The sequence below is a fragment of the Sipha flava genome, unplaced genomic scaffold (assembly GCF_003268045.1).
Source record: "Sipha flava isolate LNK unplaced genomic scaffold, YSA_version1 65_pilon_pilon, whole genome shotgun sequence".
NCBI classification, from domain to species: domain Eukaryota; kingdom Metazoa; phylum Arthropoda; class Insecta; order Hemiptera; family Aphididae; genus Sipha; species Sipha flava.
In genome coordinates this window covers 1164-105571 of record NW_020273605.1, presented here as the reverse complement: position 1 = coordinate 105571, position 104408 = coordinate 1164, and the positions used below count along the sequence as shown (strand labels likewise).

General features: G+C 25.9%; 7 protein-coding genes and 1 long non-coding RNA gene across 15 annotated transcripts; 3 read left to right on the top strand and 5 right to left on the bottom strand.

The window, feature by feature from the left end:
• Positions 1-5693: 5693 nt before the first annotated feature.
• On the top strand, positions 5694-21782 carry LOC112691618 (tyrosine-protein phosphatase 99A-like). 3 transcript variants are annotated; one of them, XM_025565931.1, is made up of 15 exons: positions 5694-6435; positions 7481-7669; positions 12023-12309; positions 12401-12663; positions 12785-13089; positions 13194-13408; positions 13593-13718; positions 13775-13941; positions 14000-14288; positions 14362-14533; positions 15392-15522; positions 15594-15865; positions 16649-16784; positions 16841-17031; positions 21685-21782. In XM_025565931.1, exons 1-14 carry the CDS (start codon positions 6252-6254, stop codon positions 17021-17023), a joined length of 2919 nt encoding a protein of 972 aa, XP_025421716.1. In that variant the 5' UTR covers positions 5694-6251; the 3' UTR covers positions 17024-17031; positions 21685-21782. The 3 variants fall into 3 exon arrangements, with proteins under 3 accessions (XP_025421716.1, XP_025421715.1, XP_025421718.1); XM_025565930.1 differs by lacking the exon at positions 21685-21782 and adding an exon at positions 17135-17184 and having other exon boundaries at positions 5695-6435; XM_025565933.1 differs by lacking the exon at positions 21685-21782 and adding an exon at positions 17135-17184 and having other exon boundaries at positions 5696-6435; positions 12803-13089.
• A 5879-nt stretch (positions 21783-27661) lies between these two features.
• LOC112691659 (epidermal growth factor receptor kinase substrate 8-like) lies at positions 27662-41401 on the bottom strand. Its single transcript, XM_025566004.1, has 14 exons — positions 40559-41401; positions 32994-33080; positions 32860-32927; positions 32544-32782; positions 32281-32421; positions 31549-31726; positions 31149-31314; positions 30963-31083; positions 30637-30872; positions 30355-30520; positions 30101-30288; positions 29317-29611; positions 28868-29053; positions 27662-27874 (listed from the first exon to the last, which is right to left on the bottom strand). The coding sequence occupies exons 2-14, from the start codon at positions 33044-33046 to the stop codon at positions 27728-27730; spliced, it is 2184 nt and encodes a 727-aa protein (XP_025421789.1). The 5' UTR covers positions 33047-33080; positions 40559-41401; the 3' UTR covers positions 27662-27727.
• A 4637-nt stretch (positions 41402-46038) lies between these two features.
• LOC112691604 (protein ALP1-like) lies at positions 46039-46897 on the bottom strand. Its single transcript, XM_025565915.1, has one exon. It carries the CDS (start codon positions 46669-46671, stop codon positions 46039-46041), a length of 633 nt encoding a protein of 210 aa, XP_025421700.1. The 5' UTR covers positions 46672-46897.
• A 3891-nt stretch (positions 46898-50788) lies between these two features.
• Positions 50789-54465, bottom strand: LOC112691703 (eukaryotic translation initiation factor 2D). Its single transcript, XM_025566069.1, has 6 exons — positions 54130-54465; positions 53066-54070; positions 52894-52983; positions 51995-52202; positions 51523-51694; positions 50789-51032 (listed from the first exon to the last, which is right to left on the bottom strand). Exons 1-6 carry the CDS (start codon positions 54183-54185, stop codon positions 50965-50967), a joined length of 1599 nt encoding a protein of 532 aa, XP_025421854.1. The 5' UTR covers positions 54186-54465; the 3' UTR covers positions 50789-50964.
• Positions 54466-54617: 152 nt separating this feature from the next.
• LOC112691702 (protein abnormal spindle-like) lies at positions 54618-65496 on the top strand. Of its 5 annotated transcripts, none has more exons than XM_025566065.1 (15): positions 54620-55002; positions 55825-56007; positions 56084-56296; positions 56372-57173; positions 57248-57361; positions 57498-57624; positions 57756-58129; positions 58185-58405; positions 58470-58592; positions 58652-61348; positions 61603-61845; positions 61939-62119; positions 62541-62725; positions 62838-62975; positions 65217-65496. In XM_025566065.1, exons 1-15 carry the CDS (start codon positions 54988-54990, stop codon positions 65430-65432), a joined length of 5832 nt encoding a protein of 1943 aa, XP_025421850.1. In that variant the 5' UTR covers positions 54620-54987; the 3' UTR covers positions 65433-65496. The 5 variants fall into 5 exon arrangements, with proteins under 5 accessions (XP_025421852.1, XP_025421850.1, XP_025421849.1 ...); XM_025566064.1 differs by having other exon boundaries at positions 54621-55002; positions 57239-57361; XM_025566068.1 differs by having other exon boundaries at positions 54622-55002; positions 61720-61845.
• A 13314-nt stretch (positions 65497-78810) lies between these two features.
• LOC112691696 (profilin-like) lies at positions 78811-80786 on the top strand. Of its 2 annotated transcripts, XM_025566055.1 has the most exons (4): positions 78813-79194; positions 79863-80034; positions 80232-80334; positions 80676-80786. In XM_025566055.1, exons 1-3 carry the CDS (start codon positions 79081-79083, stop codon positions 80327-80329), a joined length of 384 nt encoding a protein of 127 aa, XP_025421840.1. In that variant the 5' UTR covers positions 78813-79080; the 3' UTR covers positions 80330-80334; positions 80676-80786. The 2 variants fall into 2 exon arrangements, with proteins under 2 accessions (XP_025421841.1, XP_025421840.1); XM_025566056.1 differs by lacking the exon at positions 80676-80786 and having other exon boundaries at positions 78811-79194; positions 80232-80392.
• Positions 80787-94229: 13443 nt separating this feature from the next.
• Positions 94230-98595, bottom strand: LOC112691642. Its single transcript, XM_025565981.1, has 4 exons — positions 98390-98595; positions 96549-97244; positions 96352-96479; positions 94230-94726 (listed from the first exon to the last, which is right to left on the bottom strand). The coding sequence occupies exons 2-4, from the start codon at positions 97125-97127 to the stop codon at positions 94507-94509; spliced, it is 927 nt and encodes a 308-aa protein (XP_025421766.1). The 5' UTR covers positions 97128-97244; positions 98390-98595; the 3' UTR covers positions 94230-94506.
• Positions 98596-101278: 2683 nt separating this feature from the next.
• Positions 101279-102495, bottom strand: LOC112691684. Its single transcript, XR_003149335.1, has 4 exons — positions 102359-102495; positions 102158-102292; positions 101933-102091; positions 101279-101663 (listed from the first exon to the last, which is right to left on the bottom strand). It is a non-coding gene; the product is annotated as an uncharacterized LOC112691684 (long non-coding RNA).
• Positions 102496-104408: the final 1913 nt, after the last annotated feature.

Sequence of the window (104408 nt, the reverse complement as noted above, 5' to 3'; positions counted from 1 at the left end):
TTGTAGTTAGTATAGGTACATATATATTTATTTGTGGATACTACCATTGTATAAACACAGAATATAGATACCTATCTACACTATAATTGATATAAGATGAAAGTACCATTTTTCTTACTGAAATATATGTATATTTTATAGTTTATTTATATTATTATTAGATTTATAATTGTGTAAAAATAATAAATAACATTGTTTTCCAACATTTTTATAGTGTGAGTATATAATAAATCGAAATGGATTGCAATTATTCTAGTATAACTGCAAAAATATATTATTAATTCAATATGAATATACAACGAAGAGGCTTTGTTCATTCACAGACTATGTTTCGTGATTCGAAATGAATGGCGTCATCGGTCTGCTATGATACTTACTATCGTTGACTATTGTATAGATATATAGACATATAATATAATCAATGGTCTATTATGGTGAATTTTTTCTTTGTATAAATAGTTTTTATTATCAACTGTTGTCATTTTACACTCCTGTTCTAGCTTTCAACACTGATAAAAAATAAATTTGAACTATTTTATTCAATGTGTTTTTTGTTTAATTATTAATTGCATAAATAATATTTAATCAATGGTATGGTTTATTTTTATTAATTTGTTATAACTATAAATGTTTTAACATTCTAAAATTAAATATTTGTAAATTTTATGATATTGGAACCAAATATAATTAAAGAAACAAAGAACTAAAAACAAATTATTAACATTAAATATATTTTCTCTAAGTATAGTTACTTTTTTACTCGTGATAATATCAAAATTACATCGTTACCGGTCTTATTATATTTCAAAAATAATTTAAAGGACAAAAATAATTGAACAAATATTGTTTGTAAAATATAAGGTTATCTTTTAAGAATTAATATTAAGGTTGATAATAAATTAATACAGTAACTCAAAATAAAAAAATCTTATACTTTAACTGAAGTTTTATTAAAAATAATAATATTATACCTAACCAATAAAAAATTATCAAGAATTAAGAATGCTATAAAAAAATAACAAAAAATAATAGATAAGTATCTATTATTTTAGATTTCAAGTGGAGAAAGGAATGCATGGTTTCACAATTACATTATTTATCATTTTTATACTTCATTCCTACAAAAAAATATATAAATGTAGTAATTTTACCTAAACTTATATGGCCAGAAGTGTAAGTATAGTCAGAGGTGGATTTATCTTTTTTACGGCTAAAGGCACCAACAATTTTCCATCCCTTTAATAGGTGAAGAAGTTATATTATCCCTTCCAAAATACCTAATATAAATATTATATATATAAACGTATGTATCTACATCCATTTGAATGTTTAGACTATTTTTTTCGCTTTTATTAATTAGTCTACTATGAAAAAAATGTCAATGGATGTCCATATGTCCATTACATTTTAATAAACACTATTATAAACAGTTAAATATAATAGTTTTTCATAATAACATCATAGGATTATTAATATACAGTCGAAATAGTATTATAGTGTGGCAGTGTGGGTATTTATTTTTCCCCGAAATTAACATAAAACATTAACGGTAACATATTAATAAAATGCAACCATTATTATGCAATCTTTTTTTCGTAAATGCAATTAATTTACCAATATTTTTCCATACGTTTGATGTTTTTTAATAAAACACTATAGAATTTTCCACCCTAGCTACCTATAGTGACTAATGAGAAATCTGCCTCTGAGTAAAGTTAATCCGTTTCATTGGTATCTATAATTTGTACTATTTATAAGTATACTTTCCTACATAAGCTATTATGTTATTAAGTTATATATTATATAATTTAAACCAACGGTTCTCGACCTTTTTTTTTAGGATAACACCCTAATTGAGATTCATAAAAATGGCGACATAATTGAAACGATTGATGGATTTTCGAATCTAAAAATTACAAACCTTTTTAAATTAATACATTAATATATTAACATACGTTGGTATTTTTTTAAAAAAAAAAATTTAATTTATTTAATTAAAATTTAAACAATTGAAAAAAATATAATAAATCATAAAAAACAATATTAGTTCATAAAGAAATTAGTGCGATATTTGTGATACAAAATTTATAATATTTTTTTGCTTATTGCGGCATATTCGTTTTACAGAGAAATCAAAAATGGATCATTTTGAGATTTATAAAATTTAGATTTTTTACGTTGTATTTGATTATATTTCTAATAAATAAGATAAGAATTAATAAGAATATCTAAATAATTGTTTTCTTATCTTTGGTTTTTAATATTTTATCATAATATTGTAATTATATATAAAAATTTCAGTTTTAATTGTATTTTGGCGACACGATAATACGTGACACATTAGTGTGTCACGACATACCGGTTGAGAATCACGGATTTGAACGAATATGATGTAAAATTGATAATGAATAAATAATATATATTTTTTTTGAGTAATGAGTAATAGCGCAGACTAGAAATTAAAAAATATAGGTAATGAAAGGAGGACATTCAGCTTTTGAAATTATGCAGAATAAATATTACGAAATTATTTAAAATAACTTTAAATTCACAACTCAATTACGTACTTGTATTTTTATTATGTGCCTTATGCACTTGAGCTCTGTACGGCTCGTAATTTTAGGGATCAAACTGGACTGAAAATCTTAATAAAAGATCGAAAATTTGACCGAACCGATTGCTAAATTTCTTTTTAGACAAAGCCGGACAGAAAATTTAAAATAATTTGTTAAAGTGAACCGAGACTGGTCCGTCGGTCTGAACAAATGAATTTTGGACTGTAATCATTAACAGATCAAACTAAACCGAATATATAATTTAAAAGAACAGAAATACGATTCGAACTAAAAAAATGTTGACTTGTGAAATTTTTGAATATTAAAAATTACGAGTATAAATAATATATAATAATTATTATTAATAAGGTACCAAGCTGTATACCTACTAACAAAGTACATAAAACAACAAAATATTGATTCTTATGATTATATACGTGTTATTAATTCTATAAATAATTTCTTAAAAATTTAAAATCATTGTTTAATGGATTTTAAACGAGCCGTAATCACCAATTCGGGACCGACTGGTTCGAACCGAACCGATCTGATTATATTTGAAAAACCGGATTGAACTGAAATGATTATAGTTTAACCGGACTGACATTTTTCATAAAAATATGGAATCGGACCGAACCAATCCTTCACCAATTTTTTTACGATAAGACCGAATTATGCAGAGAACTAATATACATCAACTTTATAAGACATTTCCTTCCAATACTTATAACTGTTTTTATTAAATTACATAAAGCTATCAGTTACACCAATTTTAAATTAAATTTGTCAAAAATTACACTTATAGAAAATTTTCCCATTGATCTAAGATTTCTAAATACATTCGTGAACAGCTATTCCGCAATATAACCAATAGATATTCTTGTAGTATAATTAAACACCTACATTTCATACATTTCAACATTTGTAGTACCTACCCATATAAAGATATATAATAAAGTAACACGCATATATAAATGTAAATATATGACAGATATATAAATACTGTTCACATGAAAAAATGACGCAACGGAAAAATATGAAAGTGACTACATCACCTACACTGTGTAGGCTACACATACATACCATTTACGACTAACGGACTAACGAACTTCACGACTAACGGATGTATCAATGCTCATCAGTTATAGCTCCAAAGTCACATAAATACATATTACCTATGAGTAATATATTATCATGACGGAATTTTTCTTTAACGCGTGACAGTTATAAAGTATACAATTTACTCAATTCGTTTAATATACTTTTTTTTTTCATTGATACTATTAAAAATGTAACACTGATGGTCTATACATGATTTTTCTCTGTTTCAAATGAATCTCTAGATATGATCAAATAAAATTATGCAAATTTCACTCTACTTTGCTTATTATTTATTTCTAATAGCAATGGTTTTATAATGCATTATACAATATCTGTGTACATTTAATAAAATCAATGCTTATGTAGTTGAAGTATTTTGTGTCTCGACGGAAATGGCGATTAAAGTTGATAACTATTTTATTACGAAATTCAATATCATTCGTCCACAGAAAATATTGTTGTTTCATAAATCAGATAATCACAATGTTATAACCAAATTTGATAGGAAATCCATTTGATAAAAAATGCATTGATGAAAACGAGTCGAAACCTATGGTAGTGACGCACAAATAACGACTGCAAACAAGTATATAGAAGCTCGACGGATTATTTGTTTTTAATTACCAATGGTTGGGACGCGTTAACATTTTCACTGTAAACATTTTTATTTATTTAATTTAGCGCCATTCTAAACTTATTAACTTAATTAAATTATAATGACAATGATAAGTGCTGATACACAATACACCAATTGAACTGAGTTCGTATATGGTATGTGCCATATAGAATTCCTATAATTAATATAATTCGTTAAATAGTAAAATTCTTTTACAATTGAACAGATGACTTAATTCGCTAAATAGGAGCAAGTTAAATTATTCTATCACTATCAACATCAGGGGCGGACGACTCCTTCATTGCGGCCCGGGAATTTTTTTTAAGCATCCTGAAAACCATTGTTATATTATTAGTCTTATTGCTCTATTTCAACATTTATGTTATAATACCACACATTTTTTAGTTAAATATTCAAAACATGAACGATAACACACAATATAAATACATAGTAAAAATTATTTATTGACTTATTTACTAAGGAATCAAAGTGACAAGTGAAGAGTTTTAATAATTATTCTTAGTGTGACAAATTAAGTAATTTGGGCATTATTATAAATTAATTATTTATAATTTATAGATTTTAAATGAAACAAAATTATTATTATATTATAAAAACGGCAAAAAAAAATAAAAAAGATATTACAACTGAACAATGAATTTTGTGGCGTGGGCCTCACAATTCGACTTTCGGCCCGACTCATTGGGAAATTTCCCGTTCTCCCGATCTGCCAGCCGCCCCCGATCAACATTATCATTGTACTTAAATGTTTATAATTATGTATATAGATTTTTTATGATTCAGTTGATACACAGATTTTCATCAAGGCCATTATGTTTTGTAATGTAAAACGTACAAGTTTTAGGTACGCGTGCGAGTTGGTGGCGAAACGAAATCCCAATGTCACGCCATGGTTCGATGTTTATTTTAGGGATTGGGGTTACTCAATTTAACATTGAAAATCAATTCGTCTCCATATCCTTGTTTCCCGTCGAACATTTTCGAACTACGGCACCACAACGTTTTGGAAGTTGATAATAACTACCTAGTAAACTTTGATTTTCGTCGGCGACCCGCGTACCTCCTAATCGCGTTAAATTCTCCGCTGCGAAAACCGTCGTCGACAAATCCCACTCACGGGCAACGATGCGTAACATTATAAAATCGTTGTTGCCGACGACGGGCTAAACATCGCCATTGCCGCCCGCGCAGAACAGATATGACGGGCGGCGGCAACAGACCAGCAAGACCGGCAATTCGGGTCACACTGTCGGGCCCGCCACCGCCGCCGCCGCCGTCCGTCCGTCCGCGAGCATCAATCCTGAACGGCGGCGATGGCGACAATATCCATGTACTGCGGCGGCGACCGGCGACCGAACGCAGTCGGGGCGTGTGCACAAGCGCGTGCGTGCGCGAACGCCACGTCCCCCGCCGGCAGGTACCTCCGCGGCGATGGCGTTGATATTGCTGATAAGCTGATAAGCTATCGCTAACGCTGTACAGTCAGGCGGCTTACAACAGCGAACAGTCTACGATCCGCGGCTTCCACAATTGCGAGCCGCTGCTCGTTCGCTCAACGCCGCTTAGTATCCGACTCCTCCACCGTGGGGTTCGTCAGGGTTCCGTCCCTCTCGCGGTGGATCACTCCGTTCGTATTGTTCACTTTCGATTTTGATGCATACCACCACCACCACAGTCGTCAGGTCGTCGTCGTCGCCGTCGCCGCCGTCGTCGCCTTCCGTTAACGCGCTACGCGATTTGCGTTGCGTTTCCGTGCGGCTGTCGTGCCGGCTAAACGCGTCCGTCCGAATGCGTGCCGCGGCCCGCTGATCGCCGGACACAATGAACACGTTCCGCGTCATTCGTCCGTCACCGCCGCAACCAGGCAACACAGCGACAACCGCGGCTCGCTAGTCTCGCCGCGTCGTCAACACACCCTCGGCAGTGCCGCCCCGTAGTACGCACATATTGTTCGGGAGATGTGGATAGCAACATGGTATTTGAGCCTCGTCTTGTTCTCGTGTCCCAACTGCTTGTACCTTTGCATCGGACGCGCAACAGCACAATCCAACAACATTACAACGACCACGATCACCACCACTACCACCATCCCCAACACCACTACTGTCGCGACCGCCACTACTACGGCTATCTTGCATCCAGGTAAGTAGTGTTATATTATGATCGATGTAGTCCATTCATCATATGTATAGTAATTTGACAGTATGACTATTATATTAGGTTGAACTCGTGCTTTAGGTTATTATATTTAATGTAATGTAAGGTGTGCGAAAAATAAGTTTTTTAGTTACGACTATAAAAATAATTATAATCTACAAGCTTTTAAAGCAGATATCGCAGTATGCAAGTAATTTATTTTCATATTGATAAATACTTCGAAGTATTAAAAATGTAATGATTTACTATTCATTAAAAGTTATGATATATTTTCTTGATTCAGAATTATTTGTTTAAACTTTATATTCAAGTACTTTGATGGGCATATTTTTATTTGATGATCTTTATTCCACATTTGTTTTTAATGTTTGATTGTCTATACTGGTTGTTATATTATTACTATTTTATTATTGATAAAATAACTCTTGATATTTATACAATGGAAATTAACCTTTTGAATTCCAGTACAATGCTTGATAGGTATAAGATATTCAATAATTTGAGATTAAAATATTCCTATAGGTTATTAGATTTATACTTAATTTTCGTATCTGTATAATTGTTGTAATCAATTATTCACTAAATCTAAATATGAATGGTAGTTTTTACATTAAAAATTGTATTGTGGATTGTTATGTTAAATAATGGATACATTTTTGAGGACATATGAACAACTTTATTTGGATCTAGAGTATTGAAAAATTTAATAGATATTTTTGATAATATGATTTGACTGTTATTTTAAATATCAATTTTAATTTTTGATCCTTATTTTATTAGAGGTTCTTTATGTTTAGCGTTTAGTGTTTTAAGTTGTGGTTGATTAAAATGTTTTTTATTGTTTGGATTCTATTTTAAATTGTATTAACTTAAAAAATGAAAGAAAAATAGATTAATTCTGAGTTTTAATAAAAAAAAACTGTAGACTAAGTAGAATGTGCTACAGTCAGAAAAATAATCTCTTATCTACATACATAATAGTTAATAATAGATTATAGAAATTGTAATTTTATATAAATATTTTTTTTAGTGATTACTATAAGCAAGCCACAAAATTTAAGTGTTGTTAATGTAACAAGTCGATCAATTACAATCACATGGCTTGCACCAAGTGATGGTATAGCTGCAGTAATGAATTATAGCCTTTATTATACAAATGGTAACAGTACATATATAAAGCCACTTGCAAATATTAATACGTTTACAATACCTAATCTTGGTAAGTAAATAACTATTATTATTATAATTGTTATGAATAAGTCTGTTTAAATTAACAAAAATCAATGGAATGAACATAATAAATATTTTTTACCTATAATTTATTATTCTTTGATAAGTAATTAATACAATAATAATATAATTTTATTTATTTAATATTAGTACTTTTTATTTTTTTTACCATACTAAATATGTTTTCTTAATTTTAAATAAGCCATTGATATAATAATACATGAGTATATAAAAATTATATGATATAATTAGAAAGAAAGAATCCTAAATAATAACTTGATTATTGTATAGGTTTTGATTAAAATTCTGAACACCATACTATTGATCTAAATTATACTCTTGTCATTTATTCTAAGTAGATTTGGATATGTTTTTTAAAAAGCAAGCGATTGAGTTTTTTCTATTGTTTTTATTTTATTTTTCTGTGTTATAATAAACTTTATACCAAGTAATAAACCATTAATGATATAATTTATAATATTTATATTGTTATATTGTTGTCATTAAATTTTTATATATTTGTTTTAGTGTACTTTATCATATAACGTTTTTCTTTTTATTATTTTAAATTATTTTAGTACTTTTCAATTACTATAATGATAAAAATATATTTAATTATTTAACAAATGGTTAAAGGTGTGTTTTACTTATCCTTTATATTTAAATAATCTTGCACTAATTCGTAGTTTACCTTATGCCATTAATAATAAACTTATCACATTTTTATGAATATGTAACTGCTATTATTTTACTATTGTCAGGTGTTATTAATGTACACTTAAAGTCTGTCTGCTGGTAGTAAAGATTTTATTTTTATATTATTAAATAAATATTAATAAAAATCATAATTATTATTATTATGTTCTAGATAATAATGTATCATAATTTTCATTTTTTATAAAAATAATATAATTTAAAATATATTTTGTTTTTATTTATTAAATTTGTGTGCTACTGGCTATTATTATTTTTTAATGTAAAACCGGTATTATAAATTACCTGATTAATTTATGAACATAACAACATATTTTATTTTGAATTTATCAAAAATAATTTTAGTGTATTTGTAAAGCAAGATTATATAAGTATATTAAAATTTAACAAAAATTTGTTTGACCAATTGAAATACTTGATTCTTATCGAATACTCAGGCCCGTATTTAAAAATTTGGTGCTCTTGGGCATATAATTTATGCCTCCTTCCCCCCAAAAAAATTAATAATAATAATAATATAACACTTATAAATGAAAATCGTTTAATACTTTTTTTAATCATCAAATTATAATTTAATAAAAATACAATTTTTTTTTTTAATTTACAAATTATTACATAATAAAACATACTATATTATTTTTTCATTAGGTACATCAATTTAAAAATTAATTTTGTCGCCTCTGAGACTTGATGTCCCTGGACATGTGCCTACCTGTGCCCCCTCCCCTTAAATACTGGCCTACGAATACAGTTTAATTAATGTATACTATAAACATTTTTAAGAGTATTTAAAGTAACAAAATATAATGATTCGATAAAATAAAATTTTTGAATGATTAATTTTAAGTTTTAATTATTTTAGTGTATTAATTGAACTGAAATAAAAAAATTGTCTAATTAATTCAATAATTGTGTTTTTATACATAAGCTGTTTTATTTATTATTTATTAATTTATAAATGTATAGTTTATATATTTATGCGATAAATACATGTATAATTTGTAGAGAGAGGATAAAAAATAATATGCAATTTAATATTAAAGTATATTTGAAGGGACCTAACTTGTAATTTAAGTTATTGTGACTAATTTTATATGCATTATTAGTACTGACTAGCTTATAGAATCTTGGTTATGTCAAGGATTATTTAAGTTATTTTTGTCCAGCTGGTGCTTACAGTTTTTTTTTTGTAATTGCCCATTCTATTTTTATTTTGCTTATATAGTAGAATTTGATCTCTGGAATCTTATTTTTTATTTATCTTATTATTTTCAAGGTTATCTGTTACTTTCAAAATGTATTTATTCCAAATGATGGTAATTTATTTTCTTATCTTAAAGTATTACTCTAAATGACAGCTAATTATTTATATTATAATTCATATCTAAATAATAATAATGTATTATGATAAATTATTTTATAGGTATTAAAATATTACAATCTCATTATACAATTTTTTGTGAGCATTAAATAATTGATTTTCAAAAGATGTACATTTGTTATTTTAAAAAGTAATGATAAATAATTAAAAGAAATTTATTTTTTAAAATGTATCAAAACCAACAATATTAAGTATCATTGTGTTTAATTTATTTTGAACACTAAGAAGTAAATTATTTTTAATATAACTGTGTAATTGAACAAATTTCTATCTATTGCTAATTTATTTTTTCCTTCATTATCTATATTAGCATGTTAAGCTTGATTTAATTTTATGTATAAGTCAATTATTTGTTTCTGTTATTTTGATAACCCTTAAAAGTTTAACTGAACAATATTAATGTATTATAATAATTATTATTATATTGCATAACCAAATAATTATAGTTTTGTAATTATTGTAAATTATATTTGAACTTGTTTTATTAAAAAATAATATAGCTCATGATGAATATTGCATCTGATTCTATTAAAGTACTAAAATTTTGTTCATATTGAATCAGTTTTAGGAGTCTTAAGATTTTTATTGCAAATATTTGCTAGGCTAAGGGGTATTGAATTTTAAGAATATAAATTACCCAAATGTATCCAAGTCTATATCATTTGATATTATCTAATATGATAGTTTTATTTTCAGTATTATGTGAGTTTACAAAAATTAATTAAAATTTATATTGGTTTATTATATATTATAAAATTATTATCAGATAATTTATAACAATATAATAAATATTAACTTTGAAGTTATAACTAGAAGCAAAGAATTATTTATATATTTATATTATTATAGTATATAGTATATATTATTATTATAGTTTATGTAGTACCAATTTTACTTACTAAATTCTCAAAAAAAAAAAAAAAAAGTTTATGTATATATGCACATGCATATACTTGTATCTGATCAATTTTAATTTAATTAGTTATATAAATAATTTTATTATTATTTATCAAAAACTTTTTGTTGTTTTGTGTATTCTCTTTATAATATTTCTAAATTTTTTTAAATGTTTGAATATTTAAAGAAGCAATTCAAATTAAATGTTATGTATATTAGGTATTTTTGTTGTTTTGAATAAAAAATTTTTATATAATTTATATATTTTTGATTATTATTTCAATTTTATAGATTAAATAAAATATATTAATCCATATGTGTTTTAATTAAATAATTTAAGAAAAGCAATAGTTATATTTTTAAATAATCTGATTCCTCTTCATAGTTTTAAATCAAAAATTACCAAACAATGATTTTTAACTGACACACTCCTTGTAATATAATTTAACCGAAAAGTATAAAATATTATAATATAATAGCATATAATATAAAATGTTATAATATATATAATTATAAATATTAAGTATATGTTATGTTATATTTTATCAGATATTTCAAAATATACTTGCTTCTAATCTAATTATAACTATAAATTGTAAATAAGTAATTTTTTAAGTTATAATGTAAGTTGTAATCTAATCGGTTAATACAACAATTAGAATTTTGAAGACATTTGTTGGCTTTAATCTTTTTGAAAACATGAAAATATTATCATGTACATGTATCAATACAATTTTGTGTGGAACAATCTATTTTAATTTAAAAATTGAGATTGAAAAATTTAATGAACACAAAACAGAAATTAGAAAATTTCCTGACTTTAATTTTGCTACATAGTTTAGCTTATAAAATCACAGTGCTTAATCAAATTATAATTTATAGTTTTTATTAATATTTATAAATATGTATTTTATATCCGAAAATTATACATTTGCGTAATCTAAATGAATACCTTTAACGATTGTTTTTCATAATTGATGAATTTAATTTTAAATGATAATTTTTTTAACATAGATTTATTTATTATTTATGTAAACTTTAAGATTTTAAAAATAACAAACAAATGTAAACATATCATTACAATTTTGATATTTCTCAATATACTATATTGCTTGACGATATTGTTCTATATAATTAAATTTAATATGTTCTCATAGTGTAAATTAACTTGAAATTAATTGATTTAGGCTATAGTTACTGATTATATTTAAATTATATAAAATAGGATTATATTATATTTTTATAAGTTATAAGTTATAAAATACTATAATTATTTAATTATAGTTGTTAAATTAGCTACTTATGTTATTTCATTTATATATTTACTTATTTGTGTTCGTGAATTTTTAGAACCTTTTACTGAGTATCAGATATACCTGGAAGCTAAAGGCGAAAAAAATAGAGTTAGTGAACGTTCGAATATGATAACTCAATTCACTGATGTTGAAGGCCCAGGTCCTCCAATAATTATGAATGCTACATGTATACCAGGAACTAGTGGAACATCTATTTTCTTACAATGGGCTTCACCTGAACATTTTTATAAATCTGTTGATCAATATATTATACATATTACAGAACCTAATTTTGTAAAGAACATTACTGTTTTATCACCAAAAGTTGGTCTAAATTTAAATGTATGTAAATTATAACTTTCTTAATATTATTGCTATTTATTATTATAAAAAAATCTATTAAATTAATTGTAGAACTTTGGTTATTTTACAGTATAATGAATATACTGTTAACAACTTAACAGACAATACAATGTATGAATTAAGAATATTTGGAGCGACTCATAGTTATCTCAGCACTAATTTAATTGAAGGTCAAGGTTCTGATTCTCGTTCAGTATACTTGCATAAGGATTGTGATATCATACCTAGTTTAAAAAACAATCATTCCACTATTGAAAGTACAAAATCACTTTTGATTGGTTTATGTTGTGTATTTGGATTACTTTTCATTGTAGCTGCTGTATTATTTTGGCAGTAAGTGTTTTTAATTAATTATTATTATTGTATATGTACACGTTAAATTATTCATCACCATAGCTTACAATATGAGTGTGATTTTTTACACGTAACACAAAATAAATGTTTTGTACAATAGATGCCATCCTGTGTGTAGGGTATACTTTCATGCAGCTTATTATTATCTGGAGGATCCACCATTTGTATCATATACTGTACCAACATTACCAAATTCTGATTGGTGGAAACATAAAGAAGAATCACATGTTGTAACAGTGGATGATTTTGCAAGGCATGTTGCTAGTTTACATGTTGATGGGGATATCGGTTTTAGTAAAGAATATGAAATCATTCAGGAAGAGTCTATGAATTTTGATTTTTCCACTGAAGCATCACAATTACCAGAAAATAAATCAAAAAATCGATACCTCAATATTGTTCCTTGTGAGATTACAATTATATAATTTTTATATAATAATATTTAAAAAATATTTTTTATTAACAATTTATTTATTAAATATACTTAAATTTATTTTTGCAATATATAGATGATCATAGTAGAGTTAAACTTCATGTGAACAGTATGCAAGGAAGTCATTCTGATTACATCAATGCAAATTATATTAATGGTTTTGAAAAAGCTAATGCATACATTGGTACACAAGGCCCATTACCATCGACAATTATTGATTTTTGGCAAATGATTTGGGAACAGCATGTGCATGTTATTGTGATGATAACTAATTTAGTAGAACGCGGTCGGGTAATTTTATTTTATTTTATTAACATATTTATAAATTGTATTATTAATATTGTATAATTGAACAGAAAAGTTAATTCTCTATAATTTTGAATAAATTTAAATTTAAATGTTCTAAAAAATGTATTCTTTTAGACACGGTTATCGAAAGAAAAATTGTTAAAAGTTACTATTTTTTTTTTTTTAGAGAAAATGTGATTTATATTGGCCTAATGAAGTTATAGAAACATATGGTTTTATTCAAGTTAAATTATTAAAAGAAGAACTAATGGCTATGTATACAGTTCGCACATTTCAAGTGCAACATATAAGGGTAATATTTTTATAATTTTTTTTTTGACAGTTTATTTTAAATATTTATGTTTTTAGGCTAAAAAGAAAAAGAATTCGCCCTTGGGTAGAACTATATACCAATATCATTACACTAATTGGCCTGATCATGGAACACCTGACCATCCTTTACCAATTTTAAGTTTTGTAAATAAATCAGCTGGAGCTAATCCACCTGAAGCTGGTCCTATTGTTGTTCATTGCAGGTCAGTTATAAATTAATTTTAAAGTTTTTACATATTGATCATAATATTTATTTTATAGTGCTGGTGTTGGTAGAACTGGTACATACATTGTATTAGATACTATGCTTAAACAAATTAAAAGTGAAAAAGAAGTGAATATATTTGATTTTTTAAAGCACATTAGACAGCAACGTAATTTTTTAGTTCAAACTGAAGAACAATATATATTTATCCATGATGCTTTGTTAGAAGCTATAAATTGTATGCATGCTAGTATTAATAAAAAAACCTTAAAAAGTTATCTCCAAACAGACATATCTGATTGTAAAATAGCATCTTTTGCAACTGATTTTGAAAAACATTACAAGGTAAAATATACTTAAAATGTATTATTACATTGCTTAACATTTTTATTGAATATTATTTGTATGCACCTTTTAGATGATAACTTCATTTATCCCACAAGAATATTTATTACTTTCGGCAAATAAACCATTTAATCGAAATAAAAACAGATCTCAAGAATTTATCCCTGTTGAAAATTCCCGAGTGCATTTAACACCAAAACCAGGAGTTGAAGGAAGTGATTATATTAATGCATCATGGATTATTGGTAAATATTTGAATTTTATTGTAAAGCTGAATTTAAAATATTTATATACTATGATGTTAGTGATGTTTTTTATTTCTAACTCAAGAGTTATTTAATTATGTCATCAAAAATTAAAGTAGAATTACTAATAAAATTAAATCACAAGTAATATCTATTTTTATTATTGTATTTTAATTTTGAGCTGAATAATTATTTTATTTATTATACATAGTGAACAATTATAACATAATTATTTCATATTTAAATAATATATATATGATATAATTATGTGATTATTTTCATTTTTCATTTTATTTTAAATCTCATTTACGATTTTTCAAAGTATTTGTTAATTCTAATACAACTTACTATAATTCTGATAGTGTATAGAGATAGTGCATTAACATTATTGATTACGGAGTTGCACAAAAATTACATTATTGTACACATTTTAAAAATGTTATTTATAGTTTATCAAATTATTTATTTATTAAATTTGTTGAGCATATAGTTCAAAAATATAACTTGCATATTTTTACTTTAATATTAAAAACCACAAATATAAAACAAAAAAATTTTCTTGGTTTATTAAAATTATTTACTAAAAATGTTTCTAGGGTTTTTAATATCTATATAGTAAAACTTCCATAAATAACTTCTGGTTAAGGAAAATAAATTAAATTTTATGTTTTATTTTATGCTCTAATGATTTATTATATTTGGTTTTACTTGAATTGGTATTTTAGTCATTTAAAATTCTCATTTGATTTAAAATTGTAATCATATTCTAAATTATATTTTAAAAAATAACTGAAAGATAACATGTTATTTAAACATTATAATAAATAATTTAAAATGTATGTAATTTTAATTTTTCAGGCTTTAGACGATTAGGTGAATTTATAGTGACACAACATCCTCTACAAAATACCATTCTAGATTTCTGGCAAATGCTCTGGGATCATAATGCACAGACAGTTGTTATACTAACTGATATGAGTGAAGATTCGGTTTGTTATATTTACATTTTAAATTTCATATGTAAAAATATTAAAAGTGTATGTTTTTTTTATATAAATAGGACTCACTTGTTACATTTTGGCCCGTGGATTCTACTACAACTTTAGATAGTGATAATTTCAAAGTTAAGAGTATTCAAGAAGATAAAATAGGAAATGATTATGAAACAAGAGATCTTGTAATTCAGTCAGTACAGGATGATTTTATGCTTCCTGTTAGATTAATACACAGTAAATATTCTGTTAGAGAATTATCTTCATTGATCAAATTACTAGAAATTGTACAAATGTGGCATTTAGAATATCAAAATGGACCTATCATTGTAGTGGACAAGTAAGTTTTTACTTTTCACAGATAATTACTCCTCACGCAAAAATTAAATATTAATTAGTTTTATCTTTTTGACAATAATTTCTAATTTTAATACAAGGAAAAATGTATAAATTATTTGTAAAATTTCATATAAATCATAAAGTTCACCATGCATGATAATGTTTATTTCATACAAAAATATTGTTTACATATTTATAAAGTTTAAAATATTGACTTAGATACTTATTTAATTTTGTTTTGTAACATTGAAATAGGTCCTTGTTTAAAAACGCTTATAATTTTTTTTTTTGCCATTAAGTTAGATTTCAAGTAAAATAATTAGTTTTAGTTTTCTTGATATAAAAGTTATTCTAATTGCTTATTTACATTTTTATTGGTTTTGTACATACATTTATTTTATATATTTTTAGTTGATGTAAATTTTATCTGTATTATAGATGTAATTTTATGTAAACAAGCAAATAAAGATATGTGTGCATTTGATAAAATAAGAATTTATATTATTGATACTTAAATTTTTTAGTAAATCAATATATTACTATATAACAATGCATATTTAACCTCCTCTTGGTCTCTAAAAAATAATCTAATCTGTTTTGCAATAAATGTGTGCACATTTTCTTAACAAAGTTTCGATAGATTTTTATTAATAATAGTTATAATAAAATACATTTTGAAATATTCAATTTATTTTATTTTTCTTGAAGAACTTTTATCAAATAATTTAAATTAAAAGAATTTTATAAATTAATTAAGTTATTTAAATATTTTATTTCATTATAGATTTGGTGGAACAGATGCAGCAATATTTTGCTGTTTAACCACTATTGGTAAACAACTACAGCATGAAAACTTAGCAGATATTACATTATACGCCAAACTTTATCACAATCAAAGACCAGGAATTTGGAAAGATATAGTAATTAAAATTGAATTATATTATTTAGTCAAATATTTATTTTATTTTTATTTTAGGAAAATTATTTGTTGTTATACCGTGCTTTGGAACTTATGTCTGGAGGAAACTGTTTTAATGTATTACCTTCAAGTTCTATTACTAGTATAAATAATGTTGCAAATGGTAGTCAAAATTCACCTACTTTACCAAATGGAAATGCTCTCTCACCAAATAAACAAAATGGAATGCTAATATCCTAATTCTAATTGTATGTAGTTATAGAAATAATACTTAAGTAGTTTGATTTAATTATTTTATGACCTTTATCTTTTTAGTAAATTAACCTAATATCTTGATTTTTTTTTTTACAGATTTCAACTTATATCTGCTATTTTGATAATAACCTAACTTTCAATTGATATTAAAAAAAAAAGGGGATACATAATTATTAAAATGATCAATAATTAATAACTATAATGCATCATATAAAAACATATTACTATCAAAATATTTTGTTTGTACATTTTAGTACAAAGCAATTAAACATTTAATATGAACACGACTATTTATTGTATATTTACAATTTAAACTTTATTCAGTAATTGATATAACCACAGTATTGGAAATTATTATACTCTATTCAATTCATATAATAAATAGGTATTTAAAATTTATTTTAAAATATTTCTTACAAAAATTTCTTTTAGTTATTTCTTTAAATTATTTAATTTGAATATTGCTTGCGTTTTTTTGATTGATTAGAATTAATTTATTTTAAAATGCTTAATATTTTATTTCTATTACTATTATTAAGTTGTTAAAATAATACATATTTGGAATCACATTTCTGTTGCTTGCAACAACAATATTGCATTTTACTAAAAGTAATAGATTTTGTAAATTAAGTATTAATGTATAATGAATTTAATCTATAGTTTTCTTACATTTTATTTTGTTTGTAGTAATTTTTCTTCGTATCCAATATTTGAATTTCCAATGGCTAACACTTTTTGCTTTGCCCTTCAAAAAATCTAATTTTTTTAATCAGTATTAGTGATTGATCAGATTAATGAGAGTTAATTTATTAATATCCAAGAAAGTTTTTTACTGATTTTATGCTATTTTTGAAAATGCATGATCTTGATTTGTTTTCATTTCTATTTTTTTAAATTACAGTTCAGTAATGTCTGATATAAATTTCAATAAATATAATTACAGTATATTTTATTACATTTATTTTAATTTATAATGATTTATGAATAGTTATTATTTACTAATACTACCCAGTAAATTTTTTTTACATCATATTTTATACAAATACATTATCAACAGCAGCCTTTTGTGACATGCATGATTTTGTCATACATTTAAAGTATAAATTTTATTAATTTCTTGGAACTCATATATATAATATTTATTTTTAATTTAAAGAATTTTAATATAAATTTATTGATTAGTCACAGCGCTCTTATGATATATTATTACATAATATAAGTTTATCGATGTATGCATATTATTATGCCTCAAAATTGACCATCTAGTTTCAGTCAAGTGTTTACCACCTAACAAATTAAGGCAAAAATGCCCTTTCTACTCTCCTATATTTGCGCCAGTAAATAATTATCAATAACATACTTTTTTCAGTTTATTCAATTTTAACTCCACAATATGTTTTAATTAATGTAGATTATAACTTATTAGATATACTACGACATTCCATTAAAATATTGAGAACAACAAGGTATTTTTAAACAAAAAATTTTAATATTAAACTTATAAATCTATATAAACATATTTTTTTCAGCTATAAAAATCTATTATTTTATTTACATGTAAACCTAATGAAAAGTGAAATGCTTGGTTTTTATTCATTAAATTGTAAAAATTTGAATTTTTTCTTGACTAACATTATCATATTCATTTTCTCAGTGAAATTAATAATTTAACATTTACGGGAAGTATAATTTTAGTTAAAAATAATTTTTAAATATTTTTTTCGTACTTGACATTATATTAAATTATTAAGATCAGTGAATAGTGAATTGCCATAATTATTATTGCCATAGTTTAAAGCTAACAGTTATATGTTACAATTCTGTGTATGTTGAAATTATGTTTATGTGTTCATTAGATCACTTTAATTAGATGTAATAATTTACCTCAACCCTCCTTTTATTCAAATATGATTCTATTTTCAATATATTAATTTACTATACTTATAATTTGTACCGTGTTTACAGAATAATGTGAAATTATACTAAGATACCACCCACCTTAAAATAAAATGGCTCAAATGAATCAATTAAAATTCACATTTAGTACAGTTTGGTAGTTGGATAGACATTAAATACTTTATTTCAAGGTTTCTAATTATTTTTTCTATTGAATTGATTGAAAACTTCTACATTTCTACACTATTCTTCGAATATATATTTTTATTGATTTATCAAAACAATCCGGTTGTCTACTATTTATTTAATATGAAAAATTTTGGTTGGATTATTAATATAATGTAATTACTTGTAAAAAGGCCACCAAATAAAATTTAAAACCATTAAATATTATGGTCTTTGATTTATTTAAAAAAAAAAAACCAAAGTTACTTAATAAAATATACTTGTGTCAGTAAAGTTGAATTACATTCAAGATTTTATTTTTAATTTTATTAATTTTATATTTATTAAAACAGAATCCAATGTTTACATTTCAGATTAAAGTTATTATTTTAACTGTTTAATTCTTTCTGTATTACAATTAATTTTAGTTAACTTTAAATTATCATGATATTTTAATTATTTTTGTCTTAAAAAATAATTAATTGCTAAATAAGTTGTATATTTTTTAAACAATACGTTTTTTATGAAAATATTAATGAAAAATTAACCACCGTAAATTTGATTTTAAAATAAGCAATTTTTCCAAATGTTTTTTTCCAACCTCTTATAAATGAGAATTGAGATACTACCTGTGAACCATATGTATTCATCACTATAAAATTATTTTAAATTTTGATTTTTTAAAATGTCATACTATTATTAAATTCTTAAGTTTTTATGTGTATTGAATTAACCACACCATTTCTCATTATTTCAGTAGATAATTATTCCGATAAAATAAATAATTCATTATCTAAAAACCATTTAAAATTTAATTGCTAACTTCACTAACTCATAATGCACTTATTTGTTGATTGTGATTCTTTAATTATAATTCTTCAATTATTTAGTGTATTTATCCTCAGAACACTTAAAATAGTTATATATGTGAAGATATATAACCATAATATACATTTCATATTTTTGTAACTTTAAAATACTATAAAATATACAGTGGATTCCGTCTAACGTGGGCACTGTTTAATATGGAAATCTTCTTAGTATAGAAAATATGGTCCTATCCCAAATCCTATTAATACTAACTAGATTAAAAAATACCACATAATATGGATATTTTGTTCAGTTTATGTAGGAAATATGTATTTTATCATAAAATTAGAATATATATTAATATCTAATACAATTGCGTTTCATTGTTCCTATGAGATTCTGTTTATTAAAAATAATAAAATCATTAAATTTTATACCTTAATGGGATATTATTGTAAGTTTAATTGAAAACAAATGGTGAATTCAAATATCGAGAGGAATACAAAATAAAAAAAAATTAAAATATAAAATAAACAATAAACTTATAGCTTTCTTTCCCTAACTCAAAAACAATTTTTTCAGTTTTACCTTGAATTTTAACGCGTCGGGAATGTTTTCAATTATGTCTGAAAAGATCTTTCCCACAAATAAAATGTAGTGATTTTAAAGAAATTATTGGCCTATGAATATATTCATTATTGTTTGCACATATATTTGTCTATTTATTTGTTTTACATTTTTTCTAATTTTATTCCTACGTGTACAAAATAAAAACTTTTCGATATTAAAAATGTTGATGTTTTTGAACTAAGTTCGATTTAAATAGCTAACCATTTAACATGGAAAAATGGGTTTGGTCCCAATGTTTCAACTGAAATTAAGTTAAAGAATTTTTCCAATTTGTTTTATAAGAATTTAAAATTCTTCTGTTTGAAAATTTCAAGTTAAATATTAATCATAATATATAAATATAACTAAAAAATATTTATATTTATTTAAATTTGTTAACGTTTTAAAATATCAAATTCTTATCAAAACTAAAAATCATGATATTTATTTCAAATTAGGTTTAAACTAGTGTTATATCTTATTCAAATGTATAATATCTCTTTTCCTGATTCTTATTTTATATGTAAAATAAAATAATAACAATTACATATAACAGTCCTTACTTTAGAATTATGCCAAATATTAATTTCTTTTTAACTGCCAAACCTTACACAAAAAAAAAAAAAAATATATATATATATATATATATATATATAATTTTATTGACCTTAAATCAATAAATTCTTTTTTTTAATATATTTTAATACTTCCAATATATTATTGAAGACCAATAAGTAGTTTTAGTTAATATTTTTGTGCTTTCCAATATCCCTACACAATTATCAGAAATTAAAATCAAAACCATTTTTTTCTTTTTTTAATGAAATTAAAAAATTATATTCAGATTTCAAATTAAATTTAGATGGTTGTTTAATGTGAAATGTATAATATGATTTTTCTTTATAAAATTATTATGTAATTATGTTATTGAACCATATTAATTGTCAAATGCATACAAATCTTATGAAATTAACAGTTGATTATTAATAAATAAAATTATTATGATCCTATTTTTGTGTTGTTCCCCTAACATATCATTAAATTAAAATAAAGTATAAAAAAATATTGTATTTATATTTATTTGAAAATATTATACTAATTTCAAAAATATTGCTTACCATTATATTTTTGTTTTAATAATTTATTCATTATATTTTAATCTTTAGATTTATTATTCCAATGAAGAATGCAATTCGTTTATAGCAGTGCCATAATTTCTAATTTTCATGTATATTAGTTCCATTAATTAATGTACTAAAATATATAACATATTATATGTTATATTATATTATGTTAAGAAAACATAAAACTATCATTGGTATGAAGTAAGTTATTCTAAAATGAGTAAATATTATAGAATAAAAAAATTGAAGAACTAATTTGTACTTATATGAAAAAAAAGTTTATATTAATGCACAGTTGATTTTCCAGTCTATATTTAGCTTTATGTTGCACCAATATTTATATATTTATCTATTAAATGCTACTGATTTAATAGTTTAAGATTATAATAATAATTTAACATTATACATTAATATATAAATATATAATAATGTATATTAGTTTAATACTAGTCAATAAAAAAATAAAGTAGACAAATTGTATTAGAATTTTAATATGTAAATATATACTAATTTAAGGCTGTTTTATATTATGTATTAAGATAAATTGAATTTCGAATGTTTATTTTAATATTCATATAAATGCATAATAAACATAAATTCTGTTTATGATACACACGTGTAAGAAATTAACACTCATTTTCTAATTTAGAGATAGAAGACTGGTGGTTTTTCTAGGTTGGTTTACAATTAATGATTGTTTGAATTGTTTTTGGGAATGAATCAAAAAATGTATTTAAATAAAACACCTTATTAAATCAAAGAAATATAGTAAATTAATAATTTAATTAATTATTAAACAATTACGTTTTGTAATTCAATGTATTGATTATGATATTAATCATTAAATACTTAAGGTAGACTGATTGAATCACTAACTGACTAGGGACTCTTTCTAATTATTACAAAAATAATAAAAAACAAAGCGATTTATCACATTTCTGTAGTAAATAATATTTTCAGATGCTTATATCATTTGATTTGTCTCATTTGTATTCGATATGTATTTACTTGTGTTTACTAAAAATTCATTACTTTTTGCAGTTAGTGGTTCAATTACATATCTATATCTAAATAGAAATGTATCACCATAGTTTTTTTTTAAGAAATTATCACCCAAAAGATTCTATTTCTTTTTAGAATGTTAAAATTTATAAATACATTTTTTATTTACAAATATATGTATTTATATATTCAACAATATATATATTGTTTGTCTAAAAAGTATAGAAATCACATGTACAAACTTTATAAAATGTTTACAGACTTTTAAGCTACACTATATATGTTTACAACTATAGATTTTAACTTTATTGCCTACTTATTTATAATCTTTCCCTTATGGTCCAATGTATAAATTTACCATTATGTTTTATGTCTTTATTTACTAGTCTTATGTGTGTGGCCTTAATTTTATAAATTATTATTATTTTCCTATTTATTGTGGTTAGTTGAAAAATCCTTCAAGTTCCATAAATCAATTTTTATACTTATTATAGAGTAGTTATATATATTTAAATGTAACGCTGCCCAATTTCATATTTACTTCTCGGCGTTTATAATTTTTTAACAAATTTGTCACTAAATAACTGGTGTATACAGCTACATACAGCTACATATTTAATTTCATAGAGTTACCATGCCTTTGTACTAAACTTTCTTTTAAAACATTTATTGTTGAAATTTCAAGGTATACTGTTTAAAACAATTATTTAATGAACTCGTTGTTTTTACTCTGGAGTTCTGTAAGTTTAAATTATTGACGAACCAATGAGTAAGGAAACATTTAAATGTTGAATTTGCTCAATTAATTTTTGTATTTTTTTACATTTTGTATGTCTAAACCTACACTCGCCGATAAGTCGTGCCAAAATGTAATTGTTTTAAACATGACGGTATTGACTGTAATTTATGACAAACGAATTTTGTTTTAATGTTTTAAAGTCTGATTAGTATAGATGTGTAAACGATTTTCGATTTAATATTTGGTCGTTTTTCTTACTATTACTATTGTAATAATTTATAAAAGTATTACTTTCAGATTTATTGTTATTTTTTTTTTAAATTACCTATTAATAGTCAGAGCATTCAGTATCATATGTATTTATTATTTATTTAATTAATCTTTGTATACACATATACATTTAATTCATAAATACACAAAATAATTATTTATAAAATGTATTGATTTTTACAATTCAATTGAAATTTATGAACAGCAAGACGTAATTTTAAATTATACTTTTGTTTGCCTATGGGGTGGTTTTGTGTTTGTGCATTTTAAAGAGGAAGCATTCCAAAATGTTGACAACTTTCCTAATCAAAATGAAAGTCTACATCTTTCCAACTAATATGATCAAGTGTATAATTAATTAAAATATTCGTACAGCTTTGAAATGCTCGATCCTCTCCTCTCAGTATAATAATAAATGTGCTGATAAAAAATCTAGTAATTTCTTTTATTAAATGACACATTTTTTTAGTGACGGGTTAAATCAACACAGGTTAATTTTTGGAATTTTTATTTAATAGAGTATGGATTTAATATAATTGTATTATTATTTTGAATTATTAATTTTACGTGTAAACTGTATACACCGAATCGTTACCTATTTTAATATCACATACTAAACACTTAGTATAGTTTTGAATATCATAAATAAAAAAAGCATTACATTTTTGGTCAGTTGAAAAAAAATTAACTTGTAAAAATGTTAGATTTACACATATATTCACACTTATTTTAATTAAAAATTGTCTAATTTATAGCGAACATCAATGTCGTGTTTACTGTTCATGTAGTGGCGTATCCATGGAACTTTATCATCCTCCCTCCTCCAAAATGTTAGGTAATCTTTAATTATATATCTTAATCATAAATAATATAAAATACATAAGTACGCTGTTACTATAACCAAATAAAGTCATAAATTTATTTTTATTTTCAATACTTATTTTGCAGTTATAACTAGTGGCAGACTGGTTAGGATGGCAAGAAGTAATCTTCTCCCGGGCTTCGGTAGTGTCATACTAATAAAAATGATTTATATCCGTTTACAAATTGTTATAGTAAAACATTTAATTACTACTAGAATATATGAATTGAGATACCCGGCCCGCCACTAGTTATGTTATATTGCCTATAGTATTTTTGTAATGTGACTTACAGCGGATGAAGAAAAATCCTGGATACGTCATTGTGCTCATATATATTGAAAGCATCATGAAATATTGTTTCTGTATTTTTCATACACATATTAACTTATAATTATTTTGTTTAAAAATAACAATCATCACTATATTTGCATGTTGTCTTTTAAGTAAATGTTTTATTTAATACTCATGTTTTGTACACGCATATTCGAGCAAAATTATTATTTAATTGTGAAGTTTAATAACTTTATAGATAATATATAATTGTTTGATATTATGTACCATAAAATAGTAAAAATGAAATATATAATTTATTTGTGAACCATACATTTCTAAGTTTCATTGTAATAAAAATATTATTTTATCCACACCATAACAAATGAAAAAATAAATTTTATATTTGTACGCCTATTTATTTTCTGTGTTTGTTATTTGTGTAATGTGTGTTTGTATGAAGCCAATGCCATTTTTTATGTATTTTATTTGAATTATAAGTAATTCAAAATTCCAAGGAAAGTGAAGTGTGCTATTAGTACTAACAGCAAAATTACTTAGTTTATTTTTGGCGAAATTTAGTGAGAGTAGTATAAATTTGTTTTAGTGGAATCAAATTGTTTTATTAATAATAATTTTGTGTTGGTCATTACTCATTTTAATCTTAAAAAAATGATTTTCCTTTTTATTGTTGCTTAATCCAATTATTATAACTAAATATTTAACTTGCATCATTAAAAACCATTCGTTTTAAATATTATAAATTACTGTACGATACTATGGTTTATAGGTAATAAGTCTTTTATTACTATGGATTTAGTGCCTACATTTAAGTACATCACTGGACACATATATGTATACATAGAGCATAGATTTATTGAGTCTCTTTTATAGGCATGGTCAGACTTCGTGTTCAGGGTATGCAAGAAAGCTGTATATGTGCAAAAGTGAACTTATAAAGAAAAATATCGATCTCCAAAAGACTAGAAAATTAATTGTTTTTTTTTATAAACATTCAGGATATGCATTTGTAAAACCTCCAGTCCTCCTGGCTAAGTCTATGATCTGTTTAGATGTATTGATAGGTCATTGCCTAAATTAAACATTTTTTTTCTCCTATAGATAGAATTCAGTAACTAACCAAACATAACAACTAATTTATAATTCAAAAAATATGACCAACACTGTAAATACCCACCTAGAATTGCCCATTCACTAATTCAATATTTTTTAAGAATCACATTGTTCAAATATGTATTATTTTAAAAAGCTACTACTGTTAATAGAAATCAATTGAATATTTTGTACTACTACCATAGACCTTATACTCACTTATACTCTTTTCTATGATAAGGTCTATGACTACTACCAATGGATACTAGAATTCAAAATAGGTGAGTAAAAAATGATAAATAACATATATATATATGTATAAATAGGTATTGCATTTTAGTTGATTTTTATTCTGTTAGATATTGTCGATAAATCGACATTTATTAAAAATTATTGATAAAAATAATATTAGTTAATTACCTTTATCAACATAACATGATAATAATGTGAGAGCTAGAAATGTTTATAAACAATACTTACTAATTTTACATAAAAGAAAAAACTACTAAATAATTACAAATATATGACGTTTATTATTGCAGTATAAAAATTATTTTCATATTTCTTTGGTATTGTTTTTACAAAAAATATAAAACAACATTGAGTTACTTGAAGTATGTGTTTTAAAATGTAAATGATAAAATAAAATAAATAAATCAATATTTTTCATGCAATATTAAAAATTCTTATTTTTCTTGTCGAGCAAAAATATTGTTGTACACAAATATATCATATATATATATATATTTATAAAAATATTTGCATAATAAAGATTATTCCAATTATATTATATCTATTATAAAAAATAATGCAAGTATGGTACATGCATAACAAAAATAAAAACAATTTATTTATTCTAATAACAGTGTAATAAAATAATATTATGCCAATAGGTAATTGTATATCGGTACTGGGACAAATATAGTATCTTCAATTAATATAAATTACCTATTGATTCATATTAAGTTAATAAATTAAATTAATCTATAACAAAATAATTCGCTAACATAAAATGCCTATGATATAACTAGGTAAATAAAATAAAATTATTTCAGTATTAAAGTATAAAAATAAAATCTGATTATAATATTATATCATTAACTTTGGACTTGATATTGTGTTTGAACATACAAAACTCTAGAAATATTTAAAACACAAACCGCTTTTAAAAAAATGCTGAACAAATAAGCCTAGAAAATAAAACTTAAATATTGATTGATTATAGAATAATTTAATAAATGTTTAAGTTTAAGGAATCTAACATTAGTATTAAAAATAGATTCATAAATGCCTAGTAATTACATTAAATCATAAAACAAGATATCGAAAAAAAATTATTTTAATACTATTCGAATTATTTTAGATAACATTATTTAACCTAATGGCTTTGTTAACATTATTGTATTTACGTACAATGACGATAATGTAATGTAAATAATGCAATTTTAAAATTTTAATTATACTTATATTTTGAACGTTATAGATTAAACTACTTAAACAACGTATTTAAAATATGTAGTTAATCATCGATTAATTAATTTAAAACATTTACAAACATCATAATCAAATTTTTTTAATAACTTTTTTTTTTTATAGATTAGTTTTTTTATATAGCTTATGTAATAGACAACTATATTTTAAAAATTAGTTAAAATATCTTGTACGACTAATTTGCATTATAAAATATCATAATGTATATATTCACAAAACAAATTTGATAACAAAATGGGTAAGTAAAAAACAAAAAATATGCCTCTATTTTAAGAATAATAATAAAAGTATAATAAAAAATTATTGTCAATTAAGTTCAATTACGTCAATATTTTTATTAAAAATAGCGGAATTCTCCTTTTTTACCAATCCGTTCCTTTCGTACCCAATCAGCTGGTGCTGGTACTGGTGGTGGTACTATAGAAGCACTTCTAGACGGCTCAGAACTCATGCTTTGGTCAACAAATTCACTTTTCATGGATTCCTGTAAAATAATAAAAATTAATAAATAATTTTATAACTGCGGAAGTGTTCGAATCCTTTCGTCCACACAGTAAAATTTATTATATTTATATATATATATACTCGTTTAGTTTTTGCAAATAAAATATATAAGTGGATCTTAAATCTTAATACGTATATTATTCATAAATTTGTAACATATAATACTATAGTATACATTAAAGAAACTAATCTTAAACTTATTTAAAATTTATCACTGTTTATAGTGTACAAACATTAATAAGGTACATGATTATATTCATATTTAATTAATACGGATTAATAAGCAAATAAAATAATCATAATTACGATACTACGAGTATTCATACTCAAATAATTAAGAGATGGAACATAATTAGTCACATATATTGAGGCATGGAAATTAATTAGCTTATAGAATAAAAGAAGGGAAAATTGAAGATGAAAGACCGAGGAAATCCAAGAACTTTATTTGTTGAACAAATAATCTCCGATGCTAGACTATCAAATTACACAGAACTAAAGAGATTAGCTAGAAGCAGAGAGAGTGCATATTCAGTGGCGCACACAGGGGGATCAGGGGTGTCAACTGACACCCCTCAAAGAATTGGTGGATGATTAGTTCTGTATGAACTTGTATGAATATTTGTTTCATTTAATACTAACCAATTTTTCAGCTATCCAAAAAATAATTAATATTAGGTTTATTTAAAAAAATTTTATTTTTAGTATCTTTGTTAGAAAGAAAAAACCAAAAACATCTAAAATTAAGAGTTATATTATGTCTAAACTCAGATTTTACTGGTGGGGGTGGGTGGGTACCTCGAAATATATATTTTCGATACCCTTGCAAAAATCTACTGTGCGCCACTGTGCATATCAGATTGCAAACCCAACTATAAGGTTGAATAGGAGAAGAGAGAGAAACATACACTAAAATTTAGTTGTACTCAAGATATATCTAATAAGCTAATTAAAAATTAAGTTTACAACTTACTTGCAATGAGTAATTCTGTGACTGTGAGGTCGATCTCTTATCATAACCTTTGGCGTACACTGGATTTGTAAATATATCGTTAGCATCCAACATTGGATTAAATGGCGTTACAATAGTATGAGGCACGTGAGCCACCTGTGCGCGGTTGTTTCGAGCTTTCCACCATTTTCTGCTGTCGTCCAAAATCTTAAAATAAATATTAGAAACCATTACGAACACAGTTGATTTTAGAGAATAAAAAGTTTCTTATTAGTCCGTATTTATATATTTTAATTTAAAACCATTTTTATCAAGTCAAATATTCAAATAAAATAGTCAAAATATTAATTTTTTTTTTTTTGTTATAATATTATATTATAAGCTAAGTATTACATTTAAATTACATGTTTTTGTTCAACATATCAATTCAGTGAGAAATTTACTGTAATATATTTTATATAGGGTCTTACTTCTAATAATTCACCGCGAACAACAGATAGTTCCTTGTCATTGTTTGCTGTTCTGGGATAAGTGACTTGAACTATTTTCACTCCACGAGCTCTCATATCTTCCAACCATCTAGCCTGTGCTCTTTCAAACCGCTCACTGCCCGGACCACCGGTGTTATTACGCTCAATTGAATCAGCAGATATGTCACTACGTGCCGCTATATCTGGACGTTCTTTATCCATTCTTGGTGGACTATGAAGCGACAACGTATTAAAATCAGGTTCAGACTCCCCTTCTAAACTACGTGAATCATCCCTGTAAAACAAAATTGCTCATATAAGTATTAAATTTAGACAAATTGTTCAATTTTAAACTTCGTGGTATATAAAATAATAAATTAATAGTATAAATAATGATTTAGAGATATTAATTTATTAAAAAATCATATAATATCTTATTTCAGTCGTCAAATAAGATTATTTAATTATTTTATAACCTTGTAAATATTAAAATCAAAGTTATATCATAATCATATACATTCAAAACACATTTTTTTTTTTTTGTGAATTAAGACACCCTTTGTTTATAACAATCTCAATTTATTTGTAATCGAGAAATAATTGGATATCATAGGTATTCATAAAAATACATACACATAATAAACCACAAGAAATAATAATTCATTAAAAATTAGTAAATATTTTTGTTAATATTTTATAACACTTAAGTATATAATTAACATGTAATACCAATATAATTTTCTAGTAAAATATTGAAATAAATCATAAAATTGAGATACTTTACCTATCATCTGGTCCAAACTGCTCTTGGTGGTGTCCAGCATAATTTCCACTAGTGTTAAATGTATAATGTGGTCTAATACCCATCATAGCTGGTTGTTCTTGTTCGTATTCAAAATAGTCACTACTGTCATCACCAACCACTGCGTGTTCTCGATCTCGATGATGATATTGAGTATCTCGTAATTCTCCCTAAATAAGAAGAAAGAATATAATAACTTTATTTATAATTTTAAACGAAATTATTTAAACAATTACGTCTGGATGTGAATTTTTAACTTCATCTCTCGATTTCTTTGATTCTGGTACACCGGCAGTTGGTACATTGGTTAAATGATCATCAGAAACTGGAATTGGATACTCTGGTGACCAACCATCCATAAAAATAGGATGGTAAGGAGCCACATAGCCTTTCCATTGCTCTCTATTAAAAATAATTTCTTATGGTTGATTTTAAAATTATAAAATAAAATTTGTCATAATGAAAAAAAAAAATAGTATTTACAACGTAAAAAATATAAGAATAAGGGAATTTAATACCTTGGAATAAGCCACGCGTCACCAAGTGAATGCCATAACTCAGTTTCTTTGCTTGTAACGCAGTTCATCAAGAGATTAATTGCATCTCTTGTGAGTAATGGCGATACAACTCTAGACGGAATATTTGGTTTATATTGCGTGTCATGGGATGCATCAACAATTAATGCTAATGGAGTAAACAAGAAATGTACGAGTTCTGGGGCATTCGGATCATGGATGTGAGCTTTTAATTTCGCCTAAAAAATAACTTTATTTTAAAACTTATTTCATATTGGTAGATGTATATCAGTATTGGGATTTATTTTAACTAAATATTATATATTTACCAAGAGATTGAATGAGAGTTTGAATTTTTGAAAAATATCAATAAACTCAATTTCTGGAGGTGGCTTGGCTCGCATTGTAAGCATTCCGTCACCTATGTCCTTCTTTTTGGATTTTCGGTTTCTTTACAAACACGTACAAATTAAATAACAACTTGTACAATATAGATTAGCTTATTTTAAAATCACCTTCTTCGGCGTTCCAGCTCTCTAGATGCAGCTGCAGCATGTTGTAATCTAGCAATGAATTTCTCAATATCATCAAAACAGTGATTCAGTACTATAACATCTCTCTCATATTTTTCGCTGGACGTAGAGCTTGTTTCATCATCAACTCGAGTAGTATTATCAGAATCTAAAATATTAAATTTTCTGTTCTTTAAATGTAAGTACATGGATTTAGTAAATCTTTCATTATTATTAAAAAATTAAAAAACTGATTGAAAACACATGATAAAGTAGAAAGAATTTTAAAACAATCATATGGCATTTAATATACATATTTATTATATATTACTATACACTAACCTTTTTGAATTTATTTAAATGTATTTATACATATAATATATATTTTATAAAATATACTTACGGTGTGCAACAGCATTAAAAACAGATACTTGCTCTCGAACACTAACACCGTTTAATGGAGGATTTGGTGGGGGTGTCGGAGGAGGTGGTGGCACATGTCTAGATTTTCTATTAATTCCTTTGCCGGATCTCAATAGTTTTAAATCTTCAACTAGTTCTTGTGCTGGCACACTTTGGCACTAAAACAATATGAAAAATGTTAATGTGAAATTATATTATATAGATAATTAAAATGTAATAATAGCATACTCAAACGTAATTAAATAAATAAAACACTTGACTGCTTGATATTAATTTGCTAAAATGTATTTGTAAATAAACTTTTATTGAGCTAAAACTGCTTTTAACCTTTATGAAGCTTGATATCCCAAATTATAGATTGATTTTTAAATTAAAAATTGCAAAATTTTAATGTCGTGTTAAATAGCATAATGTAAGATGTATATTAAAAACAATATTAAAATTGAGTTAAACAAAGACATCTTAAATTCGATGTATATGTTGTAACTACATAATATTTAAAAAAAATGAATTAATTTAAAATTTGCAATTATTATGCCATTTTATTAAATAAAAATGTTTAATTATTGTTAAAAATGACATATATCCACTACGAAGGATACTTTATAATTTTACTTAGTAAAGTTTTTGTTTAATTTTACTTCAATCCACTTAAAGTATTATGTATCTATTATATACTTAATAATAATAACAAAAAAACAAAGTTTTTTACTTGAAATATGTGCATCTCTGACCGCGAATCAACTTGGCCAACCACAAATACTAGAATGTTGTTATAAATTTCCATTGGATCGTTACTTGTAAATGCTGTTGGTTCTTTGACTAAAGAAATTGGAAATCGTTCCATTACAACCTAAGTCAGATGTAATATATTATTATTATACACATATCTTTTTTTTTTTTTTTACATAGAAACTAATACAAGTATACACAATAACTAATAAATGTATAAAATGTAATTTTACTATTACTTACTCCTGTTTCAAAATCCATTATTAATACCCAAGATTGATCGAGGCGAAGTTGCATCTTTTGTGACCAAATACCATTGGATTTTTCTAAATGTAACAATCTTCTCATGCCATCTGCTGGATAAACTATACCAGTGCTTTTAGAAACTGTAAATGTAGCTAAATGTTCTATCACGTAGGTTGGAGCCGAATTATTTTCATCACCGTTTCTCTCTTCACCAACGATACTTTGCTGGCCTCCGTCTAAAATTATAAAATAAGAAAAAATAAATAAAAATTGTTATTAATTGGTAACTCCAAAGTAGGTATGCGTTTATTACCAGTAGAGTATCCATTTGAATTTACACTGTTTCGGTGGTAAGGCATGATTGGTTTTTCGTTTAATTCTCTAAAATATTAATATTTATATAAATTACTATAATATTTTAAATAGTTCAAATAATGTTTAGTGTACCTTTTTTTATTATTCTCTTGATGTTGCATCGACATATCTTTCAATCCAGGCATTTCTTAAAATAAAAAGTTGAGGCAACATCTAACCCTGAAATAAAATAAATTAATAATTTAGAGTAAGTATACTAAGAAAACATAATATAAATGTATTACAATAATTTAATTCTCATTTTGATAGTTAAAATTATAAAGTAGCATTTTATAAATTTTTATGTGAGCTTTCTTTACTCACATAGCAATTATAAAAAAAATTAAAATGTTATGTCATTTTATTTTAAATATTTACTATTACAATAGAAGCCGCTTATTAAGAACGCGGATAATTGATATAATCGCGTTATTGAACAAAATGTCTAGGAAAGGATCGGCTTTATATTAAAACATTGTAAACCAATCGGATTATTGAAACAACACATCGGTTATTTGAAACAACAAGTGCCAAAGTCGTCAAAAAATTACGGTAATTTGGCGATAACCAATGTATTGTAATTACAATATACTTTATCTTTTGTTGTTACGATACTAGTCGAACTTTTGGAAGAAGTGTATGAACATTGGATTAATGTGGACTCACACCTCAATGTTGCAAAGGTTCCAACAGAAGAAATCTGCAATGTGGTTATGAATCCTCAAACAATTTAACATATGCTGTCAATGACGATGAAGGAGAAAAAAGTGAGGCATCCCCATAAAGTAAAAAAATTTTAGAAGCTCTAAGTGTCCTCAGGAGAGCAGTCCTGCATCATGCACATGAAAAAAGCTTTGGCAACATTATTCTTACGAAACCATGATCATCAAGTAATTCCACGCAAAACAACAGACAACGATAAATACATATTTTACTAAACATATACATTTTTTTTTCTCAGTAGATAATTTTTTTTTCAATTATACAATTAAATTAATATTTCATTACGATTAAACAATCGGTTAATTGACAAATTTCATCTTGGTCCAAAAGTGTTCCTGATAAACGGCTTCTAATGTACTTAATAATAACATATTTTAGAAATTGTTGTATTAAAAAAGGTTTTTATTTTTTCTATCAAATACTATAATGATTTACTGCATCGCAAATAATTGAAACTTATAAATAAGTACTATATTAGGTGTTCTAAGTAGAAATTAATTTCGAAGCGTTTCTTTTGTCACACCCAAACCATATACAATTAAAAGTAAATTAGTATATTGTATGTATTATATGTAGTCTAGCATATAATAATGCGTGTTTAGATTATCTATATTGCTATTTGTATAATATCATTTCATATTCTATAATATATTAATATGTGTGAGTCACAATTAAATAAAAAGGTCGAATAATTTCTATTATTTGATTAGATATTAACATGTACGGTCAGAATAACTAAAAATTGAAAAAAAAAAACTTAATTAATAAGTATAAGATAATAAAAATAGAAAATATATCTTCTTAGTATTATTTTAAATATATTTAGAGATGTATACCTCAATTAAAATATATACTCAATAAATATAATTCGTCATCAATACATATTAATATGTTAATATTAAAAAGTAAATATGCAAATATTTTTCTTATATGTAACTTTCGACGATTTTAAAGCCTTCCTCAAATTAATAACAACAAACTAAAAGTAATAAAACTATTTTGTTTGCATTAAAAATAATGTTTAAGAAAGTAGTTAAGTACAGTATTTTATTTTAAATAGGTAAATTATATTTTCTAAATACAATATAATATTTGAAACTTTGAATTTCATATCAGCAATAATATTATTTATTTTATGTTAATTATCTATAAAAAACGAACAGTGTTAGGTAAAATCTCATATAAATTAAGTACTTATACGAATATCTGTACCTATACTATTTTAAAGAGTACATTTCTCGTATTATTTTACCTCTAATTGCGTATAAATAAAACTAGATATTAAAATATTTCTGAAATAATTCTGAAGGAAAAAATTAATAAACAAAGTAGGTATTTAAAGATATGGTAAATATTTGTACAGTGTCACATGTGTGTTATAAAACATAATGATTAAACCATATTATTATTATAAAATACTTCATGTCATCTTGTTGTGTGTCATTCAAATATTTTTATTGAAGATTTTATCTTTAAATTAATACAAAATTATGTAAAAATTACAAAATAATAAATAATAAAATAAAAATGAGTAAATGGTTAATACTCGTAAATTAATATATAAACATGCTCGTTCGTATAAATTTGAAAAAATAATACTTTCTCGTATTTTAATATAAAAATAAAATAATAAAAAGTATGAATGACATTAGTCGATTTTTTGACTTTAAAATATTTTAATAATACATGTATTTTTAGTAAAAAAATATTAATATTTTATCACAGTACGTATTATTAATAAATAAAACTATAATTATTTTTTCATATGCGGTGTAAATCTCAGGTTATTTCAACTTGAATCACCTACATTATTATTATTATTATCATTATTTTTTATTTTTTATTTTTAAGAAAACTACTAATGCTCGGGGAAACTACTTTCGCATTGCTCAGACAGTCAAACGGCCTCGTTTATTGTTCGAAACAATTCGTTACATTAACTATTAACAATTATACACTTAACAACAATAATAAAACTCTTATCAGATTCTTTCACTTTCCTTGGTACATTTATAACATTTTTTAAATAACAATATTTTATATACAGTTTATATAAACATTTTAAAAGTGATGTCTTATAAATTTGATATTGATGTAATTCATTGATAATATCTATATCATTTTAAGGTCATTTTTATTTATACATCTATTAGCACAATATTCTTTCATCCGAGAGAATGTGCAATTGGCATTCAGAGTATCGTCACCCATCCGGAATGTAGCTATGCTTGACACGGTTCAACTCTAGTCCGGGTTACATATCTATTTAATGCATATACTTATATATATAACCAGTTGTCTACCGCTGTGCCATGCTGATTGTATATGTACCCGTTCAGGATACAGCGAATTTATAATTTTGAAATACAATTTATGTCATCTAAACCCTAGATACCAAATGTTTAAAACATATCTAATTATCTTTCCTTTATAAAATATGATTATAATATGGTATAGCTATATAGTAAGTAAAATACCTAATTTAAGAAAACAAATTTAACTATCAAAATTATTACTAATATCTGTTCACTCTCATTTTAGAATTGTTATTTATTATGATAATATTTTAATATTACTGTACAAAATAAAAATAAAAAATAAGTAAAAATAGAATATATTGTTTTTATGAACATTGTCTTAAATAAAAAATAAACTTGTATTATTTATACAAAAATAAATTTGTATTATGATAATATATACCTACTGTTATATTATAATAATAATAATAAGTTAAATTATACTGATATTACATACTGTAATAATTTATTGTAAAAAAATATTAATCTAAAAAAAACATGGTTTCACATAAATATTACTCTATAATGTGGTTATTTTGTAACTGTTTGTAAAAACTAATACAAATTAACAAGTTTTAAACACTTAGTAGTAGTCTATGGTACCTTCTAAACAATTTAGCATGGAACAAGAGCTGTCGCAAAAAAAGTCCTCACTACTTAACAATCAGTTACAACTTTTAGCTTAATGTATCATTGTAAAACCAAAAAAAAAAAAAAAAATAACAGGCTGCTTTATGTTCATGCTAATCGAGCATGTTTAGTGATCGATTGTAATAACGTTCCTTAATCTCATAAAATTGAAATTTCATTACCTAAAATAACAAAGTGAGTTAAATATTCTTAACTAACTACCTAGTATATTTTGTCACGTACAGATTTAAAACAGTCCGTTTAAACACGTATGAATGACTGAATATTGATTGATGAAGTATAAAATAACTGCAGTTCTAACGCACTGTTATGAATAAAATTAAAAATTATACGACTTGTTAGTAATCACAGACGTCGTATTAACAAGTGTATTGGTATTTGTAGATTTCGAAGTTTAATAAGTATGTAAAAATTATACCGGTTTTAAATGATGTGTTATTATTTTCTGACAACATTTTTGCTATCCATTATTCGCATTTACATACGCGTATATAATTGCATTCGTACAAAAATGAGTTTATAAATACAAAGAATTTCATTTGAATTACATTTGATAGTATTGGACCTTGACGTTATATTATTTTATGTCAAATACCCATTATTTTTATATAAAATCATTAAGAAAAGATAAACTATGCAGACAAATACATGAGCAACTATATAATACCTATTAGCTGTAATGATATTTTTGTTTTTCATTTAATGACTTTTTACTTTCAAACATTTTATTATACTTATCGTCTATCGAAATATTTTGAAAACTTACGGAGAAATATTTTTAAGATTTTTACCTAAAAACACATTGATTTTATTGTATTCATAACAATAGTTTAACTATTTGTTGGAATGGATTATGGTTATATTTCACTTCTTGTAGCATTATAATCAGAATACGTTGCCAACAAATAAATTCCTATGAGGTCATGTTCAATCAGAGGTCATTATCACTTCATTACATTAAAATAGTATTTACTAGACATAATTATAAGACGAAAATAAAAATTTATAAATATTTATTAAAGTATATTACAATAAATATTTTAAATACTATGAATTAATCCAGTGAAATATTGATTTATATATTATAATACATTACTCTTTTAGAATGAAACGCTATATCGACTGATTTCGAAACGTATGTATTAACATTAGGTATCTTAGTATTGTTTTCAAAAAAATGTTTACGAATTTCTCAGTGTGAAGCTTCCCAGTGTTACACAACTGCATAGTTTATAATATCTATATAGCTATTCGATTTATATGGGATGATTTGAAAGTTGAAATAATATTGACAAGGTTTAGTCGGTTTACAGTAAATCATAAAGAGAAATCGTTATCGTAAAAGTGTTTCTTATCGAAATCGTTGCTCTCCACTAACAAGCAGATTTTCGGTTCACAGATTTTTTTTTTTTTTTTTTAATGCCGCATAAATTAGAAATAAATAATATAATACTAATGATTATAAAAATGAATTAAGGATAGGTATTAAAGAAAAAAATTTCATTTATTAGAATGAAATTTTTCGAAGGTTAATATTATGTTTTAAAGATTTGATAATAAGTTTATCTCAACATCGTATTGTTTGCAAAATGTTTTTAATTATTTGTAATGCTCGTCAGGAAATATTAAATTAAACAATTTATTCCGGTTCCATACAAATGTAATACTTATCAATTCACTAAGAACTTAAATATTTACATGCAAGTATTTTTAAATGATGTATAATTATATTTAAATCTTGATTTTTATTATTTTTGAAACAAGTTTTGATTAATAACAGTGTAATATGCTTATGCTTTTACCAAATTATTATTTAATTTGTTGTTTACATGTATATCATACGCTATATGTTAAAATTACTCAAAAATATAGAATTGACAGTTTTACGTTAAATAACGTTCAAAAGTTAAAATGTACTTAATTCAATAGAACTTAACCGAATTAAATTTTTAAATTAAAAATAAAATAATATTTATTTTAACAATTTTATAAAATACAGGTGCCAAAAATATTAATTTATATAGCTAAACAAGTTTGTTGTTTATGTTACCCTAGAATACGAAATTTCTAAAAGTGATTTATATATTAAATATATAGTTTACCTATATAAAATTATATAAACATAAAATTTTATAGAGTAATCATTTTTACTCTATATTATTTGCATGCAATATTATTAAAAATGTTGTAAATTATCGTAATCAAATAAAAAATGTTTTTTTTTTTTTTTTTTTTTACAAGAAAATGTTATTGCATGTATTATTATAAAGTTTTATCAACTTTTTAATTCGACAAACCGATTAGGGTTTTAAACGATAGCGAGAACATTGTTTTAATATAACTCTTAACATGAATAACTTGGTAAACATTTCCATTTTATCCTCGACATACTGCGAAATATGATAATGAACCCATATACCTTACATATATACCTTACATTCACCCGAATAGGTTATTTACCTATATCCGAGGGCTATCCGAACAAAATACTATATAATACACGCATACATATTTATATACTATAAATCGGTGAATAGTAATTAAAATAATTATTATTCCATCACGTAATACGTAGATTTTTTTTCGTACTGATAAAAGCTCTATGAACCATATGGCAATACTGAGCATATATTTCAATACTGCAGCATAATACTACAGTGACATACAGTATCATGGCATGAAATTAGTGAATACCTAACAAAATAATAATGGATACCGAAGGTCATCAAAATGCCACACCTAACATTGCGGATCGTTTTGACATTCCAGAACGTTTTCCATCGCTATATTACACATGCATCGCAACCTGAATGCGTGTACACAATACTCGTACACATACATAATATACCTACATACGTCAACGTTCAAGATATAAATCAATTATTAATTAACGATAACAATATTATACATACAATTTATACGCGCTTTGCCTCGATTAGGTATTTACTACCCAACGCGTGCTATTAGTTCCGACGTCACGTTTTGCATACATAACCAGTGTGTCCACAAGTATATAATAATAGATTCATTGTTTAGGTATTTATCTGTAATGTATTCATGCATCTACGTATATATATATATATATAGGTGCGTATCATAATATATTATACTTGAATGGTGTTGACTACCTAGAGCTAACGAAACTCTATTGGCCTACCAGCCGGTGTCACGGATTTTTCACTCGTGATATCACGGTACATACGCGTATACATTATACGTATTATGGATATCGTTCTCTGTATAATATTACAATATCACGCCTAATACGAACAAAAATTAATAACATTAGACCGCGTCGGCTCTCTCGGTTTTCGGAATGTGCCAGGTATCGTGTGTGTGTGTGTGTGTGTGTGTGTGTGTGTGTGTGCGCGAACAGCGTTTAAGTCTCCGGGCTAAATTGTATAAATTATGACCGCGATTCCAGCGTTGCGAATAAGACGCTTACAGACGACTGGCGATTTCGATTTGGCTTTAGACGGTCCACAACGTCATATTAACAGGTGTACGCTGTACCTACATAATATTTATTAAGTATACGTTGTACGTACATATCTACGCGTTCCATGCGCAAACATACATTTATACACGCGCGTTTGTGTACATACGCAGTGAAAGGAGTGTAATATTAGTGCAGCAATCGCCGCCGATGCACACAGGTTCATTGACGGATACAGCGTACACACGCACACCTGTCTACCTACACGCACGGCGTACGCACGCCATAAACGATACACTCGTACGTAGTCGTGCGGATATTATACCTACGCCGTGGGAAACGGGCCTACTCGCGGGCCCCGAACAATTTTCAGTAGCGAATCTCGAAAATAGAAACTCGGCGGGTTTTCTCGTAGACCGCAAACGCGCGTACTACTGACTAATAGGCGATACCGTTTGATTATAACAAGTTACAATTTACAAACATTGCGTGCTTGCTTGCGGCACGACACAGCGAACGTCGACGGCATATTTTCATTCATGATTACGTACCTTGAGAACGAGTCGTGACGTCGAAACTCAGCTGGGCACCGCGGTACGATGAACGGATCGAACGACTGTTCCGTGCCAGTCAGACGCGGACTCGACGGGAAAAGCGTGACCGGAAGACGTGGGCAAACCGTCATCAGAGTCGAACAGCAGCGTTGGCGATGCGGGCAATCGCTGCAACGCTCGCCTTTCACGGTTTTCCAACGAGTGTCGCGTACAACACGGGTCTGACGTCACCGTCGACGAATTCGCGACACTTGGCAATTTTTCACGGCAGCGATTTTATTTTGTTTTTCCCACTTCGGGACGAGAGTGAGAGAGAGAGAGAGAGAGAGAGAACGAGTGAGAGACAGGCAGGCGCGAAAACACCTGGCACGTCGATATGACTATGTGATAAATGTATACCGAAACCTAGTGGCGCGCAACGAGCTGCAGCTGAGACGCGATACTTCGGGAAACGAAACCGAAGAACTGTTCTACGGCCGTTCAATGCGTTCGTGTTGAGCTGGTGGCGGCTCGGCCGGGACTTGCGGTGGCGACAGCAGTAGGCAGCAGATAGGCCGTCAGCTGTGTTCGCGGAAAAGAGAAACGACTAGTGAACGGCGGACACGCATAGACATGGACCGTCGCACGGGTACACGCAGACGTAGACTCAGTGGTTCGCGCGGAGAGAAAACAACAGAAGAACGCGAACGCGAAGTCACCGTGAGTCGGGCGGCGGCGGCGGCGATGGTAATGGTTGTAACGGTGGTGGTGGTGGTGGTACGTGAGTGCGTGCGTGCGCCGCAACGTACATAGTTGTGAAAGCCGCGGCCGTCGCGTCGGATGCGGCTCCGGTTGTGCTGCGGTACCTGTACGATGCAATACGTGAACGGCGGACAGGTGCGCCCGCGTGCCGCACCGGTCGTACGTCCCCATGCGCGTTGCGCGGTTGCGCCACCCTTCCGCCCAGTCGTCGTACCGGCCCGCCCGTCGTCCGCAACGATACGGATAAGTAGTATTGTTACGCGTACGCGGTGATCGTGCGCGCACGCACGAGTGCGCTGCGTGCGCTCGGCATGCCGCGATATCGCAGTGCCGCTCCTGATGCCCTATCGTGTACGCGATGCAGGACGTGTGCTCCTGTCGTGGTCGGCTGTACGCGGTACACATGGAAGGATTCATATGGAGAGGGGGGGAGCACTAAGTGCGCGTGTCACCCTTTTGGAAAATAATAATATTAAATATATGGTTTATTTGGAAAAACTTAACAATAGACTACAAAAATAAACGTTAGTTTTAGTAAAATATTGACACATAATTTTTTTTTTCGGAGGGGTATGAGCCCCCTCTCGAGACACCCCTACATACGCCTATGATCAGCCATATCATATAAAGTGCCCTAACCGTAAATAGAAGCTGCATCTGTCCTTGGTCTACCTACTCTCAATATTATTTTGAAAATGCACGGGTATTATGCGTATACTCTCGCAAGTCTCAAGCTCTTCGCGAAGAATTGTTAAATGTTACCTAATTAGTTTCACAGGTTTTCATTTTGACCTTATTTTTTAATAAACATTCGGTTTTCCCTCATACGATTTGTGTGTGACTAAGAAATAATTACCGACGATATTATGATGATGTGTTTACGATGGTATCGATTCATTCGAACAATTTAATTTTTTTTATTCCTTAAAAAATAAAAATATTTGTTAATATGTACAACCCTTTCCCACCACCACTGTCTAAATCATTAAAATGTCGGTATTCGGACATTCGTCGGCGTAGTATACCTACACTCAACAAAACTGATGGGTTCATCTCTGTACACAATAAATGATCATGGGTACCGCTCGCATGCAACGCGCAATCCGTATCCGCTGTAACATGCTACCTCGCGCTACGTAGTACAACGTTTCCACGTACACGTTGACGTCGTCACCCAACGTTCGCGCACCTAACCTGACGCTGCCGCGACGGATGGAGGATCATGTATGAGTGTGCGTGGCAGTGCGGTACCGAGGACACTGACGTACAGTAGTCCTGGAGTGTACAGCCCCTCCTCCTTTCCCGGAAGAGATCACATTCCGAGCCCCTTTAACGTATCAACGCGTCATCGAATACCTGTAAATGTATATGTATACATGTAACTTACTTAATAATAGTATATTATGAAATCAATGTGTAATTTAGGGGTCTGCAAAGTGAAAGAAAAAAAAACCGAAGAAAACGACGTCAAACACAACATTTTCATTAAAAGTCTCGAAATACAATCGCAATTAGCGATTTATAGTAATTGAATTGACGTGTTTACGTATGAAGAAACGCTTTCCAGAAGTGTAGGAAATGTACCATCTCTCTATATGTATTGTATACCATAATACACACACACACACACATAGACACGCCCGATACAATTAAAACGAATTAAGGTTGCTAAATTCTCATCAATTTTTCTGAAAATGTATTTTTCCTTTTTAATTATAGTTGATTGTTTCGGTGATTTGTCTCTTTTGTCGGTAGATGATTCAAACGGTTGGCTGATTATATAGCACTACTACCTATAATAATAATAATAATAATAATAAAAATAATATTAAAATGTAGAAAACCGATTATCCTAACCCGCGATTTAGATGCATAATCGGATATCTAGTTATTTTTGATTTGGTAGGTACTAGAAAACATGAAATATTCATCTACAATAAAATATTATAAATAGTTGTAGGTACTTCTAAATTGCAATTCGTTCAAATTGGCCAAGGAATTATAAGGTAAATGAATAAATGGTAAAGCGTTATTATTTTAATATGGGTGTGGTTTGTGTAAGCGTATTGGTTTACATACAAATATAAATACATGTAAGACCAGTAGCGTATTTTTAAATGTTGCTAAAAATAAAGTGACTGTATAATATTATAAAAAATACAATAATAATACAATATATTACCTATACAAGTATATATATATTACAAAAAAATAAAAAATAAGAAAAAAATGATATATTTTTTATAAATATTACAAAAAAATGGGAGGTAAAATTTTTCATTTTTTTTTTACAGATAAAAAATGCATCATGTTTCAATTTATTTAGAAATAGCGATTTTTAAATTTAATTTATATTTTCTAGTAAATTAAGTTATAATTAAATTATGTAATATAGGTATTATTACTAATATATCTATATTTAAAAATAAATCTATATATTGCAGAGTATGCATATGTATCAGATAAATAATAAATGTTGTTTTTTAAGTATGACTAGTTACATACAGATTTGATTTTTATTATATTTATATTATATATTTATTATATTTATTAAAGTATGATAATACCTAACTAAAATACAAAAAAAAAAAAAAAACATTTGACTAACTTAAAATTTATTGTATAATAAGTTTTAATTTTAATTACACATATTATTTTTCCAAAATATATTTAAGATTAAATTAGTTCTTATTATTGAAATGAAAAAATAAAAGCGACAGTATTTGTGATTAACCATGGTTTTAATTGGATTAGATATTTAAACCCAAGGTTAATTCTGTTAATTTCTGTTATTCTTGTAGAATCAAAACCAAACCTTTAAGCTAAGTTCCAAGTTTTATGCTGAGATTATTAAATTTTTAAACCACAATACCAATAACTTAAGAATAAAAATATTAAAAATTAACTAATTAATTATTAAGTTTATGTGTTGTATTCGAAATTAATAGTTTATTTTAAAATTAAATAATGTAATATTTATATTTTTTATAATATAATGATATGAATCATATTCCATAACTATCTCATCAAATTTGTCAATACATTTTGGTTTTAAAAATTACTTGTATTTTATATATATATACCTATATATATATATATATATATATATATATATATATATATATATATATATAAACATATACCATATATATATATATAAACATATACCATATGTTTATATAAATTGTACTTAATTATTAAAATATAAAAATTGTAAACCAGATTTAATTGAAATATCTAGTCTCCTCCAAGAAGATCATTTACCACCATTATTATTTTCTTTTTAATAAATAATATTTTTAAGATTATAAAACATTCGCATTGTCTAATACTTGCTAATACTACTAAATTATACAAACAAATTAATACTATTGAGGATTCTATTAATTTTCAAGATGATCTAAATTATTTTCACCAATGGTGTATAAAATATGGTATGTCTTTAAGTATCAAAAAAGGTTTCACAATAATATATTCTTTTAAAAAAAATATTTTAGTTTTTAATTATACTATAAATATTATAAATTTATTCCGTACAATTACGATTAATAATTACAATAATAATAATAACAATTACAATTACGTATAATTACAATTATTTGTGGGCCGGTAGTCGTATTATAACAAAATATACTTGCATTAAAAATTATTTCAAAAAATTATTTATTTAAGTATATTGTATTTCATTGTAAGATTGTGATAAAAACCACATATAGTTAATTGTGTAAATGTGATGTAAAAAATTCTATGAGCATTTAATCCATGAATAAAGGAGACTTTTATGGAAAATTATTATTATTGGATGGTGAGCCGGTTATACGGTAATTTTCTGGGCCAAAATGTTTAGCCAATCAGCCGCTGTATAGTTGATATGTAAAGGCTATGCTGAGATTATGGTCTGATGGCGTTTGCGCCTTCCGTTTATTCCATAAACAAGCTTTGATAATAAATTATTGCCCAAGCGTAAAATAATAACTTAGTAATACATAATAAGAAAATGTTGGCACTATTATTTTAATATCTCTAAGGCCGTTTGCACACACACCGATAAAATCGGCACCGGAGCCGGCGCCGGTGCCGGATGCAATGTAATTAAGTTAGTGCTTTCACACATAGACCGGACCGGTAAATTTGTCGGTCCGGTGGACGATTCCGGAATACGCAGTCGGCGTTGAATTCGATAATTCGAATGCCGGACTGATCTCCGAATTATCGATTTCAATGTTTTCTTATACAAACGTGTACACACAGGTCGGCACAGGTCTTGTCGGTACCGTCGGAAACCTAAAAAATAATTATATTGATATGATATATATGATATTCTGTCGTATGATATTACTTTAATAAACTCTCATAGTTTAGTTTAGTATTGACATCAATCTCGTTGTGGTACATAGTACGTACATTTTACCAAAAATGACTAAATTGTTTAAGTACGACATTGTCACTTTAATTGAGCTCGTAGAAAGTAAGCCTTGTTTGTGGGATAAGACAACAGATGGATTTAAAGATAGAATTGAAAAACAAAAAGCCTGGAATGAAGTGTATACATTTTTTGAAGAAGATTTTGTACACAAAGACAAAAAGGAACAATTAAAAATAGGTAATTTATATATTTAAGTAATAAAGTAGTTTTATAATCTTATTTTTAATTTATAATATTTCAATAAATAATAATTTCCTTAAATATTTTATTTATAAGTTAAAATAATAATGTAGATATAATTAGTATTAACTCAAATTTTTTTCAATTGCCATGGCAACGATCCTTCTGTGCTCACAAAGTAGTCTGCAAAACGATCCCTTAAATCATTTGCAGTTCTTGATGATCTATTACATAAAGCTCTAGGTAAATCTTGCAGCGTTCTAGTTTCATAAACATCGATGTCATATATTTGTGAATCCTTTGTTCTAACTAAATTATGTAAAATAACACATGCTTTTACTATGTCTTTCGAAAACTTTTTTGATACATTAAGTGCCCTATGTAAAATTCTCCACTTATTAGCTAAAATACCGAAAGCGCATTCGACATATCTTCTGGCCCGACTTAAACGGTAATTAAAAACTCTTTTTTTTTCTGTAAGATTATGCCCGGCATAAGGTCTCATTAAATGTTCGGATAGCCCAAATGCTTCATCTGCTACAAGTACAAATGGAAAATGTATATTACTAGTTGAATCTATAGGGCATGGCGCTGGTATTTTTAATTGATTACTCGTCATTAACTCAAAAAAAATAGTACGCTGAAACACTGATGAGTCACAATCTTTACCATAAGCTCCAATGTCTACATAGGTGAATTTATAATTTGAATCGGCCACCGCCATAAGAACAATAGAAAAATATCCTTTGTAATTTAGATTCATTGACCCACTTTGTGGAAATCTATTTACTCTTATATGTTTCCCATCCACACAGCCCAGACAGTTTGGAAATTGAGCGGTTTTTTTAAAATCTCTTGCTATTTTTTGCCAATTTTCTTCTGTTGGTTGTGGAAGTAATTCGTTTTTTAGTATAACCCACAAGAAGTGGCAAATTAAACGAACAATTTTACTGATTGTGCTTATGCCTAATCTGAAGTAGTAATGAAGGTCAGTAAATGTTGATCCAGAAGCAAGGTACCTTAAAATAAAAATGAAGATAAAATGGTTATTAAAAATTGTGTAATTTTCCGATTAAAAAAAAAAAAAAAAAATTATCGGTGTAAATAAACATATTTTTTATAGTATTTATTTCAATTTTTTTAGGGGAAATAATCAATGGAAAATGGCAAAATATTCGCGACGCTTTTGTTAAATCTTTAAAAAAAAAATCTGGCTAAAGCACTTCTAAAAAATATTTATACCATGACCATTTAACATTCTTGTTAAAAGTGGTACAATCAGATGATACTGAGTCAAGTATAGATGATACCCAACATGATAAGTACTCCCTCTTAAATGAAGATCATGACATAAGAGAATCAGAAAGTAACATAGAAATACAATCTCAGCAAAATTTTAGTGTAGTACAAAATGATAAACGTAACTTTCCCAAAAAAGCTCGGTTGCAAGAACGCCAAGAAGACATTGACAGACAAATTTTGAAAGCTCTGGAAAATCCCCCTGACGAAGATGAAGCATTTTTTATTTCAATCACACCTTCTGTGAGAAAAATGTCAGACGAGGATAAACTAGATTTTCGCATGAATGTGTTACAATTAATAAAAGATATTAACAGGCGTGCAAATAACCACCCTCCATCGACGATCACTTCTAGATCAACTTCTAGTTCTTCCACGCCATATTTATTTCAGCCTTCTACATTTTCCAACTCTTATCACAATGATCAACAAACTAATTTAATTCTTGATAGTCAACATCAGTTTACACAACAAACTTATCATTTGGATGAAAGTTAACCGCCGTTAACCCAGACATCTTTTCTTAATTCTAAAATAAATTCACCCGGGCCATCCACACTATATTCACCATGAATTTTAATTATAGTTAGATTTTAATACGAAACACTCAGTTTTATTACACTATATAGATACTAAATACTATTTTATTATTATATCTTAATTCATAATATACTAATTTAAATCATGTATGAAATAAATAAATTAATGTATACATTTTATAAAATAAATAAAAGATTTTGTTATTGAAAAAATATACATGTTAAATGTATTTATTTTTCACTTACCTTATAGTTACCGCAATCATTTCTTTCGGAGGAACACATGCTCGCATTGGAGTATCCTGATGTTTTATACTAATATATAGTCGTTCTACCAGAAAATCAAAAGTAGAAGAACTCATACGAAAATAGTTAAAAAATTTATTTTGGTCTTCTCTGAGTTTTTCATAAAGGGTGTAAAAACTTCCTTCCAAGTACCTTACACTTAATATAGGATGAATCCAATATCGTCTTTTAATTTTGCCTCTTCGATACTTCCTTCGAAGGTACAGTAGCCCAAACAGATGGCGTTTGTTAAGAGCAGCACACATTGTTGAAAACAACAGAGAAAATAACTAAAATACGACTTTACCCTAGTGAATACAAAAACTGTTTAACATGGTTTTCTCGTAGTGTGTGAAATGAAACCGGCACCGGCTTAGGTTTTACCGGTATGTGTGAAAAAAGCGAACAACCGGTACCGGTACCGGCGCCGGCTCCGGTTCCGATTTTATCGGTGTGTGTGCAAACGGCCTAAGGCTGTTTGCACACAGTCCGATAATATCGGTAACGATAATAATATCGGATATATTTTGCACATTAGTCAAAATTATCGGTCCGATAAAAGAATAAAAATCATATTATTACGGTTATTAGGCTTTTATCTGTCAGGCATTTCTTACCATTTCTAGTGTTTAATAATTTAAAATGAATTCTAAAAAGAAAATCGCCCTCTTAGCAGTATTACACATTAAACAAAAACTTTATATTCATTTGTTGTTTTATCCCAAAGACATGGTCTTGATTCTACTAATTCAATTAGAGTTGGCACGTCGTAGGGAAAGTAACTCATTTTTCAAAATTTAAAATACTTAAATATTGAAAGTTCCTATTAGATACATGCGAGGAATTAAAACTACATTTTATTTTATTATTCCGATAATATCGACGAGTGTGCAAACGAACCATTTATTTTCAGTAATCATTAAAACCGGACCGATAAAGTATCGTCCGATTTTGGTCGTTTGTCCGACATGCACAACGATATCGGTGAATTAAAAATAGATATTTTATCGGATCGGAACTAGTGTGTAAACGATTGATTTAAAATAACGTATTATTGGTGTATCCGACACAATCACCAATAATATCGTTCGATTTTATCGGACTGTGTGCAAACGGCCTTAGACTTAAAAATAATTATGGACTTGTAACAAGTACTTATTTTACCATCCAATATACATATAATAATATTTTTAACTGTATGAACATTATTTTACTCTACTTTAATTACTTCTAGTTATTGTATTTTTATTCAATAAAGAATAGAATTTTTAAATATATTTTATTTAAATGTTGAGAATACTAAATAGTTAGTGTGGTTTTCTCCTTACTGTAAGTATATAAAATATAAATAGATACATTAATTATAAAGTATGTTTGAAAATAATTTAATTATTATTATGAATATTTATTTTGCTCAAGAAACATATATTAATTATTTCTAATTAATATTTACCTGCAGTAAAAAGTTAAACTGTGACTATTATGAGTCACTTTATTTGATCTCTTCTCAATAAATGTCTTATATAAATAACTACTGCAAATTGTATCTAAGAGTAGTAGTGATAATGAAAGTGCTTTGACTAGTAATGATTTAAATAAATTTAATACCTAATTATGAAAGTGTAATCAGTGTTAGATATGACTTGGGTAAACAATTAATGTATCTAGATATAGATAAATAAAAATTTTTTTATCTAGATAAAAATTAGATAAATTTTACATATTATAACAATTTTAACTAAAATTAAAAACAACAAAAGGTTTTTCTTTTAAGAAGTTTTTAATTAATATAAAGGCAACATAATATATAAGCACCTTAGATAAGTATAAAATAATACAACTGATATATAACCAACTCATACTATAAACATTTTTTAGTTTGAAGGGAATACAAATTTTTTTGCAAGAATTGGTTTCAAAATATTACATATTTAAATTACAAAATCCTAAATTTCATCAAGTTTTGAAGTTAAATGGTGTAATACCGCACAAATTATTTGTAACATACTATAATGTTTATTTTTTTTTTTATTCATAAAAATATATATAAATTATTAATCACATGCGAAATTGTATCGCTGTTGATATGAGACCATGAATGACTAAAGACTTTAATATATAGTACAAACATAATAAATAATGTTTGAACAAGTTTCCTTGAACAGTATTTATTATTAAAAAGAGAAGTTAGATATATTTTTAATAAAATTAATTAGTTATTAACAAAAACAATTAAATACAATGAATTTTATCTTCAATATAAAAATAAACAAATAATAAGTACTTTCAAGTTTAACAACACAGAAGATTTTCAAAAGTTGAATCACTGAGACAGTTTCGCCTTGATGGTAAGACTTGAAGAGCACCACTTCACAACCTATGTACTGGTGCTGATGAAGGAAGAGTTGTTTGTACTTTAAAAATATTTTTTCGATAACAACATATTGATTAAATAATTCAAGCTCTATTTTTAATTCAAATACTTCAATGTTTGTGAATTCATTAAATTATCCTGTTTTAAGCTAAAATTATAATCGTATACGAGTACATATATCATACTTACATGGACTTTAAGTACAGACTACGCTTTTAGTGAATAATCTAGATACCAATCATTTTCATCTAGATGAAAATAAGATATCAATTTTTGTTTTTATCTAAATAAAATAAATACACAAAGTTGTTATCTATATGAAGCATCTAGATAAATTTAACTATTTGCACAACACTGAGGGTAATATAAACAGAAACGGTAAGTCCTTGTAATAAGTAATATATATTACAACTTATTTTCCACTTTTTAAAAAATATTTTGTCAAAAACTCCTAAATATAGATTCTATTTGAAGGATGAAAATAACTAATATATCATAAAAACATTTAAAATTTTTAATTAAATAAATTATGTTAACAATAAGATTTCTAAAAAACAAATTATTTTTTTGGTTTCTTTAAATAATTTTCATGTCCTCTAATGAATTTAACAGGAATTTTATATTGATCTGAAAAAGAAAATTAAGTATTAAATCCAAATTTAAACAACTTATATTTTGTAAAATAAGTAATTTGTTTGATAAATGATTTTATACGTTTGACAAGGATATATTTTACAAATTTTATAAATTAATTAACTTGTTTCATATTAAGATGTTTTTAAAATAATAAAATTAATTTATATGTATAATTCATAAATATCATTAAATTATAAATTTTTTTATTTTCATTATTATTAAAGTTTGTATAAAGTATTAACATTCAAAAAGATTGATGACCTTATTTTGAAACATGTTAATTAAAAAAACTATTTTAAGTTTCATAAAAGCTTAATAAATAATAATTAGTAGTTAAAAAGTTTTTTTTTAATTTGTACTTTTTTTATCATATAATTCATATCAAAATCACAATTCATTTAAGAAAAATGTTGATGTTAAATTACATATTCTTAATATTAAAATCTTTAAATAATAAGTAATTCTGTTATTAAATACTTGCCTGTTAATAATTTGTAAACAAAAAGAATTTGAGAACCCTGAATTTGAACTTGTCTATTTTGTGCACTTGGAATATCATTGATAGTTGTACTAGCAGCCACACCATGTTGACATTCTTTACTGAATTTTATAACATCAATACCATATAACTCTAAATTATTGACTAAAGTTACCTGTAATATTGATAAAAAACAGTTTAATGGTGATATGAAAAATTATGTTTGATATTAATAAATAATTTAAACATATAGTTATACAATATTATATATAGTGCAGGTATTTATAAATTCAAAAATAATAAAATAAATATGAAAAATAGTTTGTTGATATGTATGTATATACTCAGTAAGTTGATATTAAGTTATACAGTAATATTTTAGGTACTAAATAAAAATAATAAAATATTTTTTTAAGAAGTGGTTTTCCAATACTAATTTTTAGTATTTAATAGAATGATAAATGAATAAATGTACCTTTTTATTTCCACTTCTGTTATTGACAGTCATTTCAATATTATTAATTTTTTTCTTTAAGTTCTTCTTTGTTTCAGTATTAAGGACAGCAATTTCAGTTCTATGCATTAATTTGGTTATTTCTTCAATTAATTCTTTAAAAGATATTGATGATTTGTCTTTTCTTTGAGATAGAATTTTTTTTAAGACATCATTTGTATTTACCATACTAAAAAAATATTTGAAATTAAATATGAATTCAACATATTAAAAGTTTAAACAATTATTTTTCATTTAGAACATATAGAATATTGCTAAATACAAAAATTAAAATTTGACGAAAATATTATATTTTTAATAAATCCTATTTTTCTTTAAATCAATCTAACATCAGTACTTGTAAATATAGTGAAGTTTAAAACATTACACAAAATTTATCAAATATTTAATGCACAAATGTATTTTTTGCACTTTTGTTCTACCCAGTTAAAAATAATAAACATTTTATAGTGGTAAAACAACATAAATTCATAGTTAGTAAATACTTCATAATTCAAAAATTATGATTATTTTTATTAATTAATTTATACACTATATGTGGATTTTTGTTATGAAAATTGGTCTATTATATAAATTAAAAAAATATAAACATATAATTAAATACATGAATATATCTAATAATAACGATTTAATGTAAACTGATTTTTTCCTAGTCTTATAAATTAGATTAAGTATGTAGAATATTAAAAAAAATTGAAGAATATATTATTAAGAATGAAAACCTTATTATGTTTCATTTTAAATTTATCAAAATTTTAAATCATGTTTATAATTTATAGATAAAAAACTAAAAATTAATATGGTTCAGTTGTATAAAATACAGTTTTACTTAGATAGCCAAAAATTATAAAAATACGTACGAAGGATTTGTGCTATCTTGCAACTCATGTTTTTTTATGTATTCTGTAACATATCTTCGAATAGATGATACTGATAGTTCATCTCCTTTACTATAACATAACAAAAAGTATATAAATAATTAAAACACAACAAAAAACGTTTAATCAACAACTAAAAAGTAAATAATTTTACCGACAAAGAAATTCTGAAAATATGGGATGTAATCCTGGTGTTACTACATAGATTTCTTTTACTGGAGGTGAAAACTGATCAACATTTTCTTTTTCTGTATTATCTTCAAGGTTTGCATCTTGAAACCTACTATTAGTATGAATAATACGAACTATTTCAGCAATGCCATTACTACCAATATTAAATTTTATTATACCTTCTTTATCCAATAATTGTAAAAAAGTAGATAACTTTTTGAAACTGGTTTTTTTTATATCTAATTCTATTCCTTCTGGACAAAATGACATAACATACTTCTTATAAAACGTACTAGCTAAAATTGGCAACATTTCTTTTGTAATAGAATGTTTCAATGCTTTTAATGAACAAGTCATAAATAATTCATCCATTTTTTCAACAATAGTTTGATTATCTTCAGATTGAATTTGTAGACCATTATTTATTTCAGGAGCATTGACAAATTCACGTTCCATACTTGAAATTACATCAGGTATTATTTGCAATATATGAGATTTATAAAGTTCGTCGCCATAATAATGCATTACTTTCAAACATTTATTTCGGTTTGGCTCTTGTTCTTTTATTGAATTACCATCCATAATTAAGTTTCCTATACCAAGAATTTTTTGACAAGAGTTTGTGCACAAACTTACACACTGATCAACAGGTAATGATGTTAGGACATGATCATTATTTATCTCATGAGTTATAGAATTTAAGTCTTTTACTGTTAAGTCTGTTGATGTTTTAAGTTTGGAATATAAATTATTGTCTGATTTCAACCGAGGAAGAATTTGAGGAAATGTCCAAATCATAAACAGCGTTGGATAATATTTTCCTTTAAATTCAAAAACTATTGCGACATCTTGTGCACAGAATATTTTTACTATGTCATTAGAAATCGTTATTGCTTTCAACAGTGTTAATTGTTTATGGTTTAAAAATTCATCCAAAGCTTCATTGGATAAATTAAAGCATTTGCAGACAGTAGATTTCAGCTTCTTTCTAAAACATAAGGAGTGAATTAACAGAAATCCTAGTAACACCCAACGGTTAACACTTACTGTTCGGCGCCTTTTAGTGGAGTACTTGATTTAACACGGAATTCGTTTTTAAACATTATAAATGATGGATTTGACGTACAATCAGTGCGAGGAAGAATATGTAATTTATAAAATTCAAGCAATATCCTTAATTGTTGTATTTACTGTGCTCGTCGTGAGCTAATAAAATAAGCGTAATCGACACAAACAAAAAACAACCAACGCTTCAGAAATAGAAGACAAAATATGGTAATAATAATTTTTTGAATGATCACGACGGGATTTTAAAAATCAATTGGCAATAATTGCTTGCAAGATTAAATCGTGTTTGATGTGAATAGGTGATATGAGTATAATCTCGTCGTCGCATTTATCAAATTGTGGGGACAATCTTAGACAACACAGTCGTAATGTGATAACCGCGATCCGTTGTTCTAACGTGTTTGTTGGTCACACTGGAAGCCACCTTCTCTCCCACCGACCATTCGATCACTTGATGGATGGAGTGTTGGTGAGCGAGGAACAGATGATATCTGTGATTCGTTGGTTTACTGACAACAACGGCAATATTTTTAACGGTTTTTTTCAGAATCGTCAGTCCGATTTTTTCCGTGGTTCGAAGTACGTTTCGAATGTTTATTTTTTCGTTTCTTCTCGTTTACGACCTCATGCGTTCGTAACCTCCATAACATATCATCTTAGATTGATACAGATACGTAAATATTTCGTATGTCAAGTTGTTTTCGTGCTATCGTCCAATGCAGTTCATGCACGTCCGGTCCGTGCTCGTTGGTCTCTGAGTTGCCCTGAAGCCAGAACTAGAACTGCGTCTTCCGGATCGTTTTCCCTCATATCAACGATCGTCAGTCACTTGTCACGATGTCTAAGTTCGTCGTGAGTATTGCGTTTATTTGTATTATTGATGCAGCGGAAACAGCATTTATGTAGTAATGTTACTCTCTTTCCCTCTGTTAGGACTGTTATGTTGATAATAATTTCGGGCTGCAACTATTTAGAGTCAACTATTTTCTTTATTGCATTTTCTCTGAACAGTAATTACTTTTAAATCCACATTATTTCTATTATACTTTTAACTATAAAATTTACTTATTTCTAAAAATATTTTTTGTTATGTTATTTATATGCATTTAGCATATGTTATAAATAAATCCCTAGGACCTAAAAGTATTATTATAATGAATATTTTACTCTGAATTATTTTCATTTATGTAATACCCATATTAATTAATGGAAATGATTTATAATATTTAATTGTTTAAATTATTATTCTACAATAAGAACATTACAGTTGAAATAACTAAAAATTCATTCTTTTGGTTTTAAATTTTAGAGTGTAGAAAAAGTGTAATATAATGAATCTTTTAATGAATTTTTCAAATGAAAATTTAGTTTTATCTGTATTTATTAAATGTTATTTTTATGCACTATTTGAAATAGTATAAAGTACTTTTTGAAACAGTATAAACAATTAGCTATTTTAGTTTTGCCTTATAAGAATATATTATTTTTCAATATGATAACTCAAATGTAAGTCGAGAGATACATTTTCTATGTTGAACTCAAACTAATTAAATTAATTATGCTTTGTTAATATCACTATTTTATGATATTTAAGAACTTTTAATTTTCTTAATTTAAATTTTTAATATAAAGTGGTAAATATAATTGTTTTATAATATATTTAAATGCTTTTAGGTTGAATTTTCTCCCCCAGTTAAAATTAAATCAAATGATGACGATATAAATACAGTATTCAGCTATAATATGATATTAGCACCATTCCAAAAGCAGACTCAAATAGAATTTGCCAATGTTAAAATTAAAGAAGAAGCTGTTAGATTTCTAACAGTCATTAACCCACTTGATAAACCAAGACAGGTTAATAATTTATATTATCTTTTTTCTTTTTTTTTTTTATTATGTTATTTAAAATCCATCAATTGTATTATTTTAGTTTGCTTTACCTCATTTAAGTGATGGTATACGTTTTAATATTTATGATTTTACTCTACAACCACATTCACAACATGAACTATCAATCACTTGGCAGCCATTAGTATATGGAAATATGCGTAAAACAATTAAATTGGAACAAAAGGATAGCAACATAAAATATGATTTTGTTATTATGGGAAATTGCATTGATACATTAAATAAAAAATTAAAGGTAATTTTCTTGCAGTATAGCTACTTTGTATGTCGTAATTAATATCAAAATATAATACTTATTAATATGTTTTAGGGCGCTTCTATAACATATTCCAAGTCAAAAAACTCAAACTTAATAAGAAAACAATTAAATTGTGGTCAGAAAAAAATTACTTTGAATAAAACTAAAGTTACAAATTATAAATCAGAAAGAATTATCTTAGGAAAAAATGATAAAAAAAAATCTAAGCTTCACTGTCCAGAATCGTCCATTGATCAAGAGATTAGACGAGAAACCTTTTTAATTAACGATAAGGAAAATTATGCTGAATTGGCGAATAAAATTTTTGATGAAGACATTTGTTCTAACATAATAGAACATAATTTTAAGTATTCAAATAAAAAATTTCAAGATCATGATATCAATAATCACTTTGAAGTTCATAATCTAAATATGAACCGTAGTATAATGAGTAATGATTCATTAGACGGATCACTGCAGATTATAGATAGCAACAAGTCTCCATTTAATGACTTTTATTTAACACCATTAAAAAATACTAAAAATTTGCTTTCTCCATTTAGTACTACTAAAAAATGTAAAAAAAATGACAATAATTTAGCTTTTGCTTCATTTAGTCCATCGCCATTTAAGCCAATCGAAGCATCTACTGGAGCTAAAACTTTTACTCCTGATGAAAGAAAACCCAAAAGAATCTCAGTAAATCTTTGTAATAAATTTGAAGATCCACTCAAAAATGATACAAATAAAGATGGTGTAACGTTTATTAAAGATGTCAATCCTGGATCGGTTATAACACCTATAAATATTGAACAAAATTTTAACTTAAAACAACAAGAATGGTCAACTGGACATACAACTCTTCATCATTCAAGTATAAACACACAATAGTTCTATAAAATATTTAATAGTACATTGTATAGTTTTATTATTTTTTAGTAATTTCAGGAATCACACCAAGCAGTAAAAAATCTAAGAGACCTTCATTTGTTATTAAAAATTCTCCTTATTACAAATGTAGCCCAAAATCTTTAATTTTAAAGAATAAATTGAAACAACATAGTAAGTAAATCTAATTTATTTATTTAATTCAAAGTATACTTACATTAATTTCAATGTATAAATTTCTCAAATTATTTTTTATAAAATAGTAAATTAAAAAAACAATTAATTTTACTTATTCAATTATCTTTTTAAGGTTTTCTTAGTCCACGAACAAAGCGATTAAGAACTCCAAAACTAGATAAGTGTGACCAGTACCTTAAATGCTTAGCTAATCCAGAACTTGTGTATTTTAATAATGCTGAGGATCCATTTTTAAAAATGTATGCAAAAATCTTACCTTATTTTCAATTGAATGTAAACATTTAACAATTTGTTTCATTTTATTAAATTTAATTGAACATTAAAACAAAAACTGTTTTTATTCTCATAGTAAAAGATAATTATATTTTAGGTCTCAATATTATGAAACTGAGTGGCTTGACAGACAAGAGTCTGATATGATTCGATGGTTAAATGCATTACTTATGCCTACTGATAAATTAGCTGATGAAGAACAATCAGATGACCTAGAACAAGCAGCTGAAGCTTGGGTCGAAGCATCTCAGACAAACCATAGAAATAAGCCTCTGCAACTTGCTACTCAAAAAGATTTATTTGTGGCACAAATATATAGACAATCACCACAACAATGGAGTGCATTACGCAAAGCAACATCTAATCTTATTACATCTACAAATGTGGCAACCGTTTTATCAAAATTGACTGTATCAATTGAAAAAGATCTCATTACAGTTCGTGATGATCGACAAATACATTTAGATTTAAGTAAGCTTTTTAAGCTAAATTTGTCAGAAATAATATTAATAAATTATTTATTTAGATTTAAAGAAAAAAATTACTGATCTGTTGAAATGTTATAACCCACTTTGGTTACGAATTGGACTAGAAGCTATATACGGACAAGTTGTACTTACAAAACCCGGTTCAAATGACTTAGATGGTATTGGTTGGTTTATACGTAAACATTTGTTTAATAATGATTTTGTTAAACAAAAATTTACCAAAACAAATGTACTTCAAGTGAATTTTCCTTCATATAATGTAAGTAAAAATAGTTATAGTAGACGGATAAACCTTTATTTATATTAATTTTATGTTTTTATAGATAGCCATGAAAAAATTTATTTTAAGAAAAATACTAATGCTTATATATTTTTTGGATCGTGCAAAAGAACAACATCTGATTAGACATAATCCATGCCTATTCAAAATTGATTCACCTTATAAAGTAATTTATTTATATATTATGTATAAAGTTCTGTTGTAAAACATAGTTTTATTTTACAGAGTAGCTATGACTTTCTAATGGGATTTTGTGCTGACATGGTGACTGCACACGGAGACATAATTCGGCGTTTGCGTAATATTGACTATAACTTGACTCATAAACAAACACATTTGGATGAAGTAAATTATGCTGTCAAATCATTAAATGATTTGAGAGATGGTACCAGAATCACTAGAGTTGTTGAAATTTTATTTAAAGGTGAACAGCTATCACAAAAACTGAGACTTCCTGCCATTTCAAAATTGCAGAAAATACATAACGTGAATTTGGCTTTAACCAGAATATCTGAACATATCAATATTGAAGGCAATATAAACACTCGTGATATTGTAAATGGTCATAGAGAAAAAATTTTGTCATTATTTTGGCAAATTATTTATAAGTATCTAACTCCTCGGTACAACAATGCAGCCTTAAAGATTCAACATTGGTGGCGAAATAATAGTCTTAAATTAGTAATATTAAAAAGAATTAGAACCAAACAAAGTTTCAAACGTAATTTAGCTGCTATTAAAATACAGGCATGTGTTCGTGGTTATTTGACCAGAAAATACTGGCCAGGTATACAAGCAGATTTGAATGAAAACCGTCAGAAATTACATTTGGCTTCAACAAAAATTAAACGATATCTTCAAAATAAACTAAAATTATTAACTGAAGAACGAAAGCGATTTATAATTTTGAAAAGAACGACTTTATTTGTTCAAAGAAAATTCAGATTAAAAATTGCAATGAAAAAAGAACGACAACAATTTTTGCTAGTCAAGCAGTCTATTTTATTGATTCAAAAAGTGTATCGTGGTTTTATTATAAGAAAGAATTGGCCACTTATTAAAAAGCTTCTTATAGATGATAAGATAAAGCGAATAAATGCCATCAACATTATTAAACGCTCATTGAGAAAAAACCTGCCACCCACAGAAGATGAATTATTTTATAAAAAATTAATATTCATGACTTTGAAAATTCAAAGAAAATTTAGGGCAAATATTTTGATGAAAAATCAGATGAAAGATTTTTTGATTTTAAAGAAAAATGCAATTGTGTTACAAAGAAGATTCAGAGCCAAACAAGCTATGATAGATCAGAAAAAATACTACTTAAAACTTAAAATATGTACACTTAAGCTACAAGCTGTAATAAGAGGTTTCATTGTACGGAAACATTGGCCTACATTATATAGTAAACTGCAGAAAAACAAAATGAATTTAATTACCTCTAGTAACATTATTAAACGAGCCTTGAGAAGGAATCTTCCAGTTACAGAAGACCGCATTCAATTTCTCAGACTAAAAAGTTCTGCCATTGTTTTGCAAAACAGATTCCGTGCTAAGCAAGAAATGAAGAAGCAAAGAAAACTTTACCTATTACTGAAAACTGTTACAATTAAATTACAAAGTATTGTTAGAGGTTATCTTCTGAGAAAACAATGGCCAGAGTTACGAAATAAATTACAAAAGAATAGAACTCATTTAATTGACTGCAGCAACATTATTAAAAAATGCCTAAGAAAAAATTTACCTGTTTCAGTAGAAAGGATGGAGTTTATTCAAGTTAAATCGGCTGCGATAGTATTTCAGAGAAGATTTCGGGCTATAAAAATGATGAAAGAAGATAGAGAAAAATACATCAAAATGAAAGCTAATACAATCAAACTTCAAAGTATAGTTAGAGGGTACATAATTCGAAAACAATGGCCTGAATTACGCATAAAATTACAAGCGAATAAAAATTATTTAATAAATTGTAGTAATATCATAAAAAGAACACTGCGAAAAAATATTCCAGTAACAGAAGACCAAATAAAATTCATCAGATTAAAAAAATCTACCATATTTATACAAAGAAAATTTCGTGCCACTAAACAAATGCAAAAACTGAGAAAACAATATCTTCAAATTAAAATAATGACCCTGAGATTGCAAAGTGTAGCCAGAGGATATATTTTTAGAAAACAATGGATATCTTTAAAAAATGAACTGATGGCCAATCGGCAACATTTAATTAATTGTAGCAATATAATTAAAAGGGTGATGAGAAAAAATCTCCCAACTACTGAAAGTCGTTTAAGATTCCTTGAATTAAGAAGAGCTGTAATTACTGTCCAAACCAAATTCCGAGTTAATAAACAAGTAAAGAATTATCGCACCTTGCGTAATAATGTTATTTTAATTCAACGAAAATTCCGTGCCAACATGGCTATGAAACAACAAAAGCAAATTTATGAAAACAAAAAAAAAATTACTATTAGATTACAAGCCTACTTTAGAGGATACTTGGTACGCAAAAAATGGCCAGAAACCAAATGTGTGTTAAAAGCCTACCAAAATAAATTAATAACATCTAGTAATATAATTAAAAAATTTTTGAGACAATCTTTGCCACCCACTAAGGAACGCTTAAGATTTTTGAAATTGAGACAGTCTGTAATTAAAGTACAATCAAGATATCGAGCTATTGTTGCAATGAAATTAGCTGAAAGAGAATATTTACTTCAAAAAGAAAGCGTAATCACATTACAAAGATATTACAGAGCGTACAAGGCTATGGTGAAACAAAGACGCCAATATGAGCATCTCAAAAAGTCTTCAGTTTTGCTACAGTCCTATGTTCGGAGATATTTAGCACTCAAACATTGGCCTCAGCTGAAAAATAGTTTGGAAACTCGCCGAAAACGTTCAATGGAAGCTCTTGAGGTATGTAATTTAGTTAAATTATTTAAAACATTTTATTTCTGTAAAATGGCAACTCACATGACAACTATCTCAAGGTACTTTGAACGCACGTTTTCTTATGCTTATTTAAAAAAATCTTCAGCTTACTTGTGATTTGGACATATTTTCATATTTTATTATCTACCATTTTGATAAATCTAAAGTAACTTACCTTATTGCTTGATTGCAAAAATTTTCGGAAACGTCATATTTTTTAAAGATTTGAATACACACAGTGTAAACAGTTGTTAGCTGGTCATGCGTTGCTCTTTGAAATAAATGTGGAAATGCGAGCTGCTGTTAAGTTGCAAAGTTGGACCAGAAACGTGATGTTGAACCGTAAACTTTTACAGAAGCAGAATATGGCTGCATTAAAAATTCAAGCAGCTGTCAGAGGATATTTTGTAAGAAAGAAATTACCTCTGATCAAGTATGAATTACAAATAATTAAACTTGTGCGAGCAGCTACATTGATACAGGTAATTATGAATCATAAAAAAACATACTTTAATTTTTTAGCGAATTATGGATTTAATTCATAAATAACACTAATCAATTGAAATGTTTTATAGGCCCTATGGAGAGGCTATAGTGTAAGAAAAAAATATCAGTGCAGACGAGAAACAATTCGAGTACCCAAAAAGGGTGCTCTTACATTGGGAAAGAGACATAATGACGCTGTTGATGTTTTAAACCGACAAAAGAAAAACGAATATTCTTATCGAGAATTAACTACAGTATTTTGGAATTTAGGTAGTGTTATATGAATATTATTTATTGAAAAAATTATTTAGATTACCATTATTATTATATTAGTATTTAACTATATTTTGAATTTTATTATAATACAAAAATAAAAATAAATTATGAACAAACATTAGTAAATTGGTAAACGTGTTAAAATTAATACAATATTTTATCACATTGTTAATAAATGGGTTTATAAAAAAAAGGATAAATATCTTTTATGTTTGATTTATGAAAAAAATTACATATTACAGAAGAATTTCATTCAAATGTCATAATATAAAATATATATGTTTTGAAATAAAATGATTTTACAGTACAAACTAACAAAAACCATGTTTAATTCAAGATAATTAATTCTTGAAAATAATATTTCTTTAACCTATTGTACACAAATATTTATTAAGTGCAATATTTTATTTTTTAGAAATCTGTACATCACTATCAAAAGAATTGTGTTTAAAAACTGCTGAAGGTATCATAGTGGACATCATTTTTCACTTTTTGCAGTATTCTAATCAGTCACAACCTAGTATTGAGGCCAGAGAACCTGCAATTCGTGTTCTTATTAATTTACTAAGATACAAAGAAACTTCATGGCATATTTGGGTGGTAAGTACAGGAATTAATAATTATACTTATTACAATTATTATATTTGTTAAATTTCAAAATTTTGTATACAAACCATTCTAAAATATATATTTTTGAATTATGTTGTTTCAGAGAACTGTTAATGCTGATATAGTTAAAGATCTTATAAAGATGTTAAAAACATGCTGTGGTAAAATTTGTAGCAATAAATTGTACTGTTCAGTTGCTACATGGCTCTGGATAGCTTTACAAGATCCTAAAAAGAAACTTGTAAGTATTTTTTTAAGATGTATTGCAATCTGTTGTATTTTTCTTGTTGCAAAGGGATTTCATATTTTTGTTATTACAGTGATTTTTGTCATTTATTTGTATTTATATATATATATATATATCACTAGCAATATGGATTATTCAGATATTTTGCAAAATGCCTAGTTATTATACGAATTGCTGACCCATTTTAGACAATGTAAATAAATTATATAATTTTCAATATTATTTTACATTTCACCTAGGTGATTTATAAAATACCCAGGCTTTATGCAAAATGCCAATCTTTTTTTCGACAAAGTACAAAATATTTTATCTTATGTTATATTATATTAAAATTCTTATAATTATTATATACTACTCATATTACAGACAAAATTTAATTTTTATCTATTATTATATTATTACTATTATATAAATATTTTACTTAAACTATTATTTACTTATTGTAACATGTTGTAGAAAAGTGACATTTTTATGTGCATAAAATGCTATTTTTTAGGCAAATACACTTTTATTTTGACACTTGGACTTACAAATACATTTTTAAAACTTTTGGCTAATTCTTGTGAATTGAATTTTTATCAACTCATATTGTTCCTCAAATAAAAAACTAGTATTAGAGATCTAATTTTTAAAAAAAATTGTAGTTTGTTATAAAAATTTGACGTCATATAATTCGTATCCATAGTTTCAACACCATAACCGTACACGAAAATGACGATATTATAATAAAATTAATAGTACGTTCAATATTGTACCTCAGAATTATTATTATAGTAGTAAAAGAATCTTAATCTTTATTGCATTAAATCGTACACGCAAATTTATTATAAATGATAAGTAAAATTATAGGTAAATGGCGATGCCCAATTTTGTTTATTTTCATCATATTGCCTACTCCACGTTTGGCATTATACATAATACCTAGGTAAAGCTTGTATTATGTATATTGCCAAGTGATTTTTGGCATTTTACAAAATACCGGTTTATCCATATGACCAGTAACATATATATATAATTCATTTTTTTTTTTTAATATAACAACTACATTTTGTGTGAATGAGTGTTATGCTGTCCATGAATAAATCATTTAAAAGTTGAAATAAATGTTTCATAAAATTATAGTTTTTATTGTTTTAAGCATTAACTATGGTAAACTATAGTTTTTTGCTTATTTAAGTAATATATATTTGTCAAATTTTTAAAATTTAGAAATTGAATAAATCAAAAACATACTTATAATTCTAACTTAATCATTGACAATTACATTTTGCACTGAAATTGTTTTATATTTTGAATAATATATATGTACTATAAATGTATTTTAAGTATTATGATTTATGAACTTCAATAACCTTATTAATATTTTGTGGCATTGTTACTTAGTAATAATAATTATAAATTACTTTTTGAATAATTTGTTTCCAGCTTTCTAATTCTTTCTTACATTTAGTTATACCATATATTCCATGATAATTAGTTTTAATATTTTATTTACGATATAACGTGAATGTTCATATGATGTTCATTCTTATTAAGATTTATTTAATTTATATATTTATTATATTATATATATACTTTTTATATTAATTTATTAAGATGAAATGTAGAGAAGCGTCGAGTGTTTTATGCAATAAAAAAATCCTAATAAGCTAGAAAGTTAAATTTTACAGGAATATAGTGAGACTCAACTATGCTATATAGTTTAGGTTTGGGCAATTGACAGAAAAATAGAACAGAATATGAATGTTGTGGAAATGAGAATGCTAAGATGGATGAATGGAATAACAAGAAAAGATAGAGTAAGCAACGAATATACAAGAGGTAGTATTGGTGTAGCATCCGTATAGTGGACAAGGTGAAAGAAAATAGACTGAGATGGTTTGGAAATGTGATAAGGTGAGAGGAAACAAAAGCAGTAAGAGCTGTTATAAAAATAATCGTTGGAGGGAGAAAGGAAAACCTAAATAAATGGTTGGATACAATTGAGAATGATATGAGGGTTGTTGTTGTTGATGTGTAAGTAGAGGATGTAGATAATCGAGATGAGCAGAGATTTAGGACAAGGGTAGCTGACCTCAAATAGTTGGGTAAAATGCAAAGAAAAAGAAGAAGAAGAATTCATTTTTAAAGTTGTTCTCATTTTAAATATTTGATAAAAATTGCTTTTAAAAAATATTAAATTACTGTTACTATTTTAGACTCATTTTAATTAAATTTATTTTGTATTTGTTGTAGTATATTAAAAACATTCCAACAGCCACTGTTGACTTGAAAATCATGATGGATACTCTGAGCAAAAAATACAAGACACATAAAGTGGAAAAGAGTAAAATGGTATTGCCTTCAACGCGACCTACTTGGAGTATTGGCTCCAAATGTCAAAAATGTTTTGATTCCGATTTGTATGCTACAGTCCAAATCTGTAAGCTGTTGAACATACCAATTAATTAAAATATTTTCCTTACTGTTTTCTTTTATTATTATGACATATTATTAATTATTTTATCCATTTATATTTCTTTGTCAATATAGTATAATATATAAAAATATAGTATATTTTACTATATTTTAGCAGTAAAATTAACTTTTAATTAATTATATAAGGAACATAGAAAGATTTTTTTTTTAATTTTTAACAATTCTAAATTAAGTGTTTTATTATCATTATTATTACAATTATTACTATTATTATATTTTTATTTTAATAAAATTGTAAATTTTTTTTGCATCAATTGTTGATTTTATTTCAATTTTCATAGTTTCTGTTTTACATTATCTATGTAATATATTACTTTAAACATATAAAAATAATTTATGAAAATCTTAATTTTATGATCAATTATATTGAATAATCTTATACTTAAATAAAAAAAATCCTTACAAATACAAATAAATACGAAATATTAAATTTAAATACACTTAAATACATTTTTTAAACAAATAAATTATGAAATAGGTTATAGAAATCATTATTTTTAATTTACATGCAATACACACTTGTGAATCATTATTAAAAACAGATTTTATCAAACCAAAATTGTTTTAAAAACATAAAATAACCAGAAAATATATTTCCTTAAATGTAATATAACACAAAATACTAATTTAAACCAATATACTGTAATACAATTCAATTTATGCGCTGTTAAGAAACTAATATGTATTTAAAAAAAAAATCATAGTAATAAGTTCACGATATGAACAATTTCTTAATTATATTTCAAATTACTTTTTGAAATTATAAAATATGGCCAGATGTTAACTATTCCAATCTGTTTAATATTAATAATAATATTTCATCTTTCTATCATACCAAGTTAAAATATAAAACCATAATATAGTTTAGTGGTGAATAAAAAACTAACTTAAACTTTAATTACTTAAATTTTCTATTTTGACTGTTGAAAGTTATAATAAGTTGTATATAAAAAACACTTATAGAAAGTAATACTCATAATATGATATTGGGATTGTTTCATAATCAGTTATTTGGTGTTTTAAATAAAAATTACAATCATAACTTTAGAAGCATGTAGCATATATATTTTAAAGTAATTGTATCTTAACTTATTTAAACATTTTATTGATAAAAATTTATTTTAAAATGGTTCTATAACAATGATATAGATTTTTTCAAATTATAAATGTATAATATCACTTGTAATATTTATTAAATTACAGTGAAAAAATTTGATTTATTAATTTAAATGTGGACTATGTTTTGACCACATTAGTACTATAAACATAATATTACTGTGTATATTATATTTTCATTTTCTCCTATAATGAAAAACAACTGAATACTTATTTTCCTTGTACATTCTAAATGATTTATGATAACCGATAGTATACGCAAGAAAAAATTAGGTATTTCCCTTGTTTCCCTGTTCTGACTCGTTCTATGATTAGGTATATTAACCGATGCATGAGAGTAAAAAAAAAAATAATGTTAATCTTTAAAATAAATTTACTTAACATCAAACGAAAACTATATGCTATAAATAACAATTAAATTGCCCAAAATTTGTCAAATATGGGTTTTGCTCAGAAAACGATGAAATATGCAATTAAAATTTTTGTATTTCAGTCAATGACTTTATACAAATTTATATCTTAGACTATTATATTTCTATGCAAATGCAACAAGTCCCGAACTCTTAATCATTACTCTTGAAAAAACAATTTCGGGTGAAAGAAATCAGCAGGAGTATCGATTTATATTTCTGAAAATAGATGATACAGCAAATTAACTAAATTTTTTTATTAAATTAGGTTAAACTTTTAAAGTGCTAACTTTGGGGGGGGGACATCTATAATTTGGAAAAATTTAAATTTATATTTTAAGTACAAATTTCATAAAATATTTCTAAAATTATGAAATGTCTATAAAATAATAATATAAACACTGTAGTGGCGCCAAACTATGTATAGATCAGGCCGCGGCCTGATCACATTTTTAAAATGAAATCAAGGATCAAAGGGCCGCCGATCTATGGTTTGCAATATTCTCACAAGGAATGTCGGACGAACTCTGTCAGATCGTTACGTGTATGCACGGAACAAAAACGTTCAAAGGTGAATTATCTAAATTAAAACACAAAATAAATTATTTTATGCAATGGTACGGTAAGGTCTCTGTTGATACGTGTTTAACTAATGTGAATCATATTTAAATACTTTTAATTTGAGAGCACAAATTATTCTATGTTAAGTAAAAATGTTGGCTTGAGGCCGTAGTATTTTTATTTGGCCTGAGTAGAATTTCAGAAGTTCGACGCCGCTCAGTACATGTTTCAAGTCACATAAGGGTACCATTTCAGTTAAAAAATAGAACTGCAAAATATGTCCACCATTAGACCACTGTTGTAACAATGAAATATAGGGGTCATTTCATGCTTTTATTAGGAGTGTAAAATATATTTGATAAACCAACAATATCACAAGTATAACTCTATGCTCACACTAATACACCTTTATTTTAATAATTTAATAAAATTGTAAGCAATAATTATTGTCACTATTGTAGTAATCGTATACATGCAGATATTGAAATAATTATTCTAAAATAGTTACTACTCTTAGAGTAAATTTTTCTCTTAAATAAGTTTATATCTTATAACAGTGATGTCCAACCTTTTTCCTTTGACGGGCCACTTTGCTAAACAATTATCTTTAAGCGGGCCACAAAGTAAAAAAGTACTAAAATAATCTTATGTTTTGGACTTGTTTTCTTATCTTTTACTGTATATTGAAAATATTATGAATTGAGGTATACATAATTATATTTTTTGGAATAATTTAAATAAAAATAATATATGAAAATAAATAATTATAATTTTTTTTCATAAATTTTTAAAACATTTTTTATTTTAGAAAATTCATAATGGGCCTCATATAATACCTTCGTGGGCCACATGTGGCCCGCGGGTCGTGGGTTAAGCACCACTGTCTTATAACATTAATTTTAACTAATTCATCCATAGATGAATAGCAGTATACTTCTGTATATAAGTTTACTTTGCAACCATCTTAGGTCATTGGCGCACATACGAGGTGCCGGGAAGTGCTTAGCGCCCCCAAGTTCTAAATTAATACCTTCAGTTTATTTTGTGGTAAAAACTTTAGTTTGCATTTGTAATACACTAATAAACAAACATACGTTATACATGCATGTATGCAATAAGAGTATTGGGTATTGTGTTTATGTTACCTATGCATATGATACTGTGATGATGGTTAAGTTTATTGCTGGAATACCATTTAAGATTTTGGTATTGTTTATCGTGTACAGATTTTATTGCTTATTGATAAAAAAAATAGTTATGTTTATTAATAATATTTAGTTGTAATATAAAAAATTGCTTTATTTATAATTAAATGGTGAAACTAAAACATTTGTGCCAAGTAATTATAGAGGGTGTGTGGAGGGTGGCTTTGTTCCCACGGATCACCTTGGGGTGGATAATCTAGCACTTTCAAGTTTTATACTAAATGTGCGCCTATGGATCTCAGTTCAGTTTTTGTAATTTTTTAAATTTTTCCCAAAAATTTCTTATTGTAATGGTCGAAGCAATCCGTCTAATCGAAATCTTGAACACAAACACAAGAAATATAATTTACCTAATAATTTAAAAAACATACATCTTGGTAAAACCAATACATTTCACATTTCACTTGGAATCTAAAAAAAAAATAGTGTTTCTATGAGTATTAAGGTCAGTTAATTATTATAAGTACAAAAACTATTTTTTCTTTAGAATTGTATTAGTAAAAATTTTGATATTGAAAACATATTAAATATTAATGAAGATAAACATTGTAAAAATAGTAAAATATACTATGATATTTAAAAATTTACGTTTATACAAACGTTTAAAAATAATATACGAGTATTAATTTTAAATTTCCATTGATAACCATCTCAATTAAAGTCACAATTTATGATACTTATCTTAAAAGTTATAATTTTATTACAACTATAATTTATGAGATAAGCATAATTGTATATAATTAAAATACTTTTTCAAATTTTTAAAAGAAAATCAAAGGCGAGTCTACAAACACAATACATTTTAAACAAACGCAAAAAAACATACACTTTTAAAAAATTTAAACCAACTCATATCCGGACAGTGATAATCAACGATAAATGCAATCCAAGCTTTGAAAAGCTAATCAAGTAACATAGCCGTCAAATTTTTCAAAAGAATTAATTTTCTTTTATTCATTTGTATTTTTGTTTTTTGTTACTAATCTTAGAAAATAATTCACTATATCCTAAGTACTAGAATGGTCATGAATTACTCGTGTAGAAGAAACATCATATTGTAATTATTTAATTTTTCAACGTGTTAATGGGAAGCTCATGTGATCAAAGTAGATCCAAAAAATTTTCACGGAGAGGGATGCATAGCTATACAGTGGAATCTCCCTTAACTAACACAGTTCTAAATAGCGGACACCTCCGAATAGCGGACGTTTTTATGGGACAGGGACATTTTCACTACTTTCATATAGGAAAACCCCTAAATACCGGACATTAATCAACGGATACTTTTATGGAAATTTAATTTTGATTTTGACAATTTTTATCGTAAACATGAATAATCGTTGAATGCCAATTTAATCTAATCTTACTACTATATATTATAAATTATTATACAATTATAGTTTATCTTATTTGTCCATTGATTCATCGCCTCGATGAAACATTTCTCTAGATTATGTTCTGTGAAGTTGTATGTATGTATGTATGACTATACAAATTGCCATTACCTTATCTGAAACTTTATGTTCAGTAGAAAGATCTTTCAGGTAATATTTTCTATATTATATTTCTAATTTTAATTCAGTATATTATTCTTACAAAATAAATTGTATCATAATATATATATATATATATATATTATATATATTTTTAGTACATTACGTCGTTTAAAGATATGGCTGAGAAACAGAATGGGAAATGAAAGGTTAAGTAGTTTAGATCTGACTAATATTCATCGACAAAGATACAAAATTAAAGAATTTTTTTTAACAGTGATTAGAAGGTATTATTGAAAAGTTTAGATTGAGTTTTAGGTGGTTGGCATTGCTTTTCAATAATTAATAATGTATTAATGTAAACAATAATATACATTTTTATTAGAAGTAATAAATAAAATAAGTTATGTTTTAAATATATTTTGTTATACCCATTGATGATAAATAATATATGTAATTTAATTAGTGTTAGTGGGTGTGAGGGACAAAGCTCCCCCCACAGCTTATATTGACACTAAAAATATTTTGCACCCAGTGAGCTACATCTCTGTGGACGTGCCTGCCCATCCCCCCTCTGAATAGCGGACACCTCTAAATAACTGACAAAATAATGGCGACCAAGAGTGTCCGGTATTTAGAGGTTTCACTATATATATACAAATATATTATATGTATGGTAAATCGTAGCTTTAGGAATAAAGTTAAATTGTATAACAATTAAAGGAATAAAATATCATAATATTATGGTATTACAAATTAATAGTATAATTTTTATAATACTAAGTCAAGTTTATGTGGTTTTTTCTTTAGAAATTTTGTTAATTATATTTATTATGTTATTTTTCACTATACATTAATATTACAAAAGAGCCAACTCTGTCAATCTTTCTTCTCTCATTTTTGCCCTTTAACAATTGTTAAGTAGCTTTAAAAAGGAAAAACTTCTTTCTGCTGTTATGATAGAAATTGGCAATGTAACTAACATTTTAAGAAATTATATACGTATTAGTTCGTAATTTTAATCTCAATGATTTAATGTATCATGAGCAGAATTTATATTTTAGATTCAGGATTTACTAATACATAACTTGTTTTTTTTTCACGGAAATAACCGAGACGACGTGTGACGTATAACGGTCAACGATTTCCTGCAATAATGAAGATAAAATTTCAATAATTTTTTTTTACATTATACTGTATAATATCGATTAATTAAAAATACAATATATAAACACAATTATTGATGTGCGGCTTGTTTGTAAAATAAATTATAACCGATTTTATACATTGTAAATTATTCATATTATTCTATAGGTAGGCAAAAAGTTTAGAATTCTTAAATGATCAATAAAAAATAATTGAATAGTTTTTTTGATATGTATGAAAAAAAATGATTTTGATGGATATAAGGGGCACTTCTCTTCTTCCCCTTGGATCCACGCTAGCGTGTGATGTATAATTTGCTGAACATAATAACACAAAATAAATGACATATAAAATTAAAAATAAATTATAATATAATATTATTTTCATTAACAAGAAACTATTTTCTCTTATAATAGGAGTGTATTTAAAAATACTAAATAAAATTTAAAAAAATATTTCAGTTATTTAATATAGTGCTAGCAAAACCATGTTATATAGTTTTAAATATAAGTTGAAATTTATGGTTTTAAATAAATATATTCTATATATTAAATATAGTCGAACCCGTTATATTAATTACTATTCTATTAAAATATGTCAATGAAAAGTTTTTTTTGTAGGTAAGTATCTACTACCTAGAAAATATGTATTAAAATATCAAAAAGTCTCATAATAAATTATTAAGATTTATAAGAATACCTGAAAGAAAAGTATTCAGGTGTTTATTAAATAATTGAAGTTTGAATTACGGTAAATCCGATCAATTTCACAAGTATTAATGATAATATATTTTTTCTTTAAATTCCAAGTGTGGTTTTATTTTAAACACGTTTGCGATCAAATACATTTTGAATTTTGTGTTTTATGGTAGTATTAATATATAATTTCATATTAATAATTATTCTTAGTAAATTTATTTTATTACGTTTTACATTTAAGCTACAATTATGAAACCGATAAGATATTCAGTATAGACATAAACGCATTTATGAATAATATTTTTGTTTAATTTAGTGATACTCTTACTCGTATTTTAGATATATTAAGGTACTAGTACATGCCACATAGTTTTTTAGGTATGTATACTGAAAAGTAAAACATTTTCAATGCAAATCATCAATATGTACGATAATAATAGTTATTTGCTACATTAATCGAGATAATATATTATTTGTACAGTTGTATCAATCGGAATCTGTTTTAGCACGTACTAATAAAAGCGGAATAGTATAGACATCTACGTTAGGATTTAGAACGTGCACTGAAATAAATTAAATCTTTTAGACATTAACTAGTAATCAAATCTTATGTTAATATTTTAATAATTTACATATCTTAATTAAAAACTTGAATATTTTTTACCTGTCAAAAAAATGTTAAGAGCTTGTACGTAATATATCTATTATCATAGTACTACTATACTATGTATCTATATATAGTGCTCGACGTGACAAAATTAAAGAAGGGAGACTCTATTTACTTTATAAAAATAGAAAAGCGTCCTCAAAACTTGTTAAGTGTTATAATTATAATGTAATATTAGTAGGGGGATGCTAAAATTTCTGAAAATTAGTTGAGGTACTCTGTTCCTCTTCAAGTCGAACACTGTCTATATAATATATATTATATTGATACTATTATATTATATATTATGTCTATATTTTTAGTAGTTATTTGTTTAGTAACACTGTATCAGCATGACAATATATCATATCATTATATATACTCTAATATATATACTCGTATGTATATTATACATAGTCACGTGACACCATTTTAATCAAATGATAGCATATTGACATATGTCATTAGAAATACGATTAAATACACAATGCTTATAGCTGTATAAATAGATATTGTATAAAGTATATTTTAAAATATTACGACTATCGCAATATTATTATGACATGGGCTATAATGTACTACACATTATACTATACATTATGGCTATAACGATATCGGCTTAATATACTAAACTACGGAAACAATAAACGAAACGTTAAAATAGTCGTATTTTATTTTATACATTAATCTCTACGCCTACACGGTTTCACAGTGTTAGCGAAACTCAATTATACCAGCACTTTTTACATTTTTAATATATATTAAAAAGGACACTAAAACTCTCACTGTGCCCGGCACATATGGCACCTTGACATCAAGAATAATCTAATTATTTCTACGAAAATACAAAATAAATTTCCTCCACGATAATAGAAAAATTATTACGTACTTAATTTAAATTTAAATAAATTACACTTAAAAACTTAATGGAACATTTTACATTCTAATGCAATATGTAGTATATTTGTAGTACGATTTTGCCTATAATAATGACTCTTATAGGCGTATTACATATTATGTAATATAATATTTATTCAAATACAGTGAGTATTCAAAAGAGTATTATTCTGATACTCATATATATATTGAAGGTTTTACTTGATGTAGGTCGATCGACCCCATACGTCCTATTTTAAACTAGATTATCCGGTTTATTAATTTTTTGTTCAATTTTCTCAGCTTAAGTTAAACGAGGCGCATTTAATCCTAATTTAGTGGTTCTGTTTTAATGAATTCAATCGATTCACTACAAATTAAAAAATATAATAAGTATTAATTTTTAAAATATATTCCTCATTGATTGGTTAAAGTGAAATAAGTTTTTTGAATTTTCAATAAAAAAAATAAACAATTTTTATTTTGCTGTGATACATTTTTGTTTTAATTTCATTTTCAATAAAAAAAAATTGCCGGGAATTTGTTTATTATGTTCACCTTACCGTTATGTATTATGATAATTAATTAATTTATTGAACGGTTTAATATGGTTACAGGGTAATGTAATGAATACTGAATAGTGAATATACTAACAGCTGATATAACATTTATATAATAATTTGACATTATTTTCGATGAACTACACGCGTCCGATAAATAATTATTCCTAAGACAATGACATTTTATAAGATGTGATAATTATGTCGTCTGTGCTATTTTGAAATAATAAATTAGATAAAATAATTAATATTATAACATTTTTAATGACTGATATAAAGAAATAATAAATTATGAAATTATTAAATAAATAACAGCTCAATTTTGAAAAATAAAATTAAAACAATTAATGACATCATAAAAATTATAAAATATCGAAAGATTTTTTTTCAATCGATCAATTTACTAGTAATTTCTTTATTTGATATTAGTATACAATAACATTGATAGTAGATAGTTGTATAAAACGAGAACCCTGTATAGAAAACATAATCGTCAAAAATTGGAACAAATCATTGATAACCTCGACCAAACTAGTACAAAACATGTATAGTAATAATAATAGCTATATCTATAAATCATAGTCGGATAAAATTAATTAAATTATTAATAAAACATAATATTTAAATATCAAGGAACGCGATAATGTTATAATTTATAGTTACGTAGTGTAATGTATATAGTCTAATAAATATTCATACTCTTTTCAAAGGAAATAATACAACTGCCAACAAAATGAATACCTATATTAAGATAATTTACTATATAGCGTTATACAACAAAAATAATATTCAATACATACATTTATACATGTACGATTATAGGTACATATATTTTAATTTAATTTTAAAAATTATGATGTAAAATTAAATAGTTAAGTATAAAAATATAATAATAATATATTTATGTACCTATAGAATAATTATACATTTATACATTTTATAACATTATAACATTTATAACATTATTGTATTATTTTAAAATGTGTATAATTCAACTGTAAATGTCTCTGACTTGGTGGTTGTACCTATATTGCCTATATTAATTAGAAATATTTTTTTACAATCTAATAAAAACTGTCTCCAAATTTATTTTATAGATTAGCAAATGGCTTATTTTTTGTCCAATTATTCAATTGTTATCTAAATACACTTAGTAACTGTTATAATTACTGTTAAAGACAAAATTAAGGTGTTACCACTGGTTAATTAACTAAAATTTTTTTTAAATGTACCTAATTATAATTTTAACAATAATAATAATAAGTATATTTAAAGATGCATAAATCTATACAGAGTATATATAATATTATTAAATATATAATTAAAATTGTCAGATTTCCAAACCGAGTCATAATGAACGACTTTTATTCTTCTTGTAACCAGTTTACTTAAAATTGTTAATGATAGCAGATTTTTCATGTAAAAGTAACCTTAACTTACATCACATTATACTTATCTAATTAAAATCATAAATAAATTAATACATTAATTACATAATTTTTACTAATATTTTTCAATTATATTTCTTTTTCTTTGAAAAATGTTAGTTTTGCTATTTAATTTTGTTTTTTGTTTGAAAATGTTATTGTAAAACGTACTCTAAGATAATCCAAAATTTACTTTATACGAGATAAAATAATATTACCAATAATTATATATAACCAATAGTTAGTAGTATTTTTCCACAATTACAGCATTTTTGTAGTTTAATGTTTTAAATTATTATTGTTCCTGATGAGCCTTTATTATTATTGTTATTGTTTATACAGTGTGTTTTTATAACATTATGTTTTTTTTTTATTATATTCAACGATAAAGATCATTGAATGTAAGTACTGTTAATAATCAGTAATATATAATAAAACATCTCTCAACATCTAATAATCGTGACACAACATGAAACAACATGAAACACTAACAGGGACGTATCCGTGTAACTGAGACCGTCTCGATTCACGATTGTATATTTGTGGTATATACGAGTACTAGCTTGATTACCCGGCTTCGCACTGAACATTCTTGGCCATGACATAGGTCTTAATGGATTATTACCTAACACTATTTAAAGTCAAGTTTGGTGCAACTGTTGATGGTTATAAAACTAATAAAACGAAAGTTAAAATGAATGGGTAGTTTTGGTGGTACGCTGAATTACCTCTGAATTATCGTATTTGCCGGTTCCAATATTTTTTAAAATCCTTAAATTACATGTATTGAATATTGGAGAAACCACCATGTCAAAATTTCAAGTTCAAATAGTTTTGAAATGTAGCGATGATCAATGAGTGTGTAATACCTGACGTTGTCCGTTGAGAAAATTGTGAGTGTTCAACTCTTTTTGGGTGTTACCGTAGAACATATGCCTTTTTAAGTAAAAATCATCCGAAATAATGGTTGAAATAATAATTTAATATGTATTTCAATTTGTAAATATTAAATACAGTCATGTCTATCACACCTTGCTGTACCGTTTACTATATTTAAGTATATACTAATATCTTTATTACAATGTTCAATTTATCTTGGATCATTATTTTTTTTATTTATTCATTTTATCGAGAAAAGTTTGACAATCCAAGGTTTCAAATAAATGCTATTTATTGAAGTGCATTTGGATTACACAAAATTTTTTGATTTTTATTGATTTATATAGTTTAATATTTTACATAATTCTTAATCTGTGATTATTAAAATCAACATATTAAACAAATCAAATATTTTCTAGGTAAACGAAAAATAAAAAATGTATACATTCAGTCCGAAACTGTTTCAACTCTTAAATATGTGATTTTCGAAAAATCGTTTCTTATTACACGGTGAAAGTATTAGAGGAACCACTATTCTAAATTACAGGTGCGTACGTTGAATAGTTTTTTGAGATTCAACGATCAGTGAGTCAGTGGTATTCTAGGGCATTATTTTAACTTTTGAAAGGGTAGGGCAACTGATTAAATTTGTTGACTTCATAATATTTAAAAAATTATGGTTATACCTATATATTTAAATATTTAATATTTATGACGATAGACTGTAAATAAAATATTTTTTTGGGAAAATAACATGTAAGGATTAATAATGAATAATGATGTCATGATGATTAACAAAAAACATGAAACGTTTCAATATAGCATATATCAATATAGGTATGTGTATAATATTAAAGCAGATCGCTAGAGAAAAGTGTGAGTATCTTATAAAATTGATCCACAGGGACACGTACCCTCCCTATCAATAGACTACAGAAAAATGTTGACATAAAACATTTACAAATAAATGTTATTTATTTTTTTATTTATATAATATACTTAATAGTAATGGTTTTAAATGCTAAATAAATATTTATATATTTGTTAGATAGCCGATGTTGTCGAACGTCAAAGGCCATTATGATATTATCGTTCTTCTTCTTCTTCTATGAGTTCCTCTCCGTTCCGGATGTTGGATATTATATTTGCAATGTCATTCCTGTCAAGTGATGCCCGAAATAACTCAATCGATGTTATATTGTACCAGTCGCGGAGATTCTTCATCCAAGATATTCGTCTTCTTCCAACACTTCTTTTTCCTTCTATCTTTTCTTGTAATATAAGTTGGAGTACATTGTATCGTTGATTCAATTTACTCATAATGTGTTCAATGTATTCAAGCTTTTGTGTTTTTATTGTATTTAATAGCTCCTTCTGTTTTCCCATCTTTTCTAATACCCTTTGGTTACTAATTCGATCTGTCCATGAAATTTTTAACATACGCCTATACAACCACATTTCAAAGGCTTAAATTTAGGGGCGTATTTAGGTGGGTGATACGGGTATTAGAACACCCCGTATTTTATGGTATTTCACCAGATGCAAACTTACTTAAAGCGTAATTTGAAGAAACGTATACAACTTGTAGATTTTACATATACTGTCTTAATATAATCGTTTTCATTTATATAATAATTTATATAAATACCTACATGATATTCATTAATGTAGTACGGGAAGGGGAAGAGCCCCCCACTTACTATAAGTCTATTCAATTTTAAAACACCCCCGTTATATGAATTCTGGGTACGCCACTGTTTCAATTTCTTTGCTTGTTAATTTTGTAAACGTCTAAGTTTCGACTCCATATAATAATACAGAAAACACATAACATTTTAACAGTCTGATTTTTGTGGCAAAAGATAAATAAAATAAAATAAAATCATGACACTTGAAAACCTTCGACATTTTTCGAAATACTTCCCTACCTATTTCAATTCTACATTTTATTTCTAATGCTTGATCCCAATCTTCGTTTATTGTTGTTCCGAAGCATATTATCGATAGTTTATTAAATATAATAATAATCCCCCCTCCCATTGAAAAAATTCCGGATCCGCCTCTGGAAGTTATAGTAATCAATGCTAATTCCTACGCGGCCGAAAGGTGTATTGTATACGTCGTTCGACCGTTCGACGGCGCTTGGCACCGAGACGTATATTTTGCGGTCGACGCCGACAGCGGTGCAGTACCTCCACTGGGTTTGGAGGAAAGCTGCGCAGCCGGAACGACGCGTACACCGTTGCACATCGGTGCACTGATAGCAACGCTGCGCGTACGTCAATCGGTTTTTATTCTTGTTTTTTTTTTTTATTTTATTCCCTGTCATTCCCAATATCTACGCCGGGTGTCTTCTCGCTACGCACGTCGCACACGCACACACACATCACCATTGCCATCCGGTGGCCGTTCTTTTCTCTCTATTTTTCTTTAAAACATTTTTCTTTTCTTTTAAAAACTTCTAAAAACCCTTTTAACTCGTGCGCGTGCACCTTGTCACCGGTATATTTTACTCGCCGACGAGACAAACTATTTCCGCCGCCGCCGCCGCTGCTGCCGCTTTTATTCGTCTACCGCAGATCACGAACGAAACCGCTTAACAACATGTCGTCTTGGCAAGATTACGTCGACAAACACTTGCTGGCGTCCAGGTGCGTGACCAAAGCCGCCATCGCCGGCCATGACGGAAACGTGTGGGCCAAGTCTGAAGGATTCGACGTGAGTATAAACGGTCTTTGTCGCCCTTAAACCCATGATGCTGGTCCTGATGCCGCGTGCTCTTCTCGTGACCATTCCCACGTCAGATCCGCGATCCGTTCGCGATAGATCGACCGTGCGCATTTCACGGCGTCATCTTGGTTAGATTCGGTCAGCCAAAGCCCACGCCAATGTGCTTTTTTTCATTCGTCTATGTGTTGTCCTGTGATTTGCACGACGTTTTGTTCATTTTATCGATGATTTTTTTCCTCTCGTTAACAATAGGTTTTTACAGTCAAAATTAATCTTAAAATCATGTTTTTTATTCTAACCTAACCTAATTATAACACTATATATGTTACTTACTCATTACTCTATCTATTTTTCTTTATTGTGTTCTTAAATGATACTGATGTTATTATTTATTTATTTTTCACCGTAATAATTTATCCCAACAATTCATACATTTTTCCATTATAAATAGATATAATTATACTAGTCATTATTAACCGTTGTATATCTAATTTCTATCTACCCAGCTTAATACTATTATACTATGTTATTTTAACTAATCATATTCTAACTAGTATACATTTTTAATTTGTTAAAACTTTCATTAGATACCTAATTATTAGATTATTCATTAGATACATGTTAAATTTATTCCAAGTTCTGTTTTCTTAAATAAGGTATCAAAAGAAGAATTGAGTAAAATTGCTCTGGGTTTTGACAATCAAGATACATTGACATCTTCTGGCATTACTCTAGCTGGTGTTCGTTATATTTATCTATCGGGTACTGACAAAGTTATCCGAGCTAAACAAGGAAAAGTTGGTGCTCATTGTGTAAAAACACAACAAAGTAAGTTATATTTTTTATATTAATTTTAAAATAAATCCCTTTAACATGTATAATTAAGGAAAACAAATATATTTTTAGCTTAATTGTTTAAAAGTTTTTAACTCTAGATATATTGATATCATTTTAATGAAAACTTAAATATTTTAATCAGTTTTCAATATATATAATTTTTGATTTTAAATTATTTTTATGTATAGCTATTGTTGTATCATTATACGAGGATCCGGTTCAACCACAACAAGCTGCATTGGTTGTCGAAAAACTTGGAGATCATTTAGTTTCACATGGTTATTAAACAATGTAAGTCAAATCCTACTTTATATTTTGAAAATAAACGGCAGATGTGATACTTCATAAATCGACTTCTTATTACATATTTTGTGTTTAATTTATTTGATTACCTCAATTTACTTTACAATTTTATTCAGATATGGATTTCAATAAATTACTAAGTATTACAATTTGCTTTAATAATAATCTTGCTCTTACCATATTTTTCAATTTCAATATTCCATTACTATTAATTATGAAACTAAAAATTAATTAATTGCAGCTAAAATTAAAATTAGTGTGATACTAATTCCAAATTGGTTATTCTTCAATACTTGCTGTATGTTAAATATTGAAATAATTATTTACAGTGCAACGAAAAATATAACATTGAAGCTCACCAAGAACAAGACTCCTTAAAAATATTTATTGTATCCCATATTAAATTATAGATATTTGAATATATATATATATATATAATTTTACTATAATTTATAACTGTAAAATTAATATATTTAAATATTATCAAAATTTGTACTGAAGCTATGTTAAAATATTAAGTCTTGTTCTAGGTAAGAAAAAAAAAAATCTATCCCCAGTAATATGCATTTTTAAATTTGTATTTAACTTAGTAATTATTATTTTTTTAACCGTCATACTTAATAATAAGTCTTGAAATTATTTAAAATAAACAATATTTTATTTCAAATGTTTTTTTTTTTTTTTTATTATTATTGTTAAGTACTATTATAAAATATACATATATTATCATTGTGATTAATAAGAATTGGATATTTATCGGTTAATTTTTTTTTTACAAGATCAAAATTATTTTACTCTCATTTATTAATGATTATTTAAAATGAAATCAAATGATATTAATATGTATATATTATTCTGTAATAACCTTTATATTTCTTAAGCTTTATATGTTTATGATATTTACTGCAGTGTGAAAGTTTGAATTTTATATTCCTATTGATTTACTTTAAAATATTGATTCAATCAATTATTTAAAAAGGGCTTCTTTTTGTATGAAGACTTCAAGTACATTTTTCCATTTATTTTTGGTGTAATATATTTCTATATACATATAAATTTAAATGTTTTTATTTTCAGTTAAGTTATAACTCCATTTCGTAATAATATCTACATATAAAACACAACTTTTTCAATCTGCTCATTAGTAATGTTAAATTGTCTATTCCTGAGGACCTTATTAAATAATAGAGTTCTGATTGTATTAATGAAGTTATAATAAAATATTATGTAATTTTGATAAAATGGTTTGCCCCACAATTTAACATGCAACAAAACTAAATTTTAAAATCAAATTAATTTTATATAATTAAAATTATTGATATTATTATAATAATAATAAAGACTACCACAATAAACTATTCCCAAATTAAATGTTAAAGTATTATAATTATTTACTATTTATATTATCTTAAAATAGTCATCATTTGATGTATTGTTCTATTAATTTAAACCATAAACCAGTAAGTTGATATTTAATGTAATATATGTAGCAATCAAAAATATAATTGATATCCTTTGTAATAATTATTTGTGTATTGTATACCTTTTCATTCTTTACTTTGATAAACATGGGTTATTAGTTCTTATCGTTCATTAAATTATATTTGAACTGATGTTATATTTGATAATATGCATTTTTATATCTAATGCAAAACCCATCATTATTAGTCTACATTTTATTTAATTAGGAATGTGTGTGTGTGTTAACTAATTTGATTATAATTGAAGTTACTAAGCATTTAAGAATTTTATAATTTTTTCATAGTTTTAGAATTTTTCATTCACATTATAAATATTAATTAATGATTTTACTTATTGGTTATTTTTATACTATTCTGCTACTGGAAAATATTTTATTTTTGAATATATTCCTTGTCCATTTATATAGAAAGGTATATAATATAAATTATGTTTATCAGTTCTAATTAGTGTTGATGGACATGTAATTTTTTAATTTGGTTTTTTAAAGTGACAAATTATTAGTCAAAAATTATATTTTATTTTGTTTATGGATATGGATTTCAAACTATTATTGAATGCCAGATATTTGTGAAGAGTTGAAGTGGTTTTTTTTTGTGAATGGATTTTATTTATATTCACTCATATTTGCCAACAGTTAAGTTCTCAAAGGAAAGTTTTATAAAAAACTGAAATAATTATTTAGAACCTATTTATTATAAAATTCCAAAATTTTTCAAATTTCAAAACAAACTTAATTACTTTTGAAGTCTACATTTTGTGTCTGAGATAATTGTTAAATCTGCCAATGTGTATTAAAAATTCATTACAACAATCAAACTATAACAACATATTATTTATTTATTTAAGGATTTTATTTTTATTCAATTATTAATGTATAATAAATTTATTAATACCTTTTAATTTTTTATAATTACTTTAAAATGCTGGGTCATAAATTCAGCAGTATTAATATTTTACCTTTTTAACATTCAAAAATTGTGTCAAGATTAGTATTAAAATAAATAATTGTTGTATTTATTTTAGTACTTACCATAATAATGTCTTATAATGAAAAGTGATTATGTACTATTATCATTTTTATTAGTACAGCCTCAGAATAAGCAAATGGAAATGCTTACTACAGTATGCCATACGGACTTTAACAGCGGATTCTACTCTATAACTCACATATTAAAATAGCAAAAGAACATTTTCCCCTGTAAAAACAACTTTTTGCTAATAATGAATATTAATAGAAATTTAATGAAATCACCAAAGTTCATTATTGTAAAATGTGATACTGCGACAAAGTATGTATCATGAATTATTTAAACCTAAAATATTTTCAATTTTTGTTAAGTATCCAAGCCTGGGCATAAACGAGTTAAAAAGTTAAAGTTATGTTAATTTTAACTTTTTAATTGATATAAACTTAATAAATAACGAGTTACTTTTAATTAAATCTAAGTTATTTTTAAATAATTAAATAATAAATATAATAAAATTATTATTGATTATGCATACTACATAATCATTTACCAGAATAGAAAATTAGAAATGTAGTTAAATTTAATCAAAATTCCTCAAGAAAAATAACTTAATTTAATACATATAGTAATTGCTATAATATAGCTATATTAGTAGCCAATAGGTATATTATATTATAATATATTGGTGTATTGTATATATAATAATATAATATATTGTACATTGTATCCTAGTTTTGATTAAACATAGTTTCGAAAATGTTCTTTTGCAGGTGCAACTAGTTACAGGAATGGCAACAAATATTTTTAGTATTTTGAAAAATTTTAAATGTATAGTTTCTCTTTCACAACAATGTTCTAATTACCATTTAATCCGATTTTCAATAATTTAATAATTTGGTACATCAGCAGTATATTTTAGCAGATTTATTTTTGTTTTTAGTGCATAACTGTCTACATCAAATGCATTCTTAAACAAATTAATGTAGTGTACAATCATAAATAAATTAGAAAACTTATTATGTATGAAACAAACACAAAATCTGTTTCCTTAATCGACGCTATATGCGAAACAATAAAAATGAATCCGGTAAACACATTTACTACATTTACATGCAAAATTAAAGGCGGTTTAAAGGTTAAAGTGAATAATGAATCATGAATTATGTAAACGCTTTAAAGCGATCTTGATTACATAAACCGCTTTTATTTTAAGGATGCTCGAATATGTAGTTTAACCAAAATAAATCGGTTTAATAATTAAAATCGGCTGTATTTTTGTACATGGAAACTGAATCGATTTTATTTTGATAAGTGATAACATAACACATTATTCAGATTTTATTTTTATGAATATTTTAATTATACTTATTAGTCGTAACTATTATATGTATGCAAGGCTGTATCTAGAAATATTTTTCGAGAGGGGTCCAAAACATGTATATTGTAATTTTATTGAATTTAGATTATAACTTTTTTTGGTTAAAAATAAGACAAAAAAAGATTTAATCTTCTTTTATTAAAATTAATATCATATTTTTACATGATATAATGATATAAAATTAAAAGCAATCAATGATTAATTGGAGTTTTAGTCATTTTTAACTGAAAATATTTATGTTGGTATTAAAAATAAATAAGTATTTTAAACATTCGTAAAATATTGAAGAAATTTCGATGGGTTTCCAGACACCCTGGACCTCCCCTCAGATACAGCCTTGTATGTATGTATTAGAAACTAATAATTGTATTAGGAATGAATAACCCAATCAAAAGATGTAGTTGGAGTTTTGTAGAAATAGCTACATTAGTTGCTTCTTTAAAAGAAAATAATACTATGAAATTGCTAGATGGGAAACGATGGCGTTGTAATAAGAGTTTAAATTTACTGCGACGTGCCTCGTATATAAGTTTATACAGGTTTAAACAAATGATTGCTTATATAGAATCTATATTAAATAAGTTTTTAAATAATAAACAATTTTTTGATACAAATATTTTTTTAAACAAATTATTGATAGTTAATAATTATTAAAAATAATAATGGATCTGAAAGAAATACCAATGTCATGGAATAATGAAAATGATGCTTTAATATTACTCACATGCAGTGGTGTAGTTACGGGGAGGGTTTAGGGGTTTCCCCCTCCCAAAGATTTTTTTTTTTAATAATATTTGATTATTATTTATTAAATTTACATATTATAGTAAAATATTTTGATTTTACTATGATTAGGTATATATTAAAAATTGATTAACAAAATAATTTTCATTAAATACGGAACATAATAATAATACCATTTTAAATGTAATATTATTACATATGACCTCGTTTTAAGTTATACTAAGAACACTTAAAAACTTACTCTTAAACACCCCCTCCCTAGAAAAAAATTATATCTACGCCACTGTTCACTTGTAAACAAGTCAGACAATTTAAATTGACTTAGAATAAAATCAGTTTAAATTAAGAACGGCTTAACTCTTATCATGTAAACGTAGTAATTGATTAGGTATGCTCCTAACCAGTGTCGCAACTAGGGCTGGGGTTTGGGGGTATTACCCCCCCCCTCCCGAAAATTTCCTGAAGTTTTTACAAATTTTACATAGGCAAAAAAATGGTTTATCTTGAATACGCGAAACGGTTGATGGATATGAAATATGAATATTATTTGTATTATAATTGATAACAATAATAACATGACGATATGGAACGTTTTGTAACGTTCTGTTCAACTTTAAAACAATAACTTTGCTACTACGATTTCTGGATATTTTATTATACTTTTTTTTTTGTGGTATCACAATATGAAATAGAAGTTAAACAATTTAATTTGTAATTTAAATATTTAAAGCATCATAATATCCTTATCGATAATTTAATGTCCAAATCAAAGAATCAAACAACGAAATACATGTTGCTTTTAACCTCGACCCAAATATAAAATTGAGCCGGTGGTATACAGACATAAGATTTGAATACGGGTGAGCGTTTTATGCATAGTTCAATGAATTTTGAAATCGGTTCCCCACATGACATACTAGTAAAGAGGTTAGATTTTACGGCCGGAAACGAACAGAACATCATCATTTTGTTGAGTGCGGAAATTATAAAAAATGTATTGGATTATAAAAAAAATATACTATAAATATAATAACCAGATGACTTGAAACGATTGTGTTATTTTTTGGTAACAGCGTTTAATTTTATGATAAATAAGCAATCACCATAACCACGAAAAGTTATTTCTCCGAATAAATATAATATAAATATAATATAGCCAGGGACGGATAGGACCGCCGTGACACCGGTATTTTCCCGGTGGGCTTCTATTTATATTGACGAAAATGGGCCGATGAAAAATATTATTACTAACCCTATTATACATGTACATACATACAAATAAAAGTAAATAAATATAATACAGATAATATATATTTAAATCCAGCTTTAGATTTATATTTTTATTTAAAGCTTTAGATTTTTATCTATATTTAAATCTATAAACATCATATTAAATTCCTTTCAAATGAAGAAGAAAAAAAAAGTATTTACAGTAGGGTTATATAATATTAAATGTAATTTTTTTTATGTATTATTTTAATTAAATGGTCAAAAATTAAAAAAAAAATTTTGCAACATTTCGAATGCATGTTTTTTTTCTTTAATGCATATTTTAACACATTAGTGCATGTACTTGTGCTTGTTAAAGATTTTTTCGCATATTTGATTGGTTTTTAATGCATATAATTCCGCGCTATGATTATAACTAATTGTTCTGATTTATATTATCATATTTAGTCACCGAAAAAAACCCCACGGCAAAGTTGATAACTGATAAATCATGTTTTTCCACAATAATTATACGTGATCTATGTAAATAGTATATTGGTAGGCTAGTATAATTAGGTATGCTTCAAAATGAATTAAAAAGAAAAGGAGGTGTAGAAAATAAAAGAGATAAAAAACATAAAGATTTGTTAGAAGAGACCAAAACATATGTACAATTGGATAATATATTTATGAATGTCAAAAAAAAAAAAAAAGGTGGTAATTGCCGAGTTAGTTCTCTCAAAGTTAAGGTAATTATTTAGTTGAAATTTGAATATGATCATGTAAGCCGTTATATTCTATTTTTCCCGGGCCAGTCAGATTATACCTATCCATCCCTGAATATAGTCAGTTCTTTTTCCATCGCTAATACTCCTAAGCTCGATGGCATGTCTTGACATATAGTCGCACGTAAAACATTTTCAGAATGTATCAAATACAGAGAAAGAGCGTTCTGTACTTGCTACTGTAGCAGGAATTGTGATAAATATAAGTAATTATATAAAAAATTAGTAAAATTTTCCTAAACCTGGGATCTATTATAAATATTATAACAGACAAACTAAAGAGTAAAGAGTAATAACATAGATAGGTAGTCGATAACTTTAAAAATTACAGTTTGGATACAGCTAACAAGTGCTGACCGATAATAATGTAATAATAACGCTCGAGAATTATCAGCAGCTACCTCGGATTAAAGTACACAAAAATGTAAAAAAAAATGCACAAATACATATATAATAGTCCGTGGTAATTACAGTCATAATAGTAATAATAATATAAATGTCAAAGAGAAAAATGTATTAAATACAGTGACCAATAGCTTTTTGAGAAAATCGTAAACAGACGTAATCATAAAATTTAACATTGACGTGATTACAAATAAACTATTATATTTAAATTATGGTTTGGCTCGCAAAGTGGGCCACGGTCCACCCGGCTCCTCCCGTGCGTACGTCAGTGGTGTGTAATAATATAAGTGTATCAATGGTAATAATTATATTGGAACTATACTGTTACATTGGATGCTATTTGAAATCAGAATACTATATGTTATCTACAATTCATCTTTTTTTTTTTCTTAAGTTGTTTAATAAGAGCCTAAATTTGTCATTAAATAATTATAATCACACTCAAAAATCGATTACTAACCATAAATATATACAATACATATTATATCAACATATAATATGTAACATAAATTTATGTTTCGAACAAACTTTTACAACACAGTCAGGGGCGTATTTAGACTTACTTCTAGGAGGAGTAACTCAAATTTTTTTTTTTAATTCAGGCTCAAAATGTACAAGTAAAATGTTTGTTAATATTTAAATCAGACGAATCCTTAATATTTATGTTTTTTTTTTTTTTAAATGTTATGCCAGATCCACTTAGAATCGATTTTATGTAGTTCTCTATTAACACCTGTCAGTGTTTTGAAAGTTATGCTTGTATTTTATTTGATTTTTTTACTAAGCATGGACGCGACAAAAAGCCCTATTCAGTATTCACAGCCACGCGTAATTTTATTTCGTTATAAAATGATCCACATTAAAAAAATTTGAAATGTGTACCTATCTCACATAAAATCAATTCCTTAAATACGGATTCAGGAGGGGACGATCGCCCCTTCGCTTCCCCCATAAAATACGCCCATGAACACAGTGTAGATACTTACCTAAATTAGTATGTAATTAACAAATTGAAACGATATTCGAAAAATAAGAAAAATAAATCACAAGTCGAACAGCTTACTATGTATTTTATCAATAGTGTAATATCAATATAAAACCAAAGTTATACATTTTTATCTTAAAAAAAAAAAACAGTAATAATAGTTATCTATTATTAATTTTTATTTTTATTATTTTAATGAGTACACTTTTTTATCGTACTGCAATACTTTAAATAACTACCAACGTTTATATCTACATTTTATTTGTATGTATTTATGTTTTTATAATAATGATATTTGATTAGCCTACAGCTTTTCTTAGATTCTTTTTAGAACAAATAAAATTCAATAACTGCACAAATATTTGTTGATATTTTTAATCGATTAATAAGTTTTAAAGAAACTTCTTAAACATTCCTTTTACCATAAATGATTTAATAAACTCTTGAATAATTTTCAAAATGTTAAAAATCAAAAAACGCTTAAACTCACTACATATAGATAAATAACTATATATATATTATATCAAGATAAATAACTCGAAAAAAATCTTTTAAAAATCTAGGTATACAATTTATAGGTAAACAAAAGACGTTATAAAAATTAATTGAAAATATCATGTCTCTACGTTTATTAATTTTAAATAACTATGAAAATAAGAATTCGATTTGTCAAAAACTGGAATTTTCTACATTTTGCTGTTTTTTTTCTAACTTTTCGTCAATTTTTCATAATTATTTAGAATACTGTTGAGAGATTCGTAAAATAACTCTATCAAAATAGGTACCATCTAGAACTTATTTTTTATAATTTACTTCTTATTTGGTGATTGGATCAATCCTGGTAGTCGAAATCGTGTACGCAAATACAAAAACATACACCGTTGTAAAATCAATACATTCTTCGTTTCACTCAGAATCTAATATGTGTCAGAATATATTTCCAATGAAAAGTGTGTATTAAGTGTGTAATTAAGTGTGTGTTCGATCTTAATTGTGTGACCAATTATGAACTATACCACTTCATTTTATTTGTCATACTTTTAAATTGATAAAATATAAATAGTCGTATTCATTAAAAATGATTATCAATTATCTATAGTATAAATTATAAATAATAAAAAAAAAAGTGTTATAATTAATTATAATAATAGTGACTAATGTAGATCATGTATTATCGTATTAATCGCAAATACAAATTATGTTTGAACAGTGGCTATTCAATGACATAATATATTTTGTGTAATCTTATTATTTATAATTAATAAAAACAATTAAAATTAATAAAATAATATAAATGTCATAGAGTGTAAATTATAACAGAACTATTCTCGTTGGATAAATATAGTTAGATTTTTAAGCGGAAATTTTTTTAACTTAACCAAATAATACATATAGTATTATCGTTCTTTTTCGTTTCCTGGACAAAAGATAAAGGGCATTATTATCAGTTGGTTATGAATCATATTATACGTTATAAATAACAATCCAGCTGTTATCATACTCTGTTTTTTAAATCGTAAAATTATTTATTTGACATTCTGGTATGGGAAGCTCAAACGGTATGAATAAATATTTATGAATTTGAATATTGACGCATAGCAATACAAGATTTTAATACAGTAATCGATTGGCACTGATGACAGATCACGGACGTCATTTTTTCAATTTTACATTATCTTATAAAACGAAAGTTTTTTTGATGTATTCGACCAGAATTGAAAAAAACTGTTTTAATCGTTTAAAACCTGTTTTATGAACTTAAAAAAGTATAGTTAAATATAGTAATATAGTAGATAGTAGCTACATGTTTACGTATAACTGTTAACTATTAACTGTTATAATCACATTTATAAATAATAATATTATTTTCATATAATCTGTGCTATAATATACAAACAGTATAAATGTACAACAGAAGTATGTCTGAAAAGTTGTAAATAAAAATAGTAATTTATAAATGTTTAAGTTTTCGTGGCTGGTGCGAGTATACGTTGAGGTTATCTATTGTATACTTGATCTTGATTATTAGCCATTATTCATTAGGTACCTTTAGTTTAATATTATAATAATTAATAGAAACATTCGTTTTCTAATAAATATTAATAATATACATAACATTAATTAATATTAAATGTAATCTTCCTCATAGGCGGGCATTTAGTTGAATTTTTGGGGGTTAGAATAATTTAAAATAGAGTGACCCGCAGGGGCTTCGTCCTCGCACCCCTATTTCATCTACAACTGTAAAACAATGCTAAAAAGCATATGAATGTATTATAATAAATAACACTAATTTAAAAATTATTTTTATTGTAAGAGAATATATCTATTTCTATTTGCAAATATGTTTAAAATATCATTATTGATATTTTTTAAAATTAATTTTTCTTTATATAATATAAATATATCAGAAAACCTTTCTTACAGCATTAGATATTCTTAGCCACATTTTTTAATCTTTCTCATGACCTGAAAAATTGTCTCACAAGTTGCTAAGCTGATTGGTATACTTAAGTACTCTGCATGGTCCGATCTAGTACGGTCTTAACATAAAAAAACCATTGAATCGTTGGTTTGGTCCGGTTCAATAATTTATTGGAATAGTTCGGTTATGTTAATGATCAAATGCATTATTTTCAGTTCGGTCCCAATTATGGTACTTAAAATCTAAATACAGATATAGTTATGTACACAAATAAAACAAAAAAAAACCTTCAACTTTATGTAAATATTTATTTATAAAGTCGGGTAGTCCGGTCCAGTGTAATACTAAACGCATCATATGGTACGGTCTGGGGTGATACAGACTGAACTTTATGGACCGGTCCATAAACGGTCCAAAATGTTTTAAGATCGAACCGAAAATCCGGTTTAAGGTCTATTTTAGTATATGTTATTTATTTACTGGTCCAGTCCGGTCTAAAAATAATATGAAGCCGTCGGTTGGTCCAATTTTGGTCTTTGATTAATGTTTAAATGTGGTCCGGTCCGACTTCGGACCCCTTGGTAAAATTTGAAGTCCGGTCTGGTCCTTAAAATAACAGACCGTGCAGAGCACTAGTATACTTAATGATAATGAAAATAATTGATATCAATTAGGAAATATTTTTTTTGTTCTCAATCAATATTATATTTTTTAATAATTTTTAAATGTATACCTCCATCTGATACATCTTTTAGAATAATATTCTTGGTCACTGTTATTTTAAAATTTTCCCTTTCTTTAGATACACCCATCAGAATCTAAATTTAAAATAACATTTGAATAATTATGTTGTCATAATTTAATAAAATATAATATAATTTTGGAAATTAACATGATAATGGCTAATAAAATGAAAACTATTATTGTAGTTAAGGTTGAAAAATGAATCTATGGATAAAGCCATCATTACTTTTAGGTGAAAACCGTTTTTTTAAATTTGTTATAATTTGATCCAAAATTCTATAAATAACATTTGTCCAAGAATTTTTTTTTTTAATTTTTAAACATTTTGTATTGGTTTATTTTAACGCTTTTTGTTTTTAAATTAAAGATGGTAATCAATTTTTGCTATATTCAAAAATCAAAATATTTAACATCTTGAACGTCTAAACCGAACGGCACATTTAATATGGCGATTGAATATTATGTACAATATACAATATTCGAACAAAATAGCGGAAAACGTAAGTCAAATGTTGAACTAAACAACACACATAAATAAAAAGTTTACAAATAAATATGATCACCAAGATTCATATTTGAAGACCAAAGCCTTTCTTTTAATAATCATAATAGAAAAATAATTGTTTTACAAAAATATGTTTCATTTAATTACTAAGACGATGTAAATTTTTTTTGCCTTTTTGCTTTTTTTTTAGCCTTTTTTTGCTTATAAATGTGTTTTTTGTGTTGTTGATTTAATACATTTTCAGTTGATTTAATAATTGTATACACAGCTTACGTATTATCAATACAAATTGATAATAACTTGTGAAGACGGTGTATTGTCGATGTTATGTTCAAATTTATTTTTAATGAGTTTTACTCTTCATAATATTTATCGATTTCGCTGAATACTCTATCAGTTACCGAACTGTTAGATTGAACCAGTTAATGAAAAAAATTTCATAATGTTAAAATGTAGTGTCTATTTTATGAAATGAACAATTTCTCTAAATGGATGCAACAAATATATTAATAAAAATCACATGTATTAACTTTAAATTATAAAAATTCAATAATTAATCGTTTTATGCTTAATTAGGTTAAAAACTATTAAAATCTAATTTAATCATTATAAGCTGCTCGTCGCTTATACAATCGAATTTGCGTAATGGGAATAAATAGGCAGAGTCCCGAAGGAATGTATTCGTTTTAGGCAATTTAACATTAATGGGAACAAACCATTGGTTATAAGGGAAATAATCTACACATATTTACCTACTTTCTTATCGAAACTGTAATTGTCTAATATCTGTCTCTATCAGATTTTATATGACCAACTTATGTTTAAATAATAATTACCTACCTACGTATTTTACTTTTGCTACCTAATCATTTTTTATCTCCTACAACCATATATTCCGTGAAGATAATTGAGTAGACTAGCCCGAATGGGTACAAAATTTATCAATAAGCAAAGTTTTAATAAATTTCAACAAAGAATGGACGATTTTCTGCAACCCAATAAAGAATTACATATGTATTTTTTTTTTGCAAAAAATATTTCGTTTATCAATCAATTTATAATAAATATGTAGGTATATATAATATATCTTAATATATAATATAATTTAGGATATCAAAATATGTATTATAAATAATAATTTTTAAACTAAGTATAAATTAAGTATTTAGGTTTCTTATAATAAAGTTATAATAATACATTTTAATTTTTTTTTTTTAAATCGGTTTATTGGAACAGTTGGATAATTGATCAGCTAGATCACCTGTATCACCTGTCCTCTTTAAAAATATTCAACTACATACATATTTAATAAATATTATTTATATTTCCTATTTATATTACCTAAGTGACATCCAACAATAAGGGTAAAGGGTATACACATTTGCTCAAGACGAATTACGAACATTATGTTGACATACAATCTCTTGACATTTTATCAGGTTAAATTATAATAATATTTCTTATCGTATCAAAAGGTCTTTAGTATCTATGAAAAAAATGATTTGTAGTACTGGATAGCCTGTTTATTTGTGTTACTTGTAATTATTTTCTTCATTTTTTGATAATGCAAATAGTATTGGCCAGTGGCATATTTTTAATTTTTTTCTGGGGGGGGTCCATTAATTTAGATAAGTGCTGATATAAATATAATAGTAATAATAATATATAGTATTAAGTATAATAATGCTTAATAGATTAAATTAACAAAAAATTGTTGTTTCATCATATTTTGTAATTTTAAAGTACAAAAGCCAAGCGTCTTTTTTTTTTACAAAGTTCTTCTAAAATGTCTTTTGGTAAGAGAGAATATTTTCTATAAATGGACATCATATCCAATCCATTAAGTATATTCTAGAAAAAAAAAAATTGAAAATTGTTTTCGGTTTTTTTTTTAGTTTTAATTTTTTTTTTTTTTGTATGTTCTGGGGGGTCCAGTACCCCTGACCCCCCTCCGTAAATACGCCACTGGTATAGGCCCTAAGTTGTATAAATAAAATAAAATGTAATTTATTTAATTTATTTGTTTTTTTTTAATTTACCTAGTGTTTACAAAATACTATAAGCTTTTTTATTGTTTGTTTGTTTCTTCTAACTTTCTTGGAAGTTTTATCACAACCAAATTGATAGCAAATATAATTTCTACAGATATTTCCTATTCAATTTCAGATTTGAGAATGAAACTATATTTTTACTTAACATGATTAATATTTATACTAAACATTAAGATTGGTTAAGATAAAAATCAAATAAGCATTTCAGTTGGAAATTTTATCAATTAAAAACTTATAACTAATCAATAACAAAAGTAACTTATGGCAATCAAAATGAAGTTGACTTCTTAAAAATAAAATGCTAGGTACAATTTTTATCACATTTAAATTACATTTCAAACAAAAATGATTAATATTAAATAACATAACATAATATAAATAAATAATTTTTCAGGGATAAAAACAAATATTACAATCAGGTCATTGATACTTTTGAAATTAAGTTAAGTATTTACAGTTTAAACTATGGCTCAGATGAATTAATTTTCTGCATTATTGAGTTCAGCAGAATTATATATTGATAATTCATCTCTAACATTTTTCATTGATTGAAGTATAGAACGTAATGATTCATTGTAAGTTTGATACTTTTCATATGCTTCTAATAATATTTTTATTTGTTCATCACGTTTTTCGATTTCTGATTCACAGTTTCTCATAAGCCCACACATTTTTTCCATACAACTATTAATTTTTGATCTGAAAACAGTAAATTAAAATTATTATAATATTACTATGATCTATTAAGCATAAAATTATCTATTGTAGTAATGTTGTAACTGATATGAGTTTTTTTATATACCTATATTTAATAATTTTTAAATATTATAATATATGTATTTGTAATAAAATGTATCTTTTTGTGTATATAAAAAAAAAAAAATATTTCAATCGGATTTCTGTTTTTCAATAATAGTTAAAACATAAGTTATTATATTTATAGAACTTTAAAATTAACACTGAAATTTAGCTTAATGAAAATTTATAATAAATATTGCATAAAATTAAAGTTTATGCACTCTATTTATAAATAAACTATATTTTCATAATGTATAATCTGAAAATCATATCAGATAATAACAAGGGTAAATAATACTTAACAATAACTACATAGTAGTAATAAATTATATGAAACATAATAATAATATTAATAACTCAAAACACTAACATTTTTTAATAAATAAATAAATTAATTAGACACATATTTATAACGTTGATGACTTCTTTGCATTTGTTTTTCATATTTGTCATATTTTAATGTAGACAGTGTTTATACTCATATATTCATTATAATTGTTCTTGCCTTGTACTAACACACCCGATAATTTTTCATAGATAAATCCTATAACTCTATTTGTTCATTAGAAGTCTTAATAATTATATTCCATACTATTTCATATGAAAAACTATGAAAAAAATGTGTATTTTATAATTATATTTAAATCATAATAAACTAAAATTTAGAAACATAAAATAAGTTTTCTACATTAATTTCCTAATTTTCAGAGATAAGAAAATGCCATTTTTTCTTTGATTATAGTATGAAATGAATGAAATTGTATATTATTATTTTCTTATTATAGTAATCAGATGTTGCTATGATTTTTTGCCCCTGACAAAAAAACATATCAATAAACATTGCATTCTGGTTATGCATTTTTATGAATTTTGTAATTATAGTGTATTATTAACTAATGGTAAAACAAATTTATGAGCTTAAACTAAAATTGTGAATTAGAAAATAAATATTAGCTCATTTTTAATAAAGAAATATTTGACAAAAATTACTTTAAATAAAATATAAATGCATTTTTGTAAGATACCATTATATTTTGAGTTGTTTTATAACACTTTTTATTTATAATAGAAATTACTGAGATCAAAAATCAAAAAATTATCGCTATAGAGTATCTTATATTTCAATTAAATTTAAATTTATTCAGTGTAAAATTGTTGACGTAGTTTATTCACTATATAATTCTTATAATAAAAAAATCAAAAAAATCTATTAATGCATACAAATATAATATATTCGTATGCATTATATTTATTGTATTTATTTATTTATTGTATTATATTTATATCTTATTTATAATCTAAAAGTTAGAGGTAAAATTCCTTAATTTTTCAATTGATTATTGATTAATTAACTACTTATATAAAACAAATAATAATGCCATTTTTCTCAGCTGTATAATATAAAGTAGTAAAGATTTCATGACATTTTTCATAATATTAAAAAAAAAGTTTATGGGTTTTAAGTTAAATTATAATATAAAATTTATAAATATATTTTTTATAATATAATTAATTCTACTTCATACTTATTATCATCTAATGGGTTAGTGTGAGCAGTCTTAGAATGATTATCTACAATTTTAGTTATTGGAACTGTTGGTCTTATTACACCATTGTTGATATTTCGATGTGTTATATTGTTTTGTAATTTTGCCTGAAAAATATTTATAAAACAGTAATGAAAACTTTAAAATATTTTAAATTTGTTCTTTATTTAACTTACATTTTTAATGGTGTCACATTCTGTAGATGAATCATCACTTTCGGATGAACTAAATGTTATATGCAATATCATAGTTTCATCAAATTTTTCTGAATCCAAATTTGAAAGTTGTATACTGCCATTTCTTACAATTTTTTTTACATCACCTTTATTTACAGTAGCTGGGTTACTTTGAGATTCAGCCTTAGGTTCAAGTATGGGTTTATGTTTTAGTTCAAAATTATTAACTCCAGGATTTTTTTTATTTATATGTTCTACTGAGTTGTTAATTTTACTTTCATTTGATATTAACATTTTTTTTCTTCCTAATGGACATTCTGGTAAGCTTCTTTTTTTATCATTTATTAATTGGGTTTTTACAAGCTTATCATCTTTCAAGGATAATCGATTATTTTGAGTATTGTTTCTATGAGTTATAGACTTAAGGGCTGCTGCTCTTAGTAATCGTATATCTTGATCGTCAGTTTCATTTGTATTCACTTTATTTTTCATTGACCGTCTTACCATAGATTGTAAAGCTAAAAATCTTAGTTCTTCAGCTTCATCATTTTCATCATTATTTTCATCATTAGTAGCCATATTACTTAGTAAGACTTAAACTGTTACTTTTTTTATATACTAAGGATTTTTTTTATTCAAAATTTTTTATATCATACTATAAATTCTGATTTTCAAAAATTTAAAAGGTACTTTTATCTGAAACATAAAATTATTAACCATTTTATTTATTGTATACATAAAAGTTTAAAAGTGGGTTATATTTTATCATTTTTGTGAACATATTATTAACTAAGTCTTAATATATTCAATGTAATGATAAAATTTAAAAATTTAAATTTAAATTTTTATTTTTATTAATTAGAGCAAGTAATATATAATACATTGTTACTATATGGAATAATAGTTTATCTAATTTCAAAGGAACTGTGAGAGTAATATTATATGTTTTGAAAATAGGTTATTAAGATATTTAAGATACCAAAAAGTGCTACAGTGATTGGTGTACTGGAATATATGGTCAATTAGACATAAGTTTCTTAATGGGTTTCTTTAGGAAAAAAAATATAAATAAATTAGTTGATACAATTTTTTTTACTTCTAAAATCGTTATAAGGTTTTAATAGTTACAAATCTGATCCTTTATGTCACTGATTTCCTAACTTTTTTAGACAGTGTTCTACGAAGCATAATACACATATGTATTTATATAGGAGGAAATTCAAATTGAGATATCGTACAATTAATATTATATTTATATATAATATATCTGGAAATGAAATATGAAATAATTGAAATGGGAATACGTGTTATGAATATAAAATTAAAAAATTATATATTTATATTGGGATAATATTGTTTGTATACATATCGGTGAATTATGTTTGAGTTGACTGAGTCTGTCTAGTAAAAGTATAAACACATGTTGTTTTAAACAACAATCAATAATTGTTACAATATTACATTTTCTATGGTAAAACAAACGGAGCTCTTTAGAAACAATTGCAAAGCCCTAAAGGTTCTGTGGAGCATAGCTTATGAACCGCTGCTTTATGATGTAAGTTCTGGGCACCTGTGACAATATATTTAATGATCAACAAAATTTTTTGATGTTGTGTTGATAAGGACAATAATAAAAAATTAAATAATAGAAACGAAAAAAAATATAAGCATATTTCTGTATTCATTATTTGTACAAATGGAAATTGATTTTATTTTTTCTCAGAACAATGTTAGTAATACTTCTACACATGTTTATATGTTTATGGCTGTTTTTGCGCGATATAAAAATTAAAATTGATGACCATGGTAACTAGTTGGCTCGAAATCGCTTTAGGACTTACCTTATAAAAATTATCTGTAAACAACATAACACTAAACCGTACGAATTTGTCATAATACATTTTGAAAATTATACCACAATTACAACAAAAATATCAAAGGAAATTAATCAGATGGGTAATCAATAGCTACAATTGTAACATATTTATTGTTACGAAAATTTGGAAAAATATTTTAACTTGGAAAATATATCACGGATAAAAAAAATATTAAAAGCATAGTATCGTCTGATAGTGAAAGTTGTATTTTATCACAACTACACAACGTGTGGTCCAATCATAAAGGTTAAAACGTTCGAGTGATAACAATTGACATCCGTTCGTGTGCTATTGTCGGCGAGCGCAATTATGCCTTGCTTACCAGCTACTAAATTTAATTTACTTGGTGTGTTCCAAGACGCAGTCGAATTATCATAGAACTGACACTATTTATTGGTATTGAAGAGTCCGTCTAGAAAAATCCGTCGCATAAACGAAAATTGTGTGTTTGGGTCGATCTTCTAGCCGCGAGGGAAAAATAATTATAATCAGTTAAAACATTTTTTCAGTTGACTCGTATTCGTTCGTTCGATTCCATGAAAACCGTGTAAACATCATTCATCGTCGGTAATAATATAATATGTCAAACGTTAAGCGAATACGTACGTTTCAAACACGATAACAATCCGTTCGGGTGTAGACGTTTGATAGTATTATGCCTTTTAGGAACACTTTACAGTTGAACGCACTGAAAGTCGCGTTACATGTAATATACGCTTTAAAAATAACACGAAATTCAAACACACGATGTATTTGTTAATTTGTTTACAATACGTTACTTCGGTAACATGTTTTATAGACCTAGGTATTCAGATATTATAAACTAGCTGAAAGAATGAATTTGAAACAGCTTGTAAACATTCGAAATTTATTTATACTTTCCAGTCACGTTTTAAAATATTTACTGAGTGTATCACTTTTTAAAATATATACACATCAAAGAAACAAATGAGGTTTCAATTTTATATAATCTCCATCTTAACAGCATACTCATGAAACTAATTTTTATCGAGTGACAAAAAAAATATTCCCTCAAAATAAAAATTGTATTTACTTATACTAATATATTCTATGACAGAAGTGTTTCACTTCGCCCCAGTTGTTAAATGGAAAAAATGATAAGTAAAAATGTTAAAACTTAAGTGCTCGAAGTTATTTCGTCAATTAAAATTGACTTATAATTTCTAAAAGATCTTTCTTTTCTTCTCGGAAACCATGTCGCAAAAAATGTTCTCTAGTAAAATTGAATTATCATACATTTAAAGTTAATTTATAACCACATAAAATATACATTTATTTATCTCATATGAATATATAACTAATATGCTAGAATTCACTAAATAAGTAAAATTTGATATCTACTTGAATTTGATATGAACTATCAACCATTCAAACCAACATAAACGTGCACAGACGTTTATGTATAATATAAATATGCATGCAAGTACATAAAATTCTGGGATTTCGTTAAATGTAGGTAGTTGTTATCAATGATTTTAGAATTTCAAATAAGTAGTAATTATGACAGTTAGGGGAGGAAGACGGGAATTAATGTCCGGGCGTAAAATTGTAGAGGATAATTTTTGTAGTTTTTATAATCTGTTATTGAGTAGTTTGATATTTTTAAAAACTTTGTGGCTGATAATGTATTTAAAACTCAATAAGTAGGTATGTTTGTATGCTAATTATAAAAAAAAAAAAATCGTAAAGAAGGATATTTGATTCTTGGTCTATGATTGGGCATAATTTTAAGATTTTTTCCGCGTATAAAAGTTCCTAGTTCCGCCTCTGAAGATAGTAGGTAAGTGAGAAAACACGATGAAATATACGTGTAAGCTTAATGGATCTTACTTCTTTCCGTGAACATTGATACCGTGAATTTAGCAAAATAATGCACGTATGCAGGCCCGTATTTATATAATTTGCCGCCGGGGGCACTAATAAAAATGCTGCCCTAAAAATTTTTTTATACATACCTATACACTGTATAGGTACAGTATAGTACTGTATAGTATACAGGTTATATATAAAGCATATGCAGTATTCTGTTCCCGTTATATTCCATCCTTCCACATAACTCATTGTTATTTACCTAACTATTATAGAATATAGATTATAGTGTTGCTTGCGGGCCGTTCAATCGTAAAGATGATAATGTGATGGGATAATTCCAATAAAAATACTCAAATTAAGTTAGAATGTTTATAAAAATATTTCTAAGTACAAATTATTTAGAGCACCTCCTGGCGTGGAGGTGCTCGCTAAAACACGTCTTAAACACATTTGTATAATAGTCTGTTCGGGACTACCTTATATACTCCATTCTTATGGGATATTTGACCCGGAATTGATATAATATTCTAGACCCCCTTCGAAAAATATCTACTATCCAATTTTATAATATCTTATAATGACATATTGTTTTGGTTATTGCAAACATTGGTTGATGCAAATTTTATTACCTTGTAAAGGCAGGCCTGATATTTCGGTTTTTGCAACCATGCCAGTTATTTGCATGTGACTCTTCTGTAAGATTTGGATATTCACAAGGACATATATTATACATGTCCACCACGTAAATATCTTAGTGTTTTCACATATAGTGTAATTTGTAATTGCGTACGTAATAATACATATTATAATGTAAGCCCCAATGCTATTTATGTGGACCCCCTTATGTATTGGCAGTCGTAAGGACCTACATTTATGTATGGCCGAAACAATAGGTACATTAGAATTAGATTCAGATATTATGTAAAATTATATTTTTTTAAAAACATAAAACAATATTTTTATTAATTTATTTTATTAAATATAAAATATTAATACAATATTGTCTTGTAAAATGTCCATTTTTATTTTTTATATTTTCAAAATTAAATTTTTCTTCGTAATTGTGCTGACACAAAATGGTTTATAATATCTTCATAATTTAATTGTTTTGTAACTGATGATTCTATATTTAATATAGCTAAACTGTTTAATCTTTCTGATGTCATAGTAGATCTTAAGTAAGTCTTTACTTTACGAAATGTCGAAAACGACCGCTCGGTTGAACAATTTGATACTGGCGTACATAAAAACATGCTCAAAGCTATAGAAAGATAAGGGAAAATTGTTAAAACAAAATTATATGTTCTTTTAGAAGCTGAAAAATCTTCATTTCAATTTTGATTAAATCCATGTTTACATATATGGTCTCATTTGTTTATTTATATACCATAATGCCGGATCAGATCTGTAATACATTAGTATAATCATTTTATTAGTTTAATTTATCATTTTTATAGTAAATAATACCTATGCCCTAAATATACCTAATATTAAAATAAAAATAAAAATTGCGAAGCTATTTCAAAGAAATTAATAACATATTACAATTTTATATTAAATATGTAAAAATGGGATTTATACTGTCTAACCTCTAACTTATTTAAAATTTTAATAAAATATAAAATAACAACACATAGGTATTTTAAGAATTATTTTTATTTTGAATTTATTTACCCTGGTTTATCTATGGAATTTATTACAATTGTTTTGTCAATTTCTTAAGTAATACATATTCTCAGTATTATCATCAGTATTATGATAGGTTTAGCTTCTATTTGTGAACTATTGGACATTTTTACATCCACAATACTAATTGGTTGAATATTAGCATTACTAAAACAAATAAAAATAATAATAAAATTTAATAAACTTAAAGTATAGGTAGTATTTTGTAAGTACCATAATATATCACTAGAATTTAATCCAATTCTATTGTCAATTTCATCAGTACACTTATTCTTAATATCATCAAAAGTTATGTCATCTTTAGATTCTATTTGAGAACTTTCAGTCATTTTTTAGTTCCTAATTTTCCTATAAGTATAGATACATTAATTGTTAATTATAAAAATAAAAATATAATATAATTTAGCATCTCACTTTTAAACATTAAGTCAACTTTATTTGTGTTTTTGATCATTTTATTTAAATTAGCATCTTTTATTTTAGCAAGCTTTTTATATTTGTTACCATTTAGTTTTTTTTTTCGGTCCCATTATAACCAAATAACAAATTACCTATAACTTATAAGCAAAAAAAAAAAAAGTAAGTAATGAAATATAATTAAAAAGTAAAATATATAAAATATAAGTACGAGTAATATGAATTTTCATTTTGTATTGGTTTCTATAAGGTATAAAATTTAAATAATATATTGAATAGTGTTTGAAGTATGAAATATTTCATGTGAAATATTTCATTTTGAAATATTTCACAAAAACGTGAAACATTGTATTTTTTTTGAAAACAAATTATAATGATTGTTTTTTATCAATTATTAATAGTACAATCCATGAGTTCTTGGTATAATCATTGATATTAACAATATTAATGCAATGAGTGCCGTGGCTGACATTTTATACTATTTATACTATATTAGGGTCTTGTTTTCGGCTGTTTATAGCAAAAATTGGTTTTTCCCCAGGAATGGCTTATCGTCGACGACGATGCAAGGATGGTTCTATTATTGTGAATTGTGACTAAATATATTATATAAGTATAATATTTATTACACAGTTGACAGTCAATAATTTATTATCGCAATCATAATCTTAACGTTATAAACTTATAACTTATATATAGTTTCTAACTAGAAAAAATACGCATGGTTTATTATCATAAAATTATTATTATTATGGTGAATAGACGTCTGACGACAATAGTGTACCTATAGACATTTAATATTTATCATATAATCTTTTAATTTTTATAATAATTATTAGTGTACGAACATTACTCGACATAGTACGTTTTTTTATCAATTTAAAAATGTTGAATACTATTTTGAATGTATAATACCAAAAAAACCATCACTAATGAGTAGGTAATGGGTAATTAGTGATTGGTTTCAGTAGCATAAAATTATAAAAGTAAATTATGACAATTACATACATAAAAATAAAACTTATTTAAAAAAAAAAACAAAATTTATTAAAATACTGAAATATTTCAGACATTTGAAATATTTCATGAAATATTTCATTTTTTTAAATTTCATGACATTTTCAAACACTAATATTGAATATCTAGAACTATTTATTATAATTAAAATTTAAAATTTAAACATTTAATTTAATTTAATTTAAACATTTAAAATACCTAGGTACTCATATTTATAATTATATATTATTTTGTATATTAACAGAAATTTGAGTTACCTATACATTAATATTTATTATAAAAGTGCACAACTGTACTTTGCCTGACAGCTTGTCTTCAACATTGTGATGTAGGCTAGCCCTTATGTAACTTAGAATTGTTAAATGAATTATAAAAATATGGTACTTACTTATATTAGGTACAAAAAATATTATTTCACCAGTCACAGTTGTCACGAATAAAATTATAATTACAATTAAAATTAACAGTATTAGGTACCTACACTAAAGAGAAAGACCAAGACGTATTGTATTTTCACTATTCATAATATTTTATTTTATAATATACACAAATACAAAACACATAAAAATATTTCATAATTGCTAAAACAAGTCCCTACTCCCTACTCTAATATGTATAGTTACTTCCTATATCCTATATCTTATATACCTTCCTACATCTTACTCCTACCTACATCTAGGAAAGGAAATAATTATTAAGATATTGTTGTAATATTATCTGCTTTTGTTGACTTGTTACGGCGTGTCCTACGTGGCACGTTAAATACGTCCGATGCGTCCAATGCGATAATCCGTCGAGAAATAAAAACAAATATATATAAATTAATAAATATTTTATAAATTATAATATTATATTTTATAATTTATAAATAATACAACTGTCAAAAGTGTGCGGAAAATGCGATAATCCATTAACGGACGGATCGGACGCAAATTTGAAAAACAAAATTATTTGTTTTTGCCGTATGCGATAATGCGTTTAATATTAAATCAACATTTATCGGTGCTAAAATATAATATTGTATATTATT

What these genes read in the sequence shown, in the direction of transcription:
- LOC112691618 (XM_025565931.1), top strand. Translation starts at nt 6,252, where the DNA reads ATGTGGATAGCAACATGGTATTTGAGCCTCGTCTTGTTCTCGTGTCCC. An exon ending in GTTTACAATACCTAATCTTG is followed by an intron (nt 7,670 to 12,022) that starts GTAAGTAAATAA and finishes GTGAATTTTTAG; the next exon opens with AACCTTTTACTGAGTATCAG. An exon ending in ATACCTCAATATTGTTCCTT is followed by an intron (nt 13,090 to 13,193) that starts GTGAGATTACAA and finishes TGCAATATATAG; the next exon opens with ATGATCATAGTAGAGTTAAA.
- LOC112691659 (XM_025566004.1), bottom strand. Translation starts at nt 33,046, where the DNA reads ATGCCTGGATTGAAAGATATGTCGATGCAACATCAAGAGAATAATAAA. An exon ending in TTCGCGGTGAATTATTAGAA is followed by an intron (nt 29,054 to 29,316) that starts GTAAGACCCTAT and finishes ATTTATTTTAAG; the next exon opens with ATTTTGGACGACAGCAGAAA. An exon ending in CACAGAATTACTCATTGCAA is followed by an intron (nt 27,875 to 28,867) that starts GTAAGTTGTAAA and finishes ATTATTTTACAG; the next exon opens with GAATCCATGAAAAGTGAATT.
- LOC112691604 (XM_025565915.1), bottom strand. Translation starts at nt 46,671, where the DNA reads ATGAATCTAAATTACAAAGGATATTTTTCTATTGTTCTTATGGCGGTG.
- LOC112691703 (XM_025566069.1), bottom strand. Translation starts at nt 54,185, where the DNA reads ATGTTTAAAAACGAATTCCGTGTTAAATCAAGTACTCCACTAAAAGGC. An exon ending in CCACTAAAAGGCGCCGAACA is followed by an intron (nt 54,071 to 54,129) that starts GTAAGTGTTAAC and finishes CTTATGTTTTAG; the next exon opens with AAAGAAGCTGAAATCTACTG. An exon ending in TTTTCAGAATTTCTTTGTCG is followed by an intron (nt 52,984 to 53,065) that starts GTAAAATTATTT and finishes GTTATGTTATAG; the next exon opens with TAAAGGAGATGAACTATCAG.
- LOC112691702 (XM_025566064.1), top strand. An exon ending in GAATAAATTGAAACAACATA is followed by an intron (nt 57,362 to 57,497) that starts GTAAGTAAATCT and finishes TATCTTTTTAAG; the next exon opens with GTTTTCTTAGTCCACGAACA. An exon ending in TGAATTTTCCTTCATATAAT is followed by an intron (nt 58,406 to 58,469) that starts GTAAGTAAAAAT and finishes ATGTTTTTATAG; the next exon opens with ATAGCCATGAAAAAATTTAT.
- LOC112691696 (XM_025566055.1), top strand. Translation starts at nt 79,081, where the DNA reads ATGTCGTCTTGGCAAGATTACGTCGACAAACACTTGCTGGCGTCCAGG. An exon ending in CCAAGTCTGAAGGATTCGAC is followed by an intron (nt 79,195 to 79,862) that starts GTGAGTATAAAC and finishes TTCTTAAATAAG; the next exon opens with GTATCAAAAGAAGAATTGAG. An exon ending in TTGTGTAAAAACACAACAAA is followed by an intron (nt 80,035 to 80,231) that starts GTAAGTTATATT and finishes TTTTATGTATAG; the next exon opens with CTATTGTTGTATCATTATAC.
- LOC112691642 (XM_025565981.1), bottom strand. Translation starts at nt 97,127, where the DNA reads ATGGCTACTAATGATGAAAATAATGATGAAAATGATGAAGCTGAAGAA. An exon ending in AATGTGACACCATTAAAAAT is followed by an intron (nt 96,480 to 96,548) that starts GTAAGTTAAATA and finishes AATATTTTTCAG; the next exon opens with GCAAAATTACAAAACAATAT. An exon ending in AACCCATTAGATGATAATAA is followed by an intron (nt 94,727 to 96,351) that starts GTATGAAGTAGA and finishes TACTGTTTTCAG; the next exon opens with ATCAAAAATTAATAGTTGTA.